The 125104-nt window shown below is 48.8% G+C and overlaps 11 protein-coding genes across 14 annotated transcripts in view; 6 read left to right on the forward strand and 5 right to left on the reverse strand.

The window, feature by feature from the left end:
* Nucleotides 1-23409, forward strand: part of EXD3 (exonuclease 3'-5' domain containing 3) — a 67444-nt gene extending 44035 nt beyond the window's left edge. The window contains exons 20-21 of the mRNA XM_053473888.1: nucleotides 18660-18756; nucleotides 22953-23409. Of these exons, the coding sequence (XP_053329863.1) occupies nucleotides 18660-18756; nucleotides 22953-23290 (435 nt within the window). The 3' untranslated portion in view covers nucleotides 23291-23409. The remainder of the gene's footprint in view (nucleotides 1-18659; nucleotides 18757-22952) is intronic.
* Nucleotides 23410-30247: 6838 nt separating this feature from the next.
* Nucleotides 30248-31272, forward strand: NRARP (NOTCH regulated ankyrin repeat protein). Its single transcript, XM_053473660.1, has one exon. The coding sequence runs from the start codon at nucleotides 30722-30724 to the stop codon at nucleotides 31064-31066; it is 345 nt and encodes a 114-aa protein (XP_053329635.1). The 5' UTR covers nucleotides 30248-30721; the 3' UTR covers nucleotides 31067-31272.
* Nucleotides 31273-40644: 9372 nt separating this feature from the next.
* On the reverse strand, nucleotides 40645-45281 carry AMBP (alpha-1-microglobulin/bikunin precursor). Its single transcript, XM_053472526.1, has 10 exons — nucleotides 45122-45281; nucleotides 44036-44178; nucleotides 43882-43958; nucleotides 43648-43764; nucleotides 43215-43316; nucleotides 42673-42710; nucleotides 42394-42472; nucleotides 41693-41860; nucleotides 41180-41353; nucleotides 40645-40887 (listed from the first exon to the last, which is right to left on the reverse strand). The coding sequence occupies exons 1-10, from the start codon at nucleotides 45233-45235 to the stop codon at nucleotides 40865-40867; spliced, it is 1035 nt and encodes a 344-aa protein (XP_053328501.1). The 5' UTR covers nucleotides 45236-45281; the 3' UTR covers nucleotides 40645-40864.
* Nucleotides 45282-46628: 1347 nt separating this feature from the next.
* LOC128503452 (olfactory protein-like) lies at nucleotides 46629-49860 on the reverse strand. Of its 2 annotated transcripts, none has more exons than XM_053473545.1 (7): nucleotides 49646-49860; nucleotides 49002-49138; nucleotides 48514-48581; nucleotides 48083-48196; nucleotides 47649-47750; nucleotides 47432-47457; nucleotides 46629-46806 (listed from the first exon to the last, which is right to left on the reverse strand). In XM_053473545.1, exons 1-6 carry the CDS (start codon nucleotides 49742-49744, stop codon nucleotides 47432-47434), a joined length of 546 nt encoding a protein of 181 aa, XP_053329520.1. In that variant the 5' UTR covers nucleotides 49745-49860; the 3' UTR covers nucleotides 46629-46806. The 2 variants fall into 2 exon arrangements, with proteins under 2 accessions (XP_053329520.1, XP_053329518.1); XM_053473543.1 differs by having other exon boundaries at nucleotides 46636-46809.
* Nucleotides 49861-50726: 866 nt separating this feature from the next.
* On the reverse strand, nucleotides 50727-54278 carry LOC128502672 (lipocalin-like). The gene is made up of 7 exons (XM_053472550.1): nucleotides 54130-54278; nucleotides 53595-53734; nucleotides 53113-53183; nucleotides 52718-52831; nucleotides 52153-52254; nucleotides 51897-51922; nucleotides 50727-50826 (listed from the first exon to the last, which is right to left on the reverse strand). The coding sequence occupies exons 1-6, from the start codon at nucleotides 54223-54225 to the stop codon at nucleotides 51900-51902; spliced, it is 546 nt and encodes a 181-aa protein (XP_053328525.1). The 5' UTR covers nucleotides 54226-54278; the 3' UTR covers nucleotides 50727-50826; nucleotides 51897-51899.
* Nucleotides 54279-55830: 1552 nt separating this feature from the next.
* C8G (complement C8 gamma chain) lies at nucleotides 55831-58835 on the reverse strand. Its single transcript, XM_053472958.1, has 7 exons — nucleotides 58641-58835; nucleotides 57668-57819; nucleotides 57339-57409; nucleotides 57155-57262; nucleotides 56915-57016; nucleotides 56528-56566; nucleotides 55831-56423 (listed from the first exon to the last, which is right to left on the reverse strand). Exons 1-7 carry the CDS (start codon nucleotides 58779-58781, stop codon nucleotides 56410-56412), a joined length of 627 nt encoding a protein of 208 aa, XP_053328933.1. The 5' UTR covers nucleotides 58782-58835; the 3' UTR covers nucleotides 55831-56409.
* Nucleotides 58836-59833: 998 nt separating this feature from the next.
* FBXW5 (F-box and WD repeat domain containing 5) lies at nucleotides 59834-65543 on the forward strand. Of its 2 annotated transcripts, none has more exons than XM_053472913.1 (9): nucleotides 59834-59846; nucleotides 60538-60753; nucleotides 60842-60999; nucleotides 61175-61349; nucleotides 62531-62682; nucleotides 62873-63329; nucleotides 63709-63856; nucleotides 64228-64440; nucleotides 64732-65543. In XM_053472913.1, the coding sequence occupies exons 2-9, from the start codon at nucleotides 60561-60563 to the stop codon at nucleotides 64979-64981; spliced, it is 1746 nt and encodes a 581-aa protein (XP_053328888.1). In that variant the 5' UTR covers nucleotides 59834-59846; nucleotides 60538-60560; the 3' UTR covers nucleotides 64982-65543. The 2 variants fall into 2 exon arrangements, with proteins under 2 accessions (XP_053328888.1, XP_053328887.1); XM_053472912.1 differs by having other exon boundaries at nucleotides 59835-59898.
* Nucleotides 65544-71321: 5778 nt separating this feature from the next.
* Nucleotides 71322-92696, reverse strand: TRAF2 (TNF receptor associated factor 2). Of its 2 annotated transcripts, none has more exons than XM_053473550.1 (11): nucleotides 92647-92696; nucleotides 84470-84676; nucleotides 83826-83904; nucleotides 81456-81554; nucleotides 75293-75454; nucleotides 74918-74992; nucleotides 74467-74541; nucleotides 72783-73139; nucleotides 72360-72537; nucleotides 71638-71786; nucleotides 71322-71554 (listed from the first exon to the last, which is right to left on the reverse strand). In XM_053473550.1, the coding sequence occupies exons 2-11, from the start codon at nucleotides 84661-84663 to the stop codon at nucleotides 71336-71338; spliced, it is 1587 nt and encodes a 528-aa protein (XP_053329525.1). In that variant the 5' UTR covers nucleotides 84664-84676; nucleotides 92647-92696; the 3' UTR covers nucleotides 71322-71335. The 2 variants fall into 2 exon arrangements, with proteins under 2 accessions (XP_053329525.1, XP_053329526.1); XM_053473551.1 differs by having other exon boundaries at nucleotides 92643-92669.
* A 1943-nt stretch (nucleotides 92697-94639) lies between these two features.
* Nucleotides 94640-99068, forward strand: TMEM141 (transmembrane protein 141). The gene is made up of 5 exons (XM_053473014.1): nucleotides 94640-94767; nucleotides 96888-96954; nucleotides 97317-97400; nucleotides 98163-98270; nucleotides 98842-99068. The coding sequence occupies exons 1-5, from the start codon at nucleotides 94714-94716 to the stop codon at nucleotides 98901-98903; spliced, it is 375 nt and encodes a 124-aa protein (XP_053328989.1). The 5' UTR covers nucleotides 94640-94713; the 3' UTR covers nucleotides 98904-99068.
* Nucleotides 99069-100349: 1281 nt separating this feature from the next.
* CCDC183 (coiled-coil domain containing 183) lies at nucleotides 100350-106217 on the forward strand. Its single transcript, XM_053473340.1, has 13 exons — nucleotides 100350-100658; nucleotides 101326-101447; nucleotides 101871-101954; nucleotides 102233-102400; nucleotides 102594-102698; nucleotides 102973-103095; nucleotides 103189-103302; nucleotides 103534-103585; nucleotides 103828-103925; nucleotides 104516-104676; nucleotides 104802-104937; nucleotides 105210-105335; nucleotides 106062-106217. Exons 1-12 carry the CDS (start codon nucleotides 100535-100537, stop codon nucleotides 105330-105332), a joined length of 1410 nt encoding a protein of 469 aa, XP_053329315.1. The 5' UTR covers nucleotides 100350-100534; the 3' UTR covers nucleotides 105333-105335; nucleotides 106062-106217.
* A 3187-nt stretch (nucleotides 106218-109404) lies between these two features.
* RABL6 (RAB, member RAS oncogene family like 6) lies at nucleotides 109405-118419 on the forward strand. The gene is made up of 15 exons (XM_053472968.1): nucleotides 109405-109890; nucleotides 110909-111043; nucleotides 111558-111605; nucleotides 111841-111896; nucleotides 111977-112068; nucleotides 112519-112659; nucleotides 112950-113055; nucleotides 114178-114281; nucleotides 114474-114814; nucleotides 115056-115209; nucleotides 115515-115715; nucleotides 116915-117146; nucleotides 117235-117409; nucleotides 117552-117607; nucleotides 117739-118419. The coding sequence occupies exons 1-15, from the start codon at nucleotides 109761-109763 to the stop codon at nucleotides 117934-117936; spliced, it is 2169 nt and encodes a 722-aa protein (XP_053328943.1). The 5' UTR covers nucleotides 109405-109760; the 3' UTR covers nucleotides 117937-118419.
* The last annotated feature ends 6685 nt before the right edge of the window (nucleotides 118420-125104 follow it).

Below are 125104 nucleotides of genomic sequence, written 5' to 3' on the forward strand. Positions count from 1 at the left end.
CCCGCGTCGGGTAAAATGCCCACTTCACAAATGGAAGCGGCCAAACGGTTAGCCACGAACCCAACGCAGAGCAGGCGAGAAGAAAGATTCCCGTAAAATGTTCAAATCACAACCAAGGTGTGAAAAGTAGAGCAGGTTCCCAGGCGGGCGTCACGTGGCGAGCGGGTACCGGGTCAGTGAGAAAAGGACAATTCTGCTGTAATTAGTGAATCCTAGACCTAGTTCTGCAGGCACTGAGAACTCAAGGTCTTTTCATTACCATTTATATAAAGCCAGTTTACCCCCATCCTATCTAAATAACCCCCAATGTAACTTTAGGATTATGTGAGCTCCTCAGGCTAGGCGGCAGCGTTTCTTGTGTCCTGTTTTGCGGCCGCGTCACTTTTTGGACTCTTTTAATACAAAACATGGATATTTTTTGGGAGGAAGACTTGAGGTCTCCAACGCGGGTTCTTGGGATCTTGCAGACTGTCGGTGGGGTCGGAGTCTCAAGACTTTGACCGCGGGTGACGTTCTCCCCATGAAGCGCTTGGACACGGTCGCTCCGTAATAAAAAAAAATTTTGGGATCGATTTCCCATTTTTTAGTAAAATTTTTAAAAAATGCTCGGAATTTGTGAAAATACTTCATGCGCGAATGCCGCGCGTTCCGCTCCCGCTTATTTCGTTCCATTGTACGGGCGGCGTAAGAGCAGAGCCGTGGGGTCAGTGACCCGCTGTCCGCGTAATGTATACGTGAATACCTCGGGGCCCGGGCTCCGGCTGGTACTTAGGTGGGAGCCCAGCGTGTATTTATCTATCGGAGAGCTCCAGAAAGCGGCTTCCACATTCCTGGAGTTTGTCAGCCTGGGAAAATCTCTTATCACATACAGGAAAAAATAGCACAAAGGCTGCGGGTGCGCGGCCGGCACGTCGCCCCGCGAACCGCTTCGTATTACCGATGGCGTTCAGAAATCCAAAGGAAGAAAGAGTTATTTTCCAAGCGAGTCTGCGAGAGAGAGAGGAGAGATAAATGATTCCGTCGGGATCTGATTATTTCAGGGAACTATATAAAACAATTAATAATAATTATAATAATAATTATAATAATAATAATGGTGACCCCAGAATACCTTGCATTTAACCCGGGCTGTAACTGAGATATAGCAGCTGTTATTTTTATTAATAATAATAATTATTTTATATTTTATATATGTTTCCTTTGGGAATATTTTCCATGTTGGTTCTTCCGCCTCCATATAATAAGGGGGTGCTAATATGTACGTTTTTGGGGCACTGTAGCTTTCATGGCACCACGTCAGGCATTCACACCGAATGATGGGAGAGGTAATTTAACTCCAAGGGGGGCTTCTACCTGTCGGTGTCTCCGATTCCAGCCCGGCGGCCATGCGCGGTTTGGTAAACCGTTCCCAAGCTATTACTGGCAGCCGAGGGTCTGAATCCCCCCGCGTTGCTCGCAGCGTCTTAGCTCGGGGATTTGCGTCTTTGCGCTCTCCGTGTCTCCTGCACGGCAGATAATTGTTTTAAGTTGCGGATCCGCAGCGCGTCTGAGGCCTGATCTGCACGGACTTGCTGCGCTGTCTAAACCTAATGCAATAATTGCGTTGGAATGAGCGGAATGTGAGAGCGGCTGTCGGGCGCACACTGCCCAGAGCGGGAGCCGAGTATACTGCCGGCGCGGAGCTCAAACAGGAGGGCAGTGTGTGGGAACGCGGCTCCCGCGAGCCATTCTCAGAGCGCGGTGCTGCTGGCGTCTGGCACACACAGGCTGTCCGTGATGGGCTGCGGGGTTCCCATGACTAATCGTGAATGTGCCGGGGAAATTCAGCATGAAGCCTCCTGTAACTCTGCACTGGGTGACCCGGCGATGGCCGATACGGGGGGTTCGCTGCGCACTGACCCCGTCTGCCCGATTTCCCGTCTTCACCTTCCTTCTAGTGCGCGATGGGAAAAAAGGCAAAGCCTAATCGAGCATTAGAGATGTACATGGCTGCTGCCAAAACTACCCATATCTCCCTACAGCGGGTACAGGGACACCCGCCTCTCCCTACAGCGGGTACAGGGACACCCGCCTCTTCCTACAGCGGGTACAGAGACACCCGCCTCTCCCTACAGCGGGTACAGGGACACCCGCCTCTCCCTACAGCGGGTACAGGGACACCCGCCTCTCCCTACAGCGGGTACAGGGACACCCACCTCTCCCTACAGCGGGTACAGGGACACCCGCCTCTCCCTACAGCGGGTACAGGGACACCCACATCTCCCTACAGCGGGTACAGGGACACCCGCCTCTCCCTACAGCGGGTACAGGGACACCCGCCTCTCCCTACAGCGGGTACAGGGACACCCGCCTCTTCCTACAGCGAGTACAGGGACACCCGCCTCTCCCTACAGCGAGTACAGGGACACCCGCCTCTTCCTACAGCGGGTACAGGGACACCCGCCTCTCCCTACAGCGGGTACAGGGACACCCGCCTCTTCCTACAGCGGGTACAGGGACACCCGCCTCTCCCTACAGCGAGTACAGAGTCACCCGCCTCTCCCTACAGCGGGTACAGAGACACCCGCCTCTCCCTACAGCGGGTACAGGAACACCCGCCTCTCCCTACAGCGGGTACAGAGACACCCGCCTCTCCCTACAGCGGGTACAGGGACACCTGCCTCTCCCTACAGCGGGTACAGGAACACCCGCCTCTCCCTACAGCGGGTACAGGGACACCCGCCTCTTCCTACAGTGGGTACAGGGACACCCGCCTCTCCCTACAGCGGGTACAGGGACCCCCGCCTCTCCCTACAGCGGGTACAGGGACACCCGCCTCTCCCTACAGCGGGTAGAGAGACACCCGCCTCTTCCTACAGAGGGTACAGGAACACCCGCCGCTCCCTACAGCGGGTACAGAGACACCCGCCTCTCCCTACAGCGGGTACAGGGACACCCGCCTCTCCCTACAGCGGGAACAGGGACACCAGTCTCTCCCTACAGTGGGTACAGGGACACCAGTCTCTCCCTACAGCTGGTACAGAGACACCCGCCTCTCCCTACAGCGGGTACAGTGACACCCGCCTCTCCCTACAGCGGGTACAGTGACACCCGCCTCTCCCTACAGCGGGTACAGTGACACCCGCCTCTCCCTACAACGGGTACAGGAACACCCGCCTCTCCCTACAGCGGGTACAGGGACACCCGCCTCTCCCTACAGCGGGTACAGGGACACCCGCCTCTCCCTACAGCGGGTACAGGGACACCCGCCTCTCCCTACAGCGGGTACAGGAACACCCGCCTCTCCCTACAGCGGGTACAGAGACACCCGCCTCTCCCTACAGCGGGTACAGGAATCTCTCTTTCTGTTACGAATTACGGCTCGAGTTTTCTGATCAGATTTTATTAAATCTAAACATGCGCCCCCTCAGACAGCGGTTCCGTTCCCATCTCAGGGTTAATCAGCCCGTCTGCAGCGGGCACCATTTCTCCTCTGCCATGGAGGCATCATCTCTCCGCGCCGGTTCCCAGACCCGGCCTCCTCCTCGCTGTCTCTTTCTCTGCTTCGCTTTTGTCCGTCAGCGAGACCCCGAGAGCAGCCCGGGCTCTCCCAAAGGACTTGCTTCCCACACTCAGAATTTGCTGGGTCACAAGAGGCACAAAAGAAGCCCGTGGGAGCCGGGGACTCCTTACAGGACCGGGGGGCTGGAAAAACTGCCCTGCGCCATCCCTGCCCCAGGAAACCCATTACCCCCGATACCCAGACGCTCGGTCCCGAAACCGTCAGCTACGGGGGGGCCGCCCTTCACCGCGTTTCATTAATTTCAAATATACGCTAAAAATGACACAACGTTACACAATTATTACCGATCTACGCTCCTAGTCTAATGCTTCTCGTTACTGTTTTTATATTTGGACAAACACAGATTTAAGAGTTTAGTCGTGAAAACGTCGGGTGATTCCAAAAGTCTGATACGGAATAATCGCGCATGCGGTAAAATGATTTTAATCCCGTTCCCCATCGTTTGACCTCGGTACGCCCGGCGGGTGACATGTAGCAGCTAAAGACATGACGTAGCTGTGGGAAGTATGACTTAATCAATGTCCCCTTTATTTCCACCCCATTCATGCCGGCACCTCTAATTTGCCCATTGAGGTCCGGATCACAGATGCCAAAGAACCCTTCTTTGGAGGTGGCCGGACGTCACGGGCGAGAAAGCGCTGAGAGTCATAATTGTCCCCTTTCTCGTCTGCGTTCCCAGCCCTGGACCTCAATTACCCTCCTATTAGATGCTGCTCAGCCGCTCGGCTCCTATCAGCTAATGAGGCTTTGAGTTGCTGACATCGTCTCCATGCGGTGGGAGAAAGAGCCGCTCCTGCCTTCGAGACCAATCCTTATCTTCCCAGCCCCTGCTGGAAAATCCAAAAAGCCGACGGTTCCCACGGAGCCCTGGGAAAAAAAGAGCCACCCCTTCAAACGGTGCCGTTCCTTCCCGATTAACCAAGCAGCTATATCATATGTGTGTGTGTATGTGTATATATATATATATATATATAATGGGCGTATGTGTGTGTGTATATATATATATATATATATATAATGGGCGTATGTGTGTGTGTATATATATATATAATGGGCGTATGTGTGTGTATATATATATATAATGGGCGTATGTATATACATATATGTATTAGTTTGTCTTAGTCTGTCAGACTATATAAATAATATAATAACCATTTATATATATATATGTATTATGTATTATATATATAATATCCTTAGACATCTATTGTTTACGGAAGTCCAAGGAACTGGCATGATTTCATAAAAGGTTTCACTTTATGGACATGCATTTAGACGCCATTCCCAATAAAATGATATCGCGTTCAACTTAAAAAAAAAAACAAAAAAAAAACCCAAAAACTGTTATCCAGTCGGATCTCCGTAAAAACGGCAAAATCTGAATAACTAAAGAATTACGCTTAAAATATTACCGCAATTATTTCTGTATCGCCACTTAAAAGCCCGTTCTGTATCGGCCCGTAGAAAACTGTATTATTTAGAAAGTGAGGCAGCCAATCGGAAGAAAGCCGGCCGCGAGATGCGAGGAGTTACTTTGCGTGCAGATTTCTCGTAAAAGTCGTGCAAAGCGTTTAACGAGGAACGCGACAGCCGTTTAAGCCGTTTCACATCCAGGTAAGCGTCTTTGGGGTGACGTCGGCGGCGAGGGGATCGCTTTATGGTTACAATGTATTCGTTTTACGCAGAAACGGGTTTTTGTCTAAAGTTCTGTTTCCGTGACGGGGAATAATAACGGTGATCGTGAAGGGGATCCGCGGATGAATCGAGAGACATATCGTCTCGAGCCGGTAAAACGTCTTCCTAGGAATATCTCTATCGGGTTTTATGCTCGTCATTAACCCCTTGGGTGCCTCGGTAAGGAGTCTGACGCGACCGCCGTTTCCCATGATGCATCAGTTGGCGGCGCACAGCGCGTTGTGTTACCGGCGGCTGGGATCGGGGAAATAGATTGCCCGCAGCACACAGGCGTAACACGAGCACAATACCGACTTCCTCGGCCGGGGAGACGACTCACGCCTCCACTACACCGAGCCACCCAGGGGGTTAATGCATCACCAGGGAGTATTTGGCCGTTCTCCCTCCACTGAGCCTCGGTGGTCATTATCCCTCGGGGGACCCCGGTCCCTGGAACCAGCAAGGTGGGGGAGCCAGGAGACACCCCAATTATCTGGGAATCAAACGACTATTATATTTATATACGCTATTTTATCTAAACTTCAGACCGTTTACATGGCTGTTACTAGAAACAGCTATTACCATCTGCGCTGGAACCAGTCCGTGCATTCACTACCCTTGGGTATGAAATGATTCGCGTTGCAAACACCTCCAGCCATACCTGTCATCAGTACAGGATTTCTGGGCACAGTCCTTAGCTTTGGCCCCTGGTCTTAAACTATAATTCCCATGATCCTCGAGCAGCTTGTGATAATGCAAGAAGAAGAAGGTTAACCCTCTGAGTGCCGGGCGTTAAAATTCTTGCCAAAATTTAATTGATGCCCTTGCTTTTCCAACTCTAGAACTGGATAGAAATCTATAATATGCATATAATATATATATATTTCTTTAATCATTATTCCTAATGTGCCTAAAGCCACAGGCGATGTGCCGGCGTGTCTGCCGGGCCATTCATCACCGCCCCCCGGCGCTTCGAGAGATTCCCGGGAGGTTATTACCCCCGTCCCCAATGGTTTTTTCCCAGGGGCTTCCTCTTCCGTCGCTGGCCGGGGTGGCAGATTCGTGCTGCCCCGGAGCCCGTGGGAAGATGTTCCTTCTGGACTGAATTTACATGCGCGGAATATACAGTAGGGGAGGCGGGGGGCTCCCAGCAGGAATAATCCCCCTTTCTTCCCAAACCGCAGGAGTTGGGTTATCGGCGCTCGGTAACAAGTGAGATTATTGGCTTCGGGTGTGTTTAGAACCCGGGGGCTGCGGTATATACAGCCATAAATATATATAGAGCCCTACATTCATCCAGCCTGTAGCCGCCGCTCGATATTATTCTGTAACGTTTCCAGGCTTCGGCTGCCGGGTTTAGTAAATATACGCGGGTCGCGTATCCCAGCGTCCGTCATCCCAGCGTCCGTCATCCCAGCGTGCATGGCAGGCGGTTTTGTTGGGGGGGGTGAAATCCCTGCTTGAGCACAGGTGGATTTGTGCGGGCACTTGTCTGCTCTGCCGTTTCCCTCTGGGGTTTTAAACTTTTTACTTTATTTAACATAAAACATTTAATGATGGCTTTAAATTCCATCAGGGGGGAGATGCCACGGCGGTTCTGCGGTTCTTGGGGAGGGGGGTCCAGCTTTTGTCTGCGTTCAGCAGGTGTTGGGTTTCGTGAAATCGGACACGGTACCTCTGCTTTCACAGCCCCCCCTCCCTGGCAGTAAGGGGTTAAGGCGCGTTGACCCCTGGTTTCGTATTCCTCTGGCATATTTCGTTCAATTCACCCTTTCAGTGCCTCGGACGTCCCCAAGTAACCATCGCTAGCCACGAGACAACCTGCGCGAGCCACTGTGCTGGGCCAGAACTACTAAATACCTCGTTACAGATTTCCCATATACTTAAAAACCCCGGCAGAGGCAGGCGATTACAGCCCAAAAATGTTCCGATTGATCCAAATATATTAATCCAGCCCCAAAAAATAAACCATTTAATTGAGTTCAGTAACAGGGGCCACACACAGAAACCCGAAGCGCATCGGTGGGCTGTCTGGGAGTGGGAGGGTTAACCCATGTGTGCGGATTCACACGCTATCATCACACGGCTGGATTCCCGGTTAACGGGCATTTGACTTTTATTCCCGCAGACTATCTCCGCTTTCTGTAACCTCTGATTTGCCATGGAGCGGGGCAGTTAGAGGCTGAAGAGGTTAATTAGGGACCTCTGGCTGGCCTGGGTCAGAGTCCAGGGGCTCCTATGGGAGGCTGATGGAGCCATCAGGGGGCCGGTGTGAACTGGCAGCCGGCAGGGTTCCCTGCGCTCCGCTCTCCCTCGGCTATTTGTAGACCATCCTGTTTGCCGTCATAATGCACTGAGAAGCTTTATTCACACAGAGGGGGGTGGAAGCCGGGGGGGGGGACGGGGGGAGAGGGCAGGAGTGCATGGCACAGAAATAAACAGGAGGGGGGAGAGCGGCCACACAAAGGTGCCCCAGAGGGAGCTTGGATGGAGTAAAAACCTGCCACGGGAACCCTAAAGGCTAGCAATCTAACTGTGTGGCAAGTACGGACCATGCAGTTTGTAGGCGGGGCACGGCGGGGTTTCCACCTGCTCCTCGGGTGGGGAATGGGGCTGTGGGAACCCTAAAGGCTAGCAATCTAACGGCCTAGCAATTATGGATTATGCGGAGTGCGGGCAGGGACCGGCACTATTGCACCTGTTGCAGTTATAATGCACTTCGGAATAACAGGCAACCCGGTGCTTAGGAGCTTGCAATCTAACGAGCGTGAGCGGTTCCCTGTGTGGATGCAGCGGGGATCCTGCCCCGTCTGGTGCAGAGATTCCCAGGGGCCCTGAATGGCTTTGTGGTAACTGGATACAGGGCCCCCTCCCCGTGGGAATCCTCTCTGCTCCCGGGATGGCTGTGAGAGTCAGCAGGAGTCCTTCCCTTCCCTGATTGCAAGCTCTGCGGGCCAGCGGTATATATTGCGCCGCTGTGGATCTCTTCCTGGTGTTTGGCGTTGGAGCTCCTCGGGGCTCAGGGGGCTCCTGCTTCTCAAATTAGAAGTCTAGACCCCGCGCTGAACGCCAGATGTGCTGCAGCTGTGGGGGGACAACCAGGAGGGGAGGCCCAGCCGTGCATTTAAGGCTTCGGTTATCAGCCGTAGCTTGGAGAGCCAGACTAAACCCAGTCCCGCCATTTGTCTGTGTTTGTCTGATTACCTCGACTTTGCCCAGGGGCAGGTGACATGGCGGCAGATCGGTGGATCGGGGCATTTACTGCACGTCCCGGGAGATCCTGCAGGTTCTTACAGCGATACTGCGGGAAAATATTCAGCGCCCAAAACATAGAATACCTTCTAGATTGTAAGCTCCTGGGAGCAGGGTCATTTTTTGCTGCTGTCAGTTGAAATCCTTGATGCAGCGATTGTGAAACCCGTTGTACAGCGCCGTGGAGTACGTGGGCGACATAAACCGATAAATAATAATAATGGAGGTAGTCTGGTGGGTAGGTTACCCGACCCTTTAAACTTTACCGGTAACCCCGCTGATCTCAGGGGCTTCCCTCGGCTTCTTCTTTTATTTTTATTTTTATTTTTTTTGTATTCTGCAGGTTTTTGGGGGTTTTTTGGGGGTTTTTTGTTGTTTTTTAGAGCGGTTTCCGCGGGAGCCGGAAGGAGCCTCCTTGTTTTCAGCGTTCCTCCGGTTAGCAGCACCTGTTACGTCGCTGATGTCATGCGAAGGATCCTTATCTGCGGGGATCTCGGCCGCTCTCACGGCACCTGCGGCTTTTTTTCTCACCCCTCCCAGTTTAACCGTTTGCGGCCCGGTCTGTGCCTGCGACCGCGTCGTCTGCCCATCCTCCGACTTTCCCACAGTGAGTCTCCGGCAGCAGGTTCTCACAGTGCACTCCCATGGGGCCGTATCACTCCAGTGCCCTATCCGCTTACACAACAGCCCTCTCGAGCCTGCGCTCCCCACCATCCATGCTGGCATTTAACACCTTCCACACACACACACGGGGTAAGGTGCCTTACTGCTAATGGATCAAAACACATTGTTCTGCTAGCATGGGGTGGCTTTTAACTCTTACAGGGCATTGTGATGTCCCTGCTTGATAACAGGTGGATTTTTAGAGTGCAGGCACTTGTTTGCTCTCTAGAGCGTAGACCGACATGGTGTGGGGGGGTGTTTTATGTTATTTAATGTCACTGCTTTCCAGAAACGGAAAGTTCCATCCGGAATGAGATGCCACGGTCCCATTAACCCACTGACTACGTGGTGGAATCCCCACTCCATGCGCAAAAACCCCACCTCGGGAGAAAGATGGACCTCAGTGACCTCTTCTTCACACCAGAAGTTGGGCACTGGGGGGCTGCGTCTCCAGCGGAATGTAGATGAAACGGGGGCCGCGTTTCCGGAGTTAGAAGAGAGGAATGTGAGAGGATAAAAGCCGTGGCGCTGGAAGAAAGGTGAAGACCACATCTGGAGAAACCGTGGCAGAAGTGGCCGTGGACCCTCCATGGAAGGAGGGCTGGAGGGAGGTGGGCTGCCCCTGTGCGGCGGGAAGTGTTCTTAACGCTGACTGTGCTGCCCAAGAGCGGCATCCGCGGCCCGGCGACCTAGTGCCACGCCGGAGACCATAAAGTCACCACCCGTGGCTTATACTTTACCTGCACCGATAAATGACTCCAAGCCACAGAAAGGGCCGGCCCGCCTGCCTAACACGTTAATAACCGCTCGAAATCGTTACTTTCTATCACTTAATAGAGAAGATCCGGAAAAGGCTGGAACCCAAAAGATGCCCCTTCCATGGGCGCCACTCGGCACTGATTGTGAGAATCTCCCACGGTTTATGGAGTTGGAGGTGCCGTTAGAGACGTGCGAGGGTTAGGAGGCCTCCGTCGCCCCGGGGTCAGGGCAGACAATGAGGGCTCTTTTCACGGGGCCGGTCTGTGGCCCCTTTGTGATGCAGATGAGCCATTGTTCCGGCGGCCCTCGAGAGTCACCTCCCCGCTTCTTTTGGATGTAAGAGGCTACTTCATTCTCCCACAGTGTGTACGGAGTAAATCAATACGATACCCACAATCCCCAGCGCTAGAATATCGTCCCCAGGATCACCAGCTGCACCGGGGGGGGGGGGGCTGCATTTTTCTACGCATTATAATTACATGCATGTAACGTGTATAGGCTGCCGGGAAATCTGTACCATTCGCCTGGTCCTGGGAACTTCCTGACTTAACACATAATGATCGGGACATGCGGTGCGTGGTGCTTAGGAGCCGTGCGCCCCCCGCTCCCGGTACAGGGGTCTCGCCTCTCCGACTACCTAAAAACTGCCTCTCCCCGACGCCGTAAAGCGAATCCCTGTCCGTCGGGTACGTCTGTCTATCCGCCCGTCCGACCTGCTACACGTTACCAGATCCTTCCGGCATAAAACATAAAATGAATTCTTTGTCTAAATGGAACCGTGCCATTACCGGCCCCTGGGGGCCCTCAGCCAGTCCTGTCCTATCTACGTGTGGCTTTGTGGTGATGATGGCCAGCGGGCCGGGGTCCGCGGTGGGGTGGGGGCCGTCACTCCGCTCTCCGAGTCGCCGGTCGCACCCTGGCTTCCGGCTCCGCTCCGTCACAGAGCTTCAGTCTCGTCACGCTTGGGTGTCTCGGACAACAAGAAATAGTTAAACACAGAAATTGCCTCTTTTTTTTAGCCAGAAAATGCATTTCTGCATAAATATTTTGCCCTCGTTGACTTTGTCACCGCAGCCCGCTCAGGTTTGGCGAATGTGGAATGTGCAAATATCATTCGTAGATAATGGAACAAAAACTGCGGGATTTATCACGGTTTTCTGTTGGTGGAATTACCCGGTCCTGTTTGTTTAGCGCTGGGGGGGGGCAGGGGGTATAATGAGCTCTTCTGGGGCAGATAAAGTCCGAGCTGTGATTGACGGCTCAGTGTTTGCGTTCTGCGTCAGTTCCGAGCATTTCAGCTGCAAGTGAACCGGCGCTTCTCGGCTCTTTGAACATCCATCTACAAGACGGAGCCAGTCCCGGGGTACACGCCAAACTCTAAAAACAAAACGTTTCTCTGGTGTGAAAGATGAAAGGGCGAGCTGTCGCTCCGGAGAGGCTCAGGCGATGAAAACGCTGTTTGCTCCGTCTCCGATCCCACAGCTGGGGGCCGCAGACCGGGGGGGGGGATTTATAATGGAAGTGACTTTAAACTTAAAAGCAGTCATCGTCTCATCCGGCTCATCAGCGTCAGGAAAAGATGACAGGTTTGGCTGTTTAATCCCAACAAGGTGTTGAATGTCACCCGTCTGAATCATGTTTAAACCCGGCCGCCGTGACCAGCTTTAAGTGGCCGGCAGGCTCGTAAGACAAAGGGTTAATCGAATCTTTTATGGCGGGGTTAGGTGTGAGAGGCAGTTTTATAACGGAACGACGTTATGATTGGGGTACGATAGGTATGAATACAGCAGGAGACGAGGTCCCTGCCCCGCAGAGCTTACAGTCCGAAATATAAAAACATGTCCCGCAACTTCTAGCGCAATGGGGGGCCGTAAATCGAAGCCCCTTGTCGTTAGTAGCCAGTCTCCCCCTGATGGGTATATTAACGGGTCGTCAAAATGGCTCTGAAAGAAGCCGTAACCTGCCGACGATCTCATCCGTGTTATTTTTTAGGGTTTTATTTGCCTCCGGCATGTTTCTGCGCATGCATTTGCCTCTCCGATTACCCCGTTACCCTCCCGTCACTCTCTCCTTGTAGTTCTGTTCGCTTGCTCAGGACAAAGCCGTGAAAAGCTGACCACCCAGAATCCTGAGCAGACCTTGTGGGGTATTGTGAGTCCCCCGGGAGCCCCCCCCCATTAACCCCTTTTTCTCCTTGCTCATTTACAGTTACTCCCGTTAACCTTTTCATTGCCCCGGTACTGTGTGAACCCGGCCCCCCCAGGAATGCTGCTCTCCCGTCCGGGGATTTCCCATGGAGATTATGATCAGACTCCCGGCCCCTGATCTGTGTGACACGGAGTTATCTATCGCGGGACCCAGGCTGCCATTAAACAGTCGGGAGCTTTAGATGAAGCCGTAAAAGGTGACAGTATTGGAGTCATCTGCTCCGCAGGAAATCAGGGGCCATAACCCAGACTCCATTCCCGGGGGATACAAGTGACCCCCAAAAACAACTATTCCAGGTCTGTTTTCTCCACTAGTGACCGGTTTATAATAGAATTCTTTTAATACCATCCCAGATACCCCGGCAGATACCCCGGCAGATACCCCGGCATTAGCGCCATATGATGGCTGAATGTGGAATGATGCAAACATTTTATTTAAAAAGCAACAACATTATTTTCAATGAATCCAAAAGAGCGCAGGATGGCGGCCCGGATAAGACGCCCCGGCAGGCTTCATTGTTTCTTTCTGATTCCTTTAGTCTGGACTTTTTCCTGCTCCAGGTATCCTAATGTAGTGGCCTCTACCACCTCTGCTGGGAGTACACTCCATGTGCCCACAAGTCCACATGTATTTCCTCAAATCCAGCCCTGACCCCCTGACTTTTGTTTTTACCCACCCCCCATATTCTTCATTAGATTCCTATCTAGAATTATCAAGACGTTCCCCTCCTGCGACATTGTATCACGCGTGACTGTGGCGTGTTTTATGAGCTGTATGATGGCAGCCGGCTGAGCGCTTGTAGTGTGAGTCGAGACTCCGCCGTATCCCAGCCGATGGAGTGTAATTCCCAGCCGATGGAGTGTAATTCCCAGCCGCCTCCTGGGAGTCTCCGCGTCGGAGGACGCCGGCCCCGTCTGAGCTCCTGTCCTGGTTAACACGGCTTCATATGTAACTCATTTACCCAAATCCTGCAGACGCTGGGAGCGCGTGCCGGGCGCTTGGCTTCACTCCTGTGGTTAAGCGCTGCTGGGGTATTTCTGAAGGAATTAGGATCTCCGCTTCCTTTAATTTAAGTAAATAATTCTGTAGTTTGTTAGCCTCGCAGGCAAGCGTGGCCAGCGCTTCCGTGTGGAGCGATCTGTCAGCCCCCGGCTCGGTAATTCCCCCTCTTACTCTGGCTTCTTATTCTGTTTACCCAGTGCAGGGGCTTAAAGTATAGAGGGGTACCTCGGTGTGACCCCCCCGCCGTACCGTACCCTCTATCCTTTGGCTGGTGTGACCGGTGTCATGGCTAACGCTAAAGGGGGGGGCAATCAAAAACGGTCACAAAAGGAAAGAAGGGCTGGTGGAGGGGCAGGAAGGATTATAAAAATCATGGAGGGGCAGGAGCTGGGAAAAAAAGCTGGAAGGAGAAAGAAGAAAAGAAGAAAAGATAAAAAAGAAAGGAGAAAAGATAAAAAAGAAAGGAGAAAAGATAGAAAAGATAGAAAAATAGGAGAAAAGATAAAAAAAGATACAAGAAAAAAAAAAGATAGAAAGATAGGAGAAAAGAAAAAGATGAGAGAGAAAAAGAGGGGAGCGCAGGAGAGTTACAGCTGCCCCTCATTCTTTGAAGGCTACTTTGTGTGAAATGTGGGCTTCAGAGCGGTGCCGGTGCCGGTGACAGAGGTACGCGTTTGTTTGGTAATTATGATGCCAAATGTTGCCTCTTCCGGAGACCCAGACGTCCTCGCCTTCCCGCCGCCTTCTTTTCATTCCCTCTTCCTCCAAGGCCGTCACGTAATAAAGAGAAGGTGTGAAGACGAGGCCGGGTCCGGGGCGAGCCCCCCCTCTCCTCCTCCACCTGTCGCCGTGGGGGGCAATTTGTCCCGAATCACCTGTTTTTGGGCCGCGCGATACTTTGTCACCGAGCTGTGAACGTTCCGATGAAGAGATTTTAATGACGGGACAGAGAATTAAAGCCGTTTCGGGGGCAAATGCGAGAATTTTCATTCTCTTGAGAATCCCAAACGGTTCCTTTAGAAAGACGCACAATAAAGCAGTTTGAGCCCTCCTTCCCTTGGCCTTAGGATACGACGTTACACAAGGTACATATGGCCTGAGCAGCCTGAGAAAACACCCCGGGGGGCTCCGTGATCCCGCGGCCCCTCCGAGACAAATGGAGACTCAGCCAACTTTTGTTTCCTGAGGAATCTCAAAATGTCACAAAAGGCGATCTCCGAATATTCCGCTCGCTGCCGATAATCCGACTCGCCCACAAAAGACACCGTTTTATTTCATGCTCTTAAAATGTTCCATAACCTTTTTATTTCTATGGCGCCGGCAGAGTCCGTAGCGCTGTTGCAATAAGGAAGAGTGAAGAATAACGTTAAAACTGACAATGACATTAACACGTGGGCTTACAATCTAATTTCACATTGCTATTCAAAACCAGATTACAGGACTGCATTTGGTGGGATCTGCTCGCTAACCAGAGGGGTTCGGCCCCCACAGCCCGAGCTGTCTCTCTGCATGCGATCTGTTCCCCTCTTGCTAAGTGATGTAACTAGTTATATATATGATGTCACTGAGGGTTTAAATGCCATGCGTGATGAGGAGGAGTTACTGCCGCAACCCGCTGGACCGGCTGATCGACCTCATGCCAGTCTGAGTTTAAGATGATCCCCCACAGGAAGGACCCCACTTGGGAGAGTGTGGAGGGGCAGTTAGTGTAATCGACTGCCGTTGGGTTAGTTTGTGTATAAACCCGGCCATTGCTTTAAGCCACTTTCAGAATATCTGACGTGTGTCCCGTGGGCCAGGGTCTGGAGCCCTCCAGTGGGCCAGGGTCCGGTTTGCTCCCGTGGGCCAGGGGCCGGTTTGTTCCAGTGGGCCAGGGTCCGGTTTGTTCCCGTGGGCCAGGGTCCGGAGCGCTCCCGTGTGAAGGGCCCTTGGCTGCGATGGAGTTAATGTCGGAGGCTTCTGGATCCCCATGCGGCCTCCCGTGATCGCTCCTCGCTCCTGGGAACAAACAGCGGGGACTCTCGTGAAAAGGACTCCTGTCCCCGGGCTGGATGTGAGAAACGCCAGAGCCGTGTCACTTCCCAATGAAGGGGGGCAGTTTGGTTCCTCACACCCCGGGAAGGAGGCATTTAACACCTTTTCCCCGGGGACTCCGCTTCCCTGCCAAGTCTCCTTTGTTAGTTCCGTCCCTGCCAGAAATACAGTAGCGCGTTTCATGGAGTCCATTAACTCCTTGGCAGCCGGGGACGAGAACACTTCGTCACTGTCTCATGGAGGGAGCGGAGAGACCTCTGTGTGTCTGGAACGGGCTGCCTGGAGAAGGTGCCCCAGGCAGCGGGAGGCCAAGCGGGTTCCCACGGGGGTCCCAGACCTGGACTTCTCACCCCCGGGGGGGTAAGCGGCACATTAACGTTCAGCCGGAAAGCCTCATCCAGCCGCAGAAACAAAGTATCAAAAAGGAAACATTTGTTTGAAAACTTTCCTGATGTATTTTCAGGATCAAAATAATAACTTGTTGGGTCGGAGAGCAGCCAATGGGAGAAGGAATCTTGGGTCTGCTTCACTGCCATTGGGTGTGCGATGTAATAAATAAGAACCCTGATATATATAATAATAATAATAATAAATAATAATACATATAATATATAATAATAATATACATATAATAATAATAATAATAATATAATCCCTGTGCAAACAGAGGCTCGAATTCACGAGCAGGAAGATTTCATTGTTCTTTTTCCGCTCGAATGGCGATAAAGCACATTCCGGAACGTTAACGCCGGACGCCGAGTGTTTCTATCACATTACAGGATTTCTTTTTCACGCGCGGCTTTTCGCCGTCAGTCACCAGGTGAATTCCAGAAGTGAAACATTTCTTTGGGGATAAACTTTCTTGTTTTGAGAGCGGAGATCGACAGGTTAGACGAATGTTTAACCCTCTGAGCGTGCGGGAGGTGCATGGTTTTTAGCCGGCGCTTAAAAGGTTAATAGGGTTTCTAATCACGCTGATTGAAGACTCCGGGGCTGGGGTATCCACATCCACCTCCCCACCCCCACACGCTTTTACGCGTCCCCTGCCCTTTCACAGGGGGCTTCTGAGGTTTTGAAATGACAAAAGGATAGGAATTCCCACATCCTGTGTGTGATGTCCCCATTCACCCCCCACCCCTGCCCCTATCTGCCCCCACCTGCCCCCACATCCCCCTGCTGGGTATTAGAGAATGGAAGGGAAAGGTCTGCTGGAAATAAAGACCCAGGGGTATAAAACATACCCCCCCCCCGCCCGGACAACCTTAACTACCCCCCTGTGGGGCAGCTTGGAAAGTTAGGGGTAATGGTTATGGTGGGCTACAAATCTCATAATCCCAGCCAGACTTTTGGCTCATAAGTCAGAAGCCCGTCTGCAGCGCATAAAGACGTCGCACATGGCTGTTTGCCCAAGAGATAAATAACTGTAATGCGAGCCGCCTCGTTTGATGTCTGGTAGAAAAGCCGGGTAGTAGTTACTGGGAGTCTCAGGGGTAGGTGGGCGCCCGGTGTGTTATCAGCCGGTCGCAAGGAGATGGCTACCTGGAATTTTGCACCCCAAAGGGTTATATTTTAGCCGTTCCGCGTGTACCTTTGGAAGGCGCACCCCTCAAAAACTCCCCGCTCCTTCCCCGTAGCCCACACCGCACCCCCCCCTCGCGCCTCCCCACACCTTCCATAGAAGAACCGGTTTTTCTTCCCCCTCTTTTGTTCCCAGGGAGCTGGATACATCGCTGCGGGGCGCGCTCACATCGTCTCACGCTCTTCATATCCGCACAGAACAAGTGCACACAGAATGAAGACGCCGCCACGTGACGCACGCACCCGTCTCAGCACCATTAATGCTAACATAGTATACCCCCGCCATGCAGAGCCACACCATAAAAACCACCACGGAGTGTTACACGCAGAGCCACACCATAAATACCACCACGGAGTGGGTAACCAGTGCTGTATTATCCAACAGCTACCCCATGCGCCGCAGCGTTGCCACTTCCCCACCTTTGTCACATTGTGGGCCTAAAGTAGAGACAGAGCAGCGCGGGGATCGGGAGTAGAGACAGAGAGCAGCGCGGGGATCGGGAGCAGAGACAGAGAGCGGCGCGGGGATCGGGAGTAGAGACAGTGAGCAGCGCGGGGATCGGGAGTAGAGACAGAGAGCAGTGCGGGGATCGGGAGTAGAGACAGAGAGCAGTGCGGGGATCGGGAGTAGAGACAGAGAGCAGTGCGGGGATCGGGAGTAGAGACAGAGAGAGCAGTGCGGGGATCGGGAGTAGAGACAGAGAGCGGAGTGGGGATCGGGAGTAGAGACAGAGAGAGCAGTGCGGGGATCGGGAGTAAAGACAGAGAGAGCAGTGCGGGGATGGGGAGTAAAGACAGAGAGAGCAGTGCGGGGATGGGGAGTAGAGACAGAGAGCAGCGCGGGGATCGGGAGTAGAGACAGAGAGCGGCGCGGGGATCGGTAGTAGAGACAGAGAGAGCAGTGCGGGGATCAGGAGTAGAGACAGAGAGAGCAGTGTGGGGATCGGGAGTAGAGACAGAGAGAGCAGTGCGGGGATCTGGAGTAGAGACAGAGAGCGGCGCGGGGATCGGTAGTAGAGACAGAGAGAGCAGTGCGGGGATCGGGAGTAGAGACAGAGAGAGCAGTGCGGGGATCAGGAGTAGAGACAGAGCAGTGCGGGGATCGGGAGTAGAGACAGAGAGAGCAGTGTGGGGATCGGGAGTAGAGACAGAGAGAGCAGTGCGGGGATCTGGAGTAGAGACAGAGAGCGGCGCGGGGATCGGTAGTAGAGACAGAGAGAGCAGTGCGGGGATCGGGAGTAGAGACAGAGAGCGGCGCGGGGATCGGGAGTGGAGGCCGGAGAGACGCTGGCTGAGCCATAGAAGGTTCTTTTCCTTGTTGAATATAAACAGTCCTCTCTGCTCCCAGAGTCCCGGGCCCCGGTTCCAGTCCTCTCGGTTCCAGGCTCCCAGTGCCGGTTGGAACCTGAGCTGGATTTTATTCCGTGTTTATGTGTCAGGCGGGCTGTATAAAGTCCAAACACTGAGCGATCCGTGACGGGGCTGGCGTTGCCTTTACTGATCACCCAAAGATGCCGGTAGATTAAGGGGTCATTTCATACTCTCCTCTACGGCGGGGTCCAGTTAAGACTTCTTTGTTGTCTGATTGTGTACTTAAAACACAACACACATTACAACACCCAACCGCTGCTAGTAACGGGGAGGGAAATAGGATTTTTAGGATTTCATCAAATACTGGACTACGTATTAAACATTTAAAAAAACTAAAATTTTTGGAAGAAGCGTTTTGTGATGTGGAAAGATTTGGTTCATTATAAAAATATATAGTCTGATTCTTAATTACTGCGTCGATTAGCAGCGTTTAGGTCCCAGGTGGAGTCTGCGAGGGTCTCTGAGCTGATGTGGCTCTCTTTATATGGGGGGCAGGAAAGAGGGGCGCCTTTATATTACCCTCCCGTTCTGACCCGGTTCCTGTCCTTTTTTTCAGGTGTGTAACTGTAACAAATACCTGCACATCTCCCAAGAACGCATGAAAGAACTGATGAAACTTCACGGTTACTTGAAGGACGCCAACGAGGCCAAAGGTGAGGGCAGAGGGGTAAACAAAGTGTCAGCTTCTCTGCCAAGCAGTGGGGGTGTCGTAGCATTCTGAAATAACCAAGAAATGATTTGTGGCTTCCCCCAACCATGTTAATGACTGGGTTCTAGGTGTATCAATGTATCTTCTTTAACGAGACCTCATTGACATTAATCACTGTCCTCAATCTAGAACTGAGAGTTCTAGAGTTGTCAAAGAAGATAACTCAAACCAGAGAGGAAGCAAGTATGGAGAAGGGGGTAAGGGGTATTAGTCTCCCGTCGGCCCGACTGCTTTGCTCTATACATCATGGCACTTTCCAGTACGGCAGCTTCTTCACCCAGTAATCACACGCAGAGCACGCTAGGAGCACGGACAGACTATAAAGGAATCCGTGTTCCGGCAGCTTAACCCTTTCCTCTGACGTGGAAGCCCGTAGCACACCAGAAAGCCACGCTCTCCCGGCAGCCAAAGGGTGGCTTCTCTCTCTCCTGTAATTACGTTCATTATATAGGTGAGAGAACTGAAGGTCAGTACAAGGTGAAGTTCCGTATGCGTGCGTAAGATTACAGGTTGCGTTTCTAAATGCTTCCACTTTAGGAAGTTGCCCTTAGAGGACAGGAAAGGGTGCGTTTTGATGTGATCTGCCCCCTCCCCCCCTTTGCTGTTTATTCTGAGTGTGAGAAAGGCAGGCGGTTTGCCTGGGAGTCAAGGTGTGCCTCTCCGAGATGTCTTTCTCCCTCACCTCTTCCAGTCGCCCTCCCCCTCTCCTTTCTTCCTTATCTCCCCGCCACTTCCTCCGAGTCCCTTTTCAAAGGCCGATCGCCGAGGGCCGTTAACCTGCGCTCGTCCTCCACGTCAGCCGCGTTTTCTTTAACGTTTACGAACTCAACGTCCGTGCTTCCCGATTGGCCGAATGAGTCGGGCATGGGGGCAAAACATAGTGGGTTAACCATCTGCTTATTATACCCCCAAAGTACCGGCCAGGACCATCCATATACCCCTGCTACACAGGAGGCTGATGCCCCAGTAACCAAAACCTGGTTTAGGGGATCGCCTCCCCTTCTGCCCCCTGTCCCTGCCCTTTGGGGCAGATCGCGGTTACCCTGGGTAACGCAACCCGGAGAGTCCCCCCCCCCAGCCCGCAGCGGAGAGTAATTCTTCAGGTATTTCCCATCGTATCTTTTTTTAACCAGCGATCCTTCATCCCCCAAGTGCCACTTGCCGCCTCGCCTGAGGGGCAGAAGAGACGTTTCTGAGAATGTTATTCTGGGTCTGCATTCCGTGATTCAGGTTCTCACACGGACCGCGTTTGTTAAAATAAACATTCTTTTTTTATTTTTACAATGACGCAGGATAGAGATTTTTTTTTGGCAGCGTCAGGACTTTGAGGTTCTTTTATTGGGGGAATCGGCACAAATAATTACTGGCTGATATATTTTCTTTTGCCGTAAATACAACATTTTTATTAGTAAATAAGCCCCTGTGTATAGTGGAGGGACTGTTGCGTATTGACTGTGAAATGCGTCGGGGTCACAGTGTGATGGAGGTGGTTTTATTGGTTCGTTGACGCGGGGGATGGGTGTTCTGACTTTGCCGGTGATATTCCGGTTCGGGGGGGCGAGAGCCGGTCGCGGAGTCTCCCGGTTGTGAAGAACTGTTTCGGAAGAAACATGAGGGTCCTAATGTGAACCCCCCGACAGCTTAACTTAGAACTATTCCCATTAACCGTTTCATTGGATAGAGGCGGGGGGCTGTGATGAGGGCTTTTTAAACAGCCCCGACCTCTGGAATTACAGACGAGCTTCTTAATTAACAACAAAATAACCAATTAACCGGCTCTAATTATCAATGGGGGACCCGACGGGAAAGCAAACCGCGCTGGCGAGTCCCTGACGTTCTCCGTCCCGCTCTCCCCGGAGCGGCTACCGGCGGAGGTCTCAGGAGGGTCTCGGTTCAGTCCAAGTTGCTTAATGAAGTCCTGTTATAAGAGCCACCAAAACGGATGATTTAAGGTCGTTACTCTGTATCGACCTCGTTACTCTGTATCTGTCACCCATACAGCCCATGCGCAGCGTGAAACCAGCTTCCATTAATTGCGTCATTATTGCCTATGGCTGACGGGGGGTATCTCGTGCTGCGGATCTGCCCCAGCGATGTCTGCCTCGTCTCCTGGGCATCGGCATCATACATGATATCTTGGTGGGAAATCCTAAGAGCTCAGAAGGGGAGTTTTTGTTATTTCTGTTGCTTCTTTTATTTTTTCCTCCCCTTTTTATTTCTGTGCTATGTAGGCCGGTATTTTTAAAAGGTGCCTGGGTGACATTTAAACGATTGGGGTCCGGCTCTTTTTTTTTTTTTGTTTGTTTTCTTTTTTTCTATTCTATTTTTGGGCAAAAGAAGCATCTCGAAGACCTTAAAAAGAATGCTGGTGGAGGGTCCGGGGCGGGGGACCCTGAGAAGCCCCCATTGAACGCTTCCACGTCTCTTCCTCCGGACCCTCTTTGAAGTTGAGATGAGATTGTATGAGAGATCAGCGGATCCCAAAACATCCCGAGCCCCCCCCCAAACAAATCTTTTTCTCTTCTCGCCGTCATTTCATTTTCTGGATTATTATTTGGTGGATTTTCTTTGTGTCAAAGAACGTTGTATAAAAGGAGCTGGCAGTTACAGCTTTACGAGTTATGATGTCTCACAGCTGAGATCTCCGTTCTCGCGGCCGCGCAGGGGCTCCGGAGCGTTATTATCATGCAGGGTCCCGGCCGCTGGGCTCTGTCACCCTGTGACGTTGCAGTCTGACCCGTTCAGGGACCGTCCGGGATGGGGGGGGGGAATCAAATACCAAACATTCCTTTAAGTGTGCAAAAGGTCAAAAAACAATAGGCAGCCGTGGAACAATACCCCCCCCCGCTTCATCCACTTGGCCGCTTCCCAAAGTTTTTCTTGCAAATGCTTTTAGAGGAGAGAGAGGAGCCGGCGTATCGCGGCTCCCCGCGTGAGGTCAGGGGCGGCAGATCCGTGGCGGCAGATCCGTGGCCTGGTGCGAGCTCTGGTGGGGTGCACCAGGGGGTTTCTCTGGTACTCGAAAAAAGGATTAACCCTTATATCACCAGAGCACCGTGCGGTGCATTGGAAAGCCTAAAACGTACGAGTGGTCCTGCAGAAGACGTGGACCTGGAGTTTGGCCGAGCATCTTCTAGGACGTTGGACCCACGTTGGTCCATTGGGTCTCGCTAAGCTTGCAGGACCACTAGGGCCAGGCTTGTTCTTACAGCTCCATGGGGTAGCAGGAGGCAAGAAGAAGAGGGTCATGGTTGCCCCAACCTCTGCCCGGTCATTTTGCCCGTTTTTGCTGGCACGTTGTAGGCGTCTTCTGCCTGCGAAAGCCAGGACTTTTTAAAAAGATCTTTAATGGCCTGAGACTCTCGGCACGTATGCCATCTGCAGTAACCTCCAGGAGGGGCCTGAAGTGACCCCAACACATGTGCTGCTCGGAGCGGCAACCTTTTACTGGCTGCATGCGTGTCTTTGAAGAGTTTTGCAGTCTCGCTGGGGATTGTTCCAGACGGCTCTGCGGCTGGCCTGCAATAAAGCATAAGGGACGGTACTTTACGCGGGTCCCAAATATCGGCTCGTTTGCTGCTAGAAAATATTAAGGGAAGATTGTAGCCGTCTGTCTGAAATTCCACGATAAAAAAAAGAATGGATACGGTGGGGATTTAGGACATTTGGGCCAATGTTTCACTTCTTGAGTCCTCTCTTGCCACAAAGTAGCAGCCCATGAAACAGCCTTTAGACGCCGTCGGGGTGCCGAAGACCCACGAGGTCATCTTCTCCCAATAAAAGGTGCCGTCGGCGATTAAAGACTCGGCTGCGTTTCAGAAGAACGTTGAGTGTTGCCCAAGAAACGCGCGTCTAACACCTCTCGCAGCACCGCCAGCCTCCAGGTTCACGGGCGGAAGCGGGTCAGGTGGGCTCATTCTGGAGCCGTTGGCTCGTTTTCAGCCGTGGAACCATTTGGCGGCGCTTAATATCAGGAATAAGGATTCAGGTTTTCACCAAACATCTTCCCCTCTGATAACCCCTGTATGTGCGGCTCGTTAGTTACGTTTGACCACTTCACGGTTCCTCGAGAGCCGCCCCCCGTGTAAGCGGAGAGGGTTTGTATGACGATACCATTCACGTTTCCTCCTGCGCCTACAGGTCCCGCGGATTCAGACCGTTTCTGCCTCCCCCGGGGGTCGCCCGATAACCGGAACGCGGAGTGGATAAAGGAGCTGGGCCTTTCGGCGGACTCCCTGGCGCTGCCCAGCGGGGCTTCCCTCCAGCTGGAGTCTCTGCCCGCCGGACTTCTGGACAAGGTGGAACTTTTCTTCTGCTGCAGCCGCTGCGGGAAGGTTTTCTGGGAAGGGTCCCACTTCGGGCGAGTGGTCTCGCAGTTCAGAGAGGTCCTGCAGGACACCGGCGAGTATTTCTACCGCTCCTCGGGGGAGGAGCTCTCCAGGGGTTTCTCGACGAGGCCGATGAAACCATTTCTATAAAAGATAATCGTGTCAAGGATCTATTTCTGCTGCGATGTTTGCTGCGGGACGTCTCCGTAACCCCATTTATTTTATTAGAGGTCCAGTCGCTTGCTTGTGGGACTCGTGATAAATATATTTATGCCAGAATTTCTTTTTTCTTTGGGAAATCACAAATGTTTAATTATACGGTGAAAATAAGTTACATTTCCAACATGATCTGAATCCCTTACCCCCGGGAGGAATGCTGGACACAATCTTTGGAACGCTGCCCCCCCCAATGACTTCATTTGCCGTGTGTTTTGATTCCCCCCCCAATACTGTATTTTAAGCTTTTAATCTGCTGATTATTTAGTTTTTTTACCTGTATTTTTTTTTTTACTTTTCTAAATGATTATTAAATCTGGGCTGAATGGACTGTCGGTCACTCGATAGCAAACACAAAAATCAGGAGATGGTAAGAACGTGGAACGTATGTCATGGAAGCATGTTATTTTAACCCCTTGAGCCCCGTGGTATGTAGAATGTATAGGCGTCCAGATTTAAAGGGCCAGCTTGGGTTCCCTGCTCTTGTGTTTTTTTTGGGGGGTTCGCAGGGTGCGTAGGGGGTGTTTTAGTGAACATTTTGCCGCCAGTCGCTGCGTGGGTGTCAGGCTGCCCTCTGCGTTGCGAAAGCATCCGTCGCCGCAGTGCGGGGGTTAACGTTTCCTGGGAAGTGGGTTATAGAGGAAGCTCGCCCCAGCGACTCGCGCCCCCCCCCCTCCGGTAACCACAGCGAGCCGCACTTCTCCTACCAGCGAGCCGCTGCAGTCGTGCTTCTATTCACAGAACCCATACAGCCCCCTCCAGTGTGGGAGACATTAACCCGTTGGCTGCTGGGTGGCATTGCCAAGCACCCCTCTGCGGTACCCTGTACAGGTGTACTAGCGATGCGTGAGGACAGGTAGATCAGTCCACGCCTTGGTTCGTGGGCTCGCAGGTGACACAAGCAGCTCTTCAGCGTCTGCAGAACTACAACTCCCATGACGCTCAGCCAGCCACAAGCACGTGATTTTAGGTTGCTGCCTAAGATTAGTTGCGGTTCTGCTGCCTGCTTTCCCCGGGGTGACGTTTATAGCGAGAATGGATTTCATCGCGATTATTATTTGTATAGCTCTGTCATATTCCGTGGCGCTGTACAAAAAGCGCATGACCTGTGCCAGGGACCGGGCGTGATGTCATACAGCCCACAGGCGTCCACATGTAACGGGCCCAGCACCCTCCTATCGCTTATATTACCCGGAGGAAATGTTTTATTATTAACCCCTTTATTATCTCCCAGAGATTTGATAGAATTAATCGATTCAGTGAATTTTACAGAAGAGGCAGGAGAAAGGCAGCCGGGGGATTTCATGTTTATGATGGGCTCCCTGGTCCCAAAAGCTTGCACTTGTTAGCAGATTCTCTGCTTTTTACAGGTTACCTGGTGGTCTGCCCTGCCCCAAGCAGCCTGTTTTGTGTTTTTTGGTATTTTTTCTGCTCCCCTCCTGAGTCTCCACCCCGTGTCTCTCCTCTCTGTCTCTTTTATATTAGTCAGTGCTGGGAAGTAACGCTCTCTCTGTTCCCACGCTCCTCTACCCATCTTAATGAATTAAGTGGAGGCCACGCCTTCTCCTGTTTCATCTTGGTCCAGCACCACCAGCTGATTGGCAGCGGCCAGCCCCGCCCCTCCCCTGCCAGCCTTTGGTGTGGCTCCAGGAGCTGACGCTCTCTCTGCTGCGGTCTGTGAGTCAGGTGTCTTGGCAGCCGTAGCCGCAGGAAGAGAGTTAAAGGGCTTAACCCTTTGAGGGCCACGTGTGAAATTGCACGGCCGTGGGAACCGAAGAATCCCCCCCCCAGACCGGATCGATGGCACCTCCGCCGGTCCAGTGCCCTGAATCTGATTGGTGGAGCTGCTGAACGTTGTGTGTTATTATCTTTATGTAACTTTGTAACAGCGCTGCGGAACCTGCTGGCGCTCCGTCGATACAACGGAATAATTATTTAATCCAGGATTCTCGCCGCGCTCTATGAAGGGCAGCAGTGATCCCGCAACCGGGGTTGGGGGGGTTTTGGGGGTAGTAGTCACAGGTGCCGGTTCTAAAGCTGCAATCCCTGTCCGCCGCCTGTCATCCCCGGTGAAAATACCATGGAAAGCCTCTCTTCCCCAACAAGTAGCCGGGCCCTCCTGGGACGTACCCCCAGTACATGCCCGTCCCCCAATGGCCTGGTGCCCGTTATACCAAATGGGATTCTGCCAGTGGTACCAAGGGCCAATCTGCCCCACAGAGGGTTAATGTAGTTAGGGTACACTAACCCTCCTTTTCAGTGTCCGTTCCTCCTGGTGTCTAACGAGCCCCCTGCGACCCGTCGGACGCCCGCCGGGGAGTCAATGGCTTTCTCATTATCCTTCAAAGGAAGCGGGGGGAGGGGGTCGGGGGGGCTCCATTAGCATCTCTGTAACGTTACAATGGGCCAAATATAAAGATACATGTGGAGCAGTCACCATGGAAACCAATGGGATGTTCCTGCCGATTGCCCCAAATTTGGCACCATAATGAACCCCGTTCCGTGTATCTGCGCCCCGGTGTTAGATAATACCCATCTATGCGGGGGGGGGGTCGTGAAAAGACCCCAGACTTTTGCCTCCGCACCTGATATTAAGTGTCTCAATTGGCTTCATAGGTTATGATTCACTGGTAGATGTAAATTTATTCCTCCCCTGATGAAAAACCAACCCAGGGGCGTCTCCGTAACTGCCCCTGTGCCACGGCTTGCATAAGCCAATTATAGACCTATGGAACCTGCTTGATTACAGATGTATTCAAATCAGGGACTAATTACCTTAATATCACTCACCTGCGGTCAAGTAGAGATCAGTCATGCCTGGGAGGTGCATTGAGATAAACTGGAGACCCCCGACCTAACCAGCAGGGGCCGGAGAATTAACGTCCCCTCCTTCATCTTCGTGTCCGCAAGTAATATTATTATTAATATGTTGGCGCTAAATAGAGAATAATAATAATAATCCATAACGAGGTGACCCCGTTCCGCAGCGCCGTCCGTCTATCCGACAAATTCCCCAAAACTGCACATTTTTTATGCATTTATTTGATGTCATTCTTTTTTGACTGATTTACTGACTCCTGATTTTGGCCTCGCCTGTCGTCTCCAACCATTTGGCCTCAAAAACCAGAAAAGAACATTTGGAGCAACAACCGGCAAAAGGTGCCCCGAAACGGGCGTTTCCCGGGAAAAAAGAACCATCCAAATGTAAAAAAAACAAGACATTTACGTTTTCTGGCTGAAAATCGGGTCGTTTTATAGATTAATGAACAGCGTTAACCGGTCCGTGAAACCTTCCCCAAATCCACTCGCCGTTAATGACAGAATCCGGCGTCCGCGGCTGGAAAGGTTCCGATCCGATCAACGCGTTCCTTCAAATATTCATTGAGACGATATTTCTGATAAAAAAAAATAATATAATATAATATAAATATAATAATAATATAATATAAATATAATAATAATAATATAACATAAATATAATAATAATAATAATAATATAAATCTAATATAGAAAATGTACAATCTGTAAAATGTACGATTCCTGGCGTTCCGAGCCGCGGTGTAATCAGCAACGGGATATTTATATATTTATTGTAATTATTATTATTAGTATTATTGTTTTTATTTTTAGTTGCAATACTAAAAAATGAACATTAATATTGTTATTATTGTTATTAATTTAATAAATAATAATTATACTATTTAGTTATTATTTATTATTAAAATGAAATCAATATGAAAAATGATATCAAATGATAACAATATGAATAATAATAATCGAATAATAAAAATAAAAGCATTATTAATAATAGTGATAATAATAATATTCTCCTCGCGGATATCTGGTTACTGAGGTCACCTTAATCCCTCTGCAAACAATTAACTCCACAGGGCTGGCCAACCTTCCTATCAGCGAGTGATCCCAGAGCATGCGCAGTCTCGCCGTCCGTAGGTCACAGGAGGGTTATTTATAGCCGGTCCCTTCTTATTATTATTTAGTTTGGTTTGGTTTTATTTGAATATTTCTTTACTGAGAGGGTGGTGGATGAGTGGAGCGGCCTCCCAGCACAAGTGGTAGAGTGCAATACAGTGAAGGAATTTAAGCACGCAAGGTCCGCTGTCCCCGTACGTGCGCAGTGTCTGAAGGAGCGCGCAGACAGTCCCGTCATTCCCGGGCTGGGATCCGGCGCAGCCTCCGTTTGTTGCAAGCCTCGGCCTGTCCTGTTGTGCCGTCTGCTCCCAGCCTCCAGGGCTTAGCCAGCCGGATCAATGGCTTTAGAGAGACAGAGGGGGGGGGGGTGGATGCGTGGGGGCCGGGAACCGTGCCGGGGGCCGCCGCGACCATGTGCTCTGGGCATCCCGACTCCTCACAGGGAGATTGTGACAGGTCCCCTTGGCCATAGAGTTTCGGATCTGAAACTGGATTCGCTGGCGGGTTTCCATCATAAAGACTCTGATCGGCCCCCGGCGGCCCCGTCTAGTCGCCCGTTTCTCCTGCTGTAGAGACTCAAACCTTAATCAGTCGCTGGTCTCGTCTTAGATTCAGGAGCCGTATGCCTATCCCATGCATGTTTAATACCCTCACTGTATTACCCTCTACCACCTCTGCTGGGAGGCTGTTCTAATTATCTACCCCCCTCCCAGTAAAGTAAAAGTTCTTTCTATTTCTTCTGAGCCTCTGGTTTATGATCCTAGAGAGTACCGAGTGTAGATAGTGATTATTACTGTATAAACACGTTGGGTTTTGTATCATTAACGCGCCGGCCGTGGAGGGTTCCGTCCGATTTGACTGCTAGTTGCCATGGTGATTGCTCCACATGTAGAACTTTGAAGAAGTGCCCCGGTTCTAACGTTTTATTACAATATAAAAGCGACGTCTGGCAGCGGAATGGTTAATAAAGCTCGGCACCCAGAAACCATAAAGCGGAATCTCGGCCGGCCGCTCCCCGTCATCTCCGGCTCTCCTTATCGGACTTAAAGTGCTGGCGGAATCTTTGACCTTTGTGTTCAGGGTTTTACTTTGTGTGCACACATTCCGTTGCAGGCTTTACCATCTCTGCTGGGAGTCCATGCCGCAGAAATGCTGGCTTTAAGGGAAAAAAAAACGTATTTCTGCAATTCCAACAATATTACCGTTTATCCGTAATAATAGCGATGGTTTATTGGCGACGGCAGCTCATTGGCCGAAAACGTTTGCTCTGTGCAAAAATAAGTTGCGTTTATTATTACTGTTATTTAGTAATTTGTGTAGCACCGCCTTATTCCAAAGTGCAGTACAATGGGTTTCTAATAGAGTGCAAGCTCCTGGGAGCAAAGCCTCCTCCTGTGCCAGTATGTCTCAATGTGTGCTAATCTTATTGCTAAGTCAGCATCGCTCCGGACTCTGCTGGCGCTATATAAATGGAATCGGATTTTGGGGGGAGATACATTGACAAAGTATTCTTTGACCCTGTGTTTTTGCATCAGCGCCTTCAAAGCGTGGATTTCCACCGGCGTCTAAAGGGTTAACCTCTTTATAATGCCCTTATGGCGCCAGTTTGGTGTGTTGGGGGGGGTATCACAGGGTGTCTTTAGCACCTTTTGCTGTTTAATAGCCCCTTTGATGAGCAGTTTGTTGTTGCCCAGGGGGTCCTGTGGGCTGGGTGGGCTTGCGTTCTGTCTGTCGCTGCCCCCTATCTGCGTCCCGTGGAATGGCAGACCCCTCCGCACTGATCCTGCAGATAATATTTATTGTCAATGGGACTTTTTTCCTTTATATTGTACAATTTCCTTACTTTTTCACCCAAAATAGAGGCACTAGCGGGTAGACTGGGGTTTTGCCGGGTGTTTGTGGCGGAGGGGTTTGTTGGGTTGATGGATCTGTTCTCTGGGGGGTGAGACTGGGAGCCCTGGGGGACGTTCACGGATCCCCGCATTTATCACCCAGGAAGTTGGGGTAAATTGAAGGTTTCTGCCGGGCCGTCTTCTGCCCGCCGTCTCCCCCCTTAACCTGCAGAGTGCCCGGATCTGCCGTGGGCTGCGCTGCGGGTTCTGTGTGTTTATCACCGGCTCCGAAACCTTTACCGACCCGTTTATAATGATTTATACCCCTGTAATACCATACTTCACTTACAGAGAGTCCCTGATCAGTGGGGTAACCGGGCGCTGTGCAGGGTGCCGGGCGCTGTGTAGGGTGAGTGGGGCGCTGTGCAGGGTGCTGTGTAGGGTGAGTGGGGCGCTGTGTAGGGTGAGTGGGGCACAGTGTTAGGCATGCTGGATACTTTGTTGGGTACAGTGCCCGGTGTGGTGTTAGGTGTGCAGGGTGAGTGGGGTTTTGGGGGTACTGTGCAGGGTACAGGTGAGTGGGGTGTTGGGGGAGGAGGGTGCTGTACAGGTGAGTGGGGTGCTGTGCAGGGTACAGGTGAGTGGGGTGTTGGGGGAGTGGGGTGTTGGGGGGGAGTGGGGAGCTGTACAGGTGAGTGGGGTGTTGGGGGTGCAGGGGAAGCGGGCCACCCCTGGGTCCCATAGACTTTCCGTGAGAAATTTCCCCACTCTCCCTAACTCAAACTCCCAGACCACGCCCAGATTCTCAACGTTCCACTTGGTGGGAGGGCGGCAGAGCCGGCCCCCCACGTGGGCCAGCATCCAATCAGCGGCTCGGATTGCGCAGCATTGTAATGCAAATCAGCAGCCGATCTAAAAGGAGCCGCAGTGTCCGGGGAGCAGAGTCCGAGTCACAGCAGCCCCGGGCGGACAGCGGCGGCAGCAGCAGCACCGGGAACAGAGAACTACGGGGCCGGACCAGACCTTCCTGCAGAGACCAACAATAATTCGGACCCTGAGCTGGACCTATCACCGGAGACCCCCCTCCGACCCGGGACAACGGATCACTCCTGGATCAAGTGATTCCCGCAGAGACCGATCCTGATCGGGGCAGATACTTTCCTAAAGGACTCATCAGGACCCACGAAACCCAAAGGATCTCTTCTCACCAGGACCTTCCGAACCCTGCAGATCCCTGCTCACCGGGACCTTCCGAACCCTGCAGATCCCTGCTCACCGGGACCTTCCGAACCCTGCAGATCCCTGCTCACCGGGACCTTCCGAACCCTGCAGATCCCTGCTCACCGGGACCTTCCGAACCCTGCAGATCCCTGCTCACCGGGACCTTCCCAACCCTGCAGATCCCTGCTCACCGGGACCTTCCGAACCCTGCAGATCCCTGCTCACCAGGACCTTCCGAACCCTGCAGATCCCTGCTCACCAGGACCGTCTGAACCCTTCAGATCCCTGCTCACCGGGACCATTCCAACCCTGCAGGTCCCTGCTCACCGGGACCTTCCCAACCCTGCAGGTCCCTTACCCATCTGGACCACTTCTCCAGCCATGAGCCAGACAGAGATGTCCACCTGCTCCATCCCTCACACTCAGAGGGTTTTCCAAGAGGCAGTGAGGAAGGGCAACACCAAGGAGCTCCAGTCCCTTCTGCAGAACATGACCAACTGTGAGTTTAATGTCAACTCCTTTGGACCAGAGGGTCAGACAGCCCTCCACCAGTCTGTGATAGATGGCAACCTGGAGCTGGTGAAGCTACTGGTCAAGTTTGGGGCAGACATCAGATTGGCCAACAGGGATGGTTGGAGTGCCCTGCACATAGCAGCTTATGGTGGCCACCAAGACATTGTCCTCTATCTCATCACTAAGGCCAAATATTCTTCCAGCAGCCGGTAACCTTCTCCAGGACATGGACTTCCCAAGGCTTCCTTTTGTGGTTTTGAAGTGGTGGGGGTTTAAATTTTTGTCTTAACATCCCCCCCACCCCAAAGCAAAGCCCCTGATTTAGGGGCTTGGGATCACCTCCCACCCGACTTTCGATTCATTTCATGGGATCCCCTGTCATTGCTGGTTACTAATCCGTGTCTCCTTTCTTCATAGTAAATTGTTACTTTGTTACACAGAGCAGAGCTTAGAAGTTTTTATCACTTGAATACGGAATTCGTGTTTCTTGTATAAGGTACATAAGAGAGATTTGTCTTTTTTTTATATGAAAACTCCTGCCTGATGTATATTTTTATATATTTTTTTCTGATATGATGAAGCTGCTTGAGGTCTCCAGGTTATAGGAATTGTGGGGATCTGTAAAGATGTGTATATATATATCCGGTGTGTATATATCCATGTCTTTTTCTTTTTTTTTTTTTAAGATTTGTTTTTATTTTTTTTTTATATTTTTTTTTCTCCTTTTTAATGTTTTTTTGCCATCTACCTCGACTAAGTTCAGTATTTCCACCCAGGGGACCAGATGCTGAAACTTTAAAAACGTGTAAATTTGTTCAATATTTGGTTTATTTCTAAATAGAAAACTTCTTCTCCCCACTCCTCCGGGGGGGGGGGGGCGGGGGGACTTCTTCTCACTTGAAGACATTAAAACATTTCAAAGATTGGGGCCAATTACAGGAATAAACCAATGTTTGAACTCAGTCCAGGAGCCCAACGGTGTCTCCATTTCCAGTTTTAGACTTTGAAGATCTTTGGTCCTAAAATTCATTTTCTTCTTCTTTTTTTTTTTCTTCCCCATTCACAATTTTAATTTATAAACCAGGGCAAAAACTACAAATTACCTGCAAAATTTGACCTTGAATCCAAAAATAACAAATTAAGTGCATTCGAATGGCTTATAATCTGATTTTATGTGTTTTTTTGTTTTTAATTTTTTTTTGCTTGGGGCTTCTGTTTTGCACAGAAAAAAAACAATGGCGCCACCTACTGTTTGTAAAGGGAGTTGCAGGGGTTGTGTTTTGACCTGTTGACTACTGCATTAAGTTGATGTTCAGAGCTGCATGTCGGATGCATCAGACTCTCGGTTTCAGGAACTTTCTCGCTGATTCGACCGTTGACTGCTTAGAAAACACTTAAGATGCTGCTGTTTCCACATTCCCAGGGCACACGGACCCCCCCCGGAAGACAGAGGAAGACTTGTTTGTGTTTTTTTGTTTTTTTTTGGATGTCTGCACTAAGGGGATGCCCCTGGCTCTGTGAGGTTGCATGGTCTTTGTGGTGTTAATGAATTCACAAGTCAAGGAAGACCATAGTCCTGCGAATTCGCTCTCCGCAAACATGGTGGATCTTGGTTCCTACATGAAATTTGCTTCATTGGAGAAGCCGGAAATTCTAAAGGGGGTTTTTTTTTTCGGGTTCCGGAGACGGAGAGCATCAGATGGGTCGCGGGCCCCTCTGAGAGCACATGGAGGGTTTACAATTTCCAGTCTGCCCCTTTAACACCCAATTTAAAGGGACCTTGAAATAATCGAATGCTTCCGTAACATTGTTAAAGGCGAGTGAGATTCGCTTTGACGGCGGGGGCTTTTGGTTACGAGCGTATAGCCGCTGCCCGATGGCCCAAAGTGGCCACCATTTCCAAAATGTGGTGGTTAGTGTATATTTAGGTTCTTCAAGCCACCTTCTTTTTCAGAATTTTTCCTTTATTCTCTTCCTGGAGAGAGTCTCTGACACACAGACAGTTAATTAGAATATACATTTTTGACTATATTTTTTCATACCTACAAAAATAGCAATTCTGAATTTTCTAATTGAACTGACGAAAGTTGTTGAATTTGCTCTAGAATACGTGCCAGTTTGATTTAAAAATGGCCTTTCCAATCCTAAGTTGCATCGTTATACTGAGTATATCTTACAGCAAGCGAATTGGAAGATTCTTCTTCTTCGTATTTTTGTATATTTTTGCGATCCCTTTTGTACATTGTAGAGGGGATAACGCGGGAATGGGGTGAAAAGTGCTGAATTTCCAGCGGTTTCTCCCCCCTTATTTAATCTGGTCTATATGAATAGACTGATCTGTTACTCGGCACCCAGCCTGGTTTTCTGTGAGATTGTTTCGAGTGGTGGTCTGCATTGAAAATAACAAAAAAATAAATATTTTCTGGGGGGGGAGTGAATTATGTGTGTAAAAGAGAGAAAAAAAAACAGTTCCGGCTTGTTGCACATTTTATTTTTTATTTTTTTTTCAAGTAAAACTGCCACAAAATAATGTCATAATATTTATGATGTAATTATCCTGATTCTCATCCCAAGGTCTCTTTTTTTTATGTTTTATTTAATTTTTTTTAATTTTTTTTTATAAGGGATAAATTTAAAAAAATAAAATAAAATATAAAAGTTTTCTTGGTTCCTAGTCCCTTAATGCAGGTTTTTTTCTTTCCGTAGCTGTGTGGGATTAAGATATTAGTGGCTACCAAATGCTCTCCAACAGAGCTTCTGTGCCTCCCACTCCAGCCCCAACGACCCTGCATGCCACCACTGGGCAAGCTTTAGAGAAGCAGGTGCATGCGCAGGCACAGGACTCCTCCATTAGTATTATCCCTCCCCATGCGTTATTTTTTTTTTCTTTTTATCCTTGGGATGACCGGGACGTGGCTGTAATCTGCTCCAGAAAGGAGTTGTCTGTGATCAGTTTATATCCTAGATGCGGAAAATGTTTTTTAATTATGTTAATTAAAGTTATAGGCTTATATTGAAGCTGTGTTTGAGATCGCCATGTTGTAACTGGATAAAATCTGTAAAATACGGCATATTTTGGACTGTATTATTATCACCTTTGTAGCCCCAGAAATGAATTGTTTTTATAAAAAAAATGTTTAAAAAAAAAACCTGTTTCTTTTTGTTTGCTTTTTGGGGGTTTGGTATCTTGACTTCAGATCGTATGGGGAGGGAAAAAAAAGAGAAAGCACCAAAATTGGAATAATTAAATGATTTTATATAAACTACGTTCACACACATTAAAATATTTAGAAATAATCAATTTTAACAATGTTGAGGGTTTTTTGTGCATTTTGATTGCACAGTCCAGACGTTTTTTCATTTGTTTTAATTATTTTTATAGTAATTTTTATTATTTATATAGTTTTTATAGACCCGCGCGTTCGTTTTTCTCTGGTGACGATGCCGCTCTATTCACTCTACCTGATCTTATCCCTTCCTCGAGAAAAGGCGACCCGACCCAAAGACAGCCCGGCCGCCGTTACTGCGCACGTCTGTTAGAAAAGTATTAAAAGTAACAGAATTTTCACGTTTTTCCATGCGGTTTATTGGGGACGGACAAGCTTAGGGATCCATTTGTATTGTAGATCTACTGGATCCCGCATAGAAAGAAATGTGATTCGTTGAAAATTGTGATCATCGTGATCAAAGAACCCAAATCTATCAGTTTTGTAAGGAAAGCGCCTGGCGTGGCGCTGCGGTTGAATTTGTGATAATTACCCCGTATTATCCGCCCCCCCTCCCACCGGCTGTAAAGTGCAGGAATCCGCTTGTCACCCAGACGTTCCCAGTAGCCAGCGGTGCGACTCCGCCGAGCCCTCTGTAGAAGCCCAGGCGAGAGCGCGGGGTCTCCGTGATCTACCTGTCGGCGAACGCACACCATTGGCTGAGCATATTTCTGGGTTTAGCCAATCCGTGTTGGGATCTATTCCCAGTGTTCTATCTGTTCTATAAATCGATCGTCCGCGCTATTGGTTCAGCTGAACGGATTTCAGGGGGATCACTTCCTGGACGCCGGGTGTTTTGGGGGGGTTGAATTTGCTACCCTCCGCGCTCCCACCCCCACTCAGTGGATCTACTGGCCTTCAGAGCTTTTATAAGAACAAAACGCTCATCATAAGAGATATTCTGTATTCGGGGCGGTGGGGGGGTTACTGATTTCACTTTAATTTGCTCAGGTGGGAGTTTACCGCCGGGGTTATTTTTTTGGTGTATTTTTGTGCGTTTTCTCTGATGTGGGATACGGGGAAGCGAGTGAGCGTGCGCAGGGCCGGTCACTCGATAACCAGCCAGTCCCAGGGTTTGCCGCAGGTGCAGACGTGGGGGGGGTTCTGGATTTAAGCAAAAAATACTAATTAAAAAATCTAAACTAAAAGTTCTGAACGTTTCTGGCAGAGTCTTTTTGGTTTGTTTTCCTCTCTTTTTGGTCTGGCGGTTAAAGGGTTTAATGACGTAAATCATTTCTCGAAAGAAAAAAAAAATCTTATTCTAATCCACAAAATAAAATATTTCAGCTTTCGCTGCCAAAACTTTCCCGTGACCTCATCCTCCGGGTCGCGGAGATCCAGAAAGAGTTTGCCCCTAAATACCTTCTTACTAATAGATCTATCCGTCCCAGCATCCCCCCCCCACGCAAAACGCAACTTCTTAAAACTGCTTTGATGATGTAATAGCGGCGTTCCAAGTGGCTGCGCACGTGAGTTCTCGATCAGCAGAACGTTTGAGGTTCTAGAATGTTTGCAATTGTCTCAGGGTGGGATTACCGGGGCATCGGAGGCAGAAAGCTGTCACTCGGACAATCCCTTCCTTTCTTAACCCTCTTCTCTGCGAGAGCACACTCGCACACACACACACTCGCACACACACACGCACACACTCGCACACACAGACTCGCACACACACTCACTCGCGCACTCGAATTCCGATTTTCAAGTATTTCCTTGCATTGTCTTGGCTGCTTTGTCTGAGACGGGGCTGCGGAGCAGATGGATATTATCCTCCGTCCTCCCCCCTTCCCTCTTGTGCAGGAGCCGGGGGTCCTGGAAATAAAGGCATGTCTGCCCCCCCCCCTTCTGTTTGGCAGGGGTCATGAGAATACAGCCATGCCAGTATACACATGCTACGCAGAGATGAGGTTTTGGGGAAAATGAATGGAGTTTTTGTGCAAATGGCAAACGCGAAACTCCAGAAATTCCCAGCGAAAAAACGCGGAAGCCCCTCTGAACTCCGCGTGACTCGCGAGTGTTTGGGCCGGACGGGGCGATGAGAAGCGGATCCGGATTTATCGTGTTTTTATTACGCGTCATGCGATGATGTAAGAATGTTTCAGAATCCGAGCAAACGCTTTGGTCAGCCAAGGACCTCTTCACCCAACCTGTACCCCATGGGGGGGGGTTTCGGGGGATCATCATCCCAACTGAAGCGGACCCCCCTCGCCCGCGCCTTACTTGCATTAGAGTGCCCGTGGGCCACGTTTCCCGTAATACCCTCCATACATAGCGAGGCCACTAATTCCTGCCGTAGAATGTTTGCGTCTCTCGTCTTGGAAGATTCTATCCGTTCCTCCCCCGTTTCTGTGACAGAACCTGCGCGGGCGCTCTATCCATCCGCAGCGCTAACACCCATCGGCCCCCCACCCCCGTCGGGGGTCTATACGGAGAAAATCCAGGCTTAAACTTCTTTAAAAAAACTAGGCTTTTAGAGAATGCGTGAGATATTTGGTATAATTTGTTATAACGCAGCGGCGCCGTCTCACTCGCCGATGAAGGCAGGAGAAATCCCGACATGCGCCGTAGCGTAGTACATACCGCAGAAAGGGGTCAGATTCACACGGGGTTTTGTGCTTAAACCAGACTGGGTGCCATGACGGGGCGTCTCTCGCACCTGCCGCCCCCCCCCATATGAATCCCTCCACAAGTTAATCAAACTAAAGCTGGCCAAAATATGCACCCCCGGTCCTCCCCGCCAGCAACACCCTGATTCAAGAGCCCATTCTTCTGCCCCATCGCTGTCAGAGCCCTCAGCCTATTCATGGCTCGGACACCCAAGTCCTTCTCTTGTTGTGGGGGCCGCGCGGAGCAGCTGCTATGTTAATGAGAGGGACACAGAATAGCCCCCTCGCCTTTCGAAGCGCAGAATAAATCTCGCACGACCGAGGCGGTGACGGATCGGCACAATGGAAGCCTCTCGCCCCGGCACCGAGCGCCTTTCACATTCAAATGTATTAACCAGCGGGCAGAATGCAGCGGGACCCCCTCCTCCGTCCCCCCGCTTCCAGACAGAGCCCTGATCCCTCCCAGCGCATTCAGAGACTGTTGTGTCTGCTTCGGAATTTGTAAATGTGAGATGTGACCGCGGGGTCCCACCTCGAACACGCCGCTCCCACGCACGGCATTCGCAGACAGATACATGTCACACGCTAGCGACACGCCGGCACAACCGCCGGGATCTAATAGATTGTGAGCTCCCGGGATCAGAGCCGGCCTCTCTCTCTCCGTCGGTCTTAACGTTTTTTTTTTTAATCTAATTTTCTTTTTCGTGAGTTTTATGGTTTTCGGTCATTTCCGCCGCTCCGCGTAGTAATAGCGCTCCGTAAATAACACGTGCCGATTACCGTACGTCCCGGAACACTCGCCTCAGTCCCTCCGACTACATTCACAGTTTAAATCCAAATTAGAATGGATTTGATGCAGAAATGTATATCCGATGACATCATATTATACGGCGTGATCCGGTTCCGGGGCTGCCTTATTATTTATACATCGCGGGTAACTCGTCTATTAGTCCTGTTACATGTTGCATCAGCCTGTTGTGCGTCACCACGGAGTATGTTGGCGATATACGCGCCTGATGATGTTGGTTTTTGGCGCGTCCCCCCGCTGTGTTCTGTATATTTGGGCTGGGGGGGGCTGGTAAAATGAGTTTAAATCACGCCACGCGCTGCCGGCGGCAGGAAGCACACGCTAATGTTTACAGAATGAAAATGAGAACGCAGACGATGACATTGACGGTGAGGTCATGTCTGGCCTTGGAGGGGTCCGCTGATCCCCTTTTGGAGTTTAAAGTAAACGAGCGCACCCTCTGCACCTACCCCTCGGTCTGTGAGCGAACAGACTCATTCTTAGGGCTGATTGAGCAGATTCTCAGGGTTTTTACCCCAGTCTGAGGGGCTACCAAAGGGTTAATACTTGGGTTGGGGGGCTTTGGGAATTTGTATAGTTCCTGAGTATATCTCTGTATTTCCCAGCTGAATGAGTGACCGACCTCGTCTACTCGGTTAGGTGAGTAAGCGGTTGGGTTAGTACTTGGCGAGTCCCGTCTATCGGGTTAGTACTGGGTGAGCCGGTCCCAGTACCGGTCCAGATAGCACTTTGAGTACTGGGGGAGTACCGGTCGGGTGAGTACAGGGGGGGCAGGCCCTGGGTACTGGTCGGGCGAGTACTGGGGGGGGCCCTGGGTACTGGTCGGGCGAGTACTGGGGGGGGCCCTGGGTACTGGTCGGGCGAGTACTGGGGGGGCCCTGGGTACTGGTCGGGCGAGTACTGGGGGGGCCCTGGGTACTGGTCGGGCGAGTACTGGGGGGGCCCTGGGTACTGGTCGGGCGAGTACTGGGGGGGGGCAGGCCCATCCTCTGAGCCTCTGTGGCGATTCTCAACTTGCGTCTCCGTTGACTCGTTTCGGGCGACTCGTTCATCATTTTCTATGATTTCTGCGCTTCATGGATGCCCCTAATACCCCAGTATAAAAAGAAACATCTCGGGGATACCCCGGCCCCCTACGGCTCCAGGCCGGCCCCCAGTTGTTAAAAAATTTAGAACATTTATCGATAAAGAATTAAGGAGCTCTCCTATTGGCTGACACATTAGTGACGCACCAATCCCTGTTGGGCGCGCTCTACACCTTTCCATGTTCTCCATCTCCTGAGCTTAGAACACTTCTTTCCGTCGCACACCAGGCCTCTCCCTGATTGGACGCTCAAACGGCGTACCTTTTATAACTGGTGTAGGACTCCGGCTGAACATTTTGTTCAAAAATATCTCCAACCAAATCACAAAAATAACTTGGTTTTTTTTTGCTCTCGATCTCCGCAGAGTTTTTTTTTCATGTTCTAGATACGGCGATCTAGAACTCTTCCAGAAACCAAAATGCGTGTTAATTAATGAAATAAATAAATAATTAGAAAACTCGACTAATTGGGTTTCCGGCTGCGAATTGTTTAATGCCGCTGGTAAATTTGTGGCGGCGAATCGGTTAAACACCCGACTCGCTCTTTTCTTTCGCTCCCCACCCCCCTCTCCCCAACGTGGCTTTCAAAGGCCCCATTCACACTGTGCAGCCACACATAAAATGCTATATAGAAAGCAGGGGAACTATAGGCTCAGCCTGGAGGGCCGGGGCGGCCGGAGAGAAGGAGGATTTTTTTTTTAAGTTGCCACCACCCCTCCCCCCTCCACCCCAAAAGTCTTTAGGATGCCTTTGTCAGTTTTTAAAATAGAGACCTCGGAAAAAGGGTCCCCCCCATCCCCCCCCCGGCCCTCCGCACAGCGAGTTACTGGGGAAGTTGGGTTACCAGGAGTTTTGGATACTGGTTTCCAGTTAGTGCCCCGGCTTAGAGCCGAAAACCAGGAGCCGGCGAGGACTCCGCACCGGTGGCCGGGATCGTCGGGGGGGGGGGGTTTGTAGCGTTTGGGGGAAAGTTCCAAATATGTCATTTTTGTCACTGATTGATGCAGCATTCTGTCCCGTTACAGATGGCCAAGAAAAAAATCTCAATTACAAAAAATACGTTTCTTTTTAAAAAATAAATTATTTTTCTTGAAATCTCCAAACTTTTACTGCATTATTTTCCCGGCCGTAACACGCGAGTTTATTCCACACGCATGTTCCATGTAAAAACATTTTGTATGTGAGCGGGTTCTCTTTTAACCCCCGAGAGAAGGTGACGTGATCTCTGCCCGTTACATTATTTTTTAATTAGGATCTAAATCCTGGATTCCTGATTTTTGTCCGGCTTTACGTATCCATTCTAGATTGTAAGCTCTGCAGCAGAGTGTTGGTTTCATACACGGCCTCCCAGCAGAGGTGGTAGAGGGTAATACAGCGAGGGGATTAAACATGCATGGGATAGACATACGGCTCCTGAATCTAAGACGAGACCAACCACTGATTAAGGTTTGAGTCGTTACAGCAGGAGAAACGGGAGACTAGACGGGGGCCGGATGGGGCCGATCTGCCGGCAGGCTCTGGGTTTCTAATCTGTATCTGTGGTCTGGCGCTGCCCCCTGCTGGTTAGATCTGAGTACTGACACTATTGGTAGATTTGATATATATTTAGCTCGTAGGAATCTATCACGGGAAACACTTAGGGGGCAGATAATCCAAACCAAGTACCCCCATCCGACACGACGGATAACCCCTCTGATGTGCCATATCCACCGTGTCCAACATTTGCCTAAAGGATCCAGTCAGGGTGTCGCTCTGTTAATATCCTTGGTAAGCTGCACCCTCTGGTGGCTGTTTGTGGAATTGCAGTAATACAAATCAAAGACTAAATGTTAAAATTAATCCCTGGACCCCCATTGTGAACCCCCCCATCACATCTACGCTATATACTGAGACTGGGGGTCCTTATAAAGCCATGCAATGGAAAAATAAACTGCCAACGTAGCCGCTGCGACCCGGACCTCGTCCAATGAGAGGCAGGCGAAGGAGTCAACCGCATATTAACCATAATAGGAAAGGGAAATCGAAGATTATATATATATATTTATTTAAACATTGTATTTACCCCAATATATGTAACATGGCAGCTTTTATTACCCTAAAGCATCTCCCTGTAAATAACCCCTTTATTTGCCCCCTCCAAGGGATGCTGGCTCACGGCCCCTGCTTTAATTTCCCCATAGTTTGGGTATTTGCCCCCCATGCGCGGACGCCGCGGGGCCTTCTGTGTATGGAACGTCTCCGTACCGATCAATCCAGAAACTCCTCGTCTCCTAAAAGGAAGAGGCGAGACGTTCAGCGGGTTTCATGCGCGACGCCGGCTGAGACTCCCCGCCTCGGCACCGATAGCCGGCCGCGCAGCAACATATCGCCCTGATACGGCACCGCGCCAGCCAAATAACCACACGTAATGCTGCTTTGTTAATACGCAGTTTCCTGGAATTCTCGTGATAATTTAACCCTTTAATTATCGGAAAATGGAAATATATCTAATATCTAATATTCCCCAATCAGGTCCATGACGAACGCATTGTGCCATTTTGCCCCTCCCGGGGTGTTACTTACCCTCTCCAGGTACCCCGCAGTACTCCTTACACTCCTTCTCAGTGTAAAATTGGTTGCCGTTGCCTTTACAGCCTCCATATTGGAAAGGAACGCATTTGCCCTCCGCGGGGTCGAAGGCCCACAGGGACTTTGCCATCTTGCAGGGGCCGGAGACGATTGGCAGGCGGCAGGCAGCTAGGCGGGAGAGAGGGGATAAGTGTTCAGGTTTAAAAGGCTGTGGATACAGGGAACAGCCTCCCAGAAAAATAGCACAGACTCTATTGAAGCAGTAAGTTAGGGGGGATTTAGCAGAAGGACCACTTATTGACCCCCCGGTATCTGCTCGTGGTGAAGGAACATATTTGGTTCGGATACAATATTTAACCTGAAAACCCCAAGAGCTTACAATCTGTAGCACGTGTACCAGGGTTTGCCTAAACATGTTTTTTAACCCTTGAGTGCCAGCTGTTTGCCAGGCTTGCCCTGAACGGGTTAATAAAGTATCGGGGTCATGGCCGCGTTCGGGGGGCTCACCTTCCGTCCTGCACGTCTGGAGACACTGTTTCTCCGAGTGAAAGTTGTTGTTGTTACCAAGGCAACCACCGTATCGGAAGGTTTCGCAGGCCATGGAGGACGAGTTGTAGAAGTAGCGGGTGTACATCCCGTGGCACGGCCCGGCCTCCGCGGACAGCAGGCAGGACTCTGGGAACAGGGAGGAGAGCCGTCGCTGATGGGTAACGCAGGCTTTTTGGGGTAAATCGTCTCCGAAATCACATCCTGGGACCCCGAGTCCCCCCCGCCCCCGGGTCAGGCAATAGTGAGGCAAGGAGACTGAGAGAGCCAGACCTTTATAATTTAATAATTAACCCTGCTGAACGTAACACTTTTATCCCGCTGTACAGCGCCGTGGAATAGGATGGCGCTATCCCAATCAATAAATAATAATAACTAAACGCAGCATTAGAGACACAATTCCTGCCGGACATCCAAAGAAAATGGCGTCTGTAATCATTGTCATCGTTTTCCTGGGAGCACAAAGGCGGGCGCTGATTGGTTGTTGCCATAGAAACAACTGAAAAGTTTCTTGTGAATAAAAGCGGGAATTAAACGGCTGACCGGCGGAGTTTCCGTGAGAAAGGGATTAATGGGGAGAAACCCCACGTTTCTGTAAAATGTTTTTGCGGCTCAGTGGCCACGAGGGGGGCTCGCCGGTCCCCGGGGTAACCGCTACGTACCTCCCTTGTTTTTGGATACCGGGGTATTCGCCATCCCGGATCCCTCCTCCTCCTCCGGCAGCACCGCTCTCTGGACCCTCTACAGACACAAAGCAAGACGATGTGAGTGCGCGGGGCAAATAAATCTCCCCCCGGCCGCTCCGCAGAGACATTGTGACGCCCCCGTGCCGCAGGCTTTACACCCCCCAGCGCGGCAAGACCCCATAACGGTATATGAAGGATAAACGCGGAGGCCCCCCGAGCGCTGAGAGCCTCCGCTCCGCCGATGTTTCCACGTACCGTGCGGGTCACCTCGATCTCCCCCGGCTCGCATTCACCTACGGGGGGCAAGAAGAGGCCGGATGAGCAGGGACACGGCGTATGTCGGAGACATTTAACCTCTAATCCCGTCTGGCCTCACTAGCCCCGGACCCAGGGCTTCAAAGCAGGGACTTGCCTGTGGATCTGGGGAGGAGAGGACGCTGATACCCCCAAAAGGGGCAAAATGGATCCCCAAACAGCCCCTGCGATAAATCCCGTCTCTAGCCGCCTCTCTCTGGCCGGAAGGCTTTATTATTTGCCTCTTGATTCTTTTTTTAATTAATAGGGATTAGTTTTGGTGGCTTATCGGCCCCCGGGGGACACGATGCCGATTTATACTGATCTGGAACTCACGCAACGGGACTTCACCTACAACCCCCGGGTACACGGTAGGTATTATCCGAAAACCCAGCTGCTACGGACTGCGAGTCTCACGATCCAAAGAACAGAGAAGACGGCCAGTAAATGGCAAAGAACCCGGAGCTGATTTGGGCCGATACGGGCCGGCTCCGCCGCCTCACCTTTGTTTGTCAGCAGGAAGATGGCGTCCTGCGGGATTCCTCGCTCCAACGCAAACTGCTTGAACTCTTCCACCAGACTCTGCCGTACCTCGGGGGTCCGTCCTGACGCGGGGGCCGCCGGAGACAGATCGTTAGAAACAATGGAAAGAAACCCCCCCAGGACGTTGTCCGTCTCTTATTATATTATTACCGGGGGCCTGCGGGGCCAACGTCTGCATCTGGAAACACTTGTATCGCTGCCTGTGATGACGGATACCACGTTTCCTGCGCAGCGCCGGTACTCGAGCCCCGCGGCACGTATTCTGAATGAATGAAACCAGCCGGAGCCGCGGGGTCTCTATCGTACGCGCTCGGGGGGTAAAATCCCATCCCTACCCCCCCCCGGCCCCCGGCATGCGCCCATTCTGGGGTAACCTGCCGCCGGTATACTCACCGTACAGTTTCAGGACGGTAGCCGTCTTGCCTGTACCCCAGATCCTCCTCACGATCATTATGGCGTACTCCTCGTAGTTGGTATAAACCACGTAATTCTCCATCTCCGCTCCTTTTGCTGTAAAAGAGAAGGCTGCGTGTGGGTGGGAGCCGGGGGTCTGTGGGTGGGGGGGGCGACATGGCGGGACCCCCGAAAACCTTTAATGGCGGAAGGCGAATTGGGTCGTTGACTTACAGGGATCGGCGTGGATGAACTTCCCGGGGACGTCCGTCTTCTGATACGAGCGGCTCTTCTGGGCGCACGTCCCGTGCCTAAAAACAAAAACACCATAAAGCACCCCGAGGGGGGCGACGAGCCGCGGGGGGTGGGGGTCTCGCGGGGTCCTTACCGCATCCTGGTGCTCACGGACTGGACGTCCCCGCCGGTTTCCCCCTCGCTCAGCTCCATGGTTCCCATGTTGAAGTTACTCTTGTGATGTTGCATGTATTTGCAGGTGGTGGCCACGGCGATGTCATACCATTTACCGAACAGCTGGGGAGGAAAAATATTATGTCAGACCCCGACGTTACCCTCTAAATAAAAAAATGGCCGCTTGATTTACTGGGTTTTTGCACTAAAAACGTCCATCTTCGCTCTAGTGATGTTTTTTTTATATTGACATTTTATTATATATTTATAGATATTATAAAAGCTCTTCAATTCATAGTAGAATTTGATCTATAAATAGATCTAACAAAAGAGCTATAAGTTTATGTTCCGGCTGAATTATTTATTTTGTAACAAAAAAAAAATCGTAATAAAACAATAATCCACTACGTAACTTTTTATTAATTATAGTCCAGAAAGTGACCAAAACTACTTAATTGTATCATTTTTTTTAGAATTGTTATTATTATGTATTATATATATAATAATAATGATAATAATGATGATGTAATAATAATAAGATAAAATTTAGCTGCGTCTCCTCCAGGCTGCGCTCCGTATAGGACGTGAATCCGTCTTGCCGAGGCCTCTCTCTCTTCTCTCTCTCTTTTCTCTTCTCTCTCTTTCTCTTTTCTCTCTTCTCTCGCTTCTCTCTCTCTCTGTCCCTCTCTCTCTGTCCCTCTCTTCTCTCTCTCTCCCTCTCTCTCTCTTCTCTCTCTCTCCCTCTCTTCCCTCTCTCTTCTCTCTCTCTGTCCCTCTCTCTCTCTCTTCCCTCTCTCTTCTCTCTCTCTTTTCTCTTCTCTCCTCTCTCTCTCTCTCTTCCCTCTCTCTTCTCTCTCTCTTTTCTCTTCTCTCCTCTCTCTCTCTCTCTCTCTCTTCTCTCTCTCTCCCTCTCTTCCCTCTCTTTCTCTCTCTCTCGCTCTCTCTTTTTTCCGGCAGTCTAACAGTTATAATGTTATTATATAGATCAGCAGGTCGCCAGCCGGAAAGTTCTTTGGAAGCCAGCAGGTTGCGGCTCGGAGGAAGCTTTAATCTGCGTTTCGTTTACCTTGGGGAGCTCGAAGCCCTCCTGGGTGGTGATCGTCTCCTCCGGCTGCACGGGGTTTCCCAGCCCTAAGCTCAGGAGAGCGGGGAGCAGGACAAGTGTCCAGCGCATGTTCATGTCTTCTTTGTGTTTCCTCTCGTCGAAGAGAAACAATTTAATGTCTGCCCTCTAACCAGGGAGAGAAGCAAACGGGGGCTTAATGTTTGACCACGCAGCTTGGCCAATCGCAGAAGTCTGGGGTATTGATCTGCCACCGGCAGCGATAAGCGTTTCCTTTCCCCCACTTACACCCCCTCGGGCTTTTCACCCCCACCGCTGTTTTTCTCATTTCTCTTTTTTTTCTCTTTTTCTCTTTCATTTTTATTTTGAAAACTCGGCGACCAGGATGAGGAGATCCCAACCAGAGAGCCACCAAACGTATGATTCTCGCTCTGTTATCTGATCCCCGATCTACTAACCCCCCCCCGACTCCTTATCATACTGCCTGTGGGGAACTATAGAATGGCTCGGTCTTAATCACCCAGTCGGACTCTCTGACTAATGAAAGTCTATGGAGGAACGGACTTCATTAGCATCGCCATAAAGCATCAGCTCAGTGCGGTGTTTGAGCCGGGAAAGTCACCCAAAATATCACATGACTGACAGCAACGGCGGCTCCGGGTCTGCAGATAAAGGGAGTTTTTTGGGATAAAATGAGATAAAAACAGGTTTACCAGTGCTGGGGTATCTCACGTTGTACGGATAACCCCAAAAATCTAGAGAACAAATTAGTGAGCCACCCCAAAGCAGGGGTAATAATTGTGACATCATACTCTTTAAATTGTCAGCTCCTGCACTTTCTGCTCGAGGTGAAAGATATTGTTTCCGTGGGATTTCTCCTTTAAATGTTTTCTATATTTTTATAACCAAATGATTTGCTTTTATATGAAATCTTATGGAATCGGCTATAAATCTCTGGTTTTACTCTCTGAGGTCACCGCCGTCTGTTTTTGCCGTGATCCGTGCGTTGGGTTCCGCCGGTCGGTCGGGGTTGGGGGGGTCCGCGTTGCGCTGGTGCTTCCTCCGTTATCTGTTCTTATGACCCCTGACCCCGCTGTTTGGCTTCCAGCAACCATTAACCAGAGCAAATGCCAAACAGATTTCAAAGAGCAAAAAATCACCGTTATCTCCCCTCATCCGGGGGGCCGCCACGCTCTACACTACTCCACATCTCTAATAAATAATATTCCCATTAATAAACGGCCTGTTGTGATGTCACAGAACAGACATCGTGGACCGGATGAGGTAAATGAGCGAGGACTATGACATCATACTTATTTTTCACGTGTGTTTTTGTTATTAATTAGAAAATTAGATTTTCTTGATTTTTTTTTTTCTATTTGACACCCAGACTTTGCAGGGAATGCCCCAAAAATTAGGAAACCCCACCAAGGCACGGGCGACCGGGGTAACAGGGGTAATTGTGGCGTCCTTAAGATGGTGATAAAGTGGGGTTTCTACGAAGTATATGGCGGTCTGACCGGTTTGTGATCGGGGGCCTCGGCCTCAATCCCAGCGAATAAAACGAAGATCAGACGCGTGCGATATAAGCGGCTTTATTTCACAACCAAGTTACAAGCGAGGAAAGAGATGAAACGAGAGCCACGAAGGGGCTGCAGATCGGGGGCCGCGGGGTCAGGCAGGACTCGCTGCTGTAAAACACAAACTCTGATGTTAGCAGAAGGTCGGAGGTCATTGGAACGGCGAGTAAACCTCGCAAAGTCAATATTTGTCCAGAAGGTTTTTTTTTTTACATTAAATGAAGAAACGATGTTACCGTAAAGATGATTTTCAGATCCATGAAATGGGGTGTAAAATTAGGGGGTTTTGGTATTTAACAGTTATTGGGGGGGGGGTTAGACATTGCAGGTGCCGGTTTGTCCATCGTAGATTACCCCCCCCACACCCATTTTTATCATTAATTAAAAAATGTCATTCAGTTTGTAAATAGATATTCGGGGGGCATCGCTGTAATGAATATTAATTAATGTTAACGAATATATAATGAGTTCAGGTTTCAGGTGATTGGCCCCGCAGGGATCCGTATTACAAACCAGGTTTTTTTTTTTCACTTATAGGATAAAGTCTAGTTTTTGCACAAAAATATCCTTATTAGCTCAACTAAAACTCCTATTTTATTATTTTTATACATATAATATTTTATTATTATTATTCCGCTGGGATGTGAAAATTCACAGATAACAGAATTCATTATTTTTTTTTGCGTTTCAGAATGGAAAGTAGAATTTCTATAAACCACAAAAAAAAACTCACCTAAAATTTTCCTGGAACGCATTCATCTAAAAAAAAGAAAAATAATAATTAATAATTAATAATAATAATAATAATAATAATAATAAGATGAGTTTTCATTTAATGGAAGGTGAATATTCCAACTTGCAGCGGCTGCTGGCTCCGTGTTATCAGATATTTTTTATTGTACCGCGCCGTGGAATATGGTGGCGCCATATAACTCAATACGTTTAGTTACCCGCGTTGGGAAACACCACCATGTGATCCTTGGTGAGGCCTAGGGACGCGCAGTATTGCTCGTACTGTTTCTGGACTTCGGCCGGCATGTCGGTTTTCCTCCCTGGACGGGAAAAAGAAATCGGATGACGAGGAGGAAAAACCGACCCCGCGTATGGGGGCAACAGACAAGATAAAGCCCCCCGTATGTCGGCAACAGAGGGAGTCGCGTAGGAAACGGTCCAGCCGGTGACTCAACGGACTGTGGTAGCCTCAAACATTTTATTCTAGGCTCTCGTGGCAGGAAGTGGAATGGGGGTCAAGAAAAGCAATAGAATAAATACCCCCCCCCCACTGGGGAGCGCTCCCCTCTTTCTGCCCCAACGCCTTTGCCAGCATCTGCCCCTCTCCAGCCCCCAGACCCTATAATATAAGTGCGCGGATTGCAATTAGTACCGTAAAGTTTAAGCATGACGGAGGTCTCCTTGTTCTCCTGCTCGGCGAGCGTGTATTCCAGAGCAAAGGACTTGTAGTCTGTCCCGATAATCCGGATATCCATCTTCCCCTGATCTATAAAGGAATTATTAACCACTTCATTTCTCACAGCAAAGACACGGGCGGACGGGCTAGAAACTGACGTTACAGGCGAGATAATTCCTCCCCGTCCCATACAGAATGGGCACAGGGGGCATTGGGGTATTTAACTCTGGGGCAAACACTCTACGGCACCAGAGACCTCGCAGAAAGTCTTCTTCCTCCAGAACCCTCACAATGGCGCATATCTCAGCGCTCTGATTTGTCAGTTATGACCTCACTGATGACATCATTACTCGTGCTGGCGTTATGGTGTCTAGAGCGTGAATTATAATGAAATGATATAGAAGTACCGGAGCTGGAGTAATGGCCGTTGGCGATCGCGTGGTAGGTCATGACTCTCTTCTGGCATCCTTTGGGTCTGGAAATACAGAAAGAACGCTGCGGTCAGAGTCCTGGCACCGTTACCGTTATTTATTACATCATATTTATGATGTCACCAACAGCCAACTCTGCTGCAGTGTTACAAAGTATTCATTTCTACACGGGGTAGGGGGCCAGAGCTCCGCAGTCACCGAGACCCCCGATTGGGCAGACGGAGGCGGAGGGCCAGAGCTCTGCAGTCACCGAGACCCCTGATTGGGCAGACGGAGGCGGAGGGCCAGAGCTCTGCAGTCACCGAGACCCCCGATTGGGCAGACGGGGCGGAGGACCAGAGCTCCGCAGTCACCGAGACCCCCGATTGAGCGGACGGGGCGGAGGACCAGAGCTCCGCAGTCACTGAGACCCCCGATTATGCGGACGGGGCGGAGGGGGCACCGGTCTGAGGGGGAATCCTTACGTCATGTATCCGATCTCAGCCTTGAAGTCGTTGCCGTGCAGAGTGAAGACGATGATTGGCCGGGACAGGTCCTTCTTCATTTTTAGGAACATGGGGTTGTTGGACGCGGCGGCGATGCCGTACCATTTCCCGGTGAACTGTAACACAAACGAGATATCAGTGCATCGCCCCGGGGGTCCGAAGCGGGGCAGACCCCGCATACAAACATAATCCGCTCCCGGTATGTCTGAACTTCTAGCCCAGACCCTGGACAGAATTTCTATTCATTAAACTCAGTTTTCAGTGGAGGTTTTCTATGTGAGGAAGTTTTACTTTACTGAGAAGGGTGGTAGTTACGTGGAACAGCCTCCCAGCAGAGGTGGTAGAGGGTAATACAGTGAGGGTATTAAACATGCATGGGATAGACACACGGCTCCTGAATCTAAGACGAGACCAACGGCTGATTAAGGTTTGAGTCTTTACAGCAGGAGAAACGGGCGAGTAGATGGGGGCCGGATGGGGCCGATCTGCTGTCGGGTTCTGTGCCCTTCCGTTCTTTGGAACATATTAACGGGAATATTTCAGTGAAGAGCGTATGAGTATTGAAGTGGTAGCTGTGGGTGTACGGGGGTACCGGGGTAATAGCGTAGAATGGGGGGTCTTACCAGCTGAGGGTTGAAGTCCTTTTGGACGGGGACCTCGTTGGCCTGGATGGAGAGGAGGAAGAGGAGGCCGAAACCGATGGCGTGAAGCATCATGTTCATCTTGGTGAGAGATTGTAACGAGCTGGAGCTACAAAGTGGCCTGAAGTGTCCTCGGCGAGTATTTATACACCGATCGGGGCAAATCCCGGGGGCAGATTTAGGGTACGTGGATCACATAACGCCCCGCGACACCCGAGAATGCGCAGCGGAGATAAGATAAGGAGCTGAGCTAATCTCCCGAGGAGCCGGCGTTACCGAGACATTAGAGATTAACCCTATGAGTGTCTGAGGGGGCTGTTTTAGTACTGGTGCAGGACTCTGCGGAGTGGGACCCCAATTGTCATTGCGGGTTCTCTGACAGGTAGCTGTATGTATATATCCTGTATATAAACTATATATATATGACTATAACCGCTCGGCGTAAACGCACTAAACGGCGCGCCGGGGATTTATTTGGTGATTTATTGAGACAAATCGTTTTTTTGTCCGCAGTGACGGAGGAGGTACACGGCGTCCCCCCGCGCTGCCAAAAATACCATTTCCTTAATCCCCCCTTTGTGCGTCTCGGGCCGTCTTATCAAATTAAGAGGAGGATAAAGCCGGAGATTGTCGGGCGCACAATAACCCTGTGTGCGGAAACCTGAGACGAAGCTCGCATCTCATCCTCCCGTCACCGGAGGACTTTGTAGGGCGATAAGGGGCCGGAGGGGCCGGGGAGGTCGGGAGAGGTGATCGCTGCACCACCTTCTGCCAAAGCTGCCGTTCGATGGGGAGAGGACAGGAGAGACAGGAAAGAGGGACATTAAGGAGGAAAGAGGGGTATCAGGGGAGGAAAGAGGGGCATCAGGGGACGAGAGAGAGGGGCATAGAGGAGGAAAAGAGCATAGGGGTTTGGGAGAGGGACTGACCAATTTAAACCAGGACACTTGGGAGGTGTAGTATTTTCGGTTTGCCCCCAGCAGTGTGCGGGTAGCTCTGCTTTGGGCAGCTCTGCTGGGTTTTCCGGGGGGGGGTCCGCGGGATAAGAATAACAGGGAGTCAGTTTGAGGGCTACATTTTTTTATTGATTGCACAGCCTGGCTCAGGAGCCGAGCGAATCCCCAGGAGCAGCGCCACCCAGTGGACAGGTAGAGGAACGACGCCTGCGAAATAAATACAAACGCGTCATTCACAAAACCCATCGCACCTTTATACCTCTCTGACTTCACTGCATATAATGAAGGGCCGGCCCTGCATATTGTATAGATAAATCAGCGAGCCGCCCCCTGTATAATGTATAGATAAATCAGCGAGCTGGCCCCCCATATAATGTATAGATAAATCAGTGACCGGCCCCCTGTATAATGTATAGATAAATCAGTGACCGGCCCCTGTATAATGTATAGATAAATCAGTGACCGGCCTCCTGTATAATGTATAGATAAATCAGTGACCGGCCCCCTGTATAATGTATAGATAAATCAGTGAGCCGGTCCCCTGTATAATGTATAGATAAATCAGTGAGCGGCCCCCTATATAATGTATAGATAAATCAGTGACCGGCCCCTGTATAATGTATAGATAAATCAGTGACCGGCCCCCTGTATAATGTATAGATAAATCAGTGACCGGCCCCTGTATAATGTATAGATAAATCAGTGACCGGCCCCTGTATAATGTATAAATAAATCAGTGACCGGCCCCTGTATAATGTATAAATAAATCAGTGAGCCGGCCCCTGTATAATGTATAGATAAATCAGTGACCGGCCCCTGTATAATGTATAGATAAATCAGTGACTGGCCCCTGTATAATGTATAGATAAATCAGTGACCGGCCCCTGTATAATGTATAGATAAATCAGTGACCGGCCCCTGTATAATGTATAAATAAATCAGTGAGCCGGCCCCTGTATAATGTATAGATAAATCAGTGACCGGCCCCCTGTATAATGTATAGATAAATCAGTGACCGGCCCCTGTATAATGTATAGATAAATCAGTGACCGGCCCCTGTATAATGTATAGATAAATCAGTGACCGGCCCCCTGTATAATGTATAGATAAATCAGTGACCGGCCCCTGTATAATGTATAGATAAATCAGTGACCGGCCCCCTGTATAATGTATAGATAAATCAGTGACCGGCCCCCTGTATAATGTATAGATAAATCAGTGACCGGCCCTGTATAATGTATAGATAAATCATTGTGGCTGATATTCTCAGTACTCACCGCTTACTCCTCGGTCATGCACTTATCTGCGGGATAAACACAGCTTTATTAGAGATGTTACCAGACGGGGTTAAATCATTCCATAATTTATTATTCCATGACGGGGTTAATACAGGAACCTGATTATGATTAGAACGGGGTATATGAGGGTAAGTGCCCCGCCAATTACCCCTCCTCTGGGGCAGAATACAGGAAAGCTACAGCCCCGAAGGCTGGAAATGGGCAGCGAACCTCCCCAGATACCCCGCAGTCTCACCGGTCTGGGGCAGGATGAGGATGTTGTCCTGGGACAGACCCTGATCCAGACAGAATTGGTGGAATTCCTGCAGCCGGTTCGGGGGCAGCTCCTTCCCTCTCCCTGAATCCAGAAAACATCACGTGTAAGGACGCGGCGCTTCACTCCCATCACTCCCATCCATCCCACCATCACAGACACCGGCATCCCACCCACCGACACCGGCATCCCACCCACCGACACCGGCATCTCAGACACCGACATCCCACCCACCGACACCGGCATCCCACCGACACCGGCATCCCACCCACCGACACCGGCATCCCACCCACCGACACCGGCATCCCACCCACCAGCATCCCACCCACCGACACCGGCATCTCCGACACCGACATCCCACCCACCGACACCGGCATCCCACCCACCGGCATTTCCTGCACCTCCAAAGACAGGCTCTGTGAATAAGACCCTAAACGATTCTCAGAGAGGCTGCGAGACCCCCAGACGTGGGATCCCCTCAGCCTCCCATCACTCACAGCCGCGATTGGTTCCCCTGGCAAGCCGGGCCTCGGGGGGGTCGACTCACCGAACATGGACACGATGGTGTTCACCTCGGCGCCTTTCGTTTTCCTGGCATGCATCAGAATATATTCCTGGTAATTTGTCTCGACGATGGTGATGAGACTTTCGCCTCCGTAGCCTGCGAGAGGAGGAGACGTTAACAGTATCCGCCACCCAGCAGCCGTGGCCCCTCTGCCTGCAGTGTTTATATGAAGTGGATGCGATGTGTATCCCTGGGGGCCACGGACGTCTCCGTCAGCGAATGGGGTCCGCGATGTGAAATACAACCCCCGGAGCCACCAGTTCTACCCCCAGGTCTGTCTACGGGGCCACGCAATTTAAAGAGCAGTAAGGCAATGGGACTAGATGGAAGCGAAAGGGTTAATGTGAGTTCGGGGAATGTGATTGGCTGACGCCGACCTCTGGACAGGAATCGCCCCGGCTGCTCGGTCTTCGTGTAGCTCATTGTCTTCTGCTCACAGCGATCCATCCTGGAAAAGAGCGATCGAGCGGTTACAGCGTCGCCGGCTGAGAGTTATGAGAGTTAGACGGCTCTGTACCAACGGCCCCGCTCTCCATTCACTAACGAATAATAAACCCACGTGAAATCTAATCAGTATTAATACTCCCCGTCAATACTCTAATCACTAATAATACTCCCTAATCACTATTAATACTCCCCTAATCACTATTAATAATTTAATCACTAATAATACTCTAATCACTAATAATACTCCCTAATCACTATTAATACTCTAATCACTAATAATACTCTAATCACTAATAATACTCTAATCACTAGTAATACTCCCCGTCTGTTGGGTGTGAGTAATCTGCTGGTAGCGCACGTCTCTTATTCCGCCCCACTTCTCTCTGATTTACCCCGGAGGTGTTTTACGCACTTGGGAAACGTGGCTACGACCTGGAGGTCCCCGTCGGCGGCGGGCGTGATGGTCGTCGTGCACATCTTTAACTTGTCTTTGTTGGCTTGGAACCACTTGGAGTTGGAGGCCAGGCCGATGCTGTACCACCTCCCGAGAATCTACAACAACATCAGGGGTGAGACGCTGGATGACGCGCCGTACAGTGCCGTCCGTGGACCTGCTTGGGGTGTTTTATGTGATGTTTATTTCAGAGGAGAAAAGTTACAACGAGAGCCCGGAATCTAACACTAGAGGATCAGAGACTGAGAAGGAACGGAAGGAAGTTTTACTTTACTGAGAGGGCGGTAGATGAATGGAACAGCCTCCCAGCAGAGGTGGTAGAGGGTAATACAGTGAGGGGATTAAACATGCATGGGATAGGCATACGGCTCCTGAATCTAAGACGAGACCAACGACTGATTAAGGTTACAGCAGGAGAAGCGGGCGACTAGACGGGGGCCGCCGGGGGCCGATCTGCCGGGGGGTTCTGGGCTTCTATCTGAATGTCACTTACTTTGTCTTCCTGGAAGTCGGGCTGAACGGGCACCTCGGCCATCGCAGAGAAGGCGCATGCAGCCAACAGCCCCAGGCTTAGCAGAAGTCCCTTCATGGTCCTGTGCTGGTCTCGCGGGAGTCTCTGCTCTGCTCTGAGTTGCAGACGGTGGCTTCTGGAGGCTTTTATAGCCGGCCGCGTCCCGGCACATGACTTGGCAGCCCTCCTCTTCGCCTCTCCACCCTCTCCTCTGCCTGCGGGGCCAGAGAATGTTATGGAACGTCCCCGGGGGGCCGCGAGGGCAGGTGGGCCGTGTTTGTGTTGAGGCAGAAACGTTTGTCATCAGTTTTCTGACCCGTCCGGCTGCGAAAAGCTTCGGGCCGATTAGCTTCGCACAACAAGGGCTCGGAATTCTGTTTATCGGGGGACGGGGGGCCGTGGGAGCCGCAGCCAATCGGCTCAGTCACTTAATCCGATTCCTTTTCATCCGAATAAATCAAAGCACAGCATGAGACCCCCGAGGTGTGTTCGTATATTGGGGGGCCATAGGGCCGGGCTCTCTATAGCGCATGCCGTCCCGGAGGTGGACGCTTGGCATCTGTTTTATGTAGGGTGTTTGTGAAGCCATCTGGCTTGTGGGCCACCAGCCTGTAACCGGGGCAAATAAAAAGCCGCGAGGCGTCATCTTACCCCGATCTGCCCCGTATTGGTGTCTAATTTCACACAAGTTACCCCTTCTGATGAGCGGCAGGAGGGCATCTACCCTGCGGTGTAAGCCTCAGAGCGCGGAGGGGCATTCGCCCAAGCAGGGTGGTAGAGATTATATACCACAGGTCCACAGGTGCCAGCTAACCAGGTGCTGGCACCGTAAAAGCGAGGGGTATTTTTCCAGGGCTGGGCAGGTGTTATTTATTAGACCCGTTTTGCCCGTCTCACGCGGGGTCCGCCGAGTTGTTTACACATAAGCCGTGGCTGCGCACGTGGAGCGGAAAATTCCAGAGAGGGGGCTGCAGGTGGGGAGAAGCTTTGAGTCTCGCCGAGCCGCGGGTTTGGTTCGCGTGGAGGGCAGGTTCTTGCTTGGGGCAAATCCTGCTGGCATCAGCTGGGCTGAAACAACAAGACGCCCCGCTGGGCTCAACTTCCACAGCAAACAAACCTCTAACACAGACCATATGCCTATCCATACATGTTTACCTCCCCTCACTGTATCCTCCTCTACCACTTCTGCTGGGAGGCTGTTCCACGTATCTCCCACCCTCTCAGTCTCTGACGCTCTAGTGTTAGATTCCGGTCCCTCGTTGTAATTTTTCTCCTCCTTTTTAATGAATTCCCTCCCGTCCTTTATGGATTTAAATGTCTCTCCCCCAAGCCGGACACATGGAGACCCCTTCGTTCGGGGTAATAAGCTCCCTGGGCAGATCAGTTGGGGAATAAAGATACCCCGGTAAGGGGGAAGCGGTTCCCTGTCTGCACTATTCCCCGTTCTAGGAACTGAATGAAGCCGAACCTAAAAAACTCAAGGAAAGGGAAAATTCCTGCTTTTCTTTATCCTTTCTTATAGGAAAGATTTTCTGCTGATGAGACTTCAGAGGTCTCAGTAATGCTGACAAAAGTCTCTCTATTAACCCATCCAGACCCCGGGGGCCGGAAACCGCGTCTTAATCTGCCTATACAGAGCGAATCGAACGTTTATCGAGAGGAATCGGAGACAAAACGAGGACAAGAATTTCAGATTTCTTTTAATTCTCTACAGAAAATATTAACGTCAGCAGTTTGGGAAAGCGCGCACCGGGCTATATTGGGTTAAGTTTGGTCTTAATACTCTTTGCTTGCGCTGATAAGTATTCAGCAGGTCACTGGCATACAAAGTGTTAACATCAGGCTGGTGGCATTTTGGGGCTCTTGATGCCCCTCCAGCCCCCGCACATTCCTGCCGTTCCTTTATTCTGCTCGCAGCGGGAGAGGCAGGCGGTAAACAAGACGTAACGTCGCATAAGCCTGTGTGACCATCTGAAGAAGAGACCTCCGAGATCCCGCCAGCTTATGTAACTTTACGTCTTTCTCTGCAGAAGGAAGTGCTTTAAGATCCATACATTTGGTGACAATAAACTAGAGCTACGTATGGTTTCCACGTGCGGCGCGGGTAGACCAAACACTTTAATGGCGGCCGATTCCATTTAGGATGCCGGCCCTTACTGGGGACAACTCTGCTTCTGTTGGGCCCTCGGAGTCTCGCTCTTGGCTTCATGACGATTAGTAAGATGTGATTTATCGACTCGTCTTCAGGGCGGATCTTGAGGCTCATCTGGAAGTCTCTGAAAGCAGAAGAGACACATTATTATCGGCAGAAGAGGTCAGGCAGTCCGCGGGGGGATGCGCCTCTCAGCCGAGGCATTTGGCGCCGGGGGGGTGTATTTACCGTCAAGTATGTGGAACTCATCGGCCTTTTCGCAGAATCCTGAAAATAAGCAGAGTCTCAGTTTGATGTTAAACTCGTAACATTTTTGATACATCATTAGATTTGATACATTTTTTATCGACCCCCCCCAGCGCTGGTCGGTGCATCAGGTTTGGTGGGGTTTGCAGTACCTTTTCCGACCAGCAGGTGGCGTGGCTGCTACCTCGAGTGCAACCTGTTTATTTAAAGCTATTCTGCTGCGATTAGCGGTAACATTTCAATGGTTTCCATGGTGACAGCTCCACTTTTACCACTCTTTGTGAGATGGACCCCCGGTGTACTGTAGGCATATACGCAGCCACCCCCCGGATATACAGTAACCCAGGCCTGCGGCTGGCATTAACTCACCATATGCCGGGAAGGGGTAGATATATTGCAGATCTATGCCCTGGCTGGAGACGCGCTCATCAAGCTTTTGATAAATCTCATCTCCAATGGTCGTTCTGCGTCCTGTGAAACCCTCCGCACAAAGAGACGGCGATCAATGACCAGCATCGCTCCCAGTTACTAAACATATCATTTTGGGGCAAAAGTAAAGAATTTTAAGGCCGGAGGGAAGCCTGGCTCTGAAGATGCAGTTGCATTTACCGTATAGTTTGATGGTTATCCTCCGCTGCCGCTGGTAATACATTATGGCGTAGTTCTCATAATCCGTCTCGCCAACCACAACGTCCATTCGGTTCTCCGGTCCGCGAGCTGTTTGAAAAAAAACAGGATTACGGGGCAGAGAAATATCTTGCCGATAATAGAAACGAAAGGGTTATTTACTCGCCTTTCAACGTGAACCTGCCGGGGACTTTGTTCTTTCGATACTGATGTTTAATCTCCCAGCAGATCCCATCCCTAATAAAAAATAAAATATATGAAAAGAATTAAGAGGTTAAAAGTCAGGATTGGGGAATGTATTGTGACGGCTCCAATTACGCGGCTCGTACGTCTGATGAGAAATATATTTAAAGGGTTGATTGGTAGAAGACCCCGTCCGATCACACGAGGTCCTCCCGGCTTCCCACCCCCCACCCCCCAATTTACCCCAAGCCCACAAAGAGACCGATGTGGCTTCCCAGCAGCCCACTCGCTGGAGGTCAAGAGGTTCCTTACAGCTTCCTGAAGGTGCGGACAAAGAGGTTCTCCAGCTCCTGCGGCTTCGTGGAACGGGACACCTCCATTATGGTGGCTTCCAAGCGGTGGTTGTTCAACTTAAGGTAATCGCATTCCGAAGCAACGGACAAAAGATACCACTTCCCTGCAAACTGACAAGCGGGGGCTTCAAAGCGGGTACTCCACACCGGCCAAACAGCAAACATCGGCACATCCGTCATTTTATTACACCCCCCCCAAATAATCAGATAAAACAAAAATCTGCAGCTATGGCAACAGCAACCTCTAACCAATCACTGTCCTAATCTTGTATCGTTTCAGCTTTTCGTACTGCTATGCGGAATATCATATAAAAGCGCAATTTTCAGTAAAACGGGCAGAATTTATTCATTTCTGTAAAACTGCGCAGTCCCTCGATTCTTATTTAGAAACTAAATTACAAAAGGAGGTAGAAAATAATACAAATAATTAGTAACAATTATAGAGAGCAAATACCTTCCGATTTTATATATAAATAATACTTTAAATGTACAAATAAACATTAAGTTTGATACATTTTTCTTTTCTTATCTTCTATTATCCTGTATTAACCCTACGTGCAACACAGGATCAGCGATCAGCTCAATAATTACACAGACTAGGCTTAAGTTAGGCTGGCGTGGACTCTTAGCACGCTTGGGGTAACTTTAGGCTGGCGTGGACTCTTGCTATGTTTGGGGTAACTTTAGGCTGGCGTGGACTCTTGCTATGTTTGGGGTAACTTTAGGCTGGCGTGGACTCTTGCTATGTTTGGGGTAACTTTAGGCTGGCGTGGACTCTTAGCACGTTTGGGGTAACTTTAGGCTGGCGTGGACTCTTAGCACGTTTGGGGTAACTTTAGGCTGGCGTGGACTCTTACATCACGGAGGTTCTTGTTGGGCTGTTATGGGCCCCTGACTTGCCTTCTCACAGTCAGGTGGGTTGGGGGTCTTACCTTCTTCAGGTCCAGATTAGGCTGACTTGGTATTTTCTCAATGGGGTTCGGTGGGATTTTGTTCCTCTGCCCCAGCGCTGGGGAGCCACAGAGAAGCACAAGGATGCCGAGACCTACGGGAAGCCACATGGTGTCCTTCATCAGGCAGACTACTGAGAGGCACCAGGAGCGGCGCTGAGCTCCGCCACTGCCTATGGGATGGACGTCTCGGCACTGGTGGGAGGGAAAACCTTTTTTTTTTTGTTTTCTGGTCTTTACTGGAAATGGCAGATTTTGTTTGGATTTGCTGTTTGCTGTCCTCGTGATAACCTTTCAACCTAGAACCTCCGTGCACAACAACTGGCAAACGTTACTGCTTTACCCCCCACACAATGCGTGCCCCCCAAACCGTTCATTCCGTTACTTTATATGCCCCTCTAACCAAATAAATGGAGTCCTGGCTCTGTTTTTCTTGCGATAACTCTGTTTGCATCCAAAGGTTAATTATCAACCCTTAGTCTTTGTGAAATCGTCGTAACACAAGAACGGCAGACCGCGGTATATGGCGGCGCTATAAAACTCAATAAATAATAAGCAGATCAGGCGCTCCTTGTAGAAAATACAGCGAAGACAGAAGAAGCGGGCGATTCGTGGATAACGGGATTTCTCTGTTTACATTCATTTTTACTGTTTGACCTCGAATGCCCCGGTTATGGGGTTTCCAGCGAGTGGCTCAGGGGGACTTTTCAGGAGTGGAGGAAAGTGAGCCAGGAAACGAGCCCCCCGTGAGTTTCCTCGCACACGTCTGTAACGAGACTCACGAGGATTTATGTTTCCCGCCGGTTCAGCCGCCTCTGAAACCCCCCCGGGTGAGTTTAAATAGAATGTCATGAAATAATAAAATTCTCCTATCTGTCCCCAGACCCCCTTGTCTGTCTGTCTGTCTGTCTCTCTCCTCCCAGACCTCCTTGTCTGTCTGTCTCTCTCCTCCCAGACCTCCTTGTCTGTCTGTCTCTATCTCTCCCCAGACCCCTTGTTTGTTTGTTTGTTTGTTTGTCTGTCTGTCCACATGTCACTCTGTATGTCTCAGACCCCTCTGTCTGTCCCTGGAACCCAGGGAACTGCAGCCCCAGTCACCATAGAGCCGGCATGGGACAGAGCGGCCGCACAAACCATAGAGAGGGAGTTATCCCTAGACAGAGAGGAAGGAGAGACGCGGAAGTGAAGGTGGGAGGAAGAGCTGGAGCAGGAAGCTGAGGGAATCTCTGTACTGTATGGGGTCAGTGAGTAGTGACAGTCACACGGGGGTTAATGACAGTTACACTGGGGCGAATAAGTGACAGATAAGCGACAGCCACACTAGAGAGGGTCGGTGCAAAGTGACGGTGACTTGGTGGGTGTGGAGAGCACAGTGACAGAGTGGGGGGGTGGAGAGCACAGTGACAGACTGGGGGTGTGTGCAGAGTGGAGTGACAGTCAGACTGGGGGGTGTGGAGAGTGCAGTGACAGTCAGACTGGGGGTGTGGAGAGTGCATTGACAGTCAGACTGGGGGGTGTGGAGAGTGCAGTGACAGTCAGACTGGGGGGTGTGGAGAGTGCAGTGACAGTCAGACTGGGGGGTGTGGAGAGTGCAGTGACAGTCAGACTGGGGGGTGTGGAAAGCGCAGTGACAGTCAGACTGGGGGGTGTGGAGAGCGCAGTGACAGTCAGACTGGGGGTGTGGAGAGCGCAGTGACAGAGCCAGCACCATCGCCTCCATGACCTCTATTTATTGTGGCATTAGCGGTGCTTTCTGCCTGTAGTGTACCATGGCTGTGATGGCGCGTCGGGCGCGTCAGCTTGTTTTATTAGAAAGTTGGTTAACCTGTACGCCAGGCTTCGGCCGCTGCTGATATACAGTCTGTGTGTTTCGAGACAGGCGGATGATGACAGAATGACACTATGGACGGCAGTGGCTTCTCTCTGCTCCCCGACAGCATCCTCTACCAGATTTTCCTGAGCCTTGGCCCCGCAGACTTGCTGTCGGCAGGCTTGGTGTGCCGGCGCTGGTACGCCGTGTCCCGAGATGACTTCCTTTGGAAGGAGCTCTTCTTCAGGTGTTATGAGGCTCAGCGAGACATCCCCCGCTGCCCGGGTGAGCCCCCTCTCTTTTTCATGTGGGGTGTTACATGGATGAGTGTTACTATAGTAACATGTCAGCGCCTCTCTGTCTCCGGCCACAGGCTCGGACTCGTGGTACGAGGAATTCCAGCGTCTCTGTGACACGGTGCCCTGCGTGGAGGTCCAGCGTCTGACGGAACACACTGACCAGGTTCTCCATATTAGCTTCTCGCACTCCGGGGGTCTCTGTGCCTCCTGCTCCAAGGACTGCACGGTCAAGGTGAGGACGGCCGGCAATTTCAGGCTCTAGAAAACCAAACCTCGACCGGCACGGTTACTTATCCGTGTCTTTCATGACGAGGGGTGGGAACGCCGAGAGCCGCCTGGAAGCATAAATCAGTCCCGTGTAGGGGCTCGAAGGTGAGATAAAAGTTCCCTAATTTATTGCATTGTAGATCTGGACCACGACGCACCCCATCTCGCTCCTTCACAGCGCCAACATGAGGCCGCATCACTGGAGCTACACCCAGTTCTCCCAGTTTAATTCGGATGACACCCTCCTGCTGGTGTCAGGGGTGTTTGTGGGACCACACAACTCGTCTGCAGGAGAGATTGCCGTCTTCAGTCTGGGTAAGCGCTGTGTGTCCGTCACTACAAGGGCAGACTGGGGAGAAGGGGCAAGTAGCTTGGCTATTTGCCCATCAGGCAGGTACATGACCCCGCAGTCCAGTTATTAGGAGCTTTTGGCCTGCTGTGGGGTTCGCTCTGCCAGAATCTGCCGTCTGTTACTAAATAAAGTGCCGCAAAATCCAGAATTTAGAGTGTGCGGATTTAATAAAATTTCCATTTTGTGGAGTTTGACCGACATTCGGACCAGAACTCTGATAGTTTTACATTTCTAGGGAAATATTTCAGGAATGGACTGAGGTGCAGCCAAGGGGTAGTTTGTGCAGTTATTAACCCCTGTGCGTGTGTCTGTGCGTGGGTTTGTGTATATGTATCAATGTGTATATATGTTGTGTGTGTATGTATGATGTATATATGTTGTGTGGGTGTGTGTCGATGTATGAATGTATATATGTTGTGTGTGTGTATGTATGAATGTATATATGTTGTGTGTATATGTATGAATGTATATATGTTGTGTGTATATGTATGAATGTATATATGTTGTGTGTGTATGTATGATGTATATATGTTGTGTGGGTGTGTGTCGATGTATGAATGTATATATGCTGTGTGTGTATGTATGAATGTATATATGTTGTGTGTGTGTGTATGTATGAATGTATATATGTTGTGTATGTATGAATGTATATATGTTGTGTGTGTGTGTGTATGATGTATATATGTTGTGTATGTATGAATGTATATATGTTGTGTGTGTGTGTATGATGTATATATGTTGTGTGGGTGTGTGTCGATGTATGAATGTATATATGTTGTGTATGTATGAATGTATATATGTTGTGTGTGTGTGTATGATGTATATATGTTGTGTGGGTGTGTGTCGATGTATGAATGTATATATGTTGTGTATGTATGAATGTATATATGTTGTGTGTGTGTGTATGATGTATATATGTTGTGTGGGTGTGTGTCGATGTATGAATGTATATATGTTGTGTATGTATGAATGTATATATGTTGTGTGTATATGTATGAATGTATATATGTTGTGTGTATATGTATGAATGTATATATGTTGTGTGTGTGTGTATGATGTATATATGTTGTGTGGGTGTGTGTCGATGTATGAATGTATAAATGTTCTGCTGAATATAACGGCTTTTTTGCTCCTGCTTGTCTAGAAGACGACTTTAACCTTTTGTCGAGAGTGAGGAATAAACCCTATGATGTTTTCGGCTGCTGGCTTAATAACACTCACCTCATCTCTGGGAACTTGCACCGGATGGGACGGGTCACCTCCTGCTCCGTTCTGTGGCTGAACAAAGCCTTCCAGGTACGTGGATCTGGCCGGCTCGGCACAGCTGGGGGCAATGATGGTGTCTTCTAAACTGGGTGATCAGGATCATCTGCATGACACTATGAGTTGGTGATACAGCACCGGAGAGATACGTTACCCTTTAATCATACTGATTCCTTCTAATTGTACCCGGAATTTATTTAAATTATTCTTAATCTGATTTCAGGATGTGGAATCTGAGAACCTCAATGTGGTGAAGAGACTCTTCAAGATCCAGAATCTGAACGCCAGTACCATACGCATGGTTATGGTGGCAGATTCTCCGGAACTCCTGATGGACGCTGGAGGAGAGGGGGAAGAGGACTCAAAGTCTCCTCCGGAGCAGCATGGGGCAGAAGAGGAGGAGGAGGAGAATGAAGAGGAGGAAGAAAGAGAACGTGCTGAAGAACATCCACAAATTGATGGCGAGTTTCAGGTTTTCATGGACGATGAAATCCGTGGCCCAAGGGATCCTCCGAGGCCCTCGCTATCCGTAGAACAGTTTGAAACCAAAGTGGCTCAGTGGTACGCCAGATACAGGACCAAGCGTCCCGATAAAAGCCCCCACACCACGGAGGGGAGCCACACCAAGAAATACCTCATCTTCACCACCGGCTGTCTCACCTACTCTCCCCACCAAATAGGTAACGCAGACGCTGTCTCGGTGTGAAGGAAGAGATTGGGGAGTTTACTCTTCACCTCTCCTCTCCTCATTATCTATATCCAGATCTGTGGCTCTTAGTTCTGTGGATTTGGTCCGAGTTGATCCAGCGCAGCACCCAGATCTGTCCCGCATCTTGGCTCTCCTTACGCAGCTCATGCAAACAGGAACTTGATTTATTTTCTTTTGTTACAGGGGAGGATGTTTTAAACCCACCCCGTGCCTCCCCGCCAAGCAGCGTCGTACCTCTCCTAGTCTGTAAAGCTAATATTATTGTTCTTTAAACGTAATCTGGTTTATTTGTGGTGGATTTTTGGACCTTTATTTTTTAGCACATTAATATCTGTGTTATGCCTCTGCAGGGATCAAGCGGCTCCTCCCACATCAGATGACCACAGAGGGCCCCGTGCTGGGGGAGGAGCGGGGCCCCAATGAGTTCTTTGATTCTTTGGATCATGTCATCAACATCCACGGTCACATTATCGGCATGGGCTTGTCCCCGGACCACAGGTCTGGCTCGTTCGTAGCGTTGATCTGTATTATGGTCATAGAATCACCTGCTGTAGGTCCTTCCAAAATATAATGGCACGGTTTTTTTTTGGGGGGGGGGGTAGACTCAGGAGACAGGTAGCCGGGGATCCCGGAACTTAAAATCTGCCCTCCAACTTTTTGACATCATCGCTATTACGCTTGTTTTGGATTCTGGCCCTAACTAATCCAGCCTGAACCAGGTGATTAGTGGGTTAAAGCGAACATGTTGGGTTTTTAAAGAACTTATTTTGTCTTCTAATGAAATGTAAATAAAATATGATATTTTTTTGCTTATACAAACCTTATATATTTATATAATTACTGAAGGGCCGGCTGCTTGCGTTTTTCAGGTACCTGTATGTAAACAGTCGTTCCTGGCCGCGTGACTGTGTCATCTCAGACCCCATGTGCCCACCTCCCATCGCTGAGGAGATAGAATTGCGTGGCTTCGACCTGAAGACCCTGCGGGAAGTCAAAGCCCCTTTAAGAGCCCACCGTGCCTACACTCCCAACAATGAGTGCTTCTTCATCTTCCTGGACGTCAGCCGGGACTTTGTGGCCAGGTAGGACCGTGATGGAGAGAGATTCACATAGATGTATAAAGCCTCGTTAGCCGTCGGGGAAATATTTAGATGAAGTTGATATATTTTATTGGGCGCTCACAGAAAAGGATTTTTTTATGGATGATGACAAAAATTTAGAGTCTTCTAAGATTTCAGGACCTCCGAGGTCTCTTTTTCAGATATAGTGGGCTTCATTGCATGTTTCACCAGAGGGGGGTTTCACTCTAGGCTTTGTGTGAAGTTGCAATGGGTTCTAGACCTGTGACTGAGTTTATCTTTTGGTTTTGCCAGTGGAGCGGAGGATCGCTGTGGGTACATCTGGGACCGCCATTACAGCGCGTGCCTGACCACGCTGCCCCATGATGATGTAGTGAACTCTGTGGCTTTCTGCCCCGTGGATCAGGAGCTGCTCCTGAGCGCCAGTGACGACTTCACCATCAAGGTTTGGCGTTCCCGGCGCTGCTTGCGCGGCTCTGCTGATCACCTCGCCTCCTGTTCACGAAGGTCGACTTCACCTCGGGCCTCCAGACACAAGAGCTGAGAGCCCACGTGGCAACCTACACCAAGCTTGTGTCCGAGCCCCATCCGCATCCGTCCTCCGACCACCGCTTGTAGCATTCGGCTTCTGTTTTGTGTCCAATGTCGCAGCAGCCAGGAGGTTTCCCGGGGGGGGGTCGGGGTGATTGCCTCTGGGGCATCTTCACCTCCCTGCCGTAGAACATGAGGAGAGTCTCCAAGGTTTCGGGAGAACGTGTTGCGTCTGAGTGTGTCCCTGAGCTTGTTACACACGCCGCGGACAAACGGCCGGTAATATTTCATTAGGTGTGGAATTTGTTTGTTTTAGCGGCGATTTTTGATGTGTTTTTAAGTTTTTGGTCCGTTTGAGTGTTTTTTGTTGCCGCAGGAGCCGGGAACGCTTTTGTAAGTGTTTTAGGGTTCATGTTGTACCCGTGTGAGGTCGGCTGAGGAGTCTCCGGTGGAGGGTGAGATCGGGGTTAATGCTTCCATCGCAGGTGGCGTCCGTGTTACAGATTCACATTACGTGTTCGCTGAGCTCCATTACTCCGGATCCTCAGGCAAATAAACCAGAAATTGAAACCAAAGTCTCGGGAACGTTATTTACTTAAAACATGTGAATTACCTGCGGGAATCGCTGCTCCCTCTTACATTCCCAACTGCTCGGTGTTCTATAGAATCAGGATCTCTTACTGGTCACAGACTGGGATTTAGCGGCCTGTTTTCTGGAAGGAGAGTCTTTCTGTTCTCGGATGAGGTGAAATATCTCTCCGGTTTGGTTAAATAGTCAAAGCAGAACATATTTACCAATACTGAGCGCCTCAGGGGGGGTCGGGTGTTATTGAACGCATCGCCTGCTGAGTATTAATGTTTTCGTAACACTGCCAGCCGCGCATGCTCGCCCCGGGCTGAAAGTGGAACATATTCCCCAAAATAGAGTGAAGTTCGTGCTCGGTGCTGTTTCCGGCGTAAAGAACGATGGAGTTTGTTAGGAATCCGCACTTGGAGTCTCTTTGTTTTGTTAATGAGCCGCGGAATGCGTCGGGGTACAGAAGTCTGTACAGAAGATATAACAAGCAGTTTATGGGTTATTGTTGAGGATTTTAGGTTAGGGATTATTTCTCATCGCCGGATCCTCAGATTTAGGGTTTTTTTTTCTGTTTGGTGTTTTGGAGGAATCTTCCCTGAATTCTGGTCGTCGAATTGATTTCTTTTTGAAATGTACTGAATGTTCCTGCTTTTGTTCACAAGATAAAACCCATTAAGTGCTCGTAGCGGCTGATGTAAGACGCGATGCTTTATTATTTAGTTCTTTTGAGATCTCTGTCTTTGTCTCCTAATGGAAATTTATGTGACCTGGTCTGCACCACGTTGTTTAATCTAAAGGGATTTATTCCAGGACTTCAAAGAGGTTTTAGCTATTTAACTCCACGTTTAGTGAATAATCCACTCCTTGTGGTTGCCTTTGCAATGGACTGAGGGAGCTGCTGTGTGCGATGATCACCACCAGGTGGAGCCGGTTTACCGCTGAGGTTATTCGCAAAGTGTTTCTTGTTAGACGTTGAGGTTAAAAATGATGTCTTGACTTTTTCGTTTAAAAAAAATATTTATTGCATTCTACATATAAGCGAAAAATTTCCGTATATAATAAATACCGTATTTGCTCGATTATAAGACTAGGTTTTTTTCCAGAGCAAATGCTTATAAGACCGCAGCGCTGCAGGGGACCCAGATCCTCCCCTCTGGCAGCCGGTGGACGTCTGTGCGATGCGACAACCTCCGGTGCTGCCGGCACTTCCTCTGGGGCGCGCCGGCATCACATGACTTTCTGGTGCTCCATAGAAGCCCTGGCGGAAGTACCGGCCAGCAGCAGCGGAGCTTGTCTGTGCGCGTCCCGCAAATGTTCACCAGCTGCCGGAGAGGAGGATTCAGGTCTCCTGCAGCGCTGTGGGGATCCTCCTCTCAGCCACCGACTGCCCCCACTAGACACCCGGGAATCTGAAGCATGGGGGACAAGTCTAGGGACGCACTGGTAAATTGGGGTGTAAGGGATTTCTGGAGGCAGAGTGGCATATAGGGGGTTAAAAGGAATTTCTGAGGGGGCAGAGTGGCATATAAGGGGGTATAAGGCATAACTGGGGGCAGGTTGGCAAATAAAAAGAAATAAAAGTGTTGGTTGAATTAATGGTCGAATTCTCCTCAGAAAAAGTTATCTCCTTTATTTAGATCATGCGCATAATCGAGACAAGGCACACAACACACAAAAGTCGAAGCGTTGTCTAATTACGTATTTGGATTACATGGTTTATATAACTTCTTATAGTTCTTATCTGCTTCTAATAGCATGCATCATTCTGATTGGTTACTTTTTAAGCAGGTTACGCCTCTTAGTAGATATGTTGGCGCAACTCGTGATATATCATAAACTAGACATTTTCTACTGTCTGTCAGCAATAATATTTATGATAACATAAGCATTTTTCTAACAAAAAGCAAAAAGAAAATTTCTAAATCATAGTTTTATTAAATATATAAAAATAGTTTACATGTGAATTAATAAAACCTTTTTCATCTGATATTCAGGTTTTTTCCTAAATTAACCCCTTAAGGACAATGGGCGGTCCGTAAACCCATTAAAAACAATGCATTTTGAGCCCGTACATGTACGGGCTTTGTCATTAAGGGGTTAATATTGAAGTTTTCATCTTATAATCGAGTGATTACGGTATTAAGTACGGAGCGTATATCTTTGCTAATTAAATACAGCTCCCTCTAGATCTCCATATAATACAAGCGAAAATCTTACTATCTGCGGATTATTTATGACGGATACGCCGGTCTTTACGCAGCCGTTCTTCCCACGTATTAAAGTTCTTTAAGCCGACGAGATCTACTCAATATCTTGTTTCCATTTTAATCCGGAAAATCATTTTTTACAAGAATTCCAAGATAGACAATTATGATTTCCAATAATGATGATTTGTGCAATTAAATTAATTCCTGGTTTTGTAACAGGTTCTCCCATTTAATGCACGAAAATGATTTCAGTCTCTTTGGGAGAATAGTTGATTACGTTAAATTCAATTTTTTTCCCCATTTTCTTAGGTCCAAATGTTGGATATATTTTTCTAAGTAGGTTAATATAAGATATTTGGTATTTTGTCAGTTATTTCACATTTTTTTTTAAGTTTTTCCCATAATATGTTTGAAACTCGGAATAGTTTTTTAGGATAGCGTAGTAAAGTGCTTGGCGTTCAGTAAGATACCGTCCGTCTGTCCGTCTTCTTCAGCTGCTTCCATCTCAACTCAATAAATTAGGTTTATTTAGTCTGAACGCTTCCTCGTGGATAAAACGTACTATTTCCCTTCATTTCGATTGTGCTTTATTTTTGTAAACTGTGTCCGCTCCCCCGCCGTCAGAATCCTCACCTTCTCTTATCCTTAACGCCGGCTGATGTTTGGTGTAGCAGCTGCTGCATGACATCGTACCCCAAATCTGACCCTATGTCACATATAATGCGTGTTTACCCTTCAAATGCATTACTTTACATTTATCAGCGTTATTTAGTATTTTTGTCGCTGCCGTTTGTTATCCCGCGATGTTTTGGGAATTGTTACTGTAACGCAGTAACGTTTACTCCTTTAAGGAAACGATTACTTTCATTGAATTGTCCTCAGAATGGCCGGCCCAAAAATTACCTTTTCTCCTTTGGAATACCGGCTTTTTTTTTTGCCATAATGCCCTTTAACCAACTTTTTGTAACATTCCGCATCGCGCTTAACCTCATCGTTTCGATTTCTTTCCTAAGAAGTCCTGTCTGTTTGTCAGCCGGACCGGCCCTCGTGTGTCACGCGTGTGAGAGAGAACCGTTCATTGTGTGGTTTCTGTTCACAGACTCACTTGGCCAATAACCCTGTCTGAATTTTGGGGGGTGATTTCTCGCTGTGCTCTTCATCGGGTAAGAAGTCGCACCGCGGGGGTTAAGGTTTAGCTTGGGTTGCGGTTCCTTCGTTGTTAGGAATTCTTGTAAACGAAGCTTTCAAGATCGATGAGTTCCTTTTAATGCGGGGACGCTGAAATGTTCTTCCCAACTTCTTCCTGCGAGGGCCGAGGAGATCCGAGTAACTAATCCACCAGAAACGGGGGCTCGGGCGGCCGGATCGTTTCCTTTTGTCACTCGGGTTTTGTGCCTGACGCGTTCTGCTTTATCTGAGGCCTGCAGAGCTTTACTCTACAAATAGTCCTTAAAGGAATTCCTTTGTATTAATAACCCGCCCGTCGGATCATATATTCGCAGGAAGTATTTCTATGGCATTTGCTTCCAGACCGTCTGCATTCAGCGCGGAAATGTTTTTTTTAAGCCTAATTTTGTTTAGAAGCCGGCGGGCCGCATTCAGGGCCAACACTTTGTCTGCGCCGCGAAAATACGAAGTCGTCTGTTAGTATCGTGGGAATTATACACGTTATCTACATGCAAGAAATTCTTCTTTCCCACAGAACTGCGTCCAGTCCCTTGGTAACGTTTATATATAGAGCGAGAGCCAGATTATAAATATATGTAGCGAGAGACACCGCTGTCGCCAGAAAGATAAACAACGTTCACACAAAGCATCCTCCACAAAACCCCCAGAAGTCCAGTATTATAACCCGATGTCTCCGAGCAGGACTGGCGCGGGAATCGGTTCATCACTGCAGCTCTTGCCTTAGGTTCTACAAACAGTTAATACCAGAAAACAGCACAACTTTCTGTGTATTCGTAATAAACTCCTTTCAAAGCCACTTCATGCCAGATCGTCTGTATAAATCCCCAGCCCTCCTCCATCCATTTTTGGGTTAATTCTTGCGAATAAATGCCGCGGTTTTTCCTCTGTATGAAAAGGCAGCGTGATGAGGATGATGACACTCATGTTAGATAATTGTCATTTTTGTCTTCCAGGTCAGTGCTGTTATTTTAACTCTTTTAAGGAGCCCAGCATTGGTTGATATTTATTCTGCACCAGCTTGTGGGGGACAAATATATATATATAGGCTGAATTGGTCGGCGACTCTGGCCGCCGATGGCCCCCCAGAAACTGTATGAAACAAAATTGTGCGATATATATATATATATATATATATATATATATATATATATAGCTCACAGTTTTGTTTCATCCAGTTTATATAATATATATGTATTGCTTTAAACTAAATTTCACCAGCAGCCAATCAGCAGTGATTTGTAAAACTCATGTTTTCTGCACCCAGGGGAGGCTCTGGTTCCCCGGCTACAATATTTTGTAATTTTTGAAAAATAAAAAGTTGCAAAACTAAGGAGCAGCTTCTACAGCTGAGGTTACAGGAGAGCCCCTAATAGAGCGTCAGCCCCGCCGCTCGAGAGAGCAGTCCTGTTTTTTAGGGTTATAAAAAGGCTCAAGATTTCCTTTGTACTCTGGAAGGTTTTGGGGGAACCGGGAAGAAAATGAACTGGATGAATAATGAAATCTGCCGGTGGGACTGCACCTCCACCAGTTCGCCCGCGTGGAAGCGATCGTTTACCCTCCACAGGAAGCCGCCATTGGCAGAAAAAACAATCCACTTGCTTTTGTTTTTTTTTTCCCCCCGTGACCCTTTGGTCGGGGTTACAATGAACGATGCTGGGAAACAAATGTCTGAAATGAACAAATACCTGTCCTCCAGGTCTACAGCGAAACGGAATATGGAATCCCTAAGAGAAAGGGTGTGGAAGGCTCTCGCCCCTCTTTGGCTCTCCTCGTATAAGCCCTCCTCGAGCCGCCTGGCATCTCTCCCTTCCTCCACGAAACAGAGTATTCCTAACTCTCAGAGCGAGCGCCAACGTAGAAGAATAAAAATGGCTATCTGGGGAATTTCTCCCAAAGATGCAGAAAACATGAAACGAAGCAAATCACTGCCAGCTGGCGCTGCCACCATGTGCCAAATTCTGCCCCAACTCACTGTTCTGCCCCCAGACCAGGAACTTTCTCAGGGTATAAGAATTATTCTTCAATCATCCACCCCAAACATTCACATTCCTATCCATTCACCTCAATCTTCTCCAAACATCCCACCCACTCCACCTCTAACTCCTACAATTTATCATTCATGCGCATCTACATATATGCGCATGAATGATACATTTATGTGAAGCAAAAGGCCAGATGGATACAACCTCATCCTCCTTGTTCTCTTGTGCCTAGAGAGACACCAACTGGACCCCACTACCGAGGCCAACGGTGGCCGAAACACACATCTGGGGTTGTTGGTTCCCTCGTGGGGAGGAAATTTGCCTCGGGTTTCGTTTCTAGCCCCGCATTTAGATTTCTTTTCTCTGCTCCTATGGGGACCGTCAGACAGGCTAAGCAGCGGCTTCCCCACATCCTAAAGGCCAGTGAGGTCGACGATGGCTTTTATGTAAATGGTGTCATCTCTGACGTACGAGTTTTTCCCCTCGAGCTTGGAAATGGGGCAGAAGAGCGGACACCCGCTGGCGATATTCATCTCGCTGACCGGCTTCTGGAAAGACGACGACGTAATATCCGGTCTGAAAGCGTCGATCACGTGTTCCCGGTGGTTCTGATCCAATAACATAAGCGTGACCTGTGGAGAGGAAGAGAAGCAGGTGAGAGAGGCCTAAACAATAAAGCACAAATTAACCGGTAGATTCTCAAAGACTTACGGACCTTCTGGTTAAACGGCCAACGCAGCAAAGCATCGCTGGGGCTCTTCATCACCACGAAAAAAAGGGACAGGTGCGTTCCTCGCCCCGTGCCATCCCCGTTCAGATAGATCCGTAAACACATCTTGTAGCCGTATCTGTTGGTGTAGAAAGCTGGAGGAGACAGAGAACCAGTCGGTATTCATGCAGCAGAACCTAGAACCTGCCTCAGAACCTTAAAAGGTTCCGACACATTTTATTATTATTATTAAGATATTTGGGGATTCCAAATCTGTTCTGCTAGTTAAAAAAAAAAAAAGTTAAAATGGATAGGGGGGCCAGGTGCATGCTGGGAGAAAGGGATTATATTTCCAAATATGTCTGGAAAGTTTTAACAAAACCCCGCAGAGACTGGGAGAGGAAATCAACGTTAAAAATGTTTCATGAATTTATATATAATTTCACAGAGAGCGAGAGCGTCACTAAATACAGAGACAGCAGAACGCTTTATTCTGCGACGGAACCGCTTAAAAAGGCCAATGAAAAGCACCGTAAAGTTACAGAAAAGTTACAGTAAAGGCCTCGGTACTGATAGCTGGTCCGGTAAACGGGTCGGTACCGGAGGCTGTTCTAGTAACTTGGTTAATACCGGAGGCTGTTCTGCCGCATTTACTGGAACGATCGGTAAGCGGGTCACACTCACACGTATCCCGCCCAAGTCTTTTGTCTGTGGTGGTGGAAACTTACGCGGGGAGAACATGGCGGGACAGCGTCCTACGGTGGCATCCTGTCTTTTCTTGGAAAATTCTGATATTTTCCAGACAAATATCCCGTCGTAGGTGGAAAGATTCATTTCCTGTAATCGGCTCTCCATTTCCGCCAGAAGACTATCCTTCTGACCGCTTATTCTCTCCAACTGCCGAACCTGATGATGCAAAAAGGGATGGTTGTGGGCTTACTGGGGGTGTGGTCTGCTAAGTAGGGGATGGTTGTGGGCCGGCCAGGGGTGTGGTCTGCTAAGTAGGGGATGGTTGTGGGCCGGCAAGTAGGGGTTGGTTCTGTGGGTAGTTGTATCTTAACTTATTATCCTCTTAATCAGATAATTAACCTCTGCTTTGGGGGAGGGGTCTTGGTAAAAAGCTCCTCCCACTGCGGGCGCTCTGTACTGACCTTGGCAATCAATGTATCGATCTTGTCTTCATCTGCGCGTTTCTGTTTCATGAGCTCCTCTACTGTCATCGACGTTCTCTCCATCTCCTTGTTGAGGACGCACATAATGTTTTCGAAGGTGGTGATCTTCTTCCCCAGCGCCTCCAACTGCAGCAGTAGCTTGTGGAGTTCTAGGGCTGAGGCTGGGGCTGGGGTCAAGCTGGTAAGGGGCCCGGGGCTGCCCTGCACAGACAGTGAACCGAGACGCTGAGACAGCTCTGTGTGCTCCTTCCGCTCCTGCTGGATGGAGTCCAAGACTTTGGCCAAGTGGTCCGGGAGGCATTTACTTTCATGTTCCAAGGATTTGTCATTCTCCACCTGAGGGGGCAAAAAGTGAACAAATTCATTTTGAGAGGCAATTAGAAGTAAATGAACAACAAAAAAAGTATTGCCTATTAAAACAAGCTGCAGATTTTGGAAGAGCTTAAATATATACACTAAATATAAAATATTCAGCTAAAAACTGCCTTCTTTAAAGGCGCAGTCCCCAAAATTTTATTTTTAATGCATGCATTTACCAGATGCAGACTGTATTGTTAAGTTATTTGAGACTTCCGTTGTTTAACTCCGCCCCCAGCTGCCGCTACCATGAGCAGGATGCATTCGTCTGTATGCTTCTTGTACATGCGCAGTGGTGATCCCATTAAAGCCATGGGGGGGTTTGAGCTCCCAATTAAATCACTGGCACCCCCAACCTAGTGATTTTAGTAGGAGCTCTGCTCCCCGGAGTGTACTCGCGACTGCATCCCGCTTCACAGAGGCATGAAAGATGGACCCCCATATTAAACAAAACCAGGGCTGGAGGCGGCTTTTGAACGGCGCCAAAGTAATTTTTCGGTGCACATCAGTCTCATCTCTGGTATCTCTGCAATAACGATGACTTTCCTCCCCGGCAAAGGTCTCTACTAACCTGCGGCAGTCGGGAGCGGCAGCTGTAACTGCATAGCTGAAATTATAACTCAGCTAAATTACTGCAGAGGGTTAAATCAACGCAGATACGATCCCGATCTAGAGTGTAAAACGTATCTGGTGTTACTGAATGCGGACTCCATCCGGAACCACAGGGGCAGCGGCACAGCGTTTGGCAGAACGTTAACCCATTATTACAACGTTTGTGTTTTCTTTTCATTCAGTGGAATTATTCTGGAGGTATTTTGGTGTAAAAGGGACTGTTTTACCTCCTGGGAAGCGGAGATCTACTATATATATATATATATATGTGTGTATATATATATATATATATATATATATATATATATATATATATATATATATATATATATATGTGGCAGCAGCCATCTTAACCATTACTCAATGATTTTGCATTAAAACCCATTCCTGTTAAGGGCTCCACCCCCCTCGGGGATGGGTACTAATTTGGTATGCAGGTTTTGCCATCATTTAGAACATGTGCATATTCAGAAGGGGTGGAGTCAAAGCATTATGTGGGTGGAACATAAACAGCCCCCCATAAGGCATTGAAATGCAGTGATGGTGACATCATGTTGGCGGACACACCTTGTGATGTCATTTGGATGAAGTTACTAGGAATAATGGCAACGCTGTATATGTGACGGCCCCAATTTCAGCAAACCCTGTTCCCCGCACCTTGCCTTAATGAACCCCGACGCAAGCCGACACTTACCATTTCAGTACAACCGACCACATGGTACCGGCACGGCACCTTACACCTGCCGCAGGACCTTACATGATCTTGGAACTGAGGCAGAGGCACAGAGGGTTAATAATGCAGGTTATAACGCAATAAAACACATATAAATATTCACAGGTCTCCGTGGTAACCGCAGAACGAACCCAGTTTCATTTATGTTACTTCTCTGACACACAAAAGGTTAAATTATTTATGGGGAAAATGTCTTATCACTGCCTCAGGGTTAACCTGTTCATTGCTTTGGGCCAAGTTCCCACAATCTGCAAGGTATTGTCTACGGCCCTGGGAGAGCGTTAACCGTTTGAGCCCCACCTTCTGTTCCCCCTGCGGCACCATAACGGTTAAAATCCCCTCCTCCTGTAATATTTGGGAGATGAGATTTTAATGTATAGATTTTATCCGGATGCCTCCTTCCCAAACTTACCTTTTCTCTGGGGATTTTTTTCTTGCCGCAACCTTCACAAGTCATGGGGAATTTGGGGCAGATCTCATCGTGGGCCTGAATCAGGAGTAAGAGAAGCGCGTTTCAGATACGGGGCAAATAAAGGGGCCTGGAGCGCCGCCATCGGGTCAGAAATCAGCAGAATAAGGACGTTTTTAATCGAGTGCGATCCCCAAGGGACCATCACCCTGGGAGTAACGATAGAAAGCAGGACTCTATATCAGACCCCATCGCGCTTGGCACAGAAACATAGATTGTATCAGACCAAGACCCAAGTCCCTGAGAGCCCAAAAGCTTGCACTCTAGCCGTGATGGGGGGTATGTATACATTATATATGTGTGAAAGGGGTGTCTTACCTTGATGTCTGGGAAGTAGAAGGACAGCTTGCAGTATCTGCAGTTGAGTTTTCTCTCCGGACACTCACGCTCGTTATGCCAGTCTCTCGCATTCACCGGGATCAACGACTGGCAGGCCGGGCACGGAACCTTCATAAACGGGCACTTTCCTTCGTGGGCCGCCTGGAAGAAGAGACGGCACAAGCTCAGAGGAAGCGGCCGAGAACGACACGCGTTGATACTGCTCACGGTGTGTTACCAGCAACAGAATAATACCCCGCTGCCCTATTACCCCGAACGGGGGTAAAACCGCTTTCAAGATGACCCCCAGGGCCGGTCCGAGCCGCGGCTTTAAGGAATTGCTGGTATTTGGTCTCACCCAATGCTGTCCCTTTAATTCAGCAACAAACGCTTAGTACGTTCAGGGCCGAGCATTTCCCCAGCCGGGGTGACCGTGCATCATGTGACACGTTAACCAGCGGAATGCCAGCAAGGGCCCAGCACCGCTTATGGGGTTAAATGTTACAGAACCTGCCCTGTTTGTCCCTTGGCTGTCACCAGTTTTGGGGAGATGTGACCCGGAGGGGAGTTTATTTAGGATACGGCGTTAACCATTTCACAGCCTTAATAGAAGAGTTTACAATCTATTGCTTTCTCATTGGTCTTATACAATACACTATAACTATATATATATATATTATTTTCTGTAAGGGAAGCCCCGGCTCGTGTAACGATCGATGGCTGAGCTTTATAGGAGTCGCAGTCTCTGGGAATAATATTTAAGGAGTTACACAATTATCTTATTAAAACAGAAACAAGTTAATTCTCGTCTGGGTTTCCTTTCTCGTGTTTCGGTTCCAGAGTTTGTAAATATTTTCATAAACGAGGCGGTGAATGTTTTTTGTGTAAATATCGGAAAATCCCGACACAGCCCGCAACGGGAAGGTTATTTGGGATCAAAGCACAAGGACATATTTATGCAAAAACAAAGAAAATTACTTCATATCAGAGCGGACAGGGGGGGTGAGAGCTGCGTCACACGCGAGAAGGGGGCGCCGTGACCCTAAGACACGACCCGCGCCGTTGCAACCGCATTTACAGGAGGGACGCTTATTCCAAAAGAGAGGACGTAATCTAAAACCAGAGAGTCGGGGGATTAGATGGAATTTGTAAGGAAGATAAGTGGAACAGTCTCCCAGCAGAGGTGGTAGAGGGTAATACAGTGAGGATATTAAATATGCATGGGATAGACATACGGCTCCTGAATCTAAGACGAGACCAACAATGTTTGAGTCTTTACAGCAGACTAGACGGGGGCCGGATGGGGACCGATCTGCTGGTAAATTTAAATTAAAAAAAACAAAAAAAAAAAAAACACTTCCTTAAAGGAGAAGCAGCTCTAGCACCGCCCCCCACACACCCCCACACACCCCCACACCCCCCCGGCACTATTTTGAAAAGCAATTAGCCTTCAAGCCAATGACATAGTACAGATTACTGTCAAAGTTCCGGTGCTTTCCAGACGGGACTTTCCAGATTCTATGATTATACTCGCTAGAAAGTGAAAGCAGAATGAGAGCAGCATTGTCTGCTCGGGGAAACGTATCCTGCGGGGTCCGGAGACGCTTGTGGGGGCAATCGCCCGCCAGCATCTCACCCCGACATCTCAGGCTTACTAACGAAGCAGGAACCGGAGACATTTAAACCCCGACACGCCTGCATTCCGCACCGAGAGTCACTCTGACTCATTCCTTCTATACACGCCGCGCGTAGTGCATGAATTCTACACACTGCCTGGCAGCATCCGTCAGACTTGTCTGCAGAGCTTACGATTCATACTTGCCAGCACACCTGATTTAAATTCCGTTTTGGCCAAAAGCAGCTCCCACGACTACTGCGGACAGGTAGCGGTTCACACGCCCCGAACGAACGCGTCCGAAGCGGCTTCACATTTCCTTTAACGTGTCCAACAAAAACAAGCAGCTTCACAAACCCTCAACAAATGCCAAATAACTCAGCTGCCCCTCACGAAGCGGGCAGACAGCAGGAAGCGCCCACAGAAGAGAGAATGAAAGGAAGGAAGTGGTCACCTGCGCCCCTATCAAAGACGGCCAACAGCAAGCCCGTCTCCAGTAACGACACCCGGTCCGACACCTAAAGGAAATTCAACATTTCAATCTATCACAACTTTACCAAATGCAAACAATTCTATCCATAACAATAAGGGATCCCATCGTCTCTTCGCATGCAGAGGAAACATTTTTATTGAACAGGAAAGACGGGAGATTTCTCCGTCCTGCCGGCAGACCTTCCACACAAGAAACGTTTCTGACTATCGCCTGCCCCGTCCCCCGTGACTGAGGTTCTACAAGTATAGGCGATGGAATAAAGTTTACACCGAGGACGACCCCCTGCGCAGCAGACCAATCGACCCCTCTGATGAATCAGTCTTTACTCAACATAAGGACACAAAAGTCTCTATCAGGGTAGAGCGTATCCTCAATCAATAAACTCGCCACTTCTGGTCTCATCTCCATTCCATCGTCCGTACGTCCGCGCAGTCTACTTACAGAACCTCGTCAGAGGTGAATGAATGAATGCGCCAGTTTATCGGAACAGGGGTGTAAACGGATTCCGACGGGCAGGGACATACATGTTTAATCAAATAAAAGGCCAAATAAATCTGATTTACTTTTATTATGTTTCAGACTAGGGCTTGGCGGGGTTTGAAGCGCTATCGAGTTACCATGAAAACAAAGCGTTCCGATCTTCTCTTTCTCGCCATTCATTCATTTAAACAAAGTTAGTGCTGAGAAAACCGGGGAGAAGGTTTTGCTTACAACCCCGACCCCCGTTGAGGGGGATACTGTTGGGCCTTAGCCAGGTGCAGCGGCTGTATGCGAAGGGGCAGCAAACACGGACCAGATGGGTTTAAATATCCAGAGATTCCTATCGACTAATAAAACAAAACCTTTAAAGAGTAAAAGAATCTGAGCTGTGGGACTAAATCAAATATATCCGACATTACAGCTATATGTACGCCTCTAGATTGTAAGCTCCTGTGCACAGGGCCCTCCTCACCTGTTTATATAAGTCATATTGTTAGGTTATATACGACTTGTTACGTCACGTCTACCCATTGTACAGCGCTACGGAATATGATGGCGCTATATAGAACAATAATATATATGATCCATGATGCGTTAATCTTTTATAGATCACTTTTATGGGTTTTGTTACTGAATCACTCACTGGAATTTAATGTTCAAGCCAATATATCACCATCCTTTTAAAGAAATAAATCCCACGCATGTTTGGCGGCGTGATCAGCGAGATAGGAAACGTTTAGTTAATCCACATTCCTGAAATAACCGAGCTGGCAAGCCCCTGCTGGACGTATCTTTAGACCGTGCGCAGGTTCGGAAAAACACCCGGAGTTTCCAAAAATCTTATCATAAATAAAAAATGTACTAATAATCCATTTATCCAATGATAATTCTGCCTTTCGCATATCTTCATTTATTACAACTACATATAGTTTATCCTTTTTGTCAATTCTACCCTCAAAGTACCAGAAACAATACATTTCTAGCAAAATCATCGAAGCGAAAATCTGCGGCAGAATCAGCGCCGTCTGATCGCGTCTCTCCTCCTCCCAACCCTTACAAAGGCTGCCTGAACCAATCAGCAGCAGCCAGCAACTTCACAGCAGGGGAGACTGAACAATGGGGAATATAACTCATGGGACATTATATATATATATATATACACATACACACACACACACACACATTATATATATAGCAACTGATCTACATGATTCATAATGGTCGGAATGACGGCGACCCATCCCTCTAACAGGAATCCGTGAAGCACATTTGGAGCGTTCCAACCGGTTTGCAGGAGCCTCATTCCAAGCAATGAATAAATGACATTAGAGCTGAAACAACGAATCGATAAAATCGATAATAATCGATAACGGAAATCATCGATAACGATTTCCGTTATCGATTAATCGAGTGATCAATTCGTTGTTGGAGCACTCGGCTCCTTTTACTTACCTCCGCGAGCGTTCCCCGCTTCTGCTACACGCTCTGCAGTCTCCGCCTTCTTTTAGCTACGTGACGGATGTGACGCGTTCCGGAGGTAAGTATTCTTCATGTCTATGTGCACGGATCGCACAGAGCGAATCGCTCTGTGCGAGTGGCTCCACTCGCACAGAGCGGTTCGCTCTGTGCGAGTGGCTCCATTCGCACAGAGCGGTTCGCTCTGTGCGAGTGGCTCCATTCGCACAGAGCGGTTCGCTCTGTGCGAGTGGCTCCATTCGCACAGAGCGGTTCGCTCTGTGCGAGTGGCTCCATTCGCACAGAGCGGTTCGCTCTGTGCGAGTGGCTCCATTCGCACAGAGCGGTTCGCTCTGTGCGAGTGGCTCCATTCGCACAGAGCGGTTCGCTCTGTGCGAGTGGCTCCATTCGCACAGAGCGGTTCGCTCTGTGCGAGTGGCTCCATTCGCACAGAGCGGTTCGTGAGTGTGGGTGCAGGGCAGAGTGGGGGTGGGGGTGCAGGGCAGAGTGGGGGTGGGGGTGCAGGGCAGAGTGGGGGTGGGGGGTGCAGGGCAGGAGACTGGGTGCAGGGCAGAGTGGGGGTGGGGATGCAGGGTGTGAGTGTGGGTGCAGAGCAGAGTGGGAGACTGGGTGCAGGGCAGAGTGGGGGTGGGGATGCAGGGCAGGGTGTGAGTGTGGGTGCAGGGCAGAGTGGGTGCAGGGCAGAGTGTGAGTGTGGGGGCAGGGCAGAATGTGGGGGCAGGGCTGGGTGCAGGGCAGAGTTAGAGACTGGGTGCAGGGGCACAGTGCAAAGTGCTGGGTGCAAAGTGCCAGTGCTGGGTGCAAAGTGCCAGGGCTGGGTGCAAAGTGCTGGGTGCAAAGTGCCAGGGCTGGGTGCAAAGTGCAAAGTGCTGGTGCAAAGTGCTGAATGCAGGGTGCAAAGTGCTGGATGCAAAGTGCCAGGGCTGGGGCAAAGTGCTGGGTGCAAAGTGCTGGGTGCAAAGTGCTGGGTGCAAAGTGCTGGGTGCAAAGTGCCAGGGCTGGGTGCAAAGTGCTGGGTGCAAAGTGCTGGGTGCAAAGTGCAAAGTGCTGGGGCAAAGTTTCTTGAACAGTAATAGTCCACCTCTTTTCAGAATGTTTGGGGTTATTTTGTTTCATAAATATTGTGTTTGGGTTCTTGTACTTTGAAAATATTGTTTTTTATTACATCATAACAAAATAAGAATGTTAATGTAAATTTTAAGTTGTTTTTTAACATCCAGTTCATTAAATTCTTTTAAATAAACGAAAAATTTGCATATTGTTTTTTTTTATCCGATTAATCGATTAATCGAAAAAATAATCGGCCGATTAATCGATTATTAAAATAATCGTTAGTTGCAGCCCTAAATGACATTTAATATGATACAACCAGTAATTAGCAAACTCCTGAACACACGCAGGAAGGTTCAAACCGAGCAAAAGATTCCCTTTAACAGGGTTGGTACCCTGAATTTATTATGTTTTATGAATAATTGCCACTGGCTGGGGTGGTGTCTCGGTGCCACCGGCGGGTAACTAACAGGGCTGCGCCCAGCTGACACAGAGTACTACATGATTTTTAGGTCGCCAGGATCGTCTCTTTAAAGATATATTCTGTTCTCAGAAAAGGTCTGATAATCATTGGCCACTTCACTATGACAGTAATATTCTACGAGAACCCCCCTCTCACCTCTACTATTGTAAAACATGGGGGGCAGCAGTGAGCACGCGCGAGGCTGCCGCATGCTTTGCATCCTTTCATATCGCTCCTATACGGACCAGGCGATCATGAACGCTTTTTAAAAATGTTCTGGTTGCAATTTGGCGTGCCACGATTTTAACCTTTCTCCGCTACAATCCTCTTCTGATGAGGGGTCTTGGCGGAGGTGGGATGAGAGGTACGGCAGGATAACCACGCGACGGGTCCGCGCCTCTCCCCTGGTCTTACCTCAACAGAGAGGCCAGACCAGAAAGCACGGAGGCCGTAGAGCAGATTCTCAGCGGTCCACGGACTGTGAAGTCCTCGTGGTTACGGAGGGAGACGCGATGTATCCGTGCCACATAAAAGGCAAGCGGCCAGGAGAATTAGAAGGAGAGCTCTTCACGATCGCTGAACCCACCTCGTATTCCTTAATAGTTCCTTTCCACGTACAGTTCTCATTTCTGCATGCGGCAGGAAGGCTCTCCACCTCTCTGCGGGCCGCGTTATCCGGAAATGCCTGCGAAACGAGAAGCAGATCGATCGCGTTATTCACCGGCCGCCACGGGCAGCAGGAACCCGGCGATGAGCTCGAAAACGCATCAAAAGGGGCCTCCCGCAGGCTTTTAACGAAGGAAAGAAGCAGAGCCTCGTCTCCATGACTATAAATATTTGAAAGCCTTTCAGATTGTTTTATTTTTGCCGCGTCCGCGAGGTTATTTTGGTTGGTTAAACTCGGTCACTTTTCCGATCTGGAAAGTCCCTTTATTTCCTCGCGTTTTATGTAGGATGTCCGCGATAAAGGGGTCCGCGAAGCCTCTGATAAACCCCAACTGCTTTATCTGATTATTATCAGGGCAACAGAATAACAAACTACAAAAAAACCCCGATTTTTTTCCCCATTTTATTTTCCGCCTCCTTCTGACACGAGACAACGGCTCATACAGTTTTGGGAGTTTTCTTTCATTACGTTCAGCCCCATGTATAACACATGTGTGTGTCTGTGTGTGTATGTGTGTTCAGCCCCATGTATAACACACGTGTCTGTCTGTGTGTGTTCAGCCCCATGTATAACACACGTGTGTGTATGTGTGTGTTCAGCCCCATGTATAACACACGTGTCTGTCTGTGTGTGTTCAGCCCCATGTATAACACACGTGTGTGTCTGTGTGTGTGTTCAGCCCCATCTATAACACACGTGTGTGTGTGTATGTTAGTATATAGTGTTAGCATGAGAGAATAAGTGCGGGATGGGATTTTGAGGAATCTCTCCGTACATTTACATGTAAAAAGTAACACTCATATCATACGTAATAAAGTGCACATGATTTCTGGTTGTCCAGACATTCCTTTTTTTTAAACAAATATCAACACCCATCACACCTATCAAAGTGCCTCACTCCCATAACAAAACACCTCACCATCTATTACAAAATACTCCCTCAATCACACCCATCACAGAAAACACCTCACTCCATCATACATCATAACTCACAATCACCGGCCATCACAGAAAACACCTCACTCCATCATACATCATAACTCACAATCACCGGCCATCACAGAAAACACCTCACTCCATCATACATCATAACTCACAATCACCGGCCATCACAGAAAACACCTCACTCCATCATACATCATAACTCACAATCACCGGCCTTCACAGAAAACACCTCACTCCATCATACATCATAACTCACAATCACCGGCCATCACAGAAAACACCTCACTCCATCATACATCATAACTCACAATCACCGGCCATCACAGAAAACACCTCACTCCATCATACATCATAACTCACAATCACCGGCCATCACAGAAAACACCTCACTCCATCATACATCATAACTCACAATCACCGGCCATCACAGAAAACACCTCACTCCATCACACATCATAACTCACAATCACCGGCCATCACAGAAAACACCTCACTCCATCACACATCATAACTCACAATCACCGGCCATCACAGAAAACACCTCACTCCATCATACATCATAACTCACAATCACCGGCCATCACAGAAAACACCTCACTCCATCATACATCATAACTCACAATCACCGGCCATCACAGAAAACACCTCACTCCATCATACATCATAACTCACAATCACCGGCCATCACAGAAAACACCTCACTCCATCATACATCATAACTCACAATCACCGGCCATCACAGAAAACACCTCACTCCATCATACATCATAACTCACAATCACCGGCCATCACAGAAAACACCTCACTCCATCATACATCATAACTCACAATCACCGGCCATCACAGAAAACACCTCACTCCATCACACATCATAACTCACAATCACCGGCCATCACAGAAAACACCTCACTCCATCATAACTCACTCACAATCACCGGCCATCACAGAAAACACCTCACTCCATCATACATCATAACTCACAATCACCGGCCATCACAGAAAACACCTCACTCCATCATACATCATAACTCACAATCACCGGCCATCACAGAAAACACCTCACTCCATCACACATCATAACTCACTCACAATCACCGGCCATCACGGTGTATCGAGGTCTGTATAGTATGAATTGCCAGTTGGGGGTGGCTGAGGCGATCAGACGGCTGTGATGTAATACATAGAGAAGGGGGCTTTGGAGGAATGACAGAACTGTTTCTTGGCAAGTGCAGTATTTCAACCTTTGAACACAGTTTTTTCTGACAGGTTTCTTTAACTTCTCTCTACATGATTTAAGGAGGACCCTAGGTGGAACAGCGCCTTTAACGCAGGACTGCAACGTACCGAACCGCTCTCCAAGAGTGAAACTCCTTCCTCGTATATCCCCTCCTGAATGCAGGCGGCGCACTTCTGAGGACCAGGACTGAGGGTGACAGAGATTTCATGCAGAACATTAATATAATGACATCACAGATTGTAACAGATTTAACTATGCATTACACAGGGCCAGCTCAGCCCTTCCTGCAGGAGAAGCTCCATGAGGTTGGCCATGTGCAGTTAAGTGAACAACATTAAACATTTGGATTATTTGGATTTTCTGAATAAATCCATAGTTATAGTTATCGATTCCCCTTTCTCTATAGCTGGGGAAGATTTCATGTTACCCTGTCCATGTCCAGCCTTTTAATGTTTGTTTTATTCTAAGATGTCCCCCCAGCTTGAAGTGAGTGGCGGGGTGGCTCATATTATTATTTGGAGCCCACCAACTATCCCCAGCCTTCATCTGGAGGAATACCTGGAAATGCCAATGATGGGTTACATTACAAGCGCAAGAAGAAGGGTACAGAAAAAAGTCACTGCTCACCCCAGTGTTGGCCAACTGAAGATGGGATAGAATCACCATAATTAGAGACGAGAGCACCTACAACTCTCTCCTCCCTGGGACGGGTTCCTTAATCCCACCATCCGTTTCTTTTAGTTTTGCCCACCTAATGATCTTCCGCAGACAGTACGAACAGTAGCGATGCCCACACTGGGCCTGGAAAGGTCTCCTCAGGATATCCTTGCAGTCGGAGCATTGATATTTCACTTCCAATTTGGTGTCGAGGATCTCTGTGTTGAAGCCAGGCTTGTTAACGTCCAACGATCCCGGCGGAGTAATTGTTAATCTGGCAGCGGCCATGTAAAAAAAACCACTTCAAAGACAAAAAAAACAAACAAAAAAAAAAAACGGAATTACAATCTATCGGCTTTTGATGTGGTTCTGGGATATTTACACAATGACTTTACTTATACATCAGTGGGAGCGCCGGGTATTTTATTACTCCTTCATGCTATGCCATAAACCTTCAGTGCTGCTAGCAGCGCCATCATACTCCACAGCGCTGTACAACAGAAAATAACTAGTAATATGTTACACAATAACTTGACTTATAGAAACAACATATCAAATAGAGGGATCAGGGATCCATAATGCATTGCACACCTCAAGACCTCCTTCCAAAGCTCCAAGAGGTTTTATCTGCCAATTCAGAACCTCCAGAGCTAACAATCTAAACACCTCGTGCATTCCGCAGCTCCAGCAGAGGATGAAGTGGTGTTTAGGTTGTGTCATTTTCCTCTTATATAAATGGTGTTTGGGGGGTACGTCGCCCCTATTATTTAGTTCTCGGCTCTTCTGCTCCCAGAGGGTTCAGGAGAGCCTCTGTTACCAGTCTGCTCCGCTGTCTTTTGTTTATGGGAGGTGATCTAGAACCTGCTGGACCTTCAATGTCAAAAGTCGTGCTTACAGATACCAGGAACCGGGAGAAACCAGAAGAGGTCTCGAGGCCGGTTCTCCCCTGAGTTAATGTTAACGGAGACGGCGAGTACGTTCCTGTCCTGACTGCTTTTGTGGACTTCACGGACCATTTAACTACCTCAGAATGTTCTAACTCCGCATTCATCACATGTTCTGTGCCACGTGATGGCGGAGGTTACTAACAACACACAGAAAGTTACTCTACAGGACTGGGCGTCAGGAAGACGCCGCGGAGGACAGCTGTAATTACAGGTTTACCGGTTTACGACAGGTTTTGTTGCTGCTTGGAGATTTCCCCAAATCATCCCAGACAGGAGGAGCTCGAGATCAGGTCGCGCCCCCCCCATTAATATTGTTATTGAAATTTTCTGTCAAATTTTGGTGTGTTATTTGTGATAAAAAACCTGAAATTTCAGTTTCAGTACATTATGGTTAAAATAATAATATAGAATGTGGAATGTTGTTACAGTGCGTCCCTCTCTTCTGTCTGTTCTGACTTGCCATTACCTCGCAGAGCGTTGGGTAGGTGTGCTACCGGAGTGTGATTACAGGCTCCCTATGCCATGCTATTCCCCCACACACACACTCATTCACAAACATTCATATACTCATTCATTCCCTTAATCATGCATGCTTGCTCATTCACCCTCCACCACCCCCTTATCTGAACTGCAGATCTCTCACTCCCAGACTTCTGCAGGGGCCCGGCTTCTTCCCTCTGCAGTCTCTTGTCCCGCCCCCAGGGGAAGAAGGAACACAGCAGAGTCATGTGACCTGACTCTGCTGGGTTCCTGATTCTCCTGGCCGGTACAAGAGACGCTTGCACAGGTAAGCAGTCTGACCCCTGCGGATGATTATTTTCGAACTTTTTTTTTTGGGGGGTGCATTTTGCCGATAATGCCCTTTCAGCCACCGATATATCGGTGCATCCCTAATTTAACACCTCTCGTGCAGTAACGTGAATGAGCACCACATGGGGTTAAACGAACATTTGTAAATAGTAATTTTCTGTGGTGAGTAATCTAGGCCACAAGAGAAGTGAATCATGGAGGGTATGGAGTGTAAGTCACCAGCTATATCACCAGATGATTCGTGAGGTAAGATGTCACATGGCCGCATTCCTACTGGCCCTTCCTGTAGGGGTCACCAAGTATGTGCCCTCATAGTCATACACGGCGGGCATTAAAGGCATGCAGCTGACAACATACCATACAGAGGTACATGAGCGGTACCCAGTACACCCAGTACACGCAGACGGGGCGAGGGTTTCTAGATGAAGACTAAAGATAAAGTCTATCTAGGAAAGAATCTGCGCGGAGAGACATTTATACACAGGAGGGAAGGATATCTGTTAGAGAAGAAATGCCAGCCCAAGAGAGAGACGACCCAAATACCCAGAGAGACGACCCAAATGCCCCCAGAGAGACGACCCAAATGCCCAGAGAGAGACGACCCAAATGCCCAGAGAGAGACGACCCAAATGCCCAGAGAGAGACGACCCAAATGCCCAGAGAGAGACGACCCAAATGCCCAGAGAGAGACGACCCAAATGCCCAGAGAGAGACGACCCAAATGCCCAGAGAGAGACGACCCAAATACCCAGAGAGACGACCCAAATGCCCAGAGAGAGACGACCCAAATACCCAGAGAGAGACGACCCAAATGCCCAGAGAGACGACTCAAATACCCAGAGAGACGACCCAAATACCCAGAGAGACGACTCAAATGCCCAGAGAGAGACGACCCAAATGCCCAGAGAGACGACCCAAATACCCAGAGAGACGACTCAAATGCCCAGAGACGACCCAAATGCCCAGAGAGAGACGACCCAAATGCCCAGAGAGAGACGACCCAAATGCCCAGAGAGAGACGACCCAAATGCCCAGAGAGAGACGACCCAAATACCCAGAGAGAGACGACCCAAATACCCAGAGAGAGACGACCCAAATGCCCAGAGAGAGACGACCCAAATGCCCAGAGAGAGACGACCCAAATACCCAGAGAGAGACGACCCAAATGCCCAGAGAGAGACGACCCAAATGCCCAGAGAGAGACGACCCAAATGCCCAGAGAGAGACGACCCAAATGCCCAGAGAGAGACGACCCAAATGCCCAGAGAGACTGTAGAGATCCTCGCCGAGTTGTTTTTTCGCAATACTCTGTTTCCCAACCGCATTCCAAAACAGTTTCGGCTTCTTACTTAAAAAGTAATGACCGAGTAAAACTAATCCCATGCCTGGCATTTCTTTGGAATGCCCTTCGGTTCTGTAAAGCCCCTGCACCCCTAGGTAAGGGGGGAGCTCGCCGCCTATGATGTCATACACCGGCGCCCACTGAGCGTCGGCATTTTCAATTGCATGCAAGCCAACTTCATTGTTGCCGGTTCTCACAAGTGCAAAGTCTATGTCTTTCTATAAAAAAACACATAAAATTGACATATAAACAGGCACAGACTCGTCAGGGGTGGACTGACAGATATGAGTCTTATTTTTTTGCTCACCCGCCTGCATGCGCGGTGTCGCTGCCCGACGGCCGGTACCACCCGTCTATCCAGAGAACTCCATCATAGTCACAATCCCCCAAAAACTATAAGCGCAGGTCCCCAGGGAAGAGACAGCAGATGCTGGAGAGCTACACGTCTGCTGCCAATGCGAGTACAACGGATATGGCGGAACAGGAAGCAGAAGCAGGAAGCTGCAGTTTGACCGCTTACAGAAATTTAAAAAAAATTGAATAACCATCTCCTGCATCATTTCCTTCTTTTCTGGCGTATGATGTAAGCTGGGAAAAGATACTTTCCCAAACAAGGAAAGAGACAGAAGTGGAGCAGTTGTCATAGCAACCGTTAGAACATTCCTGCCGATTGCTCCACTTTTTCACCCGCGCTGTTCTTTGTGTATAACCCCAGCGAGCGCAGATCAGGATACAGATTCACTCGAGGACGGAGGAGCCCCGCGCTATTCTAACCCACAAAGAGCTTATTGTTAAAGGATGAAGCGAGACGCTCGTTCTTTGATCATCCTACGCGCTTTATCCCCCCACACGAATCACACAGTTATCACACAGTACTCTTATGGTACTTGGCCAGCAGGTTCCCAAACTCTACTGGGCTGCCTCCTCCGTGTCGCTTCCCCATAGACCTCCAGCTATCACAGAGCAGCAAGACAAAGCCTTTGTTAGTTGCTTTAGCAGGAAGCAAAAATGGAGTATATTTTATTTCATAAAAACCAACAGCACGGAACAGAAACCACCCTTTCCTGTCCTGGGTTTTTTTCACAGCACATCTATTTGGGGCAACGAGTTCTTCATTCAAACCCTGATGACAAATCTGTAGACTGAGCCACCCGCAACTAACCGGAATAGCCCTGATACCAGCCCAGCCATACTGGCACCAGCGAAGCTGTCAGAGTATAAATGCGTCTGTTCCTGCGGCTCGCAGGTAGTCACATGATCAGAGATAAGCCACATGACCGGCACGGAATGTTTGACGCGTTTCGCGGCCCCCGTCACTTGTTTAAATAACACTGAAGTATCTTAAATACAATCAAGGGGAGTGGGACAAAAGTACTCAGCAGCATCCCAACGACTGCTTTTATTTTAGATGCACAGGTGGTTGCCGTGCAGAACGCACATGACATTTACAACTAAAAGTACTTGTCACACTCGTTTTTCTAGGGTTAAATATTTAAACTTTATTACAGTCAGCAAGAACTGCTGAAACATCCTCAGAAAAGTTAATGTTCTGGGGAGTTTTTGGAATTCATTTGCCGCGGAACGCACACGCTCCTCCCTACATCTTATTGTCAAATTGTATGTTGCAAATTTAAACGTCATTAATCTATTTAAAGCCCCCTATTGTAACAGCGCTACGGAATCTGTTGGCGCTTCATACATACATGTAAGGTATTATACTCTTCTGACGAGCGGCCCGAGAGTATTACAGGCAACCAGTTTGTGTGCATAAAACATATACGAGCGTTTGAGTCAAATAACCCGCGCTTTGGTTAAACAGACATAACGAGCGCCTGCATTAAAGCTGCAGCCTGGAAGCCTCCTCTTCCTGCTTTGTAACAGAAAACGCTACAGCAGCAACTTTGTTAAAACCCGACTAAGAGACTTCCGTGTCCTGAAAGCTTGTGCTATATCATATCAGACGTACAGCTCTTCTGCTTTATTTAAAAAAAAAAAAATCATTTGATGCGGGAAAACAGGAACCGTTCTGAACGACCGTTGAGATATTTTATTACAAATATTTGAAAAGTATTTCATTATTTCAATATTAATACTTTCCTGGAGCCAATACGTTTTTTTGTGTATGTGTAAATACTTGTTTTTTGTTTTGTTTTTGTTTGAATATGTGTAAATACTTTTTTTTTATTTTTTTTTAATACTTTTGTGTGTTTTGGCAGGTTTTTTTTTTACAACTTTATTGATCCCAACACAGCCGGCCAAACACAGAGCGGCGAGCGAACTTGCGGATCGACTAAATGGCGCAACAAACAGCACGTCATTTGGAGTCACTTTTTTGGCTGCAACACATGGGACACGAGGACGTATTTTTGTGTCTCTATAAAATAAATTGTTTTGAATAATAAATAAGTTTTTTGAAAGTGTCCGCATAAAAGGAAAGTACATCGATAGATCCAGTCCTCGCTACTCGTTCACCACACACAATACGCGATGTACCTGCACCCTTATTGAGTGACCGTAACACGTGTGATCTTCGGCCCCCATTCATTCTGCCTGATCATATATTTACACCTCGTTGGCTTACGGTCAGGGTGCAAATTTCAGCTGCCACGTGAACAGAGAAAGCACATCGTTCCCCGGCCTATACATTTCAATATACATTTTCATCACCATAATCACACATTTTTACTCTTTTGTAATACAATTCTATTTTTGCCGTTTCTCAACTCACGCGATGCACACCCAGCTAACAACGCCTTCAAGTCCAAAGGTTAGAGGCGTGTCAGGGGAGGAGAGAGGGGTATCGGGGGAAAAGAGGGGTATCAGGGGGAAAAGAGAGTCCCATCTCATTAATCTGTCCACTCCCTACAAAGGCCAACTCCAGTTGCAAAACCAGTCGGCACGGCAGGCTTTTCTGATGACCAGGTAATACCGGGCACCAAAACTCATTCATTCTATTCCAACCCCTTAACCCAGGGCTTTGGCAGCAGTTCCCGCACCTTTTAAATTTCCGTTTAAATTCTCTTAACGATCAGTTTACATGAAGACATCACTGATAGTTTATCAATCAGAAAGAAAGAAAGGAGCTGCCGTCACTTGAAAAGCTGTTTTTGTAAAAGGGGTTAACCTGCAGACAGGGCAGCTTCTTCCTTACAGACAGAGGTATGAAACGTACACGTGGAAAAGACACGTCTCTAACATTCCAGCTACTGCGGCTATCTGCCTTCTGATAATATTACACGTCATTCCTCATCTTATTCTCCAATCATTCACGCCGGAGCACAGATCTTGCAATCACATCACCTCGAGCCGGGGGGGTTGCTGTAAAACAGCACAGAAACTGCAATGAAAACTTTTCATCTGACAAAAAAACTGAAAAATCATCTCCTATAGCAAAAAAAGAAGTGTGAGCAGCGACCACCCAGACAGACAAGCGAACCCCCCCAGTTACGGAACTGTATCTGCAAAGCCATCCGATGAATAAAGCCAAACTTTTTTAAAATCGTTTTTAATTCTCAAACAATAAAAAAATGCCCCCCCAACATGCGCCGTGCCCAGAAAACCTGCTGACTGCTTCTTACCGAGTCGCAGAAACCGAGACAGTAAATGTAACTCTTTCAATTCCTGCTTAAAACGTAGAGACGATTAACGCAAACCCCTCCAAATCGCTTATTTGCACCCCCGCCTAGAGAAATGAAGGGGTTAAGGACATAACTCCATGAGCACTGGAGGAATAAGGGTCCAGATGTCCTGAAAGGTCAGCATCCTGCGTCAAACGCATCCCCCCAAGAAGAATACGTTGTCTTCCGGAATGCCCAGGTGAGGAGGGTCTACCTGGAGTACACAATGCACAGGGGCCAGTCACCTGCCCCGTCTGCACCAATCACACAGTGACACCAAACCCCACATCGGCATCCCGAGTCCAACCCTGTCTATGGCCACAAACTACAGTCACACATGCTGATGGCAGCCCCGCTCTGTCACATAAATGTATTATTTGCACCTGTATGCCCCTGGGCAGCGATATCACCCCAGTGCATGCTCCGCAGTCACCCACACCCCCTGCTCCACAGTCACCCACACCCCCTGCTCCGCAGTCACCCACACCCCCTGCTCCGCAGTCACCCACACCCCCTGCTCCGCAGTCACCCACACCCCCTGCTCCGCTGTCACCCACACCCCCTGCTCCGCTGTCACCCACACCCCCTGCTCCGCTGTCACCCACACCCCCTGCTCCGCAGTCACCCACACCCCCTGCTCCGCTGTCACCCACACCCCCTGCTCTGCAGTCACCCACACCCCCTGCTCCGCAGTCACCCACACCCCCTGCTCCGCTGTCACCCACACCCCCTGCTCCGCAGTCACCCACACCCCCTGCTCCGCTGTCACCCACACCCCCTGCTCCGCAGTCACCCACACCCCCTGCTCCGCTGTCACCCGCACCCCCTGCTCCGCTGTCACCCACCAAGTTACCTCACAGACCGAGGTAAACACGGCAGGTAAAGCCCCTGGTAAATTGTCCCCTTATTTTACCCGCTAAACTGCCCCAACAATAACCCCACACAGGAAGGTGTCTACAGCAGAGCATTCCCACAACAAGAAGTGCCTCTGGGACTGTTATTACTCCAGAAAACAGCCACCATACTGTATTAACGCCACAATACGACTGCACTACCCCACACAGGGGGCCCGAAGCAGCGTATTACCCCACACAGGGGGCCCGAAGCAGCGTATTACCCCACACAGGGGGCCCGAAGCAGCGTATTACCCCACACAGGGGGCCCGAAGCAGCGTATTACCCCACACAGGGGGGCCCAAGCAGCGTATTACCCCACACAGGGGGGCCCAAGCAGCGTATTACCCCACACAGGGGGGCCCAAGCAGCGTATTACCCCACACAGGGGGGCCCCAAGCAGCGTATTACCCCACACAGGGGGGCCCGAAGCAGCGTATTACCCCACACAGGGGGGCCCAAGCAGCGTATTACCCCACACAGGGGGGCCCAAGCAGCGTATTACCCCACACAGGGGGGCCCAAGCAGCGTATTACCCCACACAGGGGGGCCCGAAGCAGCGTATTACGCCACACAGGGGCCTCTGCCCCGTATACCCCCCGTTGTGCTTCCAGCAGGAAGCTTGTGCCCCGTCGAAGGCCCTTCCCCCGATCCCCACTTACCGCCCGGTCCGCTCCACGCAGCCGTTGAGCCTTTCTGCTGAGAGAGGAAAGAACCGCCCCCGATACATCCGCTGCCGCTGATTCTGCCTCTGGCGCTGCAACTGCCGCTTTACTCCGCCCCCTTCCTACAGCCCTGGAACTGTCCAGCTCCTACCCCTGTCCAGCTCCTACCCCTGTCCAGCTCCTACCCCTGTCCAGCTCCTACCCCTGTCCAGCTCCTACCCCTGTCCAGCTCCTACCCCTACAGTCCAGGAAAATGCCCAGCTCCTGCCTCTACAGCCATGGCACTGCCCTGCCACTGGAGGTTTACCCAGCTCCTGCAGTCTGGGTATGTGTCCGGCTCCTGCCCCTGACGTCTGTGGATGTGTCCGGCTCCTGCCCCTGACGTCTGTGGATGTGTCCGGCTCCTGCCCCTGCATTTGGCTCCATTCGGTGACAGGGTGGTGAGCAGACGTCACCGGGGGACACGTGAAGATCCAAAAACTTGGGTCAAAACCAGCGCACGTGGGACAACTGCAAACTGTAGAAAAAAGAAACCGAGAGAACGCAGGCCCATGGGACCCACGGCCCTTAATAGCTTCTCTGTATGAAGAACATGGACGTAAAATGCACAGACCCTCAGGGCACAAACATTCCCGGTGAAAGGACTCACGTGGCATGTAGGTCAATCTTATTAGAGTCCATGCAACATCTCATACAAGGTACCCGCGAGTCGCCAGAGATCATTAATCTCATGGAAGCTGAGATTGGTGGCAGCTTGTGGCAGAGCCAGCATCATCTGATTAATTCCCAGTCCTGAAGTTCTCTACCTTCTCCTTTCCTCGTGGGAGATATACGTTAATGGGGAGGAATAACCATGCAGATCCTGAGAACAGGAAGTTAAGATGGCTGCTCTCATTGTATACACGTCTGTTATTTGTACGGAGCAGCCGTGTGACACGGAGCAGCACATGTCTCCATAAAACAGGAACCGGTTTCGTTTCGTTATAAACGGTACCTGAAAGTGATGCAGGAATTCCGGAGTCTCTTCACTTTCCATCTTCGGTTTATCGCGCGTGGGCGCCCGTTGGCTGACGATGGAAGAAAATCCCAGCATTACTCGGGACATTCCTGGTGCTTTCCGGGGCTGGACGTGACATCACAGACTGGTACGAACCAATCGGCGTTCAGTGTAGCCTCGGGGAGGTTAGACGCTGTACGCCCGTCATCGGGTACATTTTTATTTCATCCCTCGGAGATCCTCGGAGTATGGAGACAGCAGCGCAGAGCTCCACTAGTAACTCTTACAGGTCCGCTCCTGCTGTCTTTAGAGGATGGGATTCAGGACTGTCCTACCAGATCCAGGAAAGTTGGCACAACTGAGCCCCTGTGCTGCCAATCATTACATCTGAAAGGAGGTCGGATTCCCAGTTGAAGCCTCGGCGTTGCGTATTGCTGTTCATGACACTGAATGAGCCCGTGTGATAGTGTTTACGGACCGAAATATAAATGTATATGTGTTAAAGCCATCTTAACTTCCTGTTCCCGGGATCTGCAGGATTATTCCTCCCCTTCAAGTTATCTGTCCCCTATTGTTTAGTTGCTGGTTGGTTTGGCTGCCCGTTAGGATGCTGTTAGAGGAGCGAGGAGGAACAGGACAGCAATTTGATCAGATAATGCCGGTTTGGTCACCTTTTGCCACACATCTCAGCTTCAGGGTGTAAAATATCCCTTCGATTTCAAACCAGATATCTCCTAAAGAAATACTTGTTGATACAATGTATGAGCTGATGTACACCTTCCGTACATTAACGTAATAATGACAGAGTCAGTGCTCCACTTAAAGATCCCCTATACATATGTATATATATATATATATAGATATATAGATATATAGATATAGATATATATATATATAGATATATAGTCCTCTGTCTGTGTGATGGAACCTGCGCTACCAGCTCCGCGCCCCTAGATGGCGCTGCTCCGAATCGGAACTGGAAGTCCTGTTTGCGTGTCACGGACCAGGAAGTGCTCTGCGTGCCAAGACTGGCACGACAAGGAGACGCAGGAGGTCCCACACCAAGGATGGTTACCGTGGGTCTGTCTCGGGTGGATGATGCTGTGGCTGCCAAGCACCCGGTGTGTGTCTGCTCCGTAACTGTGTGTGTGCTGGGCAGAAGGCATTCAAACATTCAGGGCTCATAGGCGAGAGGGGCATCAGGGGAGGAAAAAGCGGCACAGAGGAGGCAAGAGAAACATTGTATAGTTTTTCTCCCAGTTACTAACTTTCTGGGTCAGTTTTGATAACTGCTTGGTGTCCCGATTCTCAGGACTGCTGCTCGTTAAGTATGTGCAGGCATAAAAGAGGCTGAAACTTTTCAGTCTGTCATCTGTCCCAGCGCAGGTGACCCAAATCGTTGATAAGGATGAGAGTTCCCGGGTATGTGACTATGTATCGGGTTCTGTGCCGCGTCGTTTCAATGCTGCCTTTGTATTAGAGCGGAAATATTTATTTTACGATGTAAGGTGTGTGTTCTGTGATAAGGGGCAGGTGCGGCCTAATTAGGGCAATTTAGGTAAATCTTATATATTCACCCAGGGCCTGGTGTTCATCTATCTCTTTGGGCAGAGCGGGTGTGCAGAGCAGGTGTGTTTAACTGCCGGGGGAGGGGGTTGTGGTGCTGCAGACTCGGCACTTTTGAAACGCTGGGAGGTCGATGTCCAAATAAAATCAAATGTGCTTTATACACATCTTTTTTTTTTCAAAATCCAAAGTTTATTGGGTTTTTCAAAATTTTATACAGGATGGGGGAAGGAAGGGTACAGAAGGCAAAAAAGGGGGGAAGGGGGAAAGGGGAAAGGGACAAAGGCAAAGGAAGTAAAACAGCAATTGCAATATAACATGCCAGCAAGACACAGTGTATAAAATGAGCAAACCTGATCGAATAAAACACAAAGGATACAGGTGAAACAAACATGACCAGGCGCCCATCCAAGCATCAACGATACAAAGAGGCGAAAAGAAACATACACCCCACACGAAGGAGGCAATCATGGAGTGCGCCTACCCAAGAAGGAGAGCCAGTGGAACCAGGTAGCGGTGTAAGCCTCCCTCTGTTTGAGAGAAGTGGCAGAAAGGTCCTCAATCACCCTGATGTCCTCTACCTTGGACATCCAGGCAAGGAGCGTCGGAGGATGGACCGACTTCCAATTTAGAGGGATAAGGCATCTCGCCGCATCAAGCAAATGACGAACGACCGATTTCTTATAACGCGAGACAGGGAGCGACGTGTGATGCAAAAGCATGGACAGCGCCTGGTAAGGCGGGGGTGAGTCCGTAAGCTCTGTAATAACCCGGTATACCTCCTTCCAAAACACCTGTAACACGGGGCAGGCCCACCAGATGTGAAGCATGGTACCAACATCGCGGCCGCACCGCCAACAGCAGACGGAGGCAGTCGGGAACATGGCGTGTAACCTCTCAGGTGTGCGGTACCATAGGGACAGGATTTTATAATTAGTCTCTTGTACCTTGGTGGCTCTAGAACTCTGATGGGTGAGGGAGAATATCTTGGTCCAGTCAGCGTCGGAGAGTCGTACGTCACACACAGATTCCCACGTCAGGCAAAATGAAGGGGGCGAGTCCGACAACCCAGACAGCAGCAATGAATAGAGCAAGGAGATGGCCCCCGCTGGCGGGCGCTTCTGAGAGCATAAGGCCTCGAATACCGTGAGGTCCCTGTACAGATTCTGCTGATTAGGAAGGGAGGAGACATAATGCGTTATTTGAAGGTAAGTGAAGCGATCCAGCATGGACGGTTTTATACACATCTTTGGTCAGTAATTAAAGGACAAAGGGAACTCCTGACAGGTGCGGGCTTGGCGCGTTTCGCGCTATACGCGTATATAATGGCATAGAATGAGCGTTTGACTTTATTTGGACATCCAGTTCCAGCTGGTGTTTCTGTTGTGTTCTTGATTTATGGTCCCAGTAGGTCGGTGTTAGAATCGATAGAGGCTCGAGCTGCCCTCGTTTTCAGTGAAAAATAGACGTGTCATCATAAACACGCAGTTCTCAGAGAGTATAGGGAAGTCTCAGACTGAATAGGTTGCTTCTGCGGGCCGGCGGGAATCGGGACGTGTACGGTGGACACGTGGCATGGATTAGTCTGCAGATACTGGACCTGTGTAGGGTCTTGGAGACCACCGCAGACAGATCATTAGACGGTGCTGTTGTCACGTCTCTCTTTCTGTTTCAGGGCTTGTCGGAGTACGCTGGGTGTCAGTCGCGTGCTTTTGTGAAGGGGATAGGAACTTTTATAACAGGTAATCCCTATTACAGCAATCGAAAGCCAGACCACAAGAACTCAGGATTTATAATACAATATATCACGCCTATCGAGCCAGGCAATGTGTATTCGGAGCTCTCGATATAGTGAAGAAGTAACTGAGCGCATGCAGTGGTAAATAAGGAAAGATGGATTAAAAGTCATTGCTTGGGGCAAAAAAAAAAATCACAAAAAATTTGCCCCAGAGTAGAAAAAAGGCTCTTTGCCAGTGCTTGTCGGGCAGGTGGTCCTGATGCTGGCCATAAGAGCCTTTTACCTGTTCACAGGTGTTCAACTGACCACTTATGCGAGACAACTATAGCCAGCCTTGGTGCTGCATGAGTATGTTTGTATTTGCAGGTTCAGGGGCTGCTTTTATTGCCCAGAAGCTGCTGAACACGAGGCTGCCGTATCCCCTGCAGTGGAGTGTCCTTATATCTGTGGGTAAGAGAGTCAGCGGGAACCTGAAAACTACGGCCTGCTGTCTATGTACAGAAAACACCCTTAAACCTAATACAATCAGCATGCAGCCACATATGCAAATTATTCAGATTTGCATAAATGTCCAGGGCACAAGACCTAATTTTCTGTTGAATATTTTTGTTTTCTGCATCAAACACCGCTGAGGCGTCACATGACACCGGGCACCGGACCCGCGCGTCAGCGGTGATGATATCCCAGCCGTGTCTGCGGTTTGCACAAGAGACTCTCCTACGAACGCATGCAGATTCCCTGCAAAAGACGCAATAATATAAGAAAACCGGCAAATTATGACTGCATACAGAGCTCTCCGGTTGGGGGGATTCGGGTTCCCGCTGCGGATGGGCCGCACTAAACCTTGCATTGTGTAGCTTTTTGGCGCACGGCTTACAACCGAAATCTTGCTTGTCTCGCTCACTAACAGTAATGATTCGTTGATTGCAAGAGCCCGCTGTTAGCTGGCCGATCTCGTTGACGGTTTGCCATGTGGTTGTGAGTTGGCAGGGCGCTGTTTGGAAGCGAGTTTCTGTCTCCGCGCCATCTGTTGTAAGCAGATAAGTCTTGGATATCAGCCGTTAATAATTTCTTTGCTTTCGAGCCGCGCTCCCCTCATTCGGTGTCAGAATCCCCCTTTTTCAGGAGAAATTACCAAAAGCCCTCAGGAGTACTGGGGGAGGGGAGCGGTAGAGTCGCCCCTGTGATAAAGTAACCGTGGCCTGGCTTCAGTTGCAGGATCGGTGGCCAGTTATGGAGTGACGAGACGGGAGACGCAAAGATGCTCCGACCTGTGGATTTATCTGGAAACCGGAGAAACCCCGTCGCCGGCTGCTAGAGGTGCTTATAGACCCTGTAATGTAACCGGGGACATGCGGCGGGAGTAGACTGTCATTATAAGGCAGGTGCATGTGGATCAAGATTTGTTTTTGGACCCAGGATACTACCTGGAATTTATATATTTGTGATGTTTAACAGAAAAAAATTAGGACTGTTAGTTGGTCTGATAATATTCGGTGACATCACATCGTACTGTGCATGGTCAGAAACGCCACACTCTGCCACACACACCACGCTCAGTCACACACACACCATGTTCAATCACACACACACTGCCACACACACACACCACGCTCTGCCACACACACACTGTACTCTGCCACACACACACCATGTTCAATCACACACACACACTGCCACACACACACACCACGTTCAGTCTCACACACACACATCACACTGTGCTCCGCCACACACGCCACGCTCCGCCACACACGCCACGCTCCGCCACGCACACACCATACTCAGCCGTACACATAACTCACATACATCACGCTTGGCATACTCTCCATAGTTGCGGTGCAGCGAGGCAGCACCCGAGTCTAAATCCAGTCTGATCTCTTTATTTCAGAAATACAGCAAAAAGTGGATCCTAGTGAGAAGATGACAAAGTACGGGGACAAGATGGAGTGAACCTGAAGATTATTTGGAGGATCGGAGCGAGCTAAAGGATGGGGCAGGGATGACTCGGCCCATCTACCCCGACCCAATACACGTTGGGAAATATTTGTGGAGGTGTATTTTACTGCAGTGTCTCTTATATAAAACCGCAGAGGCACCGCTTTATTTTCTCACAAATATCCCCATTGTGTTCATTGAAGGGAATCCACAAAAGAAAAGCTTCATGCCTCAAGGGTTGGGTTTCATTACGAGCTGCACAATGCGCAGAGCGGCCTGTAATTACATGTTCCTAACAATGGTCACGCACACAACACGATTAGAATTTGTCTAACATTATAACCTTATGGCGTTTTATTGAGTTAAACCAAGCACACAAGTTTGCGGAAGGAAAATAACTTTCTGCATGCTCTGACCTTTACAGCCCTAAAAGCCCCGGTAATGTGTATAGAAAAATTTAATATAAATTAAACGGGGTAAATAAATCCCATTATTCTAAATGCCCCACTCGGTTACACAAATACCCAGCAATAGGGCACAAAGTGACATAAAAAAAGTCTGGGAAAAGCCTCTCCCACAGCTTTTCCTCTATGTGATGGGTTTGGGAGTACTTCAGTACACTAAAAAAATCATGATACACCTGAAGCCACACTTTATTGCCATCAATTCTTTTCAATAAAATATGGTCAGCCTGTATGGCTCAGACCATACGCCGCACACCGCATCAAATTGGTCTGCGTGTCCCAGAAGGAAGCCTCTTCTAAAGATGGTGCATGAGAAAGGCCGCATAGTTTGCTGAAGACAAGCAGGCTGAGGACACCGATTACTGGAACCACGACCTGCGCTCTAATGAGACAACCAGGTGAGGCGAACAAAGACAAGCGAGTCTTCCCTACAGTCAGGCGTGGTGGTGGGAGAGTCATGGTCTGGGCCTGCATGAGTGCTGCCGGCACTGGGGGGGGCTACGGTTCATTGAAGGAACCATGAATGCCAACATGTGCCGTGACATACTGAAGCAGAGCGTGACCGGTCCTGTGAAACCGCTGTATGGTGTTGCCCACCGTGCTGCAGCTCAGTTTCAGGGTCTTGGCAATCTTTATGTGGAGCAGCAATCCACGTTATTATTTGCTGGGTTTGTTTTACATGTAATTGAGTCCATTGGAAAGAAGATTTACAGAGATTTATATATGAATATGCAATTTTATACTTTGTATCACTGGGTTGCAACATTCATTGAGGATTATACAAATTTGAGCGTTTGTATCAGTAAACGTCAGCTAGAAGCCTCAGGCCCCACTGCGAGTGATGTTCTGCCACTGCTAAATGTTATAACACTTTTCCAATTTATATATCATTTAAGCTCACCTACTCTCACTTTTTTTTTTGAATACTTAAATTTTTGTGTTTTTTTTTTCCTGAGACCCTCTCTTCTGTGAGCCCGCCCCTTGGATGTCATGTCTTAAAAGAGGCGGGACGAAGAGCTGCGGCACTGCTGCCACTGGGCGGCACGGTGTGTGCACGCCGGCCTCTTTAACCTCATTATGCGGCCGGTGGAGGCGGTCCTACAGCCGCATGACGGCCGCACGACAGTTGCTTTGAATTTCGCGGCCGCGCAACGGATGCTTTTAACCAGGCGACTGCTTTGAATGTTGGTCTGCCAGCCCATGGACCGGCCGGCCCACCAGGAAATTTCCCGGTATCCCGGTGTGCCAGTCCGGCCCTGTGCTGAGGAGCAGCTGGCGGAGCTGAGAGCCGTCATCCTGCTGCAGGGTGAGGACCGTTTGGGTAGGAAGCTTAAATAGCCAGAGGGGGGCGCTTTTGTTTGGGGACCGTGGCTGGGGAAGGACTTTTTGGTATAACTGAGTGGGGCTGTTGGAAGAAGACAAATGGATTATATTTACGTCGTTGAATTATAAAGGCATTTTGTGGCTCTGCGTTCTTTGGAAAGATATCCATCTTTAAAATGACAGTTAAGGCCAAGCATTTCCTTGTAACTTCCTTCTGAGTTGTTGGCCCTGACATTGCGAAAGGCTGAGATCGTTTGCCTTACAGCAGAAACGGATTTCCTGATGTGTTTCCGTATACGTCTGGCCATCGGAAGCCATCCTGGTTACAATGTAACAAGTTGTACAGCGCTACGGAATTTGATGGCGCTATATAAAACAATAAATAATAATAATAACACGTGAAATTAACGTGTTTTATTGCATATGGATTTTTAGACCCGAGTTCAGATTGTCCCGGAATGTAACAGTGAAGCCAGCGATGGGTCTGTATTTATGACATTTTGGGGCAGAATTCAGTTATCGGTGAAGGACCGTTATTTTAAGGTCTCACCTACACCCCCATCTTGAGATAAACCCCGGGAGATCTGACTGGGTTCTCCGACGTCTCTGAAGTCTGGGGTGCAGACCAGTAATTAAATCTTTTGGACCAGGTCAAGGACAGGGAACACTGAGCCGGCTGACCCGGGACACCATTTTCCAGAACTCAAAGACCATTTGGGACCTGAAAACCAGTATCCGGCACGGTGAGGCGAGCCTGCGAGCCGCTGAACAGGTAATCTGGGTTCGGTATCTGTGTAACGACGAATACCAGAACACCCTAAAAGATCCTGTTACAGATTGAAAAAGTTCCCATACACAAGGAACAAAATAAATGAACTTTCCCACCAGTTAAATAACCAGGAAATGTATTGATTGATCACGCGGGAGGATTCAATGTCACTTTCTTGATAATAGGTACATTGTTACTCACATGTTTCAATAACTTCCCTGTCTTTTATAACGTGAGTTCCTTCTACGTTTGTGAAATAAGGTAGATTAAGCATCCTGTGTGAAGAAAAAAAAAAAAGCCCATCTTCTTCAAATACCTGCCACTACGTTTTTTTGGGGTTTTTTCATTAAAATTTTCAAATAAAACGTTATGTTAGAGTAACCAAGCTCCTAATAAATCCAAGCCTGCCTGTTTTTTGGTGAACAGTATGAAAAAGACGTCTTAACGCAGGCATGCAAGGGATGGGATTCCAAAAAGAAGCGCGTGGTGCTGTCCGGGACCTCCGTGAAGGTGAGACCAAAACAATTAACTCATAATATGCCCCTCCATGCAAAATTAAAGATGAATGGGGTGGGTGGAGCGAGATCTTGCCAAGCCACACCCCTTTTCCCACCAGCTATATCAGAGCAGAGGAGCCCACCCTGTGGATTTTCCGTTTTGGGCTACGATTCCTGTAACCCTCAGCCAGCCTTGGAACGGGAAAGGGTTGAGTATGGTCCCCGGTGGAAAAAAAACACATCATGATCCCATATGTGGACGAGAAAGTAAGTTATTTGAACGTTTTATAGGATGCCAGGGAGTATCTGAAGAAGAACCTTTTCGACACCATCAATGCCTATAATATTGTGACACACGAAGTCCGTACACGGGAGAGGAGAATCCAGGATTTGAAGGTTGAGTTGGAAGCTCTGAAGAAGACAGTGAAACCAGACAGAAAGCAATTACAGGACAAGCAGGTATTAAAATGTACCCCATGCCGGGGGACGGGGGCTCCAATGAAAGACGTGGGATCTACTGCCCCGGAATACGTTGCGTTAGCCAAACATAGATAACATTTTCTATAATACGCTGATGTCGCGCACGGATGTATTTTTGATGATTTTTTGGGGTGTTGCATTGGCTTTCTACTCTGTCTTTAATGTTTTGTAGACAATCCGCGACTTGGAAAATAAAATCGAAAATATGAAAATAAAGCTGGACAGTGTGAAGGCGATGAAATGGACGTACACTAAGATCCTGCAGTGCTTAAAAGATGTAAGATATCTCACACATATTCATTTAGAATAACGGGGTAAATCTCGGGTAAATATTGGGGCATCTGATGGCCAACAACACCCGCCTCTTAGGTTACTTTGTTCCACGATTACACTGGGCAGACAGAGGTCCTTTGTGATCCCACCACATACAAGCCATGGGGACAGAAGGACCTACTTCAGGAAAGACAACAACCCTACTAACTGAAGCTGAAGTTCTCAGAGACACCTCGGTGGCCGACTAGCGTTATCTCTTTCCATCCCATCTCTTCCAGGAATCCTGGCGTTACCCACTAGATGTGAAAAAGATGGAGAACAGCATTTCCTTTTATCACAAGGTACTAGAAGACACCACTAAGGTGGCAGAAGAACTCGTTGCAGCCAAACAAACTATTAAGGTGAGGAGAACAGATAACATGACTGTCCAACAGAGAGGCCGGAGACGCACAACACATTATTTATTGATTGAACGTCTATGTTTTGGCTTTTAGATGAATATGAAATCTCTTGAGAGTCAACTTTTAAAGGACAAGCAGACAAGGGACATCAATGGAGCAATTTCTAAGAAGATTATGTGGGAACTTGAGCAGGAGAGACGGGACTCGGTAAGTCCACCGTAAGGGAGTTGGCGTTGCTGAGATCACAGGATGAGCGGTTCAATACTGACGATGCATTTACGGGATTTAACCAGTTGTGATCGTGTTAAATTCTAAGGGATTTCTATAGAGCCGCAGACCCATTGATAGCGCACCCAGGCCTCTGTATAAAGAGTTGCTATTGAAGCCAGGATTGTGGTACTTTATTATCTGAAATGTTCTGCTTTTCCTTGTTAATAGGCAGGCCTCATGAACAGCGACAATAAGAGAACTAAGAAGATACTCCCAGAAGGTAAGTGTGAACCAGACAAAACCAACCCACTTCCATGATCCACAGTGTTGTATCAGGAATAGAAGTTACAAGGTGGTTAAGGGTTTCCCTCAGTCTTTTGGGCCCCCAATGGCTCACAGAGCCAGAGTTTCCACTAACAAAGGTTGTTGGCTTTGAAGGCCACTGGGTTTTTTGCCAGGGGCAGCTTTATTTAGGTTTTACAGAAGGTTAGTGACCTGCGTGTGACTCCTTTTGTTTTCCAGAGTCAAAGGTGGACAGTGACAAAGACAAAATTCAGAAGGCAGCGAAGTCCATGGACCCAGCTGATGAAATGATGGGCGTCACGTGTTTAAAAGTCTCGGTAACTTTCTCTTGTTTGAGCTCAACACGTCTCTTCATTATGCCCCAAAAAACAAACTCAAAACGCATCAACAGGGCAGTCAACACACAGCTTGGGAACCATCAAGATTTAACTCACAATGTTCATTACCTTTAAAAGGTTTTATTTAAGTTGGAAATGTTTTTGTATTTTGAAAACTTTAATTCACATCGATACTATGAGAGCTCCCCCTATTGGTGAGAGGTAGTTAGTGCAGAGCCGGTGCCATAATGGGAAGTCCACTAGAAAGTACAGTTTCCGGTTGCCCTTTTTATTAGGCAGGTTAATAAATCTGCCCTTCAATTGGGGGAAAGCAGGGGAACGTAAAACTCTACATTTCTATAAGCTTCCCGGTTTAAAGGGGCCGTGTGATCAATGGACGCCCAACACGGAAAGCTACGCAGAAAGACAGCAGTAATAATGTCTGTGCCGGAGGGTTTCTACAAGATTTAACCAAGCGTCGTGTTTAGCGGTATCCTTAACGTGTGATGTTCCGGTGTGGGTATGACCCTTCCTCGGACTGTGAGCCGTTTGTCTCATATCGCCATGTTTGTGGTGGGAAATCTCTGCAGGAGATCTCAGGGAGGATCCAAGCCCAGGTTGAGCAGAGTGAATTTCTCTGCGGGGAAATCAAGACGAGAACTCGTGAACGTGACACGCTCCGGGGCCAACTGCGTGAGCTGGAAAAGAAATTCGCCCGCATGCAAGCCAGGCAGCGCCAGAGAGCCAAAAGGTAGGAGCTCTCCTGATACAACCCCCCCTTTAAATATAGATATTTGCTTCATTGTAACCGCCCGATGCTTTCCATTCTTTGATGCCGTCAAACATTTATTTTGTTGCCATTATAAATCTGAAAAGGCTTGAGAAGTCGCAGCAGGAGAAACTGAAGGGGGTCCCATCGAAAGTAGATTCTGACCAGAAGCTGGCTGTCGTCTTGCAGAATGGCATCGACAGCCTGTACAGGAAGCTCTCTGATGTCAGAATTAAAGATAAGGTATGAAGAAAAGGGTCCGGCTAGAGTACCACGTACTATCGGTGAGAGAGGTACTTAGGGCACTATATATATAATACAGAGAGAAGCACCAACACGCTATACAACATGCAATGGGGACACAAGTAACATGCTAAGCTTCACAGGTAGAACTGGAGTTATTGGGGATAGAGGGTCTTGGGACTGAAAGGCCAACACGGAACAGACACAGACCCAGGGGACGGCTATTGGGACACAGAACTCGTTGCTAAGCTCATATATTTCTCTTGGTACAGGATGCCGCCAACACTGAGAGCACGGACACGTTAGACAAAATAAATGTTGTAGAGGACAAGCTTCGTCATCTCATGGAGTCCACCTCCAGCCAGCCAAGTGCCTCCGAGATCCAGGATGGCTAGAAGGTAAAAAAAATTGGACATCCAGCTTAAAATATAACCCTAGGCATTTATTTATTACCGGGTATCACTGTGGATAATGATTTTGGAAGGGTCTAGGTTTTGGGGAAAGTTTAAGCATGGCAGACGTGAAGGTAAAGCAGAGCCACCAGCCAACTCGCCGCTAGAATGAGCTTCAAATTCAAGTCTACATCAGACAGATTAGGCAGGAGCGCTCGTAAAAGGGGGAAAAGTGCTGGGGATCACATTGATTGGAGAAAAAAAATGGACTTTGAAAAAAGTCAGGGTTATAACGGGTTAATTTTTCAGGAATTCCATCGTAGTGAATGGGCCATTGATGACATCAATGGGACATCCGGCTTTACCGCTACTAATACCACTGTTAGGAATCATATGACTGCCAACAGGGAATATAAAAATACAGCAAGACCATAAAGCCAAATGCTAGCTCTTGTGATCACACGGGAAAAATGAAAAGATCTCAAGCCTGGGGGAGAGACAGAGGGGATGGGAGAAAGAGACAGGGGGGGGGATAGAGAGAGATGGGGAGAGAGACTTGGAAAAAAGGACAGGAGGGAAGGAGGAGAAAAGTTACAACAAGAGTCCAGAATCTAACACTAGAGGGTCAGAGACTGAGATGGAATAGAAGGAAGTTTTACTTTACTGAGAGGGTGGTAGATACGTGGAACAGACTTTCTGGCAGGGAGGCTCATCATTGTGATCTCTTCACAGACTAGGACCCGGTGAACGCGAGGACATGGAGCCGGTCAACGGTTCCACCAGGACCGAATTGAAATGACCTCACAGATAAAATCTTGATCCATTAATCTCAGGATAATACACTATTATTCTTTTACGTAACCCCCAATTTCCCAAGAGAATCAATAAATTTAGTGCTTAGAGATATTTGAAGATGGTTTTTATGTGGATATCAACAAAATACCCCAGAAAGGTATGAAAGAGAATGAATACAAAGAACTTTTTATATATGCGTGCCGTTCCCGGCAATCCAGGCCTTTTATACATCGTGTGTAGATGGAAAGGCTGTCGGTGCTACTCACCAAACGTTTTATTCTGATTGGCTATTGATTTTTTACATTTGCTAGTGTTTTATTTTTTCTACTAAACTACTAAAAAAAGAAAAGTATTTGAAAGGCTGTGGGTGACGGTTACATCATCGGTTACATCATGTTCATTGCTGACGCGTACTCCTGAGAACACGGCAGCGTGGTACAAAGGCTCGCTCTTCCGCTCGGATGAGCAGCGTGGGAGGGTGCAGTATTGATCAATTCTCCCAATATACGCTCAGATGGCATCTGCTTTATACCAGATTCTCTGAACGCATGAGCAACGATATCCAAGCAGAAAGTCTAATGTCTTAATAAAAACACATTCTCATTAACTAAAATCCTTGGAGGGGGAGAGCGGCCGGATCACTGAGATCCTCAGGGATTTATTTTTCTCCTTTTGGTAGTTATAACGTTTGCGATAGGTGAATAGAGTATGGTACCATATGCCTCTGCATAGTGACCCGTAATACCCATACCTGGGAACGCTCAGGGTTTGCCCCAGAGTCTCAGAGTAACTGCCCCAATCTCAGAGTCTCAGGGTGAAGGGGCAGATTCTTGGGGTCACACAGTCTGGAGCTGACTCCTTCCTATTCCTCCTATTGGTGCTTTTGCTCTCAGCGTATTATGGTTGATATCCCTGCTTGAATAGCATAAGTGTTTCCACGGCAACCGGTATTAGAGCCATTAGGGTAACATAACATGGTGGGCTATTAAAGGGTTTATATTTCAATAATATTTCAATAGTCTCAGGGGCAGTTAATTTGGTAATACCGTGGCACAAGCTTGGTGTGAGGTTTGATTGTGGGCCAGTGGCCCCTTTTTGCTGTTGTGCCACACGCAGGCAGGTCCTTGCCACTGCTGGAGGCTGTTTCTAACAATGGTCCCCAGGACACCTCAAGGCGATAAGAGGAGTGTTAAGGGTCAAGGTGCCTTGGTCTTTGGTGTCCAGTTCCTTAAAAGTGGTCCCCATGTAGAAACTGCAGGAGAACCACCACCTACATACAATATTACCAAGCCTGCCCTAGGGAGCTGTAGGCTGTTTTTTAGAATGTGGTGGCAGATTAAGCAGTTATTGCCCCTCTGTCCCCCAAACCTCATTGAAGCAGTTGGATGGTGAGCATAGTGTGTGGCCCCAGGACACAGGGAACCTCCACTCAGAATACAAAGGAGGACCCAGGGCCTGTCACAAGTCTGCACATGGGGTCCTGACATGAGCCCCTCTGCACATTACTGGTAACTTATGAGGATCATTACACACTGCAGACCTGAACCCCCTCATACTACATACTGGGCAGGGATGGGGTGCTGTAGACTACAAGTCACATGATGCTCAGCCAGACAGCGGCTCCTGTGGCTGATCCCGTGCCATGCCATTGGCCAGATGTGCGCACTGTGACTGTACTGCAGAAGGATCTCTGCGCATGCACACTCTCCCTGGAGTGTTTCTGTACATTATTGGCTCTCACCGGCTCCCGTACCAGCTGAGGTGGCTCCGCCCACAGGTGCTCAGCGGAGGAGGAAGGAAGATGGCGGCTCAGCGATCACCATTCGGAGCGAGAGAGGCAGAGTAAGAGAGGAGCCCTGGGTGCCGGGGTGTGTGACTCGGGGGGTGGGGGGAAAGCTGGGGCAACAGCGGGTGGGAGGGGGCAGAAAGAGGGGATCACGTGGCAGCAAAGAGCTGTCATTAATAAACACAGTAACAGGCAGGTGACACGTAACACATAGGCAGGTAACCTGAGCACACGTATAACAACACGCACAGCACCCAGTGTGACACCCAGCACCCAGTGTGACACACAGCACCCAGTGTGACACACAGCACCCAGTGTGACACACAGCACCCAGTGTGACACACAGCACCCAGTGTGACACACAGCACCCAGTGTGACGGGGACACAATCCAGTGTGACACACAGCACCCAGTGTGACGGGGACACAATCCAGTGTGACACACAGCACCCAGTGTGACGGGGACACAATCCAGTGTGACACACAGCACCCAGTGTGACACGCAGCACCCAGTGTGACAGGGGACACAGTGATGTTATGTACACAGCATGTCAGGCATGTAACACACAACCATCATATGAGGCTATGCAGCCTGCAACACAATGACTGAATAATACATTACAGACACTGCACACCATATGGACATAACTCAGACCCCCCCCCCCCAACACCCAGCGAGGGCTAACAATCTCTGAAACCCACCCAGAGTTATGTACGAACTTCAATTCCGGTGCAAAATGTTAAAAACAGTGAACAGGAGCATCTGGTTGTCATGGTGACTGCATCACTTTTACCACTTTGCACCCAGAATAGATCTCTATTTGTAGCATCAGCCGGCAGCTATGGTGCCCGGTAATCTGCCCAAACTCGGGGCGCGAAACACCGACTCGCTGGATACGAGGGACGTGGAGATGTGGATTTGGGAGAAGTTTCCTTCGCTGTTCTTTAATTGGGATTTATGAGCAATTGACAATCTTTCTTTCATAGCACCCAAGCCTCCTGTGCCCGGGCGGGTGCGCACAGACGCTTAGTCCCCGGGGGCAGCGATTGCACCAAAGTGTCACCAGGCTTATTTCTAGGGGGCAGAATGAGAGCGGCCAGGGACCGACTGTGAATAAAAGCAATTTAATATAATGATACAAAAAATGCAGCAAATGTTCACCCCGGGCAACTCTGACTTACAGTACAGTACAATTTTATGTGACTCTGTGCCCTACTGCGGGGCATTTAGAAGAAGAATAATGGGGTTTATTTACCCCATTTAGTTTATAAAGCTGTTCCCTGCTGTTTCTATACACATTACCGGGGCTTTTAGGGCTGTAGAACCCTGCGATCCCCTCATACCCAGCAAACATTCTGACCTCCTAGAAAAGAGGGGCATCAGGGGGGAGGAAAGAGGGGTAAAGGAATTTGGGACAGGGACAGTTGGCAGGTATGGCTTAAGTGCCGTGGGGGGTATGCATTTAATTGCTGTTTAAATATTGTTTCTGTTTCAGGTTTCATGAACGGGCCAGATATGGATTAAAGGAACAATCTGATATTTGCTAATTTTTATATAATATTTCCATTTTTATGCTTTTTTCTAAACCTGTTTACTGCTCGTTGGAAGTCGCTGCCCGGACTTCACGTATGAAATATTTTATTGCACCTGAAATACCCCCACAGCTTCTCACTGCTTATGATGTCCGCTGATTGTCCTCTGAATTCGGCCCCCAAACCTTCCCCTTTGTGATAGAGAAATACTTCTGCTTACGCCTGGATTTCCTGCCTCCGGGGGGTTTATTAGAAGCGCACGAGGCTTTCTGATTGAGTAGAAATTCAGTAAAAAAAAGAAAATTAAAAGCAAAAAAAAATGTTTTCGGCTTTGAAGAAACTGGTGGGGTCGGAGCCTTCGGCCGTCCGAGACAAAAACATCCCAGCAGGACTGCAGTCGATGAACCAGTCCCTACAGAGGAGATTTGCCAAGGGAGTGCAGTATAACAGTAAGTATGACGGCAGGTCCGGGGGTCTCTCTGCACCCACCCGATCCATTAAATTCATGGGTAGGAGCTGAACCTGTTACCTCCCGGCCCTGGCCATGCCTGTTATTGTTCCCTCACACTGGGTCATGACGGATTTAGGACAGGAGGAGTCGCACCTGGAGACAGTCCCAGCTTTAAGCGATCTCTGATGCCTGTAGTAGATAGAGTAGAGGGTAGTAGATAAATGGAACAGTCTCCCAGCAGCAGAGGTAGAGGCTAATACAGAGAGGGAATAGACATAAAGCTTTCCTCACCGTAGGATCTGACCGATAGGGGTTTAAACTCCATACATCAGGAACGGCCGTCTAATCCTGTGTTTCTATAGGGAATCTGTTAAAGCCAACAGTGGGAAACGTCTTCCTCCTTCCAGCACCGGGTCACGGGTTCTACTACCTCAAGGGGTGTTTTAATGACTTTAACAATACTGAATTGAGGACCTCATCTGTCAATGCATTAATTAGACTTTTCAGTATAATAGACAAAAACCTTGTCGTATTTGTAGCTTGGAAATAGTTGCTGCTTTTCACGCGGCCGGGGCTTGGATCAGGGCCGGCGGTGACCTCCCTCGTTGGCAAACAGAGGCTGCGGACACCCAACGCACAAAGCATTCCTTGTGTGTATCCTTGTGTGTATAGCGTGCTGTGTGTCGAGGCGTGATCAGGAATTTATCCCGTTACTGAGTTCTACACGTGTACGTTTCTGCTAAGGGCTAAAAAACGGGATATTAAATGAGAGCTGGGATATTTGAGGACGTTTTTCGCCCAGAGCTGTTCATGCAGACACAGCGACCGTTACGTATAACACTGATTCCAGTGCAAAAAGTGGTCTTATTGTCATAGCAACCAACAGAATGATGCAATCAGCGGGAAAATCCCGCTGCCTGTGGGTTTCTATACAGCGGACACGTGGCCGTTCCTGGGTAAGTGGAATCATCCAGACTTATTCCCAAACACATTGGCTGTTTATTGATTTTTTCCAGTGAAAATTGTTATCCGAGGAGACCGTAACACGGGGAAAACCACTCTGTGGCACCGCCTGCAGGGGAAGAAGTTTGTGGAGGAATATATTCCTACTCAGGAGATCCAGGTCACCAGCATCCACTGGAACTATAAAAGTAAGGACTGGATTCTCTGACGTTCACTGTTCGTGTTAATAAATCACATTATTCCAAGTCCCTGCTGCTGCTCCTTGCATGTTTTAACCATACTCTTCTGCTGAACTTTCCCTCGCCGTCGTCCTCCTCGCTGTCTTCCTTCGCCGTCGTCCTCCTCGCTGTCTTCCCTCGCTGCCGTCCTCCTCGCTGTCTTCCTTCGCCGTCGTCCTCCTCGCTGTCTTCCCTCGCCGCCGTCCTCCTCGCTGTCTTCCCTCGCGGTCCTCCTCACGCAGCTAGCTCGTTTTGCTGCCGGGTTTTGGCAGTGTTAAGGGAGCCTGCAGTTTGGGGACGGCTGATTTCTTTGTCCTGAAGCCTTGCAGTCATTTTCATGAGGTCACCAATCTCCCCATACAGAACCATCTAGATGTGACATTTCATGAAGCTGGGTCCTGAGCTCTCCTGGGTCCTCCACTTTTTCCTTTTTTTCTTGCTTTAATTCACAAGCTGATCAATTCCTCCTCTCCTGTGTTTGCAGCCACTGATGACATAGTGAAGGTAGAAGTTTGGGACGTGGTTGACAAAGGTAAGTGCAGAATGTCCTCAGATATTTACCCCGTTACCTAAACATTCAGCCATTGCCAAGCAGGCCTCCCTGGCATTGAATGAGTCAATGTTAACACTTAGGGTACGGGGGGGGGGATGCAGAGCGTTTCCAGCAATAGTTACCGATCTGGACGTAAACTGTACATCGTTAATTTATTGGGCGGTAAATCTGTTCTGTGATGTCATAAAAAAGAAATCACGCTTTTTCCTTATAGGGAAATGTAAGAAGCGCGGAGAAAGCTCCCTGAAACTGGAGAACGAGCCGCAGGAGGTGAGGACAGGCTTTGCGGCCGCAGATCTGACCTTGTTAGTGCGTGTTATACCCCGTGCTGACAGGGGATGTATTTACAGGGGGACGCAGAGTTGGCACTGGATGCAGAGTTCTTGGATGTCTATAAGAATTGCAACGGGGTGATCATGATGTTTGACATCACCAAGCAGTGGTAAGCGGTTCTCACACCCCTTGGGGTAACAGACTTTTGGTTATGATACGCACAGCCCATGCTGCTTTGATTGGTGGGATGGGGCTTTTTAACCCATTATGATTTCCAGATACATCAGTAGATCCATGCCATGTTTCATAGTATTTATTAGAATACTCCCGCTCTTTATTTCGGCTTCTGTTCCGGCACAAGGTCTGGCTTCACGCTGGTGCTTGTGACGTAACTTGTAGGTTTATGCTAATGCATGAAGGTGTAGGTTTATTGAAAGGTGAAATGCTTAGGGCCCCTGTGCTGTTCTAGGAGCCACGTCCAGAAACTCATCTTATAGTACATCTTCCCCATAGCGGAGAGTCTGTACGCTTGCTTATCACATTGTATATATATCATCCTTTGTAAATAACTGCAATCATAGCTTCCACACCCGAGTCTCTTCTTTTATCTCTGCTGCAGGACATTTAACTACATCCTGAGAGAGCTGCCGAAGGTCCCTAACCATGTGCCGGTGTGTGTGCTGGGCAATCACCGTGACATGGGGGAGCATCGTGTGATCCTGCCCGACGACGTGCGAGATTGCATCGAGAAACTGAACCGGTTAGTGTGAAACGCTCTGCAGCGGGATGGTCCTCTTCCGAAATTGAGAAGGAAACCCCTGTTCTCCCCCGTGCCTCTGTATTGCCGTCTAACTTCTTGGCAATATCACAGGGTGAATTTGTAAGTCCGGCACACGGCGTGTAAAGATTTCTCATACCGTATTAGACCCTCCTTGTGTTTATTTTTGGGTAAAGAGCAGCCGCGTGTCCTCCTCGTTGCCTGCGCTCGTATCCTTGTTCCCGCATCAGCTGAATTGTTTTCCATCCCTCGTCCCTTTGCTTCCCCCACAGACGCCCGGGTTCTTCCTACATCCGCTATGCTGAGTCCTCCATGAAGAACAGCTTTGGGCTGAAATACTTGCACAAATTTTTTAACATCCCTTTCCTGCAGCTCCAGGTGAGAGCCCTGTCCAGATGTCTCCCCGTATGCTTCACCGCGGCACCGTCTCCTGCCTTTGTATTATCTTTATTGGGTGTTGTGCGTCACCATATATACACTTATAGTATATAAATATATCTCAGACCAGGAAGGCAGGGCGTGTGTTAAAAGGAGCATTTTATTTAATTGATGAAGCATCGGCTTAGCTTTGGGCTGAGTCCACGTAATAGACCTAGATAAGCAGCGGACTGTGTATGGACCTTTTATCCACCCCTAAGGCACAGGTCCAGTCCGGGACACCCCTCTGGGTGCCGCACAGATATATCCGTAGTTTAGCCTGTAGGCTGTATCGTTTCCCCTTGTGGGAAATAGATCACCCGTTGGCAAGAAATACCCAACATCTAATCCTTTTCTTGTTGGACAGTAATCTCCCACGCGTTTCTCTAGATCTCAGTCTGCGTCCCGTGGCTTCCCACCCACCTTCCCGCTGCCCTTTACCCGCGTTCCTGTCTCTCGCTGTGTTTTCTGCACATATGGTTAGGGTTTAATCCAGTAGCCGCGTTGTGGGCAGGTTGCTGGTTTACCTTTACATGGTACACCTGAGCCGAGCGGCTGGTGTGAAGTTTCAGCCCCTGCTGGTCCGGCCGCAATCCCTCCGAATAAGTCTGCGTTCTCCATTGAGCTTCAGACAGACTGGTAAGACTGGGCTGTAAGGTGACTCCGTAGGAACGGATACAGCATCTGCTTTACTTATTCATTGGTATCAGCATATGAGACTTTTAACACCGCTGTTGCTGGTGGCTATAAAATGCTACTTTGTTTCGTCTAAATAGGAACACACCGTCATATCATAGCCCTGAACTGCTGTAAAGGTAGAGCAAACCATTACTTGGCTTCTAAGTGAGAGGAGTAGATTTACTGGGCCATGATGATAGACCTTAAAATTCAGGCTGGCATTTTTGTTGACATTTGGCTCAAAAACCAAACATTTGTGTATTTTCTGTAATTCTTGTAAATGTGAGTGCCATGATTTGCGTGTTCGGTCCGGCATGGGTTAATAAAGGGTGGTGTCGGGCCGGTAACGCGATCCGGGTAGAGGTTCGCGGATATCCTGTGACCCCGCTCCCCGTATTCCCGCAGAGAGAGACCTTGTTACAGCAGCTGGAGACCAATCAGCTGGACATCGATGCGACTCTAGAGGAGCTGTCTGTCCAGCAGGAGACGGAGGACCAGAACTACGAAATGTAAGTTACTCGTTATCTCTCTGTGTTCAGAATGTAGATTCCATCACGGTCAGAACCGAGGAACGTGGGGGGGGGGGCCTCACTGAATCGCTCTTCTAGGCATCAGGTTTACGGTAGGGGGTTGCGTTTCAACAAATTAAAGCGACAATACCCTGGAAAATAATATTATAATTTCTTTTATGATTACTGTAGATTTCTGGAAATGTTGGAAAACAATAAACGGCTGGCGTCCCCAGCGGCCACCAACGGCCAAAGCCCAACTTCTGGCTCTCAGTCTCCTGTGGTCACTGTGAATTCTGGGTCTCCGGAGAGTTCCAGCCCTGGAACGCCGCTGCAGCCCTCTTCTGTAATTCCGGCTAACCCCCCATTGGCCGCATCCCCACCGCCTCCTGCATCGGACCTCCCGGAACCCATGGCTCCATCGCCTTCCTCCGTGTCGTCTCCAACTCCTCCTCAAGCATCTCAACAAAAGCGTGGATTTATCTCTCGGCTTTTTGGCTCCTCCACCCCAGAGAACCCTCCGCTGAAAACAGGTGAAGATGACGCTTCTGAGATCCCCTTTTCTCCCCGCTAAGCAGTACATTTGCATGGGGTGTATGTCAATACCCCTCAATCGTATCCCTTTAAATATTTTAACACCGAGGGGAGGCGGTTATATAAAACTTTATATAGAACTTTATAAACCATCGTGGGGTTTGAAGTGGGTTGGATCTGTTCTGCTGCCAGAAAATCTGGGGTATTCTGACGCCCCCGAAAATGCTTTTTTCCCCTCAGAAAACAATGCGTCTCCTGTTGATCCGATACCGAAAGTGCAGAGCGTGGAGGACTTTATCCCCGATGAGAGCTTGGATCGCAGCTTTCTGGAGGATAGTGGAGTACAGAAAGAGCCGGAGAGAGCGCCCACCAGAACGAGGAGAGACAGCGACAGGCAAGTGCCGCTTCCAGATCTTTCGTTCGTATTGCCCCACGTTGGGTCTAACGCCTGGCAGTATGTGGGCACGGAGCCAGAGCCTGCTGTCTATGCCCGATATTCAGTATTTGTCAACCATCTACTTACCCCCAGTAAACAGGACCGGGGTCCCACTGGGTGCAGGCCTAGAGCTCCAATTTAAAAAATAAAGCCGAGAACATTAGTGACCATTTATTACTGCAACCAGTTCTTGCCCCTGCCATAATCTGACGTTATTTGGGCTCTCCTGCTGAAATTAACACCTCTCCTATTCTCACCGGCAGCGATGGGGATGTTCCGGGTGTGAACCCAATGGTCGCCAGATTTCAGGACGACTTGGATCTTGAAGACCGGCCAGTGGAGAAAGCAAACGCGCTCTCGGTGGTCCCCAGCAAGAACATCACCTTGTCCAGTGATGAAGAAGGGTCCGCTCCAAACGTCCTCATCACTGCAGACGAAGATATCGACTCGGAGCCGGAGAAATGGTAAAAAGAGCTGCCTGCACTTACATCTAAACCTCAAAAACCCAGAGGGGTATTTATTATGTCTGCTGGCAGCAGAATAAATATAAAAAATATTTCTCTAACATTAAAATAAATTCCTCTATGACGAGACCCGACAGGTACAAAGCGAAGTCTGGGGGGGTTTACTGGTTCAGGCTGTTCTGTCTGTGCTCAGATGCTGCTTTTAAAGTAACAAACATAATAATGGTTAATTAGAAGCTTAGCGTAAGTAGTTTTTTTTAATAAAAAGGGGAATATTTAAAGGAAGCCAAAGCAATAACCGAAAAGAGTCAGCCGCACCCACGAAGCCTTGTAAATGAATGTTATATGTGGATATTTAGTTGCTTCGGCTCAGGATAATTACAGGCAGCCGGGGCAATTAAATATTAATAGGAAATGTATCCTGCAGACTGCGGTGCGGCTGAGCTTGGTGCCTGTAACAGTCTGTGCTTTCCTGGGTGATTACGATGCCAAGAGAGCTAAAGCCGCAGATCCAGGGAAATGCGAACGTATATTACCTAGAATGCTGAATGTATCAAAGAGTTAAATGTGAAGAACAGAAAATATGTGTCTTGCGGGATACATCAGTGACAGAGAGAGAGAGGAGTCTCTAATATGTAACTAACAGCATAGAGCATCAACGCAAACAAAATGTAGAGGAGGAGCACAACATTTTGGCCATTGTCAAGGGAGTATCTGGGAGATGACCAGATCAGAGACACTGTGCGTTTAGCCGAGTTAATCCAGGTGTCAGACAGTGAGGAAGCTGGCGGGCGAGGAGCAATCAGTATAATAGTGATGTGGAAGCCGGGTCCGGAAGCAGAGCGGGACACGTATCCTGCGAGCGTTTGTCCAGTGGGTGTCATGTAAACCCAGCACGTTACAGTTACGTTAACCTCATGTCCTGGCAAAAGACGTCCCTAAAAATGCACGTGCCTTATATTCAAAATACCCGGAGAATACAGTAAAAGGAAGAAGAAAGACATACCTGCCAACCCTTCTCTGATGCAGTTAGCAAAGCTTCTGGCTGATTCCCATCCCAATCACACAACCTTTTAATAATTCCCCCTCGCCCGTGACAGCATTCGATTCGAAAAGCTTCTGCTGGCAGGAGCTCGTGGACCGGTAACATTCATCTAATGATTACGGTGTGAAGCTCAATGTTATCCTCCCGTTTCCAGGAAAGCCTCGCAGACCCTCGCTTCTCAGACACAACCCCCAAAACACAGCCAACCCCAGGTGAAGGGACCTCCTGCGGGGAAAAACTCCACCAAACCGAAGAAAGGGAACCCAGAGGTCCAGGAGGAGTCCGATAGTGACCGAGAGGGGCCGATAGCCACACAGATGCTCTCTTTTGTCATGGATGACCCCGATTTCGATAGCGAAGATTCAAGCAAAGTCACCAAAAAGCCGGTGAGTGACGAGAAGTTGAAGTATTTAAAGAGATGTCGCTACATTCTCGTTACGTACCGTTGGCTCTGACGTTTTCCTTTGCTCCCAGGACGTGTTCCCGGTACTGAGCAATATGTCCGACAGCTCCAGTGAAGAAACTGCCCCAACTCAACCTCCGCCACAGGCAACCAAACCCATCGTGCCAGCCTTCAAAATGAAGGAGGACACCGATCTTTTTGGGCTTGGATTGGAGGAGAAAGTGACAAAAGACGACAGCGAGGAAGGTATGGACATTTTTACAGACTACGAAACGAAGTAGCGATCGCACTAAGTCTGCGGTTGGGGTTTTGAAGCTTTGTGTCCGTGACGTACTGTATGTGACTCTGAGCTGCTCATCAATTTCCATTTTGGGTTGTTTTTTTGTAGATAAAGACAGCAAAACTCATAAAGAAAAGAAGAAAAAGAAGAAGAAATCCAAAGAGGTGATGTAAAAAAAATAACATAAATCCTCAGCCTGTTTCAGGCCGGATTTATATCACGAGCCCAAATACTTCAGGAATCTTGCTAGATATTTCGGTAAATATTCTGTTTCTTTGCTTCTCTCCCCTTCCAGGGCTCCGAAGAGGACAAATCGACGAAGAAAAAAAGTAAACTGAAGAAAAGCAAAGAGAAGGAAGATGGGAAAGAAGAGAAGAAGAAAAAGAAGACCAAAAAGAGCAGTGAGAAGGACGAATATGATGAGCTTGAAGCCTTCCTGGGTGGTGGGGCCCCAAGCCGGCCCCGCTCAGGCGGGGAGTACGAGGAGCTCTAAGCAGGAGGGACCCTTTTTTTCCGTGCCTGTTTCAAGCCCACAAGCCCACCTCCTCTTCCACGTCTCCCTCATCCGACGCTGAGCTTGGAAAAAGAAGACTCGCTTGTGCTCGCTCCACGTAAACGGTTTTAAAGCGAACCTTTTCCCCAGGCCACTTTTGGAACAGCCTTGTACAGCGTATAACTTCCGTGTATCACACGGGCAGAATATCTTTCAGGGACGGACCGCCGGGCTGTATGAGTTATTTGCATACCTAAACTGGCTGTTGATATCACTAAACCATGTTATGTTTTTTTTTTTTTATTATTTTGAGTGACAGGTAAAAAAAAAAATCTATGTTCACAGGGGAGGAAAAAAAATACTGCTTGCGAAAAATCATCCAAGATTCCGAAGTAATGAACGTTCTGCAGATTTGAATAAGAAACTCCGCACCCTAAGAAACTCACTAAAGCTGCTAAAATATAGCGAGACACACATGAAAAAGCGTATGATTACGTCGACGTGCTCATCTCCTTTTTTTTTTTTTGTTGTTCCATGACGGTTTCCCTTCGATGAAGGTTTTTTTCCGCTTGGTGCTGAGACCAACCCGAATGCATGCGGATGCCGCTGATACTCCATGAGCCGTAGCCACTCGTGTGTCGCCCTCTGGTGTTCATTCATTAGCGTCCTGTTGGCAGCAGGTTTATCGGAGAACGTGGCATTAAATCTGCCGTCGTTCGTTATTCCTTTCCCGTGTAAATCCACACTATGTTCGGATATCCCCCCCCCCGAAACAGAGGCCTTTATCACAATTACGTGATCATGGTGGACCATTTGCATTTAGCGTAACATTTGTGCATCAAATATTGCCTTTTTTTCCTTTAGAAGCGCAGGAATTCTCAGTATGTTGCTGTAAAGTGTTACACCCCGGGGCGTTTTATCTGCTAGTAAAATAAGTGTTGGAAATGTGTATGGGTTTTGCTGACCCCAGAGAGGTGGGAATCACCGAAAAAGAAAAGTTGTGTTTGTGTGTTTTTGTAGCAGTAGCGTTTTTGTGAAATACCCATTCCATGAGAACTCGTCTCAAGATATTTTGTGATCCGTGTGTTTTAGCAATCACTCTTCATTCTTTCACCCCCGAAAGGTACGACGAACCCTTGAACTTTAGCCTGCGTTTAGCCTCAGTTCTCCGTGAGGACACGATCAGTCATTTATGGCATCCCTGTTTGCAATCACTTTTCTGGCAGATGGAGCCGAAATGGGGCTTTTGGGTATTTTGATGAGGATACAGAAGGTTACGTTGGCCATTACTAGACACGGCTGGTTCTTGTGACCAATTAGGGCTGTTCTCCATGTATTACAAGGAAGCCACCTGGTTGGATTTTAGGTGGTAGATGCTTGAATGTTGGTGAACTTCATTTTATCCCATTATTTGTCTTTGAGGTCTTCAAAGCCATGATGCTCATTCCAGAAATAAAATCTGTATATTGTGGCTGCAGAAAAGCAACCAACAACTCTGCGTATCCATAACAGAGGCTGTGGTGTTGGTTTTGGACCATGCTCGTAGCTAGAAAGCATGTGGCCCACCTGTGAGTTATTTAATAATTTCCCGGATCCTGTCTCTAACCAAGTTACAAAGTATCATAAAGATCTTCTCTGAGAGCCAAAGAGGACCGAGCTTTGCCAGATCGCCCCGTGAACTGCTGGACCGAGTCAGAGCGGATCTCATGCTTGTCCATGACGGGAAGACTTTGGCTCTGAGTTGATGGCATAACAAACCGGCCGTTCATAGGCGATTGTTTTTGAGGCATATGATCCAGATGCTTGGGCCCCCAATACAATAGTTGCGCTTGCTTTGGTTTTGGTCTAAATTCCGCCTGACCCTTTTGACCTCCATAAAGTGTGTCTGGACCACTAGCTTTTTTAGTTTTGCACGCTGGGTTCATATGGATTGACTGCATCAAAAGACACTTGGCGTCATGCTGTTATCTTTTGATGAATATACACTGACTTATTGAAAACACGGCTACAAAAAATAAATAAAAACATTTTGTGTAAGGTTTATGTCTTCTCTGCTTGCAAAACATGATCGGTCGGTAAAGTTTCCCAAAGAGCCGAATCATGAGTCTCAATTACTGCAACTTTTGACTGCAGGAAACCCCGGCGCTGCGTTCTTGTGGTCCGCCCGAGCCTCCGAAGAAACCCATAACAAATCCAGTACGGTCATCCTTCAATGTCCATGGGAAGGTTATCTCTACACCTGCAGCTTCGGTTTGGCCCCTGAATCCCGGCCAATGCTGATAATTGCAGAGTCTGCACGTACCGGCTCATGTCGCCGTAATTTGCTGCTATTATTTCTCCTGCCGGCGGTGGAAACGGTTGCTAGGAAACCGAATGAATTCCCCCACCGGCTGTAGGAGAAGCCCTCTTTCCGCAGTCCCTATATTTAGTTCTCCTGTAAATCTTCAGAAACGTGCATTTCGGCCACCTTGGCGGCTTCCTCGGTGTTCCTCGCGCCGGGAACGTCTGACACGCTGTCGGGGATACTCCAGGTGTGACCCGCAGAGACGTCGACGTGTCCGTGACGGATTGGTGCGAGCCTCGTACCGGAAACAGGCGCTAAGTGCTACTAATTCACCATATGCTTGCTGTTTGTATCCGCTTACCGTGACTGTTGTTTTGTGACGTGATAACGAGTAATCGAGAAGGTCAGGAGAAAACACCAAACTAGTCCAATTTAAAATTTTAACGATGAACGTGAACGTTAAAAGTACAAAGTACAAACCGATAGCTCTCTGGGCTGATTGGGGGAGATCAGTGGATCCCCCCCCCAACACACCTATAATCCCTGTAATGCCTGAAAATCAGGACTGCACGGTGTGAATAGGGAATGTTGAGAGATACGGCGTAAGCGGAGAGTGAAAATGAACAGAAACAGTGAAACTGGCAATTTAAATTCTGACTGGTACAGAAGGAGAAGAGGACCCTGCCCCTGGGAGCTTACAATCTATATGATTTTCAGATCGCGGTGTAAGGGGGGCGCTGACCTGACCTCTGCTTTCTGTATCAACGTATCGGCAGCGCAGGGTTAGGAGAGAGAAAAACGTCAGCAGCAAAATAAAAAAATATATGTAAAACTTAGAGAGGAGCCGATCTAAAAGCTGTTTCTATGGAAACCACAGCCCAGACTGGAAAGTTTTACATTTAGGAACGCACTCAGAACATGGTTTTCCCACGTCTCCGAACAGACTGCATGACTGTTTGCTACATGCGTGTTTGCGGGGCAAGACAAGATATATTTTTGTTAGTAACCTAATTTTACTGGATTTAACCCAGAAAATAAATTATGAACGATGATGGTTTCTCATACACCCTTCGCACCCCAATAGCTGGCCATCTCTGCAAAGAGGTAAAGACGCCAGCCAGCGTTACATGCTCTGTTACCCTAGCAGCAAAGCTCTGCGTTTAAAGAGACAGCGCACCCACTAATTGCCCCTTTGGGAGTTCAAGTGCGACAGCGCGTAGCCAGGTCGGGGAGATGTTAGTAAATACTGTGTTACCCGAGACATGCGACGTCTTGGATCAACCGGAAGGCTAATTAAACGCTGCTTTATTCGTGCATTCAGATTATATATAGATATATATAGGAGGCAAACCTGCCCATGCGCAATGTTTGGTGTCTGCTGAAATGCACACTGAGCAGAATTTGGATCAGAACGCTGCGGTGTTGACCCATGTACAGGCCGGCTGTTGCGTGTGCTCTCGTGTAGCTGCACATGCCTGGGCTTGCTGGTTGCCTGGACTCGGGGTAAACAAGCATTAGATGAGCGCGGCCTTCCTGCCTCCCATAGCTCGGCCCCGTGGACAGCGCTGGCACCCTTTCTGCAGTTAACTCCCTTCCTCTACTCAGCACTTAATATGTTATAGAGACCCGGCACAGCGCAAGCGCCTTCATCGCATTAACCTCCTCAATCAATATGAACGTCTCAGAAGGAAGCCTCCTTAGTCTTCCTTTCATAACCTGACGCCTATCCTGCCGTCTCAATGCAAAATATTAACAGCCGAACTCCCAAAGTCCCCGGTACCTGATTTAACTTATTTATACAAAGTAACTTCATGTGATTATTATTTATTATTACTATTATTATTTTTATTATTATTATTATTACTATTGTTTATTATTATTATTATTCACTCTATGCTTTATTCAGCTCCAACAGATCCTGCTACATGTACAACTAGTTATAATCCCCAATGATGATAACCAGTAAGGCCCTGGTCAGCAGAGCTTACAATCGAAATGGGGGCAATGAGAATTACCATGTGGAAGGAGAGATAGCGGAATTGAATTTCTAAATTAAATATTATTTATTTCTGAGACAGAATTTTTTCCATTTTTGGCATGATGGACATGTTTACTGGTAGATAGAGTTATGCTCCTGCCTGGTGCTTAGAATAATATACCTGGGGTATTTTGGGCAGTGAAAGGGGCAAAGTCACCAGCGGGTGCGCATGTCCATAGTGTGCGGCGCATTCTGTCTGATGAACTGTGAGCCCTGGGGATTTGGATTGATTGAATCTGGATCAGTTCATTATGTTAAAGATAATGGTACATTTAATAATTTAGTACTAAAAATTATTATGATTAATAATATTAATACCCTCTGTAAAAGGGTTAAACATATGCCAGTCCACAGATGCCTTGTTAACCCCATTTGCCCTCGCTGGCCCTCCTTTCCCCCCTCCCTGACAGGCGATGCTGTCCCTTTAAGAGCTCCCTGTGTGTTTCTTTGTAGCCAGCAGAGGCGATCCTGATACTCAAAGTGAAACTGGAATCTTCCAAGGAGACATCAGAGCCTAACAGGTACCTGGAGAGGGGCTTAGGGGCCCCGCGTCATTGGGGCCAGGGACTGAGGGCTGGGGGATATGCCCCTGCAGGCTGTGCAGCAGGGGTAGGAGGTGCAGATCCACCCCCACCCAAAGCTGGATCTTCCATGCAAGGCTGGCATTAGTGGCATGGGCTGCTGGAGAGGCTTTTGATGGCTGTGTCCTTCCCCTGGATGGCATGTGGGGGCAGGTAAGGAGGCAGCAGGCACGGATGTGCTTGCTTGCTTGCAGGAGGCACGGGGCAGCAGGCAGGGATGTGCTCGCTTGCTTGCTGCAGGCAGGGGGGCTGCTGAGATGCAGGCAGGGATGTGATGCAGGGTACCAGAGCATCCTTCATCCTGCATCCTCCACAGATGGGATTAGCACATGGGATTTACCCTGCTAATGATCTCCAAAGCCCCAGCCTGTGGCATACGGCGTGATGATCAGGATACTGCTAATGCTGCTGGGAAGCCCCGTCTGATGATGTTAGAGGGAGATACAGGCTCTCATGTCATATCCATCTTTAGGTGTGCGGGTCTATCCAGCCATGTTTATCGATGACTTCATGGGGATGTATGCTGTGTATGTGATCTGCCTGGCAGGGATCTGATCGCTGGGTTGCTCTGTGCTGTACGTCCGGGGGGCTACCACCTGCCTAAATACCCCTTCTATATACATACATACCCCAGATAATGCACAGAACATTAACCCTTTAATGCCAGAGTCTGTGCTGAGATAGTGTATGGCCCTTGTACAAATCCCATTAGTGAGGAAACCACGGCTCGTCACATTCTATTGCCTGAAGCAAGTTTTTGGGGCATTTGTCAGAGATTTCTGTGAATGATGCCATTTCTCTTCTCCTGTTAATTACACAGAGGGGCAGAGAGTTTCTACCAAGGCGAGTGAGGAAAGGATGGTAATTACAGTAAGAAAAAACAAGTTATTTGTGTTCGTAATAATTGTATCTGTACATAAACAATAACGAGATATAACTGAATGGCGCATTTATATATATATATATATATATATATATATATATATATATATAATTATATATAATGTGCAGACTGAATTCTAAATGATGCACAGGATATAAGACACATAAACGCGTATCTGGGACGCATGCCCGCACTGATCGCAGACTGAGCTGGGATGCTATAAGTAATTATATAACATTCTGGGGCTGTGCAGTCTGTCGTGTAGTTGAAGAGGACGGTGGAAAAGCAGCGTAATAACGATGGGTAATTTGTTAATACCCTGCTGAGTAATAAGTAACCCTGTTGGCGCCACCAAGCCGGGACACTTACAGAGAAATGCATCCTGGTCCGTGAGGGGGGGGGGTCCGTAAAAGACATGGGCAGTCTATGTGCCGGTAACTCCCAGCCAACCGGTAGCGTATCCGGCTGTAGTGAACCAACTACTGGTCTGATCCCATGGGCCTTCCCGGTGAGAGCGCAGAGGATACTGCACAGATATATTAAACCATATGGCCGTCCTGCCTTTCAGCCATATTGATATTGTAAGGAGAGGAAGATTTCCCGTAGCTTGATACAAGATGGAAAGCAGAGCTGGCTTTTAACGTAAGACTTGGAATAGTGAAGGATTCTGGGATGAGACATAGAAGAGCGTGACTTTTACACAGCGGACTGTAAAAAACTTCCCCTGCGTGGTTGTCCTCGTTTACCTCTCAGACCTCTCAGGTGTAGGTGAGAACCTCTTGGGGTATTAGATTTAGTGTTGGGGTCTGTCCCCGTACCACAGGTTATCATGCGCATGGACAGATTTTCAGGGTGAAGATGCGGGTGCTGTGGATACATTCTCAGAATTCCGAGGATCTCGAGGTGCTTGACTGGTATCTTGGTATCAAGTATCTTGGGGTGTAAGATCAGGATCTGTATGAAGGGGGTGTCCAGGATTTTTTGGCCCGTCTCCTGGAACATTGTAGTTTTTTTCATTCTTGTCCTTGTTTGTTGTAGATTTCATTTCCTTGGCACTGTACAGCAAAGGACAAACCATGTACAGGCCGCAGCCGATAAAGCCCGATCTGTGTGTTTCATACACAGCCAGTGATCACACTTACAATCAGGAGGGGGGGGTGACAGACGCTGCGAAACATCCCTTAACATCGTCGCACGCACGCGCACGACAAACACGTGGGTGAGAAGGTCTTTCTCGAAGCCAAAAAATAATTAGCAGTAAGCACCAAGCGTGTTGAATTTACCGTTGTCTATTTGTCACCGTTCATGACGCCGCTTTTAAACAGCTGATGCGCTTCTTGGCATTTGGGAGACGGATCATCCCACCGATCTCTGGCCATCCC

The sequence above is a fragment of the Spea bombifrons genome, chromosome 8 (genome assembly GCF_027358695.1).
Source record: "Spea bombifrons isolate aSpeBom1 chromosome 8, aSpeBom1.2.pri, whole genome shotgun sequence".
NCBI lineage: Eukaryota > Metazoa > Chordata > Amphibia > Anura > Pelobatidae > Spea > Spea bombifrons.

Excerpts from the sequence above, each read along its gene's own strand:
- AMBP (XM_053472526.1), bottom strand. The coding sequence starts at position 45,235 with ATGAACATGCGCTGGACACTTGTCCTGCTCCCCGCTCTCCTGAGCTTA. Across the intron at positions 44,179-45,121 it reads AGGGCTTCGAGCTCCCCAAG|CTGTTCGGTAAATGGTATGA; the intron begins GTAAACGAAACG and ends TTTCCTCCCCAG. Across the intron at positions 42,711-43,214 it reads CTTCCTGCTGACAAACAAAG|GTGAATGCGAGCCGGGGGAG; the intron begins GTGAGGCGGCGG and ends TGCCCCCCGTAG.
- NRARP (XM_053473660.1), top strand. The coding sequence starts at position 30,722 with ATGAGCCAGACAGAGATGTCCACCTGCTCCATCCCTCACACTCAGAGG.
- C8G (XM_053472958.1), bottom strand. The coding sequence starts at position 58,781 with ATGAAGGACACCATGTGGCTTCCCGTAGGTCTCGGCATCCTTGTGCTT. Across the intron at positions 57,410-57,667 it reads GTCCGCACCTTCAGGAAGCT|GGATGGGATCTGCTGGGAGA; the intron begins GTAAGGAACCTC and ends ATTTTTTATTAG. Across the intron at positions 57,263-57,338 it reads CGGCAGGTTCACGTTGAAAG|CTCGCGGACCGGAGAACCGA; the intron begins GCGAGTAAATAA and ends TTTTTCAAACAG.
- FBXW5 (XM_053472913.1), top strand. The coding sequence starts at position 60,561 with ATGGACGGCAGTGGCTTCTCTCTGCTCCCCGACAGCATCCTCTACCAG. Across the intron at positions 61,350-62,530 it reads GATTGCCGTCTTCAGTCTGG|AAGACGACTTTAACCTTTTG; the intron begins GTAAGCGCTGTG and ends CTGCTTGTCTAG. Across the intron at positions 62,683-62,872 it reads GGCTGAACAAAGCCTTCCAG|GATGTGGAATCTGAGAACCT; the intron begins GTACGTGGATCT and ends ATCTGATTTCAG.
- TMEM141 (XM_053473014.1), top strand. The coding sequence starts at position 94,714 with ATGGTTACCGTGGGTCTGTCTCGGGTGGATGATGCTGTGGCTGCCAAG. Across the intron at positions 94,768-96,887 it reads CTGTGGCTGCCAAGCACCCG|GGCTTGTCGGAGTACGCTGG; the intron begins GTGTGTGTCTGC and ends TTTCTGTTTCAG. Across the intron at positions 97,401-98,162 it reads GAGTGTCCTTATATCTGTGG|TTGCAGGATCGGTGGCCAGT; the intron begins GTAAGAGAGTCA and ends GCCTGGCTTCAG.
- LOC128502672 (XM_053472550.1), bottom strand. The coding sequence starts at position 54,225 with ATGAAGGGACTTCTGCTAAGCCTGGGGCTGTTGGCTGCATGCGCCTTC. Across the intron at positions 53,735-54,129 it reads CCGACTTCCAGGAAGACAAA|ATTCTCGGGAGGTGGTACAG; the intron begins GTAAGTGACATT and ends ATGTTGTTGTAG. Across the intron at positions 52,255-52,717 it reads CACCATCGTGTCCATGTTCG|GGAGAGGGAAGGAGCTGCCC; the intron begins GTGAGTCGACCC and ends TTCTGGATTCAG.
- RABL6 (XM_053472968.1), top strand. The coding sequence starts at position 109,761 with ATGTTTTCGGCTTTGAAGAAACTGGTGGGGTCGGAGCCTTCGGCCGTC. Across the intron at positions 115,210-115,514 it reads ACGAGGAGAGACAGCGACAG|CGATGGGGATGTTCCGGGTG; the intron begins GCAAGTGCCGCT and ends TCTCACCGGCAG. Across the intron at positions 117,147-117,234 it reads GCAAAGTCACCAAAAAGCCG|GACGTGTTCCCGGTACTGAG; the intron begins GTGAGTGACGAG and ends CTTTGCTCCCAG.
- LOC128503452 (XM_053473545.1), bottom strand. The coding sequence starts at position 49,744 with ATGAACATGATGCTTCACGCCATCGGTTTCGGCCTCCTCTTCCTCCTC. Across the intron at positions 49,139-49,645 it reads AGGACTTCAACCCTCAGCTG|TTCACCGGGAAATGGTACGG; the intron begins GTAAGACCCCCC and ends TTTGTGTTACAG. Across the intron at positions 48,197-48,513 it reads CGGCCATTACTCCAGCTCCG|ATCAGGGGAAGATGGATATC; the intron begins GTACTTCTATAT and ends ATTCCTTTATAG.
- TRAF2 (XM_053473550.1), bottom strand. The coding sequence starts at position 84,663 with ATGGCCGCTGCCAGATTAACAATTACTCCGCCGGGATCGTTGGACGTT. Across the intron at positions 74,993-75,292 it reads TCTACTTCCCAGACATCAAG|GCCCACGATGAGATCTGCCC; the intron begins GTAAGACACCCC and ends CTCCTGATTCAG. Across the intron at positions 71,787-72,359 it reads TCCCGCCATGTTCTCCCCGC|CTTTCTACACCAACAGATAC; the intron begins GTAAGTTTCCAC and ends TGTCTCCTCCAG.
- CCDC183 (XM_053473340.1), top strand. The coding sequence starts at position 100,535 with ATGTTGGTCTGCCAGCCCATGGACCGGCCGGCCCACCAGGAAATTTCC. Across the intron at positions 101,955-102,232 it reads TGTCCGGGACCTCCGTGAAG|GATGCCAGGGAGTATCTGAA; the intron begins GTGAGACCAAAA and ends AACGTTTTATAG. Across the intron at positions 104,938-105,209 it reads ATGTCAGAATTAAAGATAAG|GATGCCGCCAACACTGAGAG; the intron begins GTATGAAGAAAA and ends CTCTTGGTACAG.